The sequence below is a fragment of the Myripristis murdjan genome, chromosome 8, assembly GCF_902150065.1.
Source record: "Myripristis murdjan chromosome 8, fMyrMur1.1, whole genome shotgun sequence".
Lineage (NCBI taxonomy): Eukaryota > Metazoa > Chordata > Actinopteri > Holocentriformes > Holocentridae > Myripristis > Myripristis murdjan.
The window spans coordinates 7,756,417-7,900,595 of NC_043987.1; the positions used below are offsets into that span (position 1 = coordinate 7,756,417).

Consider the following 144,179-nt stretch of genomic DNA (forward strand, 5'->3'; position numbering starts at 1 on the left):
TCGTGTTGGTGAATGATCCGATTCTTTTGAACGGCTCTTTGATCCGAACGAATGGAACTGACTCGAAGACGAGAGCCGGTCTTTTTTTATCGCTGTGCCCAAATTTCACTGCCTGCCCTACTCCACTCCCGTTTACATGAAGTGACAGGAAACAGTGACAAGGTCCACCTGGATTCCGGGAAGACCCGCCTCTACTCAGCCTCTGATTGGCTAACCCTCACCCCAAGCCCACCCCGACTGTAACTGCAACCAACCTAAACCAATGGAGGCAACGAGTGGGAACAAGCACTAGCCAGTCAGAGAGCGAGTTCAGATGGTTATCACTGGAATGTAAGGGGGATAGTGCAGACAGTCTCCGAAGTAGACAATGTGTTTGGAGAAAATAGAAAGAAAAGGAGCCAAACTTGACCCCGCCCTCTCATTTGAATGGGACTTTGAAAGGAACGGAGCCATAAGAGCCGCCTCCCGTCAAATAGCCATAATTCCCATCGCTAATCCAGAATTGATCATGCAGTAAGCACTCTACCAGGTGAACTACTCAGGCAGCCCTAGTTCTTCGTCTTATGCCAAACTAACTCGAATCATAAAAGCCATCACTTCCTGTGCATCAGAGGGTTTCTTCCAGGAGCATAGAGCTACCAGATGCCATGTTTGAGTTAAGGAAATGTAAAATCTTTCATGACCTGAATATCGGTTGAATTATTCATGTGAAAGTGTCCTGGATTACGGTACATTTTCGAGTTCTAGTTCTTGATCAACATGATGAAGACGCTTTTCCAGACCAGACTAATGAGCCTCAAGTACAGAGTGTTTTGTTTTTGTTTGTTTCATTTTTTCAAAATGGACAAAACCTCTTCTCTTTGTCTTCATTTCTGTTGACCTGTCTCCGTCTTTCTCTCCTGTTCTCCCGCATCCCGCCCCCGCTGACTGCAATTGTAACCCAACAAGCACTGAAGCACCGAGCAGCACTCGCCCATGAAGAAACACTGTTTAGCTGTTAAAAAAAAAAAAAAAAAAAATGATATTGTGGGGTCAGCAGTATGGTTCTCTGGAGAGCTGTGAGGCTCCCAGAAAAAACCAGAGCTACTACAACCCTGCAGTCCATCCTCACTGGAGGAGTGTAATTTCTAATTTGTCACCAATAAGCGAGAGAGTCAGTCTAAACAAAGCTGACGTGATCGCGATGCATATTCCTCGGGGAGGTGTAACGCCGCTTTTTTTGCAGGATTAATGGAAGACACATGTGTTTTAGGGTGGGGATTACAACGCTTTTCATGCGTGTGCATGTGTGTCGGGAGATTATAACACGTATGTGGTGGATTATTCGTGGATTACGTGGCGTGTTTTGTTGATTCTCTTGTTGGGGTGCAGTGGAACGGACGGGTGGGCGAGGAGGGGGGGGTGATCTTTCTTTTTCTTTTTTATTATATTGTAGTGAGGGTGAGGGTGGTTTAGGGAGACGAGAAGTGAGGAGAAGAGAGAGGATGGAGGAAAGGGGAGAAAACAAAGAGGAAACAATCAAAGAAAAATGTAAACACGAGTGATTAGAAAAGGAAATACGGACCACAGATACCAAATACTCCACCTTCCCGTCTCTCTCTCTCTCTCTCTCTCTCTCTCTTTCTCTTTCTCTCTATGGACAGTTCTCTGGAATCCTCGGACTGTGGCGGGTTACTTAGCAACCAGAACCCTGTGGAAACTGTGTCAGAGAGAGAGACGGGGAGAGAGAGAGAGAGAGAGAGAGAGAGAGAGAGAACACAAGGCATGAAAAGTGTCCTTTCTAATCGGGCTAATCAGTCAGGATGTTTATGTCTGCAGCTCTGAATGCGACAGCCTTCCATGGTAGGGTGTGTTTCCACCGCCGAGACGCGCCACAGGCATCATTCACTGCCACAGTCCACTCACACACAACACTGGTGCAACAAATATTCCTGACTGACTGGTAGAACCCTGTCATTGAGTGTGTGTGTGTGTGTGTGTGTGTGTGTGTGTGTGTGTTTAAGGTTTTCAGAGGAACATATGCACATAGTTGAAATTGGTGTTAATGCGCAAAGAGGAGCAAGCTCAAGGACAGGCGGAGCGGTTGAACCATTTCAGGCATGTTCAGTAGCCTCTGGTGTGTTTGTGTGTGACTAAGTTTGTGTGTGTGTGTGTGTGTGTGTGTGTGGAACAGGTTTAAGGCCAGGCCCCACCAGATACAGCTGCTCTATTTAGGGCTCTCTGTAGCTTTCTTTCTCTTTTTCTCTCCCCCTCTGTCTCTTCCATTCTCCATCTCACATACACACACACACACACACACACTCACACTCTGTGGGACATATGTTATAGAAAATAGCAACTCACCTTGGGGTGCCTTTTGTTCAGGTGTGTTGTATGTCAGGCATGTTTCGGTACAGCGTGTCCGCTCCCCCCCGCCCGACAGAGAACACACACTCATCTAAACGGAGAGTGTTTGAGCCGCAGTGGAGTGAAAAAGACCAGCTGCTCTTTTATTATTCCATATGTGTGTGCAATTTTACCTTTGGATGTCATATTCACTGTTTTGGAACAAACTGCAGAATGGCATAGAAAAGAACTGAGAAGCACTGAATGTACAAGTATAGGTGTGTAGAGGCCAACCATGTAGACTTTTGTGCCTATTCCACATCATCGAAAAGGATAGAATTTAAGAGAATAGAAAAGGAGCGAACATGATAGAACAGAGTGTGACGACGGCTGATGTGCAAATGTCTCTGAAAACAAAGTGAAAAAAAAGAAATACATCAGAGTGGCAGATAAAAAAAAGACTATGGAAGATAAGCGTGAGATGAAAGAGAGCATGTGGCACAGAGAAACGCAGAGGGAGAGAGAGAGAGAGAGAGAGAGAGAGAGAGAGAGAGAGAGAGAGAGAGAGAGAGAGAGAGAGGGGAGCGAGAGACTACAGCGGAGAGTGGGAGAGAGAGGGAATCCTGGTGTAACTGCGTCACTGCTGCCTCAGCCTCCTCTCTGCGGGGGGATGGACGGATAGAAGGAGGAAGAGAAAGGAGAGAGGGAGGGAGGGAGGAGCGGGGTGAGGGACAGGCTGATTTATGAGTTTCAGTGTCTGAATCGTGCCGTCTTCTGGGATTTCGCAGAGATGAGCCCGATCTGGAGTTCACATACAACACACACACACACACACTATATGTTCTTCTGGTAAAATAGGAATCGCAGCAGGGGGAGTTTTTTGATCAGTGTGTGTTTGTTTTCATTGGCAGATGGTGAAATAAATTAACAATCATTCCAATTAAACACAGCTCTGAAAGTGGATCTGGACCCGGGAGCTCTCCATCGTCACGACGACGGTGAGAGAGCACGAGAGAGAGAGAGAGATAGAGAGAGAGAGATTATTAGGAGGTGAAGGTGGGAAAAGGAAGAGGTAGAGATGGCCAGAGAAGAGATGTGAGAGAAAAGAGGAAGACAAATATAGAGATAAGAGAAACGCAGATTTTGGGGTAGGACAGATAATAGATATGACAAAGTTTGGAGGTGGCAGCTGGAGGGGGGAGCGAGGGCGTGAAAGGAAATGGGAGAGAGGGATGATAAAGATGAAGGGATGTGCAGGAGGATGAGGAGGAGAAAGAGCGAAGTGTGTGTGGTGAATCCAGAGGTTGCAGAGCCCTGAACAAAGCAGAGAAAAAGCAATAATCAACTGCACGCCCAAAGGCATTGGAGCTGTTTCAGAGCTGCTCAGCTTTAATAATAATAATAATAATAATAATACAAAAATATATATATCAGCAGAACAACAAAACAATGTGTCTCGCTTTTAATTTTCATCAGATTTGTTTGTCAGTAAGTGAAAAGCCCTCAGGCAGCGGCCGCCGCTCTACAAAGTCACCCAGTTTAACATCACAGCATTTACCAAACAATCTTTTTGAAGATGTTACGAAATTAGTTTGTCCACCCTGGATGATGCAGGATCATGTTATTACAAATTGTTCAAAGATATTTTCATAATTTTTTTTTTTTTTATTACAAAATATGTTAAAGAGACACCCAAATGGATATATTTGATCGTCAAACAACTCATGACCCAGTAACTGTCAAATAATGTAAATAATGTTATTACTTGGCAAAATGTAAAAAGATTACCCTCCATATAGGTTGAAATGATAATAAAGTTAAGATAATATAATCTGCTGATGTATAATGTTATAACATCATCGTTATGACATTAACTGAAGATTATGACTTCAGCCGAGGTGTAGCATAACCAATGATGTCATAATAATATCGACTAATGTCATAGCTGGAGGTATTACAGTATTACTCAATATTATTATTGCATCATCACTAAAGAAAATGACCCTGTATGAGGAAGTAATTGGTTTATGCTTCGGTGGTTATTATTACATCATCCAGCAATTTATTACTTAAGGGGTTGTTTACAGTATCGACCCGTTTAAAGGGACATTTCATCAGATTTTGACACGTTGTTACACTACAGGAAATTATTACATTGCATACAGACTTATCATAGACCTCGTAGACTTATCACAGCATAGACATATTTATGAAGTGATTTCGTCATGCATTCAGTAGCATGCCCATGCAAGTGTGCACATATGCGTGTGCATGTATACATATACTTCCACACACTCTTGCATTTATACTTAGAGTGGACACACACACACACACACTCACGTCCGCCGATCAACCTCAGCAGAGAGTGTGATTAGGTTATTACATCTGATGGGATTGAGTTTGCTCTCCTCTAATGAAATAGGGATGGACTGGAGCATGAAGAGGGGAGGAGGACGAGGAGGGGATTACAGGAGAGGATGGAGAAAGCGGATGTGGGAGGAGGGGTGAAAGGGGAAGAGGAGTTAGGAGAGGTAGAGGGAGGCTGTTGTGTAGAAGCTAAGGGCAAAGAAAGAGAGAGACAGAGGGAGGGAATGGGAATGGTAATGATGGGAAGAAGGTGGGTGGAGCTGGAAGACCTGAGGGGAGGAGAGAGAGAGAGAAGGAGGGGTGAAGGTGAGAGTCGGGGAACTGAGGGAGGAGCGAGGGATGAAAGAGACATAGAGGAGAAAAAAGCAGGACATCAACCTCATTTTCAGCAGGGTGTTGAAAGTGATGGAAAAAAAAGTGATGAAAAATGACTCCTCTTCATCTGGTCCACACTGAAAATTTTATTCAGCATTAAAGGAGCGCAATGCAAAATTGCCCAGGGTCACTGATTACATGTGTTTCCCATGTTTTTGTCTAAGCAGTCCTTTCACAGTGCGCCTTTTGAACTAAAATGATGCATTAACCCTTTACGTCACAAAGCCCCAATAACATAAGCCTTTTTAACAATAAACGCCTGGTAACATCTATTTTCTTGTAATTTATATCAAAATCATGTCACATTTGCTTTCAGAAATATAATGGACATCCCACTGATTTAAACTTTTGAATGATGGGTCTCCACATGATGTCCCAAAACCAATATCCTCTTTTAACAGCAGATAGATCAAATTAAGGGAGTAGGATGCTCCCAAAATGCTTCTTTCACTGTGACCTAAATACAGTTTTTGACACTTTGTTAGGAGAGTCAGAGTCAGAGGAACAAAGAACGGAAAAGAGGAAGAGAAAACAGAAGGTGGAGGATTTATGTAAGTGTACTGTCAGGATACGATGAGTCGGCCAACCCCTCCCTCCTCTCCTCCTCCTCTTCTCCTTTTTTCCTCTCTCCTCCTCTCCATTTTGCCTCCAGTGTGGGTCTGAGTGCTCTGTTAACCCCCAGACACTTTTGGATGGCATTTCAGCTCAGTTGAGACGTGTGTGTGTGTGTGTGTGCGCGTGCGGGCCTCGGTGTGTGACTGCGTGTGCTTGCGTTGGGGTTTGCTTATGGGTGCATGTGTGTGTGTGTTTCATGTGTGAGTTGGTGCACATGCCAGAAAAAATATCCCCCAACCCAAAGCCATCTGTCTCTGTGGCAGAGGAGTGCTGTGACCAGTCACTGATCTGAGTTCAGCCTGTCACGCTTTCACCACTTAACTCTGCCTTCAGAGGAAACACAGTGTGGGAGCCAATGGACGAGGCAAACTGAGCAAAATGGACAAGTAGCTCATTTTTTTTTTTATTTTTTTTTTAGCTTGAGAGATAAATTCACCTGATGCAGTGGAACGAAAGCCTATGAGCTTTTAGCTGCAGCCACAATAGTTTATAAATGTCACCCCCTGCCGTAGTATTTTTAACAAGAAAACTGCACGTTGGACCATTTGTGACCAATTGACCGTCGATGTTGGGTAAGATACTCAAAAGTAGTTGAGTAAAGGCTGTTTATAGGCAGCTTGTTACCTCCAGTGGACAGGAAGCAGACTAGTCGGGACAAACCTCCACCAGACTCACCTCAATTCACATATTATATTCTCCCTGCTGAGAATCCATATCTTTTAAATGATTTTCATGGTTTCTGGATGATCATGAATGATCTGCTCTCACCTAAATAGTTTACTAATCCAACCTGCTGCACTTTATCATTTGCAAGCAAGCAGGCAAGAGTGATTTTGATAATTTGCTTGATGTGATTTTTGGCGTGTTAAATTTGCCATAACTCCACTAAAGTCCCATGTTCAAGTAACAGAAGTAGATGTTATGCTTATGATTTTTTATGAGAAAGGTAACTGTAATGTGATTGCTAAAATGTAAACGGAAGTAAAACATTACTGCCTTACCGGGAGAATTGTAGTAACGTGTTACACCCAACACTATTAACCATTCACCAGTGACAGTAATAGTTTTTGTCTGGTAGTACTGATTGGAAAAGCTGCAGCAATAAGGATTAAAATACAAGCATATTAAAATAAAAAATAAAGCTGGAGCATAGTTTCAATTTTATGAATGAATATAAAACACTTCTATAATGGTCTCAATAAGAAATTGTGTTTATTTTTTTTTTTATACTCTGCTATTCTGAAGGCCTCTCGCTGTCCCTTCCACAGATATCATTTTTTGGTGCCAAGTGGAAGTAACTGCCCGTTAGTAATTAGTATTCATGAGCAAACATTGTGATTGGCGGTGCCAAGCCAAGAGCAGATCAATCCACAAGTCAGCCTGGGAGCAGATTTTGGGAAGAAGAGGGTGCTGAAGGGTTGGGGTTATTGCCTCCAAGACGATTGGTCATCCTGCTGTGATGCAGCAAGCGGATCAAATCGTAAATGGCTGGTAAAACTGGGAGGACAACTTGCTGCGGGTAAGCCGGAGGAATGGCAGTCGTGAGCAGCATCACATGTTTACAGCTTTTATTTTATACCTCTGAATTGGAAAAATAAATAAAAAAAACACATTTTGCACGGTGTGCTTGGCCGGCGGTCTGGCAGAATTGAAGTCACAAACAATGTCAAACTGAACGACTTATCGAAATGGATGTGGCTGTTACCTGAGCGTCTGACATGCTCGCACACTGCCACGCCACTTTGGCTCGCTTCGCTTTCAGCGGCCGAGCTCATTTGTCCCTGTGCAAACATGCGGTCGGTTTTCAGACTGAACGGAGGGCGGCGTGCGGCCGGGCCGTGGAGAGCGGCTGACGGGACGCGGCGGGCTTAATTTGTAGCTCATGTCAGAGCAAAGAGCAGAGAGAGGCCTCCGCTGCTGAGCTGAGACTGAACACCGTGGCTCCTCTGAAGCGCAGAGTGAGATACCTGCAGCCCCCCTGGGAGGACAGAGGAGAAGGAGGTGAAGGAGGAGACGGACGGAGATGGATGGAAGGAAGGAGGGGAGGAAGAGAGAGAGACAGGCTGATGGGCAGAACACAGCCGATAGATTTGTCTTTAACTGAGTTAAGCCAAATTGACTATGTGTGATACTCGCACAGCACTGGACAATTCTTTTTTTTTTTTTTTTTTTTTTTTTTTTTTTTTCTGGTGCCTTAAGCGCTTGTTTACTGTTCAGTGTTTTCTCCAAGGGCCTCGCTCTCTCTGTATCAGCTTGCTCTTGTATATGCACCGGCACACACATGACATCTCAACTGGAGTAGACTTGACACAGTGTGCGGTTGTGTGTTTGTGCGTGTCGTGCAGTGTGTGTGTGTGCATGCCTGTGTGTTTGTGCGTGTACGCCTTGGCTGTGTAAGGGAATTGTTGTCTTGCATCAGCAGTCGCATGTGTCTAAAGATGTGCATTTGTCTGTGTGTGTGTGTGTGTGTGTGTGTGTGTGTGTGTGTGTGTGTGTGTTGCACAGCAGTTCTAAGGCTCCTGTGTCATTGCAATGACGCTGCTCTGCTTTTTTATGCACAGACATAAAAACACCAGTCTCCCAGAGTGCATCTTCAGTGTGCACATGCGTGTGGTTATGCACTGGTGTATGCATGGTGTGTGTGTGTATGTATAGTGTATAGATGTGTGTGTAAGTGTTATCACAGTTACTGTAGGTGTGAGACTTGGATATGACAGTGTGTGGTATAAATATAACAGCCTCTTTCATGCGCAGAATCGTCCGTTGTGATGTTTGTGTTTTGTTGATGTTTGTGAATTTCCCAGGTGGGGATCAATAAAGTTGATCTTATCTTCTCTTTATGATATTTTTTGCGTATTTGCACAGCAGATGCTCGTGGTCACTGAGTCATTTGGTGTCTATTATGCAACGGTGAATGTATACAGTGGATGCTTCACCTATCTGTCTTTGCTGCAGGTTTTCCCTCATCCCATATGCATTTGCGCGCCCTCTCTCTAACAGTATTAAGAGGTGGGGGTTGTTGCATTCACCCTTGAGTTGTTCTAACCCCGCCAGCTAGAATTACTGTGTGTGTGTGTGTGTATGTATGTGTGTGTGCGTTTGCATATCCATATTTGCAATCTGATGTTTGACTTTGGGCATACTGTTCTGTATGTGTCTAATTTATTCGTGCCCTTGAGCAAGATTGACACATACTGCCTAGCCGCCTCAGTCGAGCTATTCTTATCACAGACTACGTTGTTTCTGTGCTGAGTTGTGATGGGTGAGTTCTGGTTTTTTTAACCCAAGTTGGGTTGAAGTCACCCGGCGTCTTCCTCTCTTCTGCCACATCAGCAACTTCGTGGAGGAACAGGCTCTGCAGGGATCCGCGTTGCTTTTGTGGAAATGGTATATAGGCTTTAATGACGCTCAGTTTATTTGAATGGGATCTCGGCTGCCTCGCTCCCAAGTTGATCAGCTGCCTTCATTTGCTCTATAAAGAACGTATTCATGTTATCCAGCTGGCTTGCTAGAGCCTGAACTGGTAGTAAACACACAGAGGCAGCGCTGATCCAACAGTGTGATTTATTATAAGATGGCAGGACATGTGTTTGTCTGCGATCATCAAGATTTAGCCAATACCGAGAGCCCAACAGTTTGTTCTCACATTGCATGACGTTGTCTAAATCAATGTCCCGTCAAGACAGGAGCTGCATGAAAAATCACAGATGAGCTTGACGGTAATGGTTGAAGGTACATTTTACAATATTAGAAGACAGAGTAGTTGTGCGCACATCCAATCCTGTTTTAGGCCAGGTGCCGGATGATCAGAAAATCCAAACAGAGAAAAAAAGAGGAAGATCCACACACTGAATTGGAGCTCCCAATAAACTTTATTGACTAAAAAACAACGTTTCAACCCGTTTGGGTCAAAACATTTTTTTTTTTTTTTTTTTTTTTTCAATACAGTTTATTGGGAGCTCCAATTCAGTGTCTTCCTCTTTTTTCTACAGTAATACCACATTCATACCCTTTAATTAATTAACCATTGATGTTATAAGACTCTCAAGGAAGATTACTGCAGCACAGTGTCGGTGTGTGGTAGTGTGTGATTTCTCTGTGTGCAATTGAAAGTTTATGCCCGTAATAAACCCAGCTCAGAATGAATATCACCGTGCGATGTTCTAATCCAGGTGCGCACAAAGAAAGCCAGATCAATTAGCAAGCAAGCGTGTCAGCCAGCCAAGCAGCCAGCCGACACGGCAGACAGCCAAGCAAACAAAATTGCTAACTCAGCAGAGTGAAAAGCCAAATCAATTGCTCCTCTCTTTTTAGTGACTTGTCAAAACTTACTCATATGGGCTCCAATCTCAGTGGAGAAATTGGGATTTCTGCCATATCTACAGTGGATTTCTGATTGGTGAACATTGATATGAAATGACGAGTTCTGTTCTTTGACTCTGAGGGTCCGACATTAAAATGTAACAGGAAACACAAGTCCAAACATGACAATGGGCCCAGAAATATAGGATGCTTTACCCATAACTGTTTCTATTTTTGACCAATAATGACTTTGTTTGAGACTGTCCTTGGGCAAAAAAAAAAAAAAAAAAAAAAAAAAAGACCCAATATTATAATAATATTATAATAATATAATATAATAATATATAATATATAATATAATAATAATTTGTGTATATTTTTAGTTTTTAGTCTTTATAGTATTTATTGTATATATTTAGCCTTTATTCTATTTTATTTAACTTTATTATATGTTTCTACTGTTGCTGCTGGAACACCAGAATTTCCCTGGTTGGGATCAATAAAGTATATCTATCTATCTGTCTATCTATCTATCTATCTATCTATCTATCTATCTATCTATCTATCTATAATTACGTCTTAAAGTTAAGTGACTTCTAGCGGTCCTGTTAATAACAATACTGTGATGTAATATCAAGGGAGAAACTGATGAATGACAGCCACTTGCGTATGTGCCCATTTTGTGTGTGATGTCCACTTGCTCTTTGCCCAGTGAATACCCACAATCCCCCACCCCCCTTTCAGCACCGCACAGACGTACTTTGAGTCGCTCCGAGTGCCTGAGCCTAAATCGACCGTAACGAAAGAGACCGGGAGCATTTTGATGTGCCAGGCGTGGATTTGTCTCTGTCAGGGGAAGAGAGCAAACCACTGTCGGCTGTGTTTGATCTCGCTCATAGCAGCATAGAGACGACATGGCTTCACTTTGGTAAAGCATGTATGTGAGTACGGGTGTCAACAGCCAAGCGAAATCTGAAAAAATAAAAAAAATAAAAAAAATAAAACAGCGGCGCGGTTGTCTTTATTTTCTGTTAACCGCGAATCAATATGGGCTCTGTGTGAGCGTGCCTTACAGTGACAGCTCAGCTTGACTTATGCGTGAATACGTATGTGTGTCTGTGCGTGCATGTATCTGCACATGTGTGTTTCTCTGTGTGTGTGTGTGTGTGTGTGTGTGTGGGAGAGCTGAAGACAGAAGGGGGGCTCAGAAGGTGTTGACTGCAGAGATTAAAGAGGAATTAGAGAAAGCAGAGCACAGGGAGCAACACAAGGGAGAGAATGACAGGGATCCTCTGAATATTCAAATCTCTCCGCTTAAATCCGGTGCAGATTACAGAATCTTTCATCTGTCAAGGAAGGTCAGACCTTAGGTTCTGCGTGCATGTGTGTGTGTGCGTGCGTGCATGTGTGTTTGTGTCCGCTCGCTACACATGCACGTTTTTACTGGAAAGATCTGTCTTACACTCTAAGTATTTTGAAGCATATGTAAATGCCGTGTGTGTGTGTTTGTTTGTGTGTGATTGAAGCATGCGGTGACAGAGCGACCCCAGGCATTTCCCATGTGATTGAAGATATGTTTTCCCCCTCGTCGTATTAATCCTCGCAACAACGCATTGTAAGTTAACAGTGTTATTGACTTTTTTTTTTTTTTTTTTTTTTATCGCTCGTTCCCCCGGGGGCTGTAACGGAGCGTGTTTTGCACTGATGTAATCGCTCAAGACAAAACGCCAAACTCATTTGCGGACTAGGTATGTGCAACACAGGCAATAGTTTAATTGGCGCCGTTGTTGCTGATTAAAATGTGAGCTTCCTGGTGAGAACACTGAATTGAACTGCCCCATCCTCATCCCCGGCTTTGACAGCCACTTTTCCACAGGCAGGCCTCAGCAGGGCCACGGCTCACACACACACACACACACACGACTCCACACCTTATCCATCATTTATGGAGGCAACAGGATAAGAAAAGAGTGACATTATTTTTGTTCTTTGTCAGAAGAAGAGGTATGAATAATGAAGAAGCCCTGGCGAACCGTGCTGTGGAAAAGATGCTGTTGAGTCCCTCGCTTTATATACGTTCTAAAACGCAAAAATAGGAATCTCATCTTCGGCCAGCCTCTCTTTCGATTCATCTTTATCCCTTCCTCTCGAGGAGACCTAACATTCGGACTGGTCTTCTTCCAGCCTCCCGCAGTATTAGTGCTTTGTGTTAACTTGAATATCCAGGTGCCACATGCTGCAGCAGTGGGAGCCTGGCACGTGCACAGAGACCCTTTTTTTTTTTTCCACCGGGAACATAGCTGACAGCTCACCCTCCTCAGCACCCAGTGGTCTCTGCAGCAGAGGACTTTTGACATAATGTGGCCTCCAGCAGCCACAGTGGAGGTCATCAGCTCTCTCAGTGACTGAGAATATCTGACTGCATGTATAAACATGTGACTCAGCCGCCGCAGTTGGCTAGTTGTCTTTTTCCTAACACGTTTGATGTTCCCATTGGCTATCATTACAGAGCTGGTGTTAATGGGTAGTAGTTGCATGTTAATATTAGTATTTCCTTGGCTAAGTTAAGTAGTTGGGATGATACCCTGTTAATATGAGTTAGTGTAGATTTCATTTTTCCAGATCACATCAGCCCCCCCACCGAGTCACCCAATCACATCACATCGGGTAAACCAGGATTACAGGCTCTAGATTCTGTGCTCCCGGGTTCCATAGTGCTTGAATCTCTGTCACATAAAGCTTTGCAAACCTGGAGATGGGAGTTTCCGGAGCATCCAATGAGACTGTGAACGCAACATACCGTATTTCACCAATTAATCGCCCGGCCGCAAATAGCCGCCTGGTTCTTATAAACGCCTGGGATCTGCACCCATTTTGCGTATTAAACGCCCACCCGAATAACCGCCGGGGCGATTATTTGCATTATATTGAGGTAAACCCAAAATAAGGCTATTCACCTTATTTTTGCAGTGCCGCACAATAACTGTGCGGCACTTCCGTTTTCTGTCAAAATAAGAGTGCTAGCTAACGTTAGAAAAAAGGGTGTACCGTAATCTTAAATCGACTGACTGTAAATATGTTGGACAGTAACTGTGATCACGATAATGGCCTGGTGCAGGTCTGTGCAAAAATAAATAAAGGCCTGCAGCGAATAGCCGCCTGGTTCTTTTAAACGCCTGGGGTCCAAGTTGATTTTGCGTATTAAACGCCCGGGTGATTAATTGGGGAAATACGGTATGCATGTAATCTATTAGCAAATGGGGTTGACTATGTAGACACATGTAGACACAGCCATTACTTATTTCACACACCTCAGTCCAATCTGGGAACCCATCGGCCACAGGGTCTGATGACTGTGGTCTAGGGTTTTCCGGGTTTTTCCGGTGTAGACAGAAACAAGTCAGAAACTGCTTTTGTTTCTTTTATTACATGAATCAAATGTCTCTCCACATAATACACTAACATCAATGATAGTTTTCGTAGGTGGTTTAGGTCCAGACAACACTTCTGCCAAGGCGTTCCTCCTCTTTTGCTCCCCCCTCGCCTACAGACACCTACAGTATATGGAGTCTGTTTGTCGAGACTAAGTTGGATCTAACCGGTCCTCGCTCGGCAGTTCTGATTATTGCAGCTTTAACTGGACTAAAACTCCTCTTAAGCTGCAGCTTGCGGTGCTCTGTAGTCAAGCTAGAGGTAAAGGAATCAGCTGTGGGTTACTGTGTCTCAGCAGTCTATATATGGAAACAAATCTACCGCATGAGATCATTCATTTGTACTTATAACATTATATCTACACCCACGCCATTATTGTCATCTATCTTTTTTTCCTTGCGCAGTTGTTATATATTTAGCCATTGTTTGCATGGAGCCAATAGTGCAGTGGACTTCCAACTGTGGCTGCTGGGAGATTTATGGCTCCACTGCAAAGGCTTTACAGAGAAATAAGATAGAGAGAGTGTCTCAGTGCAGCACAACAGAGGCCCACTGTTTTGCCATTGCTGAGGTCATGCCTCCCCTGTGTTACACTAAGGGAAAGTAGGGTACTTTGAAACGGTAGTGGCCTAATTGTTGTGGAAACAAGCTCGTGACAATTCCCACTCCAGCAAGGAGGCTGTGATTGGGTCGAGTGAATGAACATCACGCCTGCCTCCCTTAACGGCCACCGCGGTGGTGCGCTCAACCCCCCAGCCGGTGCTTTGGAGCGGCTCGGTGACCAACAGCAGCAGGCCGGAGCAATACTCAGCAAAACCTTCCCTGGGATGCATGGAGATAAAAATGAGTCATAGCTATTGCTCCTGCACGTCAATACTGAAACACACTGCTGACCGGGGTGAAGTTATTTTCAGATGGTGGTTCAAAATGTGATGTGGAAACTAGCAAAAACACTTCACGGGTACTACACTTGTATGGTAGAATCATTGTATTTTTTTTTTTTTTCCTTTTTTTTTTCAATTCAATTTCAATTTTATTTATTTAAAGTGTGGAATCACCACGCAACATGGTCCCAACACACTTCACAGTTAAAAAGAACAACACACACCAATCAATTAATAATAACTATTACAAGTGAAACAACCACCTTAAAACATCGGTGTTAAATAGATGTTAAAAGGTGATAGGCCCCACAAGTTATAATGAATGTACTTTACAGTTAAAAAGGACAACATACAGAAATCAGTTTACAATAATAAGAATGAAAGTGGATCAGCAACATTAAAAACCACATTAAAAACATCAGTGATAAATAAGTGTTAAAAGTGATAGGTCCGGCTAAGTTTTAGGGGAGGCTGTAATGTAATGAGTAAAGGTGGGTTTTCAGTCTTGATTTGAAAATTTCCACTGAACGCGCTTCTTTTTTACCAGGTTAACATTCTCGTGTAATTTTATGCTACCCTGTTCTCATAAAATATTGCCTCAATTCTAAATAATGGCTGCACACAATTTCAAATTCAGATTCTCCCAAGCAGCAGAAACCAGCTAATATACATACTATGTGACATCCCAGTGCAATTTGCAGCAATTGTAGAAGTTCATGTTAAAATCATCACTACCGCTAATAATGCCGTATTGAAACAAAACAAAAGTTTGCGTATAGAAATGCGAAGTTGTCTGGTTGCACATTCAACGAGCTCCTGTTTATCTGATGCTCCTTTGCTGAGGACATTTAGAAGCGCGAGAGGAGCTTCATATCTTAGATTATCAACAGAAAGGAGCATGAAGGTCAGTGGCTATACACCTTTGTGACTGGATTGTTATGTAAGAAGGAAAAGAAATAAGATGAGAGCCATGCAGTGGAATATATATTTTAAATTAGAGTAAATTGGAGTCAAAGGGGAAGATTTGGAAGAAGGGGTACAATTTAGTAGCTCTTGGATGTGATTCAGCTTTTATGGCTTGTAATAATGCTGTTTACGTATTCCAGCGACTCGGATCGTTTTGTCTAGTCCCACACGGTCAACACTTGAATAGCAAGAATTTCGAGCCTTGTTGGTCAGGCAGCGATCAGTAAAGGCATCCAAAATGCAAGCGCCAAATTAGTCCGGCTGACTTCTGCAACGAGGTGCACTGTTTACAAAATTGAATTCATAGTGGAGAGATTTCCCATGGATCCTCACTTCTTAACCACTGTCTGATGGTGAGAAGTAACTTTTAGGTCAGACTTTTTCGCTGATGCAAACTTCTGTCTTGGCCGCTGCTAACACAAGTGAGCTCCAGCTTGTGCGTTATGTGTGTGTGTGTGTGTGTGGCGTAAACCATATGTAGTGTTCATACGTGTATGATTTTTTTTTTTTTTTTTTTTTATGTCTCTGTAGGGAACGTTTGTTTGTGTGTGTGAATAATGTAGAGGACAGTGGTCACCATCTATTTTCTGCTTTACTCCCTTTTCTAATTAGAGCAGTTCTTCACCCAGGGAATACTTCAATACTGCAACTCAGCACACACACTGTCTGTGTGCGTGCGTGTGTGTGTGTGTGTGCGTGCCTGGGCCAAAAGCCAGACTAAAGTAGAAAAACAGCGCGAGTGTCTTTTTCTAGTTGGGGAGACATGATTTAAGGCTATTTCCTGCTCTTGTTCTGGCTTTTTCTGGTTCTCCCGCGTTCTCTCCTTCTTCATCCTGTCAGTCTCTCACTAGTCCTCTGTCTCTCTCTGTCTCCCTCTCATTATGATGATGGGTAATCTTGTCTTCTAATATGATTGCAGCGGCAGAGGCAGTGTGACATGCTCTCCATAAATTTCATTAGTCTGCTCGTCGCTTTTACGATGCCTTATATTTCATCGTGGCAACGCCGATTGTCAGCGCGTTGTCAGGGTTTCATGGAGATATTCGTCAGCAGAACGCTCAATAATGTTTAGATGGATGGCAACAAGGCATCAAGTGATTGAATTCCAAGGAGAAACAGACGTTTTTCATCTGCCTGCCACCTCCTGACTGTTGTCCCAGGTAGCTAAGTGCACCTGTTTGGTGGCCCAAGCAGGTTAAAAAAGAGAAAAAAGCAACAGCAGCAACAAATATTTCAAGTGCGGTTTTATTCAGCATTATTGAGCATGAGCCTCTGTCCTATATTTTTTATTCCCTCCTGCGAAATTATGCTTCCTCTTTGTTAAAATAAAAGATGGCTTTCAAACAAGCCCCATCTGGAAACTATTTGCCACAAATACTAGGCTCCATAAACTCCCCCCTCCTGCTTGTGATAAAGTAGTTAACTCGGTGAGAGACTGCTCTCATATGCCTGGAACAGCAGCCCGCTGCAGCAGCGCACAGCGGTTGTGTACAGATGTTCCAGTAAAAGATGCGATAATGCACTCTAGCAGATTTCAAAAGCAAATTAATAAAATAAAAGAAAGTCGGCTCACGGCAGCTGACGGCAGAGCGAGCCTTTTGCGGAAACACCTGTCTTTTAAATTGAATGCGTGGCTTTCCATTCAGAAGGGATTAAACTTATCAGAAGACGCAGGGTAATTTGTTTTGTTGTAATCGCCGAGGTCATCTGTGGAAAAACGCTGACATGATTGATTCATGCGGGCCTAATATCGCTGTCCGCGCCATGCCTGACTTCCCCCTGCAAACCTAATCTTGTCCAAACAGAGCTGTGAACATCTTCAATCTGCCTTTAATTATATTATGAGGAATTAAGCGCTCGGCTCATGAGGTTGTTACGGCTTCCACAATGACTCCTTAATCAGTTTGTAATGTGCTTCGCTCTCTTGTGGCGGTGGTTTGCTGTTTTCTGTGCGTTTTGACCTTAACCTGTTCCTCCACGTGGTTCGAGCACGTGTCCATGCTGGTGATCCTGCTCAACTGTGTGACCCTGGGGATGTTCCAGCCCTGCGAAGACGTCTCCTGCCAGTCGGAGTGGTGCCTCATCCTACAGGTGGGTGTCACTGAAATGTAGATCGTCACGTCACGTTCATTTTTCTCCCTTTGCATGACAACCTATCGCCCCAAATGTTCATGCAGGTTTTCCCAGTGTGATTGAATAAATGGGTCTCTCTGGTAATTATCATGGTGGATAGCTAGCTTTCACCCGTTGGGAGGGTATTGAGTAGGCAGACTGTAATTTTTTCATCACTTTTGATGCTTTGGTACTCACAACTTTAAGGTCTCTCATCACTCTTGAAAAGTACCTTCCTGTAGATGTGTTGGGACGGCCGATCCCATCTGAATGAATGGCAATTTCAAACCAGAAAAGAGAGGGCTCTTCAAATGCAGGGAGGGAGGTGTCATTTTTTAAACGTTTTCTTATACACTTCCAGCCCGCATCGCATTCATCAAAGTGGCGTCGTCGCGACTGGAAAGGCTCTCTGCAGAATCCGCAAGCAAAAAACAATCACAGAGCGGGGGACTGCTGCAGAGAACTTGAAAACCGTCGCATTACTATCGGTTTCCCTATAGTCTGTTCACAGCAGGGTCTATATTACATCTGCGGCTCCCTCCAGTAATCACAAGCACAGGGGCTCTTTAATGCAATTGGCAGCTTAATTCTGCTTGCACCAATCATGACTTCAGAGAAGATTAAACATAAAGTGTATAAACGCACATGAAAATCAAAGCCACAGCGCCTCACTTCACTATTTCCGGTGACATTTATTTAATCATCACAAATACGAACATATATACGAAATGACAGAATATTTGATCAAAAAGTGGTATACACGACAACACCGATTAAAATGACAGCCAGGGGCAAAATTGCTCAGAGGTAAAAGGAACAGTTCATCTGTTTCTGTGTGATTTGGTGAGGTTTCCAGTCTGCCACGATCCTCTCTGTCTCCCTTCACCTAAATACAGTTGAGCTGGATGGGTATTCTTTTGTGCAGCTTAAGCCATTAAAAATTTACCTGCAAAAAAACCCTCAAAAGCAACAGCTCTTTCCAATGAACAATGACACATAACAGACACCCAATATAATCCACTGCCCTCTTAGACAAACAGTTTCACTGGGAACTATTTCCTGCCTAGGAACAATGGCAAAATGGATGGATTTTGGGTGACCTGTTCCTTTATATGATATAACGTAGGGGTTTTGGATTACCAGTGGTTAAAAAAAACACCAGTATCATGTTACATTACTCTACATTTTGGTACTTTTGTCTTCACTGTCCTGTGTCTAGCTGTGTTGAAAGAATGACTGAACTTTATTTAGCCACCTGTCATGCGCAGAAAACAAATTCAAATTGCTTTAGAATAATTTAAATAGCATTGTGTCCTGGTTGGCTCTCAGGCGGCCCTTCCACTTCACTGCTAAAAAGCTAAAGTGGCGTGAGCATCAGCTGGCCAGACTTTTTAATAATGTCACTACGGTACGTCTTGCCAAAGTTTACAATGTGGGCTAAAGGATGATCACTGACAGACTGTAAATGCCACGTGTTTTATATACTGGGGACTTCACCATGTGTTTTGTGTGTTGCTACCTGTTTCACAAAATCAGCATCTGGTAGGGCAATAACAATAAAAAAAAAAAAAGAACAATTAATAAATGAACGCTAATGAAAAGTTGATGCATTCTCTTTGGCAGTCTGGTCTCATTTGTCTCGTTTGTTTCATTTGTTTCTTCTGTGCTCTCGCTGCAGCGCCGTGTTGATTCTTGGCGTGTTGAGATGGGCTCATTATTTTCAAATGCAGACATTCTTTGGTATGGTAGCTGTCTAATTAATTGAGACAAAAACATAACTAAGCAACGACGGAGTCCCCCCCCCACTGGGATGAAATAAGCTAATGGAGACAGGGGTTTTTTTTGGGTTTTTTTCCAAGGCAAACAAGTTTCACACCTCTACTGTTTCTTTCAAATGTGATTCACCGCTGATGAGGAGCCTTAACAAGGACTTGGCCTCATCTTTTGGTAGAAAAGTCGATCCAAACATGAATTTTTTAACTGTTTGTGTTGATTTTCCAGGTGTTGGATGACTGCATCTTTGCGTTCTTTGCCGTGGAGATGGTCATCAAGATGGTGGCTCTGGGCATCTTCGGCTCCAAGTGTTACCTCGGCGACACGTGGAACCGGCTCGACTTCTTCATCGTCATGGCAGGGTTGGTATCCCACAGTGCCTTTCTCTCACACCTAGAATTCGCCCACTTTTCTGTGTCATCCACGCAGAAAGACTAGCGGTCACCTTGGACAAAAAAAAAAAAAAACGACGCTTAATTTGTCCCTGTCACTCAGAGGTAAATCATGACATATACGCTCGCACACACACACACACACACACACACACACACACAGACTCTGAGTTTCATGCCTGAAGACAGAGTAAATAAGTGTACACATGTTTCACACATGACAGAGGTGTGATACTGGTGCATGCTTTTCCTGTGTGTGTGTGTGTGTGTGTGTGTGTGTGTGTGTGTTTTCTGTGCATCACACCACATAACTTGTCATGCTCTAAACAGAATTGATAGAGGTGGCCTTTGCGTAGGTGCCCCACGTTGTGACTTAGTGTTGCTTTTTGTAGCTCCTTGTTTTTTTCTTCTCTCTCTCTCTCCCTCTCTCTCTCTCTCTCTCTCTCTCTCTCTCTGTCACATTTACTATATTTCAGAACTGCAGTATACACAGTGGAAAATCCGCTACTGCATGTATTAAAATGTCACTGTGCTCATGTGGGCTGCTGACATTATAGATTTTTGCAATAATGTCGATGAACGTCTATGAGTTTGGGTACACGTGTAAGTGGGTGTGTTTTTTCATCTCTCCTTACAAAATGTTTGATCAAAGAACATCGTCAATCTCTCCCTCTCTCTCTCCCCCTCCAGGATGATGGAGTACTCTCTGGACGGCCATAACGCCAGTCTGTCTGCCATCCGCACCGTCCGAGTGCTCCGGCCGCTGCGGGGCCATCAACAGAGTGCCAAGTAAGTCGGCGTTTGTACGACTGAAGGAGGTTTGTGAAGTTTGAGGAGGTGCTCAGATTTCCCGGTCGGTGACGAGAACACAGAGGCCGAAATCATCCAGAATCGCTGGGAGATCGCTCTTTCGCTCCTTTGCTCCTTTGCTTATTTAACGTACATGTGTTGAGCGATGGAGCATAATCAGCACTGCGACGTTTCAGTGGTGATGTTCATAGTGGATTGTACTGTGTGGTCTGTAGATTTGTTCATTTTAAAAATGAAATATCATTTAAAAAAAAAAAAAAAAAAGTTTATTCCTGGAGCTATTTCAGGTGAATCCCAGTACTCAAAAAACAAAACAAAAACAACATCGTGTTATTTCACCGATATCACATAGAAAACTGCCAGACTTCACTTCAGGCTCTGTTTCTTTTAACATCAATGACCATAAAACTACTGCATTCTCATTTCTCATTTTCTTATTTAGAGATAATGCCGGTTACCTGCTATTACTCAATATTGTGTCTGGGGGTACTGCAGCCAATGAATTAAAGGGAACAAAGGATGATTTTGGTTTCCATTTTCTCATCACTTATTTTTTTATTTTTTACTTAACGTTATTATTATTTTTTAATGGGAGTATTTTAGGGTGAGTTTTTCCCTGCCTACTGTGAAATTGTAAGCGGGATGTTGTTTTGTTTTCTATGAACTGTGGGCTTGTGCAGTCCTTACACAGTGATGGAGCCTCTAAATAAACTCAAACTCAACAGGTAAGCCGACCAGCAAGGCCTGTCTTTGAAAAACTTGGTGTACTACTCCTTTAGCTCCGCGTCGCCAGGTTGTCCTCGTCACGTCCGCAGGTGCTGTGTGAGCCCTGGCGCTCGGTTCTGCACTTCTTTAAAAGCTCCCTTGACAGAGGTGACCATGAATCTACGGCTTTAGAGGGTCTGCAGACCGTGTTGTCCAAACAGTGTAGACCTTTTATTAATGAGCGTAGTGCATCAGGTAGGGCCAGACACACTTTGCTTAAGCTCAGGCGGCGTTGTTCAGCGCACCCCTCTAATGCACCTTTTCACACACAGGCTTTTACATGATTCATTTTCTCTTTCCTTCTCTCTTTCTTCCTTGTGTGAGCCCGTTTTAATCTTATGTAACTCTGTCCTATCAGGCATTTTCATCGGTGTAACACTCTGCGATCCATACTGACTAACGCCGCGTTCAGCGGTGGTCGGATGTGGGAGGCTGGAAGCCGCGGATGCGTCATTACTGACATGCGTGCCTCCGATTTTACAACCAGACAGCGAGCTGTGATTGACAGCGCTGCCAACACAGTGATGCTTGTCTTCGGCGCGATCGCTGCGTTGATGTGTGGTCTGTTTTGTTTTTCTTTTATTTTTTACTTCTGATAGAAACCAATTACATAATGGGGACGCAAAACCGTGACACAGAGCTAGAAAATGCAGCGGTCCCAGTCACCGCAGGTAACATGCTGCCTGATGTTAAGAAGACATTGACAATAGCTCATTATGCCAACTTTTAATTTTATTAGTTTAATCAGCTATTATTATTTATCCAAAAACCCACCTTGCTTGCAATGTTAAAGGTACACTATGGAACATTTTTTGAGGCTTGATTGGATTGCCTTCAAACATACAGTATCTGACAGATCATATTATTTTTTCCATTGATGTTGTGAGCAGCCATGTTGTTATGACATCATGGCATGATGTGGAGGTGGAGAGCATTTTAAGTAACGTGTTGCCCAGGGAATTTCCAGAGAATCTAACAAGCTGTTAGACCATCATTCATGATTAATGAGCCACTGGCTGCTGATTGGCTGGGAGTGTTGGTGGCCCCGCCCTCCTCCCTGCAGTTACAGCAAGAGTGGCCGCAACCCCACAGGGCTGCTGGAACACAGACGATCAGATACAAAATTTAAGATTCTATATGATCACTTAATTTTTAACATGATTTAAAAAAAAAAAAAAAAAAAACATACCAGACTCCAGCATCCATGCAGAGGCTAGGGAGAACTTGTTTTCTTAGTGTGTGTGTGCGTGTGTGTGTGTGTGAATTATGTCCCCACTCTCCCAGAGCAAGGCTGGTGAAAGAGGTTGCCCAAATGCTCCTGCATGAGTGATGATGACATGGAAATGCATGTGTGCGTGTGTGTGTGTGTGTGTGTGTGTGTATGTGTGTGTGCTTGCGTGTGCATGCGTGTGTACATGTGTCCTTGCCTGTGTGTGGGTGCTCCGGGTGCTGCAGGTAACCCAAACACAGTCATAAAACATGGCAGGTTCTCTTTTTCTCATAAGCTATTGTCACGACCAAACACAAACACACACACACACACACACACACATATAGGCAATAGCCCTTGGAAACCAGCTTTATAATGGTGGACAGGGTAAAGTAAAACTTATTTTATTGTAACAAATTTTGTGCTCCCTGAAGGGGGCCTGATACCGGGCGGGAGACGGAGAGTGTGAGAGGAGAGGGAGGGAATGATGATGAGGGTGACAACAAGAGGTATTACTTGGGGCTGCAAACTCAAGGTCAGTGTAGACACACACCCACACACACACACACACACACACACACACACACACACACACACACAAACACCTAGGCTCACAGTCACATAAACACAGCAGCGTGTACAACCACAGGTTCTGAGGTACCCTGAGGATGTTTAACACCAGCTCTCTCTCTCTGTCTCTGTCTCCTCTCTTTGTTTTTCCCTCCGCCGTTTACGCTCTCTCTCTCTCTCTCCTCTCTGCTTTTCTCGCCCTCATCTGCATCGTGATCAGAGATCGAGCCGAGAGCTTCTGGGCGCAGGCCGGCCGGGCTAATAGCCGAACATTTTTTTCTCTCCCTACATCAACAGTGCCCCTCTGTTCCTCTCCCTCCATCACTCCGTCTTTCTATCACTGTTGCTCTTGTCTTTCATGAGTGGATGGGAAACGTCCATTGTTAGGCGGATGTTAAATGTGTTTCTGTCCTGTAGCCTGGTTACCGCGAGCGCTGCTCTGTGTTTGTCTCATGTTTACAGAGCCGCCGTGTGCAGGCCGCCGCTGCACATCCTCTGCCGAATGTCTCTTGCACACACACACACACACACACACACACACACACATATGCGCAGGCACACACACACTCTTCACTTAAGATGTCAGAATTTGCCTACCTGGTTTGCCTGCTCTGCACTTTTCTGGCGGACAACATGACGCCGCTTGTCCTGATTTTGCCTCATCTCAACATTTTTTTTTTACGTGCTAGAGCCAGCAACTCCTTCAGCCGTTAATAGTGCTACTTCTTGATGTTTCCTCAAGCAGCTAACTCAATCAGGACTCTTTTTACCTGCCGCAGCCAGCTAAGCAGTCTCTTCGTCATCAACTAACTAGCCAGCCAGCTACATAGCTTTTCTATGGAGTTGTGAAGTGAGCGGGGTTATTTTGGGCGGCCGTGGTTCAGAAAGTACAAAATCCCATCCATTTTCCCAAATGTACTGTTGCATGACCACATTTCCAACACTTACACTGGCACAAAACTCTCCCGGTTGACTCACCAGACCAAACAAACAAGAACTGCATTGAAATAATTCAGGTTAATTATAAAAAACGTCAAAGTCACAAGATGTAAAACATCAGGAGATGAATCAACTGCAAGTCCCATAGTGCATTGCCTCGAGAAACAGCCAATCGTTGAGCTTCACATTCTGTCGCGGCCTCGGGGAAGTTGAACTACGTAGCTTTGAATCGACTTTATACACACCTTCTTCAATCAATGGTGGTTTGTAACCACCAATTTGGAATATGATGGATTAAATTCAATATATTTGAATATATTTTGTGGCTTGAGCTGACCTCTTCACTACAGCAGTCGCTGAGGCTCATGGGCACTACACTATTTCGTGTCATTTGATTCACCAAATTGACAGAAAAGTGTGATTTCTCAGAAACAAAGTGGAAACATTCATAAGCGACAGCCATAACACCACCTTGTATCCGTGTTTATTCATCCAGGAGGACAGGCACCTCTGGAATATGCCGGTCCACTCCACTTTGCAACTTAACATTCAGCAAAGTGCACTGCTGTCCTGATATTTTGAGCTGCATAAAGGCTTCCATTAATTAGACAGCCAGCTGACGTGAATCAAGTTGATTCTCTCTACAATAGTAACGCAGGCAAAACCAGAACATATTGTTCAATTGCTTGCATGATTTCATATTCCCTGCTCTTTCAGCATATAATGCACTGCTGCATGTGAAATAGCCTAATGACATATAAAACTACCATCAAAGGCTTTATGAATGGTGTATAATTAGGTTGTAAACACTTTATAAATCATTAAACAAGTTACACAGTTTTCATACATCGATGTAGACTCACTATTTGGCAAGATCAAGTTACAGCTGCACTGCATCTATTCTGTGAAAGCTCAGATCTTGCCAGCTGCTTAGCTTACTTTATATTGTCCCTCTATCAGTCAGCCAGCCGCCCGGGGTATCTGTTAAGTGACAGATTCTGTTAGAACAGAAATAAATCAGAGCATAATCAATACCATAATCTTGCCTCAGTATTAAAAATTGCCTATGTCTCCACAGCCAACATAAACACATACAGATGTCTTTGAATAACTATCAAGGGCTAATATCTTCTGATGTGTAAATACATGCATGTGTACATAGTAAATGTAGACCTATATGTAAAAAAGTGCCTTAAGATGATAATTTGCTCTGATATTTCTTCTATTTGACCTGAGAGACTAAAGTGGGGAGTGTCGAATGATGAGAGCAACCAGATGAGGCATAGATCTTTCTTATCTTATGTTTTGAAGAAAAGATGTGTAGTATCTGGAGTGTATCAAAAATGCTACCCATAAACACAAAGACAGGTTGAGTGGGTCAGTTTACCTCAAATAATACTCATTTAGTTTCACAACAAAAATAAGTACTGCTAACCCCCTCGGCTCCTACGGGAACAAATCCCACTCCAAGCTGAAGTCACAAGTTGGCAGCCCTGGCTTTACATTACGTCTATGTTATGTTTAACTATAAAATGTGCTCAACATCTGTGTCTCCATCACAAAACGTAGAGGTTTTGTCAGCTCAGGCCGGTGTTTGGAAGATGCTCTCAGCACACTGGTGTTGCACTCTTTGCATACCAACTTGTTCACTGAGAGCCAAAGCTGACCCGTATTTTTAACACTCTCACACACAACCCCCCCAGGAGGACACGCAGGGCAAAGTCGATGTGCTTAGAAGTGATGTTGAGGAATTAACTCGTGGTCAATAATATTCATCCACACTCGCCATCTCCAGCTCATATGCAGACCTGACATTTTAAGTCAGCCCGTGTAATTAATTGCAGATCCAATCTAAGATACATACGCTGGCTGCAGGCTAATTAGAGGAGTCCAAGCGAGCGGTCTCTTTCACATTTTCACACACACACACACACACACATACACCAAAAATGGAGGCAGAAAAAAATACAGGAAAAGCAGAGAACTTCCTGGAACTACATTTCATCACCAAGCAATATTATCCAAAACACTTCTCGCCAGCTGGGCCTGTGTTTGTCGCCTGGCAACTTGATGCTTAAAAAACATTGAATCAGAAACGAGGTACTGTGTGAGCCTCGCCGCTTTCGGTGGCATGACTCTCGCTGGGTAGATGACCCTTGTCCGTCTCAGTTGCTCTCATCGCCTCTGCCACTTGTGCGCTGTTCACTTGCATTAGCTTAATTAACCCTCACTTAAACGAGCGCATCATAACTCCACTCTCTAATGCAGTGTTGATCTTGTTTGGGTCTCTCGTGTTTTCCTGTATCCGCTCCTGCAGGACAGGACCCCGAGCTATGGGATTTAGTGTCTTGCTGAATCACATCTCCATACCCAAAATGGTGCATGGAGAAGTCATCAGTATTCTGCTTAGTGGCTGCGATCGCTGCGATCTGTTTTTGTTTGCAGAGCGGAGCGCGCTGTTATTATTCTTGATAGAGGCATAGGCATCTGCGTGCTGTTTACTGTGAGCGGTACTGCGTGTGCATTCCTATAGCCTACTTGTGTGTGTGTGTGTGTGTGTGTGTGTGTGTGTGTGTGTGTGTGTGTGTGTGTGTGTGTGTGTGTGAATATGGAGATGTATGTGGAACAACACGTTCACTTTCAAAATGACAACATCGTTTCTTCTCTCTAACTATGATTTTGCTGTTATGCTCAGACACACACACACTTTAATTTTATCAGTGCATTGTTAGAAATGTGTGTGACGTCAAGTATTTGATCGCCTTTGAACAAATGGCTGTTTTCGAACGGCCTTTTTGTGAAAGCGGGGAACGGGTTCTTTTCAGTAAACAAGTCATTTAGTTTGATTCAATACTTAACTGCACCCATATATATTTGGTGGAGGAATTTAGTAATTTCATTCCATTGTGTAGTAAAGTTGAATTAAACAGCCTTATCTAATGTTGATGAAGCTGAAGACAACTTGATGTAAGGGTAGCAATCCATAACAATCCAAGTCCTGTTCTGGACAATACAGTCTGCAGGAGGTTTGATGACAGAATAACTCGAGACACGGACATTAAAGCTGGACAGCGCCACACTGTGGCAGCACTGTCGCATGCGGTACACACTAAGGACACAAGGATACTGCAAAGTCAAACCATATACGCAGTGGAATTTTTTGGAGATCCACTCGATAAATAGCCTTTTTCCCCAAATCGCGTGTGGTCCGACTGAGTTTGCATGTGATTTTTTAATAAATTCAGACCCATTTTGGCGATACAGCAATGCATCAGATGGATCAGTCTCCATTCTCCAAAGGTTTTGATCACCATCTGCTTTTCCTTTTACAGACAGAAAACATGACAAAGTGTCAAGCGAGCGCCAAACGCTCCTAAGTTGCTCCTCACAAAGATTCAACATGCTCACTGCTATATCTTTAGCTGTGATTCAGATTATGAATTTTATTCACACGCTCACCAAATCAGGATATTACTGTTATCTGATGAATAACTAAGCTAACTTTACCTGCATGCTATGAACTAAAACGATTAGCATTTTCAACAAATTCAGTGCCTTTATCATCTATTCCTGTGTCACAACTGACTGTGAAACAATCTGATTTTTGACCACCAAAGACGTGTGTTTCTCAGGGGCGTAGTAGAAATGGAGGCTGGGGAGGACATGGGACGTGTCCCCATCACCTCCAGAGCCTGTCCCTTCTAGGGATCATACATACACACAGTAAAAATGACACAACAAAGAAAAAAAAAACTTTCTCCTGAACATTCCATAGTTGATGCAAAATTATTTTGTTACCTAATGCGATTTTATTTCTTGTTCGCGTGGATTTTTAACTGATGTGTATGAAGCATGCAATGAATTTCCTTAAATTTTACCCATATGTCCTTCTCTGTGTGTTTGAGTGAGAAAATGACAGTAAATGGAGTAGACAGTAGAGAGACACACTGTGAACAGAGACATGCAAATAAGAGAAACCCTTGATCAAAGGGACAACAAAAGACAGTTTGGCACCGAGAGAACGCTTGAGAAGATGGGGCACGTCTGATTCATCGAAGTTGTTAACCGCAGCGTAACTCCCTCCCATCTGTCTGACTGACCAAAAGTGACGGTGAGACTTCCCAAGCGACCGGGATTTTCTTTCTTTCTCCCCCTGAAGGCTATCAGCTCCTCTCATTAGAGCTCTGTTTCGATGGATTGACCCTCGGCTGCCTGGCTGTCGAATATCTCACTGACACACACACACACATCGCAGCGTGTACAGTACAACGGCACCTCTCCAAGAGCCATGGCTAAATCGTGATGAGAGAACGGCTAAGTGAGGATGGATGGACGGATTTGTCCCTAATTATGTGCCGCACGCATTTTGAAGAGCAAAGCCAGAGTCGCTCACGTAGATTGTCTCAAGGGATTTCCTGCAGCCTCGCTGTGTAGAAAATATGTCCGGGGTAGCAACTTTGTGCCTAATTAGCACTCTGGGAAGGATCTTGTGGTGCTTTTTTTCCAAAGCCCATTATGAGTGTATGTGTGTGTGTGCATAGATAGAGGCAGACAAAAACCCAAATAAGGATATACACCCTATACGCTGATGACTCATCGCCTTTGAGCAGCGGCGATTAGGACTTCACAGCACAACAAAATACAGGATTTATTTTAGCTCCGTCTGCGCTTGTAAACAGGATGAGGACGCTCACATCTTTTCAGTTCAGATTCCAATTCAGTGTATTGCCTTTATTCTCTTAGCACTTCTCCATAATTCCCAATTAATAATCACAGAGTAGCGGCAGAAGACAGTATTTATACATTTAATATTCCTTTGAATGCTCTCAACAGTTTGAATCAGTGAAAGTGTTGGTATAACATATGGAAAAAGATGCAGTAAAGATGAAGATGGACACCGTGAATGTTGATTGTGATTGTAATATTTTGCAAAATGGTTAGAAATTATCATTTTAGCCATAATTGTGTGGCTCAAACCAGTTCTGATTATCGAAAAAAAGAAATATACATATGGGACATGTCCTGATAGCTATTTAGGAAATGATACTGATGAACTACGATGGGTTTTTGATGGTGATGCAACTGCATTGTCACAAAATGGCTTTGCGGAATATGAAATGGCAATGTGGAGCTGCCATAGCGTACTGTAACTCGGCCATATGGGTGAGTGTGTACAGATCCATGTGCGAGCGAGTGCTGTGAGTGTATGCGGAGTGACAAGGCTGTGAGGTGTGTAAAAGGGGAAAGAGGACACTGTCAGGACCTCGGGGACTGGAACCCCCCACCCTGCTGACACTGAACACAACCGACAGCTGGAGATGGATGCTAAAGCCAAGCGGCTGGATAATGTTAGCCGCCAGGGAAGCGGCTGCGAGTTCAAATCGCAGAGGGCGACGTGATGTCAGAGACTGTCACTTTCGGTAATTATGCAGGCTATAAGGGAGGAGGTTGTGGGTTCAGAGCCCACAAGAGCAGCAGCTTGTCAAGCGAGTCGCGGGTGTCTTGAGTTTCCAGCGGCCTCGGGGCTAGTTAAGGGCAAGCTGCTGCGCTGCGTTCGAGAGCCAACTATTTATTCTGGCTATAAACTCCAAGCGTCTGTGTGTGACCGTGGGGTGTGTGTGTGCGTGTGTTTGACAAAAGTAATATTAATAGTCAAAGTAATTTCTTAGGACATCTTTATTGTCTGTGACTCACTGTTTCGTCTCGTAACGATGTCGACATAAAATGTAAATATGAGTAAGTGAAAATGTCCACGTTTTCCAGCCGCTTTTTTTACTCCAAGCAGAAAAGGTTTGTTGAGTGCAATGTTTTCTTCTCCTGCACCTGTGAGTTTTGCACTTTTTGTCACAGCAGCACCATGGAATCTCCCCATCTATCTGTCTGTCTGTTTATCTATCTATCTATAGTCCTTGTTTGCCTTATAAGTGTTCCTTTCAGTGCTCAGACATAATGTTCATTGTCAAAATAATCTGTTTTGACATATTTATTTGCCATGTCCCGCTGTTTTTTCTCAAATCAATAATGTTAACATAAAATACATATACATATGTGTGTGTGTGTGTGTGTGTGTGTGTTTAACAGTAATAATGTTGGTAGTCAAAATAAAAATAACCTGATGACATTTGTTGTCCGTGTCCCCCTGTTACTTCTTGAATTGATGATGTCAGCATAAAACATATGTAAATATATATGTGTGTGTGTGTGTGTGTGTGTGTGCAGGTATGCGTATCCTGGTGACGCTGCTGCTGGACACTCTGCCCATGCTGGGAAACGTCCTCCTGCTCTGCTTCTTTGTCTTCTTCATCTTCGGCATCGTCGGGGTCCAGCTGTGGGCGGGGCTTCTGCGCAACCGCTGCTTCCTCGGCGAGGACGTCCGAACGTAAGCGACTCATGTGCTCTCTCCTCCCTTCTTTCTTTCTCTCTTCCCCTCTGGGATGGCCCCAAGATGTAACTACCTTTTCTTTGCTTGTACGTCCGCACTGAGTCTGAATGTGACCCATTCAGATCTTCGTATGAAATCTTTATAAAAAAAGAAGCAGTGTGTTGAAGACGTGATCTGATACAGTAGTTTCCTCTTTGTACATGTACACAGAGGTAAAAAAAAAAAAAAAAAAAAAAAAAAAAAAAAAAAGGTTTTAGGATTAGAAACTACTTTAAAGGACCATACCACTGATTTTATCATACCATTCATACCATTCATTCCACTATGATTTGAAAATGAACCCTCAGAGACTCCAAACTTTCCTCACACCAGTATTCCATCACCATTATAAAGTTTTTCACATGAGTTTTCCTAAAAGCAGCAGCACTGTTGAGTTTTGATGACTTGAAGTTGGGCGGAGTGTAACGGTCCCTCCGCCAGGGAAAATAGTCCCTGGGGGGAAACATTTCTTTTACTCAGCCAATTATTAGTTCTGTGGTTTATGAATAGTGACAAATTTGTTTTAAAAGTTGAGGGATTTTGATTATGTGTTTGATCGATTAATTGATTCTAAATCTTTAATGCCATCACATGATTTGCAAAATGGTCTGCTGGAATGTAAAATGTGGGTAAATTGTAGTAAACAGGCCAAACATTGAAAATCACTGGTATTATCCACATTTTGTGCATATTTTTAGAACGTTTTTGAAAATTTGGCAAAAGAAAATGCGAATCAATTCACATTTCCATCAGCTACCTTATTACAGTTATTTTGAAAATCGCACAGCTGTAGGCTATTGTGCTAATAACAGCTCTCACTGATTTGTATATGGCTTTAACACACACCGTCCACACATAACGTCATCAGCCGTTATCACATTTTTTCTGCGTGGATACGCCCACTTACCCACCTCAGCCCAGAGTGAAAACTTTTTCCGCAGACTTCAGGACTTGTTGTGAACTTCCATTGTTTGCGCTCAGGTTGTCTTATATGCAAATTCAAAATTTGCACAAAAATAGGCGGATGGAAACCCCACTAATGTCTGACTGTTTGACAAGTCTCTCCTTGACAGTATGTGGCCAAGTTTTCCCTTAAGGTTTCGAATGAGTCACGTTCACACTCAGGATGTCAGTAAATGCAAATGAATGACAGAAATGTTTTGAAACTGCTCAGAGTAGGAAATGACTCAATGGTTAAGCGAGGAGGTGAATGCAAGGATAAAACTGAATTTGAGTGAACTTTCTTTCTTTCTTTCTTTCTTCCTTTCTTTCTTTGTATTACTCTCTTTACCCCTCCTGCTCTCCACCCTGCATGCTTCTCCTTACATTTCTTCCCCTCTTTCTTTCTTCTTTCTTCATCTCTCTCTCTCTTTCCCTCTGTCTCTCCTTTTTGAGGAGTCTGAGAATTTGCCGTTTGCTGTCATGTGAAGTTACAGTCAGCTGTTGCCAGCAGCAAAAATACAGTAGCTGCAACTTCATGTAAACTGCTCAGTACACTGTGGGATGTACTCAACCCTGTGGCGTCCCCCCCCCCCCACACACACACACACGCGTTAGTAGAACTAGATTGTCATAGAGTGGGGGAGAGAGAGAAAGAGAGAGAGAGAGACTACATTCTTTTTCAACTTTTGGTTTGTTTGAATTTCTGCTTTGACAGTGTGTACACATGTATTTCATGCCAATAAATTGGACAAGGGGCAAAAGAGAACATTCGCAGACCATAGCATATAGTACACACACACACACACACACACACACACACACACACACACACACACACACACACAGGGAAAAGATCAACAGAGCCCCAGATTTAGCCGTGGGGAGTGAAGTTGTATGGCAGAGAAAGGAAAACCTCTTCAACTTCCTTAAGCTCGGGAAGCCAAAAATGTCACTGAGACATTCCTGAGCTAATTCTATTTTTGATCTAATGGTACAAATTGTACCAGAGTTAATGTAGATGAATCCTTCCTGTGTGTGTGTGCGTGTGTGTGTGTGTGTGTGTGTGTGTGTGTGTGTGTGTGTGTGTGTGTGTGTGTGTGCGTGCGTGTGCGTGTGTGGGTGTTTTTAGAGAGAGAGAGAAAGACAAGAGACAACAGAGAGAACAGCAGCTAAATATTTCATAGCCAAGGCATGCTGCTCTGTTTCCTCTCTCAGAACAAATGACTGTCTGACCTCCGGTACAACATGAATCCCAAATATAACACACACACACACACACACACACACACACACACACACATTTGCAGATCTTACATTAGCTCTCTCTTTGCAGACACTAAGGTAACTTGCAGTCTTGCACATGACTCTGATCATGTATACTAGATTATTATAAGGCATAAGATGTTTTCTCACCCTATGAATCATCCTATGTATCATCTTATCTAAGGGACTGAGAGAAAATAGTGTTACTGTCCTTATTGGCAGCTCGCAAAGTTAAATCTATTCAGTGACCTTTAGGTGATAGAGCTTCACTGACATTATACCTAGCTACTGTACAGGTCATTTTGATCTGAATGTAAAAAACATCACACCAGAAAAGGAATTGCACTGTTTTCACACAACAGACACAATGGGCCTCAGACATCAGCTTTATTAGTATTTTTGAGACTTCCATATCAAAAAATACATCATCTATTGGAGAGATTATTGGTGTTTCCTAACTTCTTCTGAATACATTATTTAGGATGGTAGTATATGAAAAAGAAAGATTTTCACACATTATTAATAATGTGACAACAGTTAAAAAAAATAATAATAATAAGGAAAAGATGACGACACACACTGCCAAACATACACATCAGTTAGAAGTTTGATCCAAAAAAAAAAGAAAAAATTCATGCTGTGATTTGATGTCAAAAACTTTTGACATTTGGAGATTTTTTTTTATGAATTGCCCTTTTGTACAATTGGATTGCAAGCATTCTGTTCTGGAAATTGCTCATAAACTCCGCCTTAAATTTCAGCATACCTTGACAACCAGACATCCTCTGAATGCCGATCTCCAGTTTCACTTTCATGAGGCTGTGATAATCCTAGAGGTCACTATAGGTCATTTTATACAGTGACATCGATGAAGTTTGAAAAAATGGTCTCTCTACAATGAAATGGCTTTTATGGGGGTTAACATCATCACACATGAATCAAATGTGGCTCATTGAATCCACAAGAGTCTCAGCTTTCCTGTCAAAGCCGATTGATGCAACTCCAAGACTGTTTAGGCCCCAGTCTGCACAAACCCACCATTTTACAACAGGCCAGAATAAAACATTTGTACTGCATGATTTGTGGCCCAAACTGCATGGGATGAGCATAAGGTGGGCACGTCTGCAAGAGTGAGACTCATGAGTGCCCACAGAACCCATTTTCATTCAGATATCTTGAGGTCAGAGGTCATTAAGGAGTTAAACTAACTGAAAATGGCAATCATAAGTATGGTGCATTTTCATAGTGCAAAAAGCATTATGAAAAGTTAATACTTCCAGCACCCACATGCAGGTGAAAAGATCCCAGAGAACGGTATTATTAGCTGCAGTATAATGGGGGCCATTTCTTTAATAACCTGTTGTTCTAGGAAAGGTTATGTTGGCCGGAAAAAATGTCGCTTAACCAGCGAATTGTAGATCATTGCAGCTGCATTTACCATAAAGATGAAAATTCCCCCATTGGCAGTCTGTTTTATGCTCATCATTGAGTTTCCTCGCTCAGATATATGGGTGTTGAAAAAGTTTCTCTCAAAACTTTGAATCTGCAAGGTCTAAATGCAGATGAGGCATGATTTGTGGCCATATATGTGGGGTGTATACGCCCCCTGGCAATAGGCCCAAGTATTAGTGTTTATACTGTCGTTGTACAAACTTGGTATTTATCTTATTCTATTTTTTTCCCCTATTGATTCATGCTTCATACAGTTATGAATTGTAGTGCATACGCCCTGACTTTCTTTACCCATACAACTACTTAGGCACGATGAAATGGTTGATATAAGTCAAACATATGATCCATAATTTTTTAACCCATGACCTGATGAGGCCACACCGTTCTAAATCAGTCTAAGTAAAGGTGTAGTTTCATTTGTTTCGGACTGAGCTATGCAATAAAATAAATAAATCAATAAAATAAAACGAATTGCTAACAACTAAATGACTGGACTTGTAGGGCTAGTGATTCTTGTCCCTCTTCATAATTTTGTTGTCATCCTTGAAAAAATAAAATGATACAAAGATGAAAGAAATGACCGACTATTGGGGTGCACTGGTGGCTTACCGGTTAAGACCATGTACCAGGACTTAGTCCCGATCCCAGCGACCGGGATTTGAATCCAACCTCAGGTCCTTTGCTGCACACCTCCACTGTGACTGTCAAATAAAGCAGAAATGCCAAAAAAAAAAGAAGGAAAGAAAGAAAGAAAGAAAGAAATGACCAACTATCCCTGTGTCTCATTGATTCTAGTTGTAAATTTAGTATGCGAGCTGTGATGCAGCAGGGTTGGAAAGCGGCAGCAGACTGAAATGGATCCAGTTCCTTTTAAACGTGCAGATAAAAATGGCCCCAGTTTTAAATGCCAGCTTAAATCACAGTCCGCAATGATTATTTTCAGATCCTGTGTGTTTTCCCCATAGAAAATGTTTTGGAGCCAGAATTCTATATTTGGGCAAAGTTCGGTCGTCAATGTCAGACATCTGAGGCCCATACAGACAGAGAGGAGGCAAGTGTTTGGAAGATTCAAGTAGACATGGGCCAGCAATGTGCTGTCCTGCCAGAGATCGTCCTGCACCTTCCTAAAATCTGATCTGGCACTGTGGTGCAACACTCAGCGGTCTGTTTACTTTGAGCTTTGCCATGGGAAGATGCAGCAGATGAGGCATATAAGTGAAAAGGCTTGGCTGAGCTCTGGGGCTGGATAGTCTGGGTATTTGCCCTATGAAGCCGTGGATTTACATTTGTAGACAGGAGAAAGTGCTACAGTAATTGATTTGTTTGGGATTTATTGCAACATCCACTTCAAGTTTACTCAAGAAACAGCCCAGCTACCCAGAGTCACCCATTAACTGAACCACTCAGTTAATGGGTGACTCTGTTCCTCCCAACTGGTTGTTGTCAGAGGATCTGGCTGTATCTGTGTTGACGTCTCATACAGTTTAATAAAGTATCCCCAGTTCGTTTCAGTAGCTGCAAGCAAATTGCACCTCAATTTTTAGGCCACACTTTGCTTTGTGTCATGTTTTGGGTTGAAAAAACTGACTGACTCAGAATTCAGTTTCCTTTCATTTATACATACACCAAGAATTCAGCACAAAGAGTTGAATAGGACATTCGTCCATGCTCTGCAAAGATTGCGCAACCCTGTAAGAGCAAGCCTTTTTTAATGTGGCACATGGAAAAGTAATTTCCTGGGTCTGTTAATCAGAAAGCAGTTCTGAATTGTCCACATGTTCACTGTAGTTTTGCATGAACTTGAACACTTAACTAACTTTAAAAAAAATCAATAAAACTATCTCTGCTTAACTTCTACCCCAATGTTTGCTGCAACCATTCTCTGAGTGTTTATTTTCTGAGACATTTTTAGTCTTTTGAATAAATGTGGAGAACTATTGGAAGCTCTGAATGCCTGTAATTGATCTCTAACATATTTTGCACAGGGAAACAAGGAAGCTCAGAAAACTGCTGCTGGCTGATCAGCAGTTTTCCAACAAGCCTATAGGCCGTCCACACATAAACCCAAGTTTCCCTGACTGCTCAGCTCTGCAAGAAGTGAATGCACTCAGTTAGCTTGTTAGGATTTGTGTTCAGGGATTACAGCTAGCCACAGAAGCAGCCTCTGGAGTGGCTGTGGAAGAGCAACCAGTGGCTTGGGCTGAGAGGGTAAGAAAATCAATCTCATGACTCAGGGAGGGGTTTAAGTTGGCCCGGCCTTGGCTGCAGAGATGGGTAGTTGTGCACCGTCCTGAGCTGGTGGTCTAGGTGTTTCACAGAGTCAAGTCTGCTGGTTCAGTTTCAGAGCTGCTGAGTCATTTGAAGCCAGCAAGGTCAGCCGTACCATTAGTCTGCTGTCTATATTGATGGTGAAGTTGGAAATTATTGATTGAGATGTTGTGGATGAGGAGAAGCAAAAGTGTAAGTGCAGATGCAGTGTGTGAATACAGCATGGCATCATTGAAAGTAGTTACTGTAGAGCCCGCTGGGGATTTTGCAGGCCTACTTCAAGGAGAAAATGTGCGATTGGATGCTTGTTTACTTGAGCGCCCAGATGATGTATCAATTTTAATCATTTAAAATCTAAACAAGGTTTCTCACCTTAGACAGCACAAGAGAGAAATGCGTTTGACCCTGTTTACTGGTGAGTAACACAACAGCAGCAATAAAAGTAGATAAAAAGTCATCTCACAACAAGAAGTTGCTCAAAGCGATGATTTTTACTCAAGGCAGCAAGCAAAAGGATTCTTATCGCTTGCAGTCAAGGTGCCGGGATAGAAGATATTCTCTGTATTTGTGAGAAAGGAACTTTAAAACCTTAAGGGATATATTTGGACAATTACCTAACTGTGAAACTCTGAACTGCTGTGAACATCCAGTAACTGCAACATCTGGGATGACTATGTTTTTTTGCCCAATGATTTTGATGGAAGTTTTATCATGGACTCTGTATTTTATATTGCAACTTAACTTTTTATAACTTGTCTTGTGTCCTTCATGTTTTGATTATGACCTGCTGCACCACTCATGAGCTCTTTTCTACAAAGTACTTACAAGGATCATAGTGATTTTCAGGGATCATTTATCAAGGATGTGGCTTGTAGGCTGTCATCAACTGAGGTTCACTAAATATTAACAATCAGCAAACTAAAATTATGAATAGAAATGGTAGTAAACCAAGTTACCCTATTTCCCGTTGGGGTTCAATAAAGTATTCCTGATTCTGATTCTGAACCTTTTCGTATTGTTTCTCCATACAGAATATACAACCTGTCCATAAGTCCCTACTACATGTCTGAGGAAGGTGAAGACAGTCCGTTCATCTGCTCGGCTCCCCGCGAGAATGGGATGCTGCGTTGCCACGATGTGCCCGCCTACAGCGAGGGCGGAGCCGAATGCTCTTTGGCTGCTCCCCCCAGGGGTTCAGCCCTGATTGGATCACCCCCTGTGGTGGGCGGGGCCAGTGTCAACGGCTGTGTGAACTGGAACCAATACTATAATGTCTGCCGCCCCGGGGACATCAATCCTCACAAGGGCGCTGTCAATTTTGACAACATCGCCTATGCCTGGATAGCCATTTTCCAGGTAAGAGAAGTCTATGCATAAATATGCATGCAGATATTGGACTGTGATGCTCTGTGCTGTATAAAGGAAGGGGAAACATGGAGGGCAGGGTGTTGAGAGGAAGAGTGAGAGGCATCACTGCACTTGTGTGGCCAAAATTGTATACTATTGAACTACACATGTACATTCATGCCATAAACAGAAGAGCATAACAGGCTAATTTGCTGAGCAGAGGTAGGACTGACCTAAAGGCATGATAAATCTCTTCATAGAGTAAGTTCTAATGGTGCAATTTTGCATGTTTGCAAATGGCAGCAGGAGATGAGTTTTGAAGCCTTCAAAACCCCCAAATGGCCTGATTTATTTTTCCCTTTATAGTGGAGATTCAGTCCATCATTTGCTCAGCTAATAGCCTCAGCTCGGTCATCCTGAACAAACTATTGGTTTTGGCATTGTTCGCTTGCAAACTAGCAGGATAATTTAGCAAAGTAACTGTTGTGAATGTTACCATACACTTACTTGTAATACTAGTGTGTACTGGATGGGCTAATTAGTGTGTGATCAAATTTATGTACAACAAGCCTGTGAGGGCGAGCTGGACATATGGTTAGCTAGCTACAAAGCTTGCATAAAACATAACACTGACCATGATGGACTGATGAATTACCAGACCAAAACAGCACAGTAATTATCGATTAAGTTAAAACAGCTAAGTCAAGAACAGATAGACTTGTATGTCCACACCGAGCTGAGTAACTTTGAAAACACATCTTTGGCCTTCCATCCACACTAACATGGCACATTCAAACACTGAAAACCGATGCCCTCCAAAGTGGACAATTATTAATTCACAAACCTAGTGTTGTGGCGTGGATGTGAAAAACATATGATTTTCAAGTGGGAGCCAACATTCAAAATGATTTGTCCTTATTAGAGTTGATTGATTTTGACATCCTGCTGGCACTTCACGCAAAGTCTGATCATATTTTAAAGCCCCCAAACCGGGACCCCTAAGTTCATATTTACGCACTTACGCATGCACCATAAACATTCTCATCAGGATCGGGGGCAGTTGTTATTTTAGCAGCAACTTTCAACACCATGGACAGCACCTCAGCAGATGAATCCACCAAAACAGAGTTGAAAACTGTCTAATATCACTAGCAAACACAAATCAAAAGAACTGCACTGGTGTAGTATAGCATATGTATTGACTGTCAGATACCTTTTAAAATAAATAAATAATAATTAAAAAAAAAAAAAAAAAAAAAAAAGGTATTTATCAGTTTGCACAAATGTAGTCTGTCGGCGAAATGGCTGCGACACATTCTCTGCCGGCTGTTTTTGCAGCTGTTTTCGACCCTGGCATCATTACATTCATTTTTCATGTATAACGTGTCTATGTTTGTTTAAAATTGTGGGAACAAAGACACATATAAAGAGCAAAACTTTTCTGTGGGGATCTACCTGCACCAGCTGGTATATCCTAGACGTCACCAGCTTCCGAGGGTGGTAGCATCAAAAGTAGAGGTCAGATAGCTTCAACCCTGGCACCATTACACTCAGCAGAAAATGAGGTACATTTTTGGTAATACTATTTGCATGTTCAGCTCAAATTGTGGGTGCGAGTAGCAGGAAAGGATCGCAAAAAAACGGGACAATTTGGTAATGAATGTTGAAATCCCGGGACATTTTAGTGTTTATAGATATCTGTCAGGACTCGGGACGCTCAGTTTGAAATTGAGACAATCCCGGACTAACAGGGAAGTCTGGTCGCTGTATTCATGCATTCAACTGCTGCTATCCAAGAACCCTCCACCCTGCAGCTTCAAAACATCAATAAACATCACACAGGTCATCGGTCAGCGGCATACCCATACCCAATGCAGTAGATGTCACTGTGTTTATGTCTTTTTTGATCATATGAGTGTGGATGGGAAACTTTTTGCAAACATCCTAGTGTGGACAGGAAGCAAAAGAGAAAATGCGCTGTTTTCAAAGTTACACGGCTCAGCGTGGACTCAGCTTTAGAAACAGTCAGTTGTTCCCAGCTGTTTGTGATGACCTCCACCAGGGTGTGAAGCATGACCTCTGTCTTCTGTCCATGCGCTGGTAGTGTGAGTGTGTTTTTCTCTTGTCATTGTTGCTGAGCCCGGCTCCCCAGGAGACCCGACAGGCTTTTCCCCATCACAGGCTTTCCTCCACCGCTCCCTGCGCTGCGGTGATAGAAGCCCGGCCCTGCTAATAGATCTGTTCTGGTCCCGCTGATAGATCTGTCTGTGTCTAATGGGCTTTGACTTGCACCGCATGACTTTCTCAGACAGACTCATACCTACAAATCACTCCAAACAGCACAAATACTGACAACACACGCACACATGAACACACACACACATACACACATACACACACACATACAGATACACACACGGACAGACTCCCAAACAGACAGAATTCGATCACGGCTTAAAATGACGAAAACAGCACAAACACCAGCAAGACACAGCCTTATCCATAAACCAACATAGCAGGCACACACACACACACACACACACACATTTGCTTAAACCTGTTAGGCACAGTCCAATCATAACTCCGAATTACAAATCAGCTCTCCTCCTTTCTCATTACCCCTACCATTACTCTTAGTCACCAAAACCTATGTCTGTTTGCAATGTGTGTGTGTGTGTGTGTGTATGTATGCATCTTAATGATACCAGCTCACAGTGAGAGGCTTCAAACATTACATAGTGTTGTTGTTGTTGTTGTTGTTGTTGTTTTTTGATGGCAGAGTGAGCATCTCTCCCAGCCCGAGATGAGATGAGATTTCTTATCTGGGTATTACAATGAATAAGAATTCTGCGTCTGTGTTTACGTGTATGATTGTGTGTGTGTGTGTGTGTGTGTGTGTTTTTCACCAGTCACAGTGATTTAATATGCGCAGCCATGCCGCATGAAAGGACACTCCGAACAGAGTAATATGTTTTTGTGAGTCTGAGTGATCTACAGTATGTGCTTTTAAAGAGAAAATGGAAAGGAAGAGATTGAAAGCATGGCCTTGCGCAAGAGAAAGCTGAAGAGAAAGAAGCAAACAGGGGAGACAGAGACAGAAGGAGAGGCGGCGGCACAGAGACAATAGCAGGCTTTTCATTCAAAATTGTTTTTCTTTTGAATTGTAAAAAGGTAAAAAAGTAAAAAAGTGAATGTGAACGCAAAAGCCTCAATTTCCTTGATATCCAAAAAATGTTCTTACACTTGAAGAGGCGTTTTTGGTCAATATTGAAATAAATATTGAGGAAGGTTTTGGAATGAAAGGCCAGACTAATAGTGCAGTTTCATTGCAAAACAGTTCAAAAGCGACTTTGGATGTTCAGAAATGTTCAGTAAAGCAGGTGCCTGTCATGGATGTACAACCATTAGTCAGTGCATTAAAATAACACTAAGTGCATTTCCTTGTTTCATTGTCGGATGAAAGGATGAAAATCCAGACAACATTATCTGACACAACAACAACTCACTCAATACTAATCAGATTTTTGAGAGACTCCCTCCATTTTTTTTTTTTTTTTTTTTGACATTTGGAAGTCTGTTTATTCACTTCAGTAGGGCTGATAGAAATGCATTTGTTTTGCTTTTTTTGCAAACCTTTTATGAGTTTGCATAACTCGCTTGACAGTTGGATGGAAACAGGAAAAGAAAAATATAGAGAGAAATAAGGAGAGACATAGGGTAATAAAAAGAGTAGGGGAGAAAAGAGTGAGAAATAGGATAGGCAGTGAGATCTAAATGAGAGAATAGAGAGATGCAGAGGGAAAGAGACAGAGGAGGGACCTGCGCTGAATGTTAGAAGTGCTGCTTGTCTCCTGTCTGCTTGTCTTCTTGTGCTTTTCTCCCTCAGTATCTGTAAATATGAGGAATATAAATAATACATTTCAGTGCAGAGGTTTTACAACGTTTCAAGCCATGGCTCCAGATTGAGTCAATTCGAGGTTGCCCCAGGACTCAGATGCATTAAAACAAGCTTGTATCTTGTCAAGTCGGGGACCTTGGGACTTAAAGGAATACTCCAACGTTTTGGGCAAAATACCCTTTTTCTGACTAACCAAGACTGACAAGATGTTCGATAGCCTTAGCCAAGCTCCGTCAGAATGAAAGAATAAACCTTACAGCAACCCTGAAGCCGTCTTATTTATACAGTGAATCATGTGTATTCAAAATATATGTCTTGGAATTAAAAAAATAAATAAATAAAATAAGAGTCATGAATTCATTTTGGATTTTCCTACACCTTCATCAGTATGTGGATTCAGAGCTGCCCCAGGCCAAACTGAGCAAATTTTGTCATGAAAGAAATAGATAAAATAGAAATAGATAATAGATAAATCTGTGTCAAAAATATGTTATTAACAAACAAACTATAAGATGGATTCTTTAAAAAAAAAAAAAAAAAAAAAAAGTAGCTACAACCTGAAATGAACAAATAAATCACAATAAATAAATATATGTCACAAAATAAGTCATCAGTTAACAAACTGTTTCAACCAAAGATGATATTGTCTTTTCGCTGCCATCTCTTCCCCGGCTCTGAGCTGTGATTGGTCAGATCTTGACTGTCAGTTCCACCATCTAACGTCTCCTTAAACCTCTCTCGTTTTTTAAAAAAAATACTCCAAGACATGTATTTCAGATACACCTGATGCATTGTGTAAATAAGACAGGTTAGGATTTGCTGTAAGGTTTATTTATTCGCTTTTACAGAGACAGGCTAATGACTCCCATAGACTTTGGGTCTTTATGCTAAGCTAACACAAAATGCTACCCACAGAAACCAAACCCCTGGACGTACAGAGGTGAAAATGGTATCAAACATCTTGTCTCAGTCTGGGTAAGTCAGTAAAAGAGTATTTTGTCCAAACGTTGGAGTATTCCTTTAACGAGGTCCAAAGTAGGGCTGGGCGATATACCAAACACTTCTCCTGATTTGTTCCATTTATCTTAACTTTAAGTAATTTAAAATGTTTCTGAATTACAGGCAAAAAAAAAAAAATGTGTTCAGAGCACCCAACACTTCACAGAGCCTCTGTAAAGTTAGGATCAGCCTTGTCCAAAACAAGCCCAGTAAGCATATGTTGTATTCAAATTTTCAAAAAGAAATGCTATTACCAAAGCCCAAAGGGAGAGAAGCTGAGCCACGGCCACTGACTGCAGTGAGACGAAAATAAGAGTGCAGTACAGTCATTTGGTCATCGGGGGCAGCGCTGAACATTTGGTAAACACAGTAGAATACAGGATGTGCAGTGAAGATAAATGCTATAAAATAATTGATTACAGATATTTTTGAGTAAGTGGATAATAACACTCATTGTTCCTCAGCCCAATTTTTATAATGAAGATATAATTATGAGTTGACATGCAATCGGTGGTTGTGAAATGATTTCCACAAGCAATGAGGCAATGTGACTTGGTTTGTTGAGAGGGAAAAAAGTTTTTTTTTTTTTCTTCTTATTGCTTCCAGATTTCATTCATCAAAGCAGTTCTTAGCCACCATCTGTTAATGTTGTCAAATTCACAAAATAGTCTCTTTTCTTTTGAAATGACTTAAGGGAAAAAAAGAAGAAGAAGAAGCCCAAAAATTGTGTATTGTAAGCGAACTTGGCAACAGTGCTCTTGCTTTGTCATATTTTAGTTTTTTTGGGCTGCTGCTTCCAACTGGGAATCCACTACCAACTACCAATTTGTTCATTCTCTCTCTTTTTTTTTTTTTTTAAATTTATTTTATTATTCTGTTAAATTGACCAGAGATTCAAGTGATAATAGAAAACGCTGTATGTGTGATGACATTGATGGACAGGAGGATGAGACCATCAACATGCGTAAGGGATAAAATAGAGATAGAGATAAAAAGAGTGAAGGAGAGAGTGATAAAGTGAAAAAGAGGAGAGAGTGACATAAAGAAGTAGAGAGGAGAGATAAAGAATGAGGAGAAGAGCAAACGAGAAACTGAGAGGGCATCTGAGAGTTATCGGGGCAATCTGTCTTATCCACCTATGGGTTAATAACTATTGACCCTGCACAAAGAAGTATGTGGACACACACACACACACACACACACACACACATTCTGCCAGGGTTCAAGAGCGATGTGTTGTTTGCTGTGGGGTCAATGAAAGATTCAGGGAGTGATCGTTGAGGTCGCGACCTCTATTTCCTCCTGTCTTAATTCAGCAGTGACAGGTGAGCGCGTCCTCTCCGCTCCGCATGCATCCTATTAACATAAACCACCGGACTGGACGCCGCGCTAGTTACCTCTTATCTCTATCAGGGGGTCAAGAGCAGAAGATGCCTGTTTGTGTAGGGCATCAGTGAGTTAATCGCTCAGATTATCACCTCTGCCTCCTCCTTTAAATTACCAATGACAGCTGAGTATGTCATCTCTGCCCCATGTGCATATTATTGACTCAAATATCAAAGCCTGGATCAACAAGAAGGATCTGCAGACACATGGTGACCCTCCACAGCAGCAGGATGGGCCTCACATGGTGAACATGGCCTCCTTCAGTTTTGAAAAGAATGCCAATCCATGTACCGATACACAATAGACGCCCACACACACTGCCCCCTGTGGTAGTTTTACAGTATTTCTGTAGTTAATCTTAAACCACTGTCTTTACAACAGTCTGTTGCCCTGCCTGTAGCTAGTGAACATGCAGGGTTTCTTCTTCTTTTTGTGTTGATTATATAGCGCCACAGTGGCGTGTGCCGGTACTGCAGTCCAATTAGGAAATTCGACTGTAGTGGTCATTGCTATGAGTGAAATCTACTTACTAGTCGTTGATAATGCATTGATGTGCTCTTGATTTGTTGTGCTTTTTTTAAAACACTAAATGAATGGCCATAGCGATTTGTACTCATACACCTGTTTGTATGTGAAGCCTTATTAACCTACACTTCAAATTCATGTATTTTTGTATTTTTGCTCTCTTAATAAGGCGTGTGTGGTTTACTACAGCCTCATGTAACCTTCCCCATGTTTCCGAAAGAAATCAACTGAATCGGCTCAGGCTTCAGAGGGATAAACAGTGTTAATGTGTTTTATGGTCGAGTTTTCCTCTAAGTGGTGCTTTGACTCCTTCAGTCTGTCACCCTCTGAATACAGATCACGGCTCGGCAGTCCTCGGTCGGCTTCATGCAGCACCACACCGCTCGGCTCTGCTCGCCGAGGCCTCTTCATTTACCTGTCTGAGTCTGTGTTTGTCTCGCTGTTTGCCCAGCGGGCTCTCGCTGATTGTTTGACCACTGGCTATGCACAGGCAGCAGGTCAATGCAGAGAGCTCTTTGTCAATCTGATCTTTAAGGGTGGAGATCAACATTTTAATTTACAAGTGACCGCGCGGGATTGCGTGTGTTTATTCAGTGTAATATTTCGCTGGTCGTCACAGTGTTGGTGCTGACTGAGGACGTGGCATGCTTTCTGTCCAGCAGCTGTGAGTGCAAAAGCAAGCGAGTAACATGGCGTTTTCTCATTGCTTATGTGTGCACATCATCACCGGACAGGAAGTCCACTGAAAAAAAAATGTTCTAGGCTTCAGATACAATGTACCATAACGTGAGATTGATTATGTTTCAGATGTGGACTATGTTTTTTGTTTTGTTTTTCAGGGTACAGACTTAAAAAAATAGTCTTGTATATGAAAAAAATGGATTTGAGCAGCATGTAGTCTTACTTGCTCAGTGGTTATCTTTTTTTTTTTTTTTTTTTTTTTGCTACCTGACTGTTCTGATGACAGGCTGCTTGGCTATTAGTCTCGCTGACTAAATATATGTTGGGTTGGATGGCTGCCTGGCAGACTATTTGCATGCTTTTCACTTGGCTGTCTGCTTCCTGTCTAGAATAAAGCAGAGGCACAATGAGCTTTCTCTACAGGTGTATTTCAGCTGTGAGATGACGATCCTGGATCCTTGGCTCCTGTGTTAATCTGGTGCACAGAGGCATCTCAACAGAGAGAGAGGATTAGTTGCCTCAGGCCGTGTATGCGTGCATGTGTGTTTGTGGTAGTGGTGTGTGTGTGTGTGTGTGTGTGTGTGTGTGCTGGTGTGCTTGTGCGTGATTATGCATGTGTAAATGCATATGTGTGCTTTCACATGCCTGGTTGCATTTGCGTTTGAACATTTGTGGATGTCTGCTTATGCTAATGTGTGTTTCTGTGAGTATGAGTATGTGTGTGTGTGTGTGTGTGCAGTTTATATGTAATGCTAGCTGAGGTGTGAGTGTATTATCAGCTTGGCTGAGCTGAGCTGCCGCTCTCAGGTCTTAGCATCTCAGCAGCTCATTAGCATTGCAGCGACATGAAAAGAGCTGTGTCAGTCCCCCGACACACACACACACACACACACACACACACATGGATAAGACACTGCAGGCTTTTTTTCAGATAAGCATTGGGAATGTATGTCAGACTGCTGTTGCATGTGTGAGTGTGTGTGTGTGTGTGTGTGTGTGTCTGTCCAGTGTTTATGTTAAAGAATTACCATTGGGCAGAGCTATCAAGGCGTGTAATTGTTTTGCTAACTGCCTGTTCATTACACCATAATGCATCTCTCTCTCTCTCTCTCTCTCTCTCTCTCTCTCTCTCTCCCCTCAGGTCATCACACTGGAAGGATGGGTAGACATCATGTACTATGTCATGGACGCTCACTCCTTCTACAATTTTATATATTTTATACTGCTCATTATAGTAAGTATTACCTTTTTTGCTGCCATTCTTGTTGAACATGGCTAAATTTTGGCTATGGCTGGTAAAATGGTCAACCTGAAAAAAAAAAAAAAATACTATGAGAATTTTTTTTCTTCTGTTCTGTGAAGCTGTTGAAATATCTTCAGCATCTGGTGTCTTATAATCTAGCGGTAATCCAGTCCACAAATGCATTAACCTTGCAAGTTTGCCAAATCTCACAGGGTTTTGACTTTGCGAGATACGCCTGGCTGCCCTCTACACTGGCAGCATTTAGAAGAGGTGGGCTCATCCAAGATTCAGACAGACCCATCGACTTCACCCTCTAGTTAGTTTCTCAGGAGGGCCTGAGTGGCACGATGCAGATGTGGCTCACACAGAAAAAAAAAAAAATCTACACTTTATGTAAATTAGTCCCATATTCAGTCTAAAAATCCAAGTTTCCAATGCTGATCAACTTGTTTCCAGAATTTTCTTGAATCAAGTGTCATTTTCCTTGATACTAGTGAGCTGATCCACCTTTTTTTTTTTTTTTACCTTGTTTGGAGAAAAAAAGATTTTTAGACCGAATCTACATTGTGAAGTCGATGGGTCTGGATGAGCCCGCCTCCTCTAAATGCTGCCAGTTCATACTTTTCGTTCTCAGAAACTGCACCGGAAACAAGTTCGGTTATCTCATCCCACTGGCAGATTCATTTTTTTTCACTTGTTCGAAGAAAAAAAAAAAAAAAAAAACTTCATTTAAAGGCAGAACATGGGGCTAAATAACTTGTTTTGCAATGCAGCTAGCTGGGGAATAGTAAACAGAGCAAAGTGCGAGCCGGGGAATAATGGTTGACGAGGCAGCAGTTGTAGAATATTTGGAGAGAACGCATGCAAAGACAAACAAAGGACAGCACTTCAGGGATTTATCTGGAGGAGAGGATGTTTTTGCTTTGGGAGGAGTCTTTTCAACCATCCGGCTCCTTCAGCGGTGACAAAAGTGGTACCCAAGAAGCATCCGATACTTATGATTTTCTCTTTGTTTGGGATATGGTGCTGTCCAGACAGGAGCTGGGACATCGCTGACGGATGTTTTACAGTTGTTTTCCACAGCCTGGAGACTTGGTAGGCTTTACAAGGCAGTCAAACGTCTCTTTTAAAAAAATGTATTTTCTACAAATTTTGGCAGCTATTGCCTTGTCACCCTGTTATTCTCAAGCTCACACCAGTCCCCTCAAGGGTGAAGCTGATTGGTCCATTTGAATGTGAGACCGCCTCTCCTTAATGCGACCAGTGTAGCGGACAGCCAGGCATATCTCGCAGTATGAAAAACTGTGAGCTTCGGCAGGCCTGTGAAGCTAAAAATGCGCTGAAATACACCAAACGGTTCCTCAGTACTCCAAGTCCTCAAACGTAACATATTGCTCCTGAAAGCTATTTTTATGTTGTTGTAGTGTCACAGTTATACAGTTCTGCTTTATGTAACGCTGAAAAAACCTTTCTGAAGTTAACTGCTAAACTCCGCTTCAAGCGCAACTCGCTTCCATTGAACTCCGTAGACTTTCTTGTTATCGTACACGATTTCACTCTTATCGGGCTGTTGTTGGGGTAAGATTTCAAAAAAGCCAGAGCCTCGGCTATATTTTACACTGCTGTATGACCTACTTTCCTCCCTGCCTGTCGCTTGATATTGAAGTGCTTATTATGCACTCAGAGAGAGGGAGAGATAACGGGATAGAGAGGGAGAGAGAAAAGGGGAAAGGAGGGAGGAAGAGGATGAAGGCCTGAGTGAAGATAGAAGTGATAGATACAGAGCATGAGAGATGAAGAGAACAGAGGATGAGACGAAGAATTACATAAAGATGGAGGGAGCCTCAGCCTCTGATTTCTTATCAGTAACGCATTGTAATGGATACATTCCACCACAGACATGATATTATTTAAATTTCACAGTCTCTAAATAAAAACATTGTCCGTTTTAGCATCCCAAGGCCCGGCCAAGAGTCTGAATAATGCATAAAGCATAGTGATACTTCAGTTGTTGTCTTTTTTTTTTACTCCACTTTTAACACCTCGAGGATGTAGGAAGGATAAACTTAGCACCAGCGAATTCTATTTTAAATGCAACATCGACGGAGGAGTCGCTCCACAATTCATAAAAGCAGATTTTCTGTTTAAAAAGCGAGGCGCAAAACGTCTTGTGACAATAACAGCGTTTTTATTGAGTAGGTCTTGGGGGACGGCGGTTAACACGAGCGCTCTCATATCCTTACAAATTGTGCCAGTGGTTTTTTTATCACATTATAGGATCTGGCCAAGAGAGTCTTGTGAATTCAATACTATTCGTCAGGAGAGAAAATAAGGCTGTAGAACGAGTTGTCTTCATTTGAGGAGCTGTGTTCCTCCGACTCCGGAGATTAATCAAATCAAAAGTTCATTTTGAAAGCGAAAGATCTAAAGTTTTTCCAATAAAAATGGAAATATAATGCATTGAGATGATTGTTTATGAGTCACAACTGAGTCAGAGGGTTTTGTCTGAAATTATTTCAAAGAAAATTTTGTGCGAAAATCACCCTCCCTCTCTTCTTCACTCTGCTCTAATACCTTCCCTTCTGCTCTTCCTGCCTTGCCGCTGTTTTCCATTTCATCCTTTTCTCCCCTTTTTTCCCTTTTCATCATCCTCCTCCCCCTTCAACCTTATTTCTTCCTGTTTCCGTGCTCCTTCTCTCCACTCTTTCCTCCATCACCCATTTCCCCTTATACTTTTCCATTATTGCACTTTGTATTGTGAATTTGTGGTATTGACGTCAGCTGTTGCACTGAAGTTTGTTAGATGTTGTAAATATCTCAAAGAAATCACAGTCAAAGAGCATAAAAAGAGCTTGAAATTGCACCTTTACCTTACCAGCCACTCCCTAATTCAGGGATTGCCAAACTATGTCAAGGATGCGCCTAGCCTATAGATAAAACCCCCAGTTTTGACCCTTGTGCAAATTTCAAGTGAGAGCCATATTATTTAAATTAATCGTAGTCCCATTTTAGTGGGGACTCCCTGGAAGCCTTGGAGCCCAATTTGAGCACCGCTGCTCTAAATAGCCTCTCTGTTACCCCTCCCTCCCCAACCAGGTGGGCTCTTTCTTCATGATCAACCTGTGCCTGGTGGTCATCGCCACCCAGTTCTCAGAGACCAAGCAGAGGGAGAACGCCCTGATGAGGGAGCAGCGCGCTCGCTACATGTCCAATGACTCCACGCTGGCCAGCTACAGCGAGCCGGGCTCGTGCTACGAGGAGATGCTGCGCTACGTCAGCCACCTCTACCGCAAGTTAACGCGCAGGGTGCAGAGGATATACTCTGGCTGGCACAGGTGAGAGTCAGCCTGGATTCCTGAAAAAGCCAGTCTTAAAGTAAACTAAACCCCCAAACCCAGCTCTCTGTGAGGCCTGACCTCTAATGGTGAAAAGTAGGATTTCTGGTCTTAGGTGGCAAGTGATGTCACCACCCATCGAGTACACCAAAGACCAGGAGCCTTACTTTTCACCATTAGATTCAGATTCAGATTCAGATTCAAGATTTATTCGTCACATGCATGAATGTACAGGTACAGCAGCAGTGAAATGTAATTGCAACAACTCCAGCACTGTGCAAGTAAAAAATAAAAATAAAAAATAAAAATAATAATAATAATAATAACGATAATAATAATCAAATCAAATCAAAATAGAAAGAATTTGTACTTTGGATTTAGCTACTCTTTAAAAAAAAAAAAAAAAAAAAAAAAAAACAGCCGTTTGCAGAAGTACATTGCAGTTTTGGGCTAGCTGACTGATGCCTTAGTTACTGTTGCTAGGTCACACAATCTTTATGTGCTGAAAACACCTCAAAATCTAGAAAAATGGCTGGTTTGCATTTTGGGGGGGTGGAACTTATGATCGATCAGTTTTGTCAGATATTCACAGAGATATTTGTCTTATCTCTGTGAATATCTGACCAAAAGAAGACAACATGTTGACACGTTGTCTTCTGGCACTAAATCGTAAGCGGAAGAAAAGCTCTGCTGCACTGCCCTCTAGAGTTTGGTGATGTGACAGCAGGAATTTTAAGCAGCTGTCGATGGCAAGGCACCTGCAGCTACATCACTGACTGGGTGTGGCCAGAAGTGCAACATGCCTGAAAGTTTCAACCCCTAGAGGGCAGTGCAGCAGAGGTTTTCTAATATGCTTTATATAATTATATGATAATAAACGTTTTGATGTAATCCCTCAGAGTCTAACAGCAAGAGGCTCTCGCTAGATTCACTAATCACACTGACGCCATAAACAGGAAAATGCACAGCAGACAGCAGATTAAGTGGACCACGATGTCACACAGCAGAGGTTGCATCTTTGTGGCTCTCTAATCTGTGGCATATTGAAAATGAAACCCACTTTGGCAGCTCTCTGTAATCTGAACACACACTCCTACACGTTTTACTCTTTTCTCAACTGGAAAGACACTCTGCACTATAGCTACTGCGCCCGCCACCTGTCAAAAAGCATTATGGGAAATGATGGAAATCACGAACTGAAGTTGAAGCGGGTGGCACACGTTGGGCGAAAGTAGATACGCCAGAAAAGTAAATTGCAGTCCTTTATCACAAAATAACTCGTGGAAACCGCTGGTGAAATCTAACAGTGAAAGAACATCTGAAAGTGGATTTTTTTTTTGTGTTTGTGTAACATTACTCATCTTTGCAACTGCTCGTCCAAGCTGTGGCTATAAGTTGCAGAGTAAACCTCCTCCGGATAATTGCGAGATTAAAAATGGTAGCTTAGGTCCTGAGGGAAGAGACTAAAAATCTCTTTTAAGGCCAGGACCAGAAAGTTGGAGAATCTCTGCTCTGCTGCAAGTGTTACCAACCAGACTGAGCTCAGGCAGATATGATGATGATCGGTGTCAGGAAAAGTTCATTTTATTGAAATAATCATCAAGTTTTGTCCCCAGGTCAAATTAATCCTGGCTTTGACGAGCAGTTCGTTGTGTTTTCCTGTGCCTCTTGTGTCTGTGCACAGCGCTTCATGAGTCATTAGGGGGAACTAAAACATACTTTGCTCTGAGCATTTAATAATTTAGTGCGCCTTAGTCATTTTGCGTCTCCTGGAATTATGCTGTGGCACCGAAAAACGTTGCGAGCCACTTCTCCGGAGACGCATTCGCACATTAACGCGCGCGCAAACACGCAAGTGCATGCACACAAACAGACAGGAAGAAAGAAGATCACAACCTTACATAGACCTTGGATTAATGTACTTTGACTGTCTGTGTTCAATTATTTAGTATTATTCACGTTTGCTTTCCCTCCTCTAGTAAACGCCGTAAAAAGGTGAACCCTAACGGCAGCGGTGGCGGCGGGAACGGCGGCGGGAACGGACACGGCCACGGTTTCAGCCGGGGCTGCGGAGGTTCGGGTCCGGCCAGCGCCCCGTGGCTGAGGCCCATCCACAACCTGCTGCAGCATCATCAGCACCACCACTGTCGCCTCAGCAACGGCGGGCAGCACACCATCACCGTGGTGACCACCGAACATGGGGATGGAGGAGCGGAGGAGATGGAGATGCGGTCGTTTCCTGTCCAGGGAGGAAGCGGCAATGGAAATAGCGGTAGCGGTAGCAGCGGCAGCGACCCGCCTGTCGTCAGCCATGGCATGGGGGCGTTGCTGGGGCGACTGAACGGAGGGATGAACTATCCGACCATCCTGCCGTCGTTTGTGTGCAGCTACAGCAGCAAGACGCCGCCTCCCCACTCCCAGCAGTGCAGGCCCAGTCAAGACCAGCACCCACCCAACCACCCATCCTCAGAGCACTCAGAGACACTGAGCAAGCTTCACCAGCTAATGGAGCAGCACAGTAAGGACACACACACACACACACACACATACACATTCTCCAGTGTGTGCCTCATTCAGTGCTCTTGTTTGTAGAGCCACATTATAAATGAAGTAATCAAGTAAACAATGTTCACCTCACCTTCACCCATTCACACGTTGGTGCCAGCTGCCCATCAGGAGCAGTGAGGGCTTCAGTGTCCTGCTCAAAGACACTTGGACACATTCTTTGGAAGAGCCAGAGATCAAACCAGCAACCCTCCTGTTAGACGACTGTTCTACCTCCTGAGCCACAGCATCCCATTATTAATTTTTTTCTTTATCTATACAGAATACTTTGTGCTTTAGGCTGAACACAAACTCTGCAAACACTGAGAGGTCCACTTTCCTCCTCCCAGAATCAAATAAAAAAGTAAAACATAATCAAATCATTATGTATTTTTTTTAGGGTTTTTCCTAATATCAGCATAACAAAACCGACACAAGTAAAATTATCCTATGACTTTGAACTTTTTCCAGAGAGGTAATTCATCTCTCATCTTAATACCGCTGAGGGCCAGGCTTTAAACAGTGCTCTTTAGTGGTTTCTTTGGCGGTGGGTCCATCAAGTAATATTCCTGCAGCAAGCTAACATAAACCGTTCTACCTACTTGGTTAAAATGGCTTGAGAGAGGGAGATCGAGACTGGCAAAACATGAGCTGCACATAACCGCTGATAGCTGCTTTTGTGGTCTTTTATTCAGCAAATGCAGCACCTTTCAGATGCTGTCACATGTCCATCTTTTACTATCTGTCTGTCTGACCGTGGGCTCAGTCAGTGCACAGGAGGGAGCGCTTGTGTTTTTTTTTTTTTTATTTTATTATTTTTTATTTCAGGCTGCTGGGTGGTGTGTTGATTGCTGCTTCATGCTCATGGGATGATAACACATTCAGGGCGAGGGGAAAAATGAGTGATCTCAGAGTTTACAACAACACAAGATGCAATAGGGGTGTGTGTAAAGTGCTATTTCAGATTTAGAGAGGTGAGTAAAGCCCTGCACGTCATGCCTAGTGTTGCTCCGCCACATTGCAGGGGGTATATTGTTGGGGCCGTGTTGCACTGTTGTCACCACACGTCGCAACGGTGACTTTATTAGAAGTCTGCGGGCACCTTTACTCGAAACTCAACCTACTAAAACAACCTAAAAATAAAATAACCGGCCAGGTGGCCTCACTTGGAGAGTTTTCTTCATCTTGCAATCCTTATAAGGACATTTAGTCTTTATAAGTCCAGGCGCTCCTATAGATACGTACACATACATACACAAAGGCATGGACAAACATATACGTCTCCATGTTCATTATAAAATACACACACATATGCAGCCAAACACACAAACATACACATCTATAGATATTGTCTGTTTTTTTCTCATGCTTCTTTTCATGTGAGGCCTTCCACTCTCCTTTAATCCCCCTCCACTTGCCCTATCTGACTCTCCAGCTCCGGTTTTCCCTCGGGCTCCATTACCTTTCATTTTGTTCACACGCGTATTCTTCTTTCATCTTTTCATCTCCATTTCTGGCTCATTCTCTCTGCAGTACCTCCGACTTCTTCCCCAGTTTGACCTGAGGTTGCCTCCGGCTACGTCAGCCAGCACACTGTGGTCTACCTGTGTGTGTGTGTGTGTGTGTGTGTGTGTGTGTGTGAGAAAGTGCTTGGGTGTGTGTCTCAAGCAGCACTTAGAGAGTCCTGACAGGAAATCTATGTTATGGTCATTAATGCAATGCCAGAGAGGGTGGAGGAAGGGGAAAGATAGACAGAGTCAAGGGTAAGGAGGAAGAGGGGTGAAAGCGAAGGCAGGGAAAGGAGAAAAAAAAAAGAGATCAGGTATGTGATGGCGTTTTGAAAAACATGGAGGATGAGGGAGAAGACAGAAGAAAGAGATGGAGGGGAGGCAGAAAGCGAGTGAGATCCAGATCTCAAGTGAGAGACGGTGAAAATCAGAAAGAGCATTAGAGGAATGCAGATAGAGAGGATGAGAAAGAAGTGAAAGAAGAGAGAGAAAAGAAAGGAGAGAGAGAGAGAGAGAGAGGAAGAAACAGCAAAGAGAGAGACAGAAAAGTCAATAAAAAGCTGTTGTTTGCAAAGAAAGACAATAAAGCAGCGGAAGTATGATAGACTTATCAATTCTGTCCTAATGAAGCCCGACTTCCAGAACACACACACACACACACACACACACACACACACACACACATATATATACACACACACACACTGCTGGCTGCCAACACTTCAAACATAATTAACTGCACATCAATTAGTTCCTAGCTGGAGTGAAGAGTTACTGTGTGACACATTATAAATACAGAAACATGCTGTAGAGACTGTAATGAGCCAGAGCGTTGAAAAAGAAAAGGCTCAGGCCGACCGCGAGCACACCCGGTGTGCACGCTGGTCCGCTCACAAGTCAGTCCATATCATTAGGAGTGTGAGTGCAATGCATCACCTCCACTGTGTTTAACTGTAATTACTTACATTGGACTCATACGGTTATTTTTCTAAGGGCTTCAGTCGTGTGATGAGGGCCCACTGACCCAGACATGGATTATATTGGCTCGCTGTTGACTTAAAGGACAGGTGCACCATTTTTCAACCCACGGCTCGCTGAAATACTGTTCAGTTCAGTTCAGTTTTATTTGTATAGCGTCAAATCATAACAAAAGTTACCTCAAGGCGCTTTACAGAAACAGATATTGGCTTTCTCATCATTTATTTTTCGAAACAGCATAGCTCACAGTATATAATCAGATATAATCATTGATGTTTTAATATGTTACACTGACAGAAAAATGCGTTCCAGTCCATGCTTTTTATCAGGATTTATCAGATTTTGAGTGATCTTGGCAGTACAACAGATTTACATTCCAAATTAAATCAATAAAACCTGATACAAAGATTGCATTTGAATGTAACATAGTGTATGAAGGCATCTGAGAGGGAAAAGGAGAGAACATTTAGCATGTGCAGCATATGTACCATTATAAATGATGGGAATGCAACATTGATCTTGGATGAAAAATAGAGAGCCTGCCCTCTGAGGCAAAGATTCAACTAAAAAAACTAAAAAAAGAAGTATTTGACAATATGTTTCCTATGATCTATGGCTGTTTTAAATATGAACTGTGCTGCTGAGAGTGGAACCAAAGAAACGAAACCGATCTCATCAGGAGACGAAACCCAGAGTTGCTCCGCTGGACTGGTGAATTAGCTTTGACGACTCATTTGTTTGAGTGTTTGAGTCCAAAAAAAAAGTCAGTGTCCTGTAATGCTAAGAGATTAACCAGCTAACATGTGCTTTTTCTTTATCAGACAAACCACTAACGCTACATTTTCTGGTTTTGTGTGGATTTACCCTTTAAGTTTCAAGCACACCAATGGATATCTTTTAAACCCTCGGCCCTCAAATCCAATATTATACAACCCAGTGGAAATGTAATCTCATACAATCTAATCTTGTATAAACTAATAAGGACATACGGTTGGATTCGATTTGAACAAGCTTTTTGGCAAATGAAACCTTTTCTGCGCCAGAGGGAATTTGTCTCAGGAATTTGCCAAGATGCAAAAAAAAAAAAAAAAAAAAAAAAAAAAAAAATCAGTCAACAGAGACAAAAGACTTACATAAAAGGACATAAAATACCATTTGAACCTCCATCAGTCAATCCATTTTGACACGATGAACGATCATGATAGATGTTGAGAAGTTATAAAACTCTCCTCATGGCTTGGGGCATTTGATACAGTGTTTAAAAAAAAAAAAAAAAAAAAAAAAAAAAACATAATGCTGTTTCATGGCAGTCAGTTCAGCACTGTGCAAGAGGCTCCGTTCTTCCAGAAGTGATGCTCTGTATGCTTTGCCTCTGTCAGTTTTTCAGCAGTGGTTTGTGGTTCCTCCATGCTGATGGTAAGAGGCTGTGTTCAGAGAACAGAGGGTCAGCCAGGATCTCAAACTGTGGGCGAGCTCGATGCTGCGCTCACCGCGGCAACCGGCTTGTTTTGGCTCTCTGTTGAGAGAGGGCATCCCTCCAGTGCTGGATGCAAAATGTCAATATGTTTTGTTGTTCCTGCGTTATCATTATACCATAATCTCTCTCTATCTCTCTCTCTCACTCTCTCTCTTCCTGTCTCTGTCTGTCTCTTTTATTCTCTCTCCTGTTCTCTTATCTGCGCTACCTCACTCTTCCTTGTCTCTCCATCTTTTACACATGCACAGAAACCTACTATTCCTCATTTGTGATACCGCTATGATACAAAATGGAGAAGCACAGGGCACATGGGAGAGATGGGATAATGGACAAATTTAATAATCTGAACTAATAAGCACATAAAGCCTGATTTGACTTTTAAATGGTTTTGCTGTTCCTCCAGAGCTCTCTGTCTACAGGAGTTATATCACAGAGGCATCAGTAGTTTGCAATGCCTCTTGAAAGGATGCTCTGTAAGCTTCATGTTGCCAGGCAACAAATACAATTTCAGCAAGTGAGGCTGACTTTTGGTTAACATTGCTTAGCAACAAAATTTAGCCCCCAGAAGTGGAGACATGAAGACAGCACCCCATCATCCCATGTATAATCTCACAAATGTGATTTTTTTAGGTGCAGTGTGCAGCATGTTAACCCACTGAACTCTGATTTTCCCTTAAATTTCCCCTTATGTTGCTTCAAAGGTGGAAAAAAAAAACTTTTTTATTTGATTTTATTTTATTAATTGCTGGACAGTGTCATGAACATATTCTGTATCTGCTGCTTGCAAGGCTTCGCTGTACTGCATCCCATTTATTCTGAACCCAAGATGCCATTGTTTTATAGCAGCAGCATTACATCAAATAGAAAATATCTGGATGTCTTGTGCATTTCATACATATTCTCCCAGTAACTGAGCAGGGCATATCCGGTATCTTTGGAAACCTTGGGATACCCATTTAAAATGAATGTTTGCGGGTTTGAACAAAGCAGTATTCACTTGTTTAACAACCCACTAATGGGACCAGCAGAACTGAAATGTTAAGATCTAAAAATCATTGGCAGATTCATTTTGAGAATTTAGTATAATTACCATAAACACATGAGACCATCATCATACACAATCCGGAGCAACTACAGTACATTTGGACTTTTGCGGGAATCGCTTTATTCTGGAATGCTTTCAGATACAAAGGGATATTGCCTCATGGCACGAAACAAGAGTGTGCTGTTCCTCCAGTGCAAGCAGAACTAAAGCTTTTATACTTTCTGACAAAAGCAGATGGTGGAACAAGTGAAAATAGAAATGGAAAAAGCAGTTCCGACACGTTTTTTCTGTTCAGTAAAGACTAAAAGAAAAGCATGAGGACAAGTGGCAGGATCCTTTTTTGCAGCGGGAAGCAACGCGGTTTATGGGAAACATGAGCCTGTTATTGATCCTGATAAACACCAGCACTACCACTGGCATGAGATAGAGACTACCAGTCCTCTCGCCTGTGATCTCATTCGTGTATGCTAATTATATCAACGCATGACAATGAATTTAACAACGATACACTGATGAGTAAAACTGCTACATGCAGCAGCTTTAAAGGGTGATGCAACATCTCTACCCATCTGGATCCGGTGTTTCATCTTCCCCCTCTCCCCCTCCAGGTCGCCAGAGGCTGCTGTACCAGCTGGCAGGCGTGGTGCCCAGCCCTCTGCTGCTGGAGCTGCTCAGCTGCCCGCTGTGCGCCCGCACCCTGGAGACGCTGGAGCTGGAGCTGGGAGACCTGGAGGCAGGCAGGGGGGAGGCCGACAGAGTGCACGACTTCCCCCAGGTCAGCATGGTGGGGAGGGTGGAGACTGTATTGATGATGATGATGATGATGATAATGATGATGATGATGGCAGTGGAGGTATGGGGGTGATAATGATAAAGGCGTCAGTGATGATAATGATGATAAAAGTGGTGGTAATAATGCAAGTGATCTAAGACTCATACAAATGCTGTTTGTATGACTTGTGTAGGCCGAAGGTTGTACACACAACACTGTGTGTGTGTTCGGACCTGTTACCACAAAAGCAACAAGTGTCTCTCTCGTCTCTTGTCACCTGAAGTCTGTCACTTGCAGGCTTGTCACTTGTAGTGATAGGTGAGAATGTCCAGTAAACATGCTTTGTGCACTTGAGGACAGTACTGGATTGCAGCAAGAAGACTAAACAGACTTTTCAGACTTTAAATTTACAGCCGTGTTGTTGAGGAGCAGCACGTCCAATTTGGTGGCTGATTTTGATTGCAGGACATTGCCATTTTTGCAGCTAATTTTCTGCTTGGTCTTCCTGAAAATATGAAAAAAAAAGATGCAGCTGATATTGATAATAGTTCTGATTATTTCTTGAAACCGCAGCAATTGCAGAAGCAATTAAATATTATACTGTCTCCAAAATGCGCCTATCCAGTCAAATCATCATTTGAGTGGTGCCTCTCTTCAAAATGAGTCCTCTGTCCTGATTGCAGGGCGGGGATCTAAGAGTCGGGCGAGGTCGAAGCAGGCGGCGGGGGGTCGTGGAGCACAAGAACCGGGTGGTTCAGGCCTGGGTGGACTTCAGGGATAAACTGAAGAGGATCGTGGACAGCAAATACTTCAACCGAGGGATCATGATCGCTATCCTGGTCAACACGCTCAGCATGGGGATCGAGTACCACGAGCAGGTAAGAGGCAAGGGACGGCGAGTGTTTCTGCCTGCCTGCTTTAAGTCTACCGCTGACTGACTGTGAGGTGTGTGTGTGTGTGTGTGTGTGTGTGAAACCGAGTGAGTTACAGACCTGAATGCCTGAAAAGTTCAGAGCTTAAAGGGTTCTGGCCCGCCATCCATCTTCTGAGTCAGAAAGAAGCAAGCATTGGATGAGAAATGTCAGCCGTAGTGGGCACAGGCTTTTCTTAGCGTAACCTTTGGCCTCCTCCCACACTGGATAATTTACCAGCGTTAAACCCCACCATTCATCGCTTGTCTCTGAACTGTGCCAATCTACCAGATGGGCTTCGGGTCCACTGAGCATGCCGTGCAACAGCCTGTCTTTACATAAGATTAAAGCCCATTTCCATGAAACAAAATGGATGAGCAACCATGACCATACAAAACAGCACAACAGAATGTGGGTAACTCTGCAGCCCCATTATAACCCAACGTAACACTCTCATATGACACTATCGACATCTATTGTGACTCATGAGAGGTAATAACTTAGAATGTTATATTTAAAAAAACGTTGTCACTTCAAGCAGCTCCAGCTTTAAGCAAATAAGCACACGTGAATTGATTATGGAAAGCTTAACAGTACAGTACCATCCTGACTTGTAATGCCCTATAGCTATGGGTCATGGAATTTCCTGAAAGCCAGAGAGTCTAAAGTCTATTTCAGTCAGGGAATTTAGCAAATTCTTGGGACAAATCTTGGAATATCTTGGAATTTAGTCAGCCTCAGTAAAATAAAATAAAAATAAATAAAAATAAAAATAAAAAAGATTAAATAAAAATAAAAAAGATTAAATATATAAAATAAAATAAAATAAAATAAAATAAAATAAAATAAAATAAAATAAAATTAGATTAAATTAAATTAAATTAAATTAAATTTAATTTAATTTAATTCAACTAATTGGTGGCTAGTATTTTACCAAATGAACAGAATAAAACATAATAATAAACTTTAATGAGGCATTTCAGTCTTAGGTATGTGTAAAATTGTGGTCAAGGGATAAAAATAAAATGTCATGTCATAAAATGTCATATTTATATAGGAATTTAATAGAATTTTCAGCATTTTATTCATGGGAAGTCATGGAGAAATCAGGGAAATCAGGCCAGTTGTATGTGCCATCCTGGAATGGGGCACAAAATTTCTTTGTACTGCTGTGCAATGACAGTAAAGGCATTCTATTTTATTCTATTCTATACTATACTATACTATTCTATTCTATTCTTTTCTATTCTATTCTACTCTCGATATATGTATGTTGTTTTATAGGAAGTGTTATCAAACTTGAATATTAAAGCTGCGATAAGCAATTCCTGACCACTAGAGGCTGGTGGCAGCTCAGTCAGCCCTGCTTCCGGGTCCACAGCAGCTTAGCTGCATGAGACCAAAGGTTAAGGCGAAAAAAAAAAAAAACGGGGATGGACATGAGGGACCCATTTCATTCTGACAAGGCTTGCGATGGATTACTGGGATTATTTTGTCTCTGAGCTCCAGTTTGAAAATGTGGTGAGGCTGCAAACTTCAAGCTACAAGGTAAGCTGCAAGGTAGGCACTTGGACGACGGATCTGAATGTTGTATACGTTCTTCTGCGGACGGTGCACTTTCGGAGCTTTGAATGACGCTGGACAGACTAAATGGCTGAAGTGGGAGGGGGGAGGAGTTGGCGGGGCTACATTCCCCGGGCCACAATTTGACAACAAAGAGAGAAAAGAGGTGAAAAACAGTAAAAAAAAAAAAAAAAAGCTGGGCCAGGAGCCTATTGGTTTATATAATTGGGGGAACAAAAGCCTCCATAAAGCACAAATTAGTTTCAGGGTTGTTAATAGGCTCTGAAACGGCTTATTGCAGAAGGCTATGGATTCTATAGAGGCTATGCGAGGCCATTGACTCAAACAGCTTTCTCCTGCAGTCTGTGCTGTGGAAGAGGAGAGGAGATGTAATCCTGAGACACAGCACGGCATCTGTTTGGTCTGTGTGTGTGTGAGGAGGGTGAAGCATGGGAGAGGACAAGAGGGGATGGGTGCTAAAAAAAGGAGAGGGAAGGATGGAGCTGGAGTGGAGAGGACGGGCTGGAGCACGAGAGGCGGGCGGGCGGGCGGGCGGGGGGGTGGGGGGGCAGGAGTGGAGTTTAGCAGCGTTTATGGGCTTACACAGATAAAGACTGCAGGCTTAAGCAGAGAACAGAGCAGAGAGCATCCTGGGTGAGATGTTGACACTAGATCACAGTTTTCGTTTAAATACACTCCACTACACAAAACCAGAACCTCTACACTCCCCCTTTCTGTTGCTTTCTTTCTCTCTCTCACACACACACACACACACACACACACACACACACAAGCACACACTCATTCCCACACACTCCTCAGGATTCAGTTTCCGGTGTGCCCTGTGTGGCCAACATCTGGGCAATGTCAGCCTAATAATATCTCTCACCAAACAATGTGCCCCCCCTCTGTCCACTGTCATGCACTCTGATGAATAGATGGGGATGAGTGGACACACACACACACAAAACACACACACACACACAAAAAAAAAAAAAAAACACTTGTTAAATACAGATAGGTGTATTCGACATGCACACACACATGCACGTCCTTCTGTTTTCCACCCAGTGAGGCAAAGAAGACACAAAAGCACACACACACACACACACACACACACACCCTCGCACATACCCACACAACCAACACACACACACATTAGTTCTCTAGCTTATATCGTGCATTCCCTCGTTTTCTCCCTCTTTCTTCCCCCTCCTTTTCCTCTTAATTCCCTCTCCAGGGGATGTGTGTGTGTGTGTGTGTGTTTCTGTCTTTGTGGTATAAACACACGGAGCGACTGGGAGAGCCATGGCCTTATTGGGCCAATAACACACACATACAGACTGAAGCCTTATGTAAGAGTTCCTCCCTCCCCTCTCTCCCCTCTCCCTTCCCTCTCCTGCTCATCGTCCCCCTTATCTGACACCACGCCAGAGTTTATGAGTCTATGAGTGTGTACATGTGTGTGTGTGGAAGTGGTGTCTGGAGGGTGTGGGGGTTGGCAGCGGAGTGTTGATGGTGAGTGTGTGTATTTGTGTGTGTGTGTGTGTGAGGCAAGAGAGAGAGAGAGAGAGAGAGCTTGTTCGTTCTTTAGCAGTTTTAAGGTGAGTTTGTGTTACTCACCATGCGCTGAAAGAACAACTACTGCATTTGTCAAATGCCTTGGAGAAGACACACACACACACACACGCGCACACACGCACAAACTCAACTGTATACATAACGGAAGTCCGAGACAAGCGTGGGTTTCGGGTTTCTCTGCTCCCCGTCAGTGAGGTTTAGGATGGAATATCATACAGTAAATAATACCTCCGTTTGTGTGTGTGTGTGTGTGTGCGTGCGTGTATGAGTTTCACGCTGCACTACATTTTGAAGGTGTACATGTCCTGCCCCTAATTTCAAGGTGTGTTTGGGTGCACGGGACAGGTCTGTCCTAAATCTTAAGACTCCAGCGTGTGTGTTCTACATTATTGGTGTTTGTGAGTTTGCCTTTGCGTGTGTCATTGCCCTGCTTTATATTTAAGGCTCTTCCTCTTCCCTGCTCTGCCTGTGAAAGCACATTTTTGTGTGTGTGTGTGTGTGACTATACTTCTTCAATGATTTTGGACCTCTTCTAAAGGGCAACATTGCACATAAAGTTGAATTCACATGAAAAAAAAAAAAAAAAAATGCTGAAAATTGCTTACCGTGTTAGGGATTCTGGGTCGTGAGGATGATGGCTGCGGAATACAAACTCTGCAGACCTCCACAGTCTTATTTGAACGCTCATGCGGGATCATATCAGATGACAGAAAACACATCGGCGTATGGCTAAGTGCATCAGCGCGCCGTTCAAAGCACTCAGTCACTGAGGATCGGGGCAATTTTTACGCCGGTCCTATAAAATAAAGTGCATCGTGGGATGAGGCAGACAACTCAAGGGCACCTCGATGGGAGTTATTGATGGAGAGAGAGTGTTTTTTTTTTTTTTTTTTCTTCACTCCGCCCACCTACGTTTTTCGAGCTGAATCCGAGCAGGTCGACCGGTGACAGGCCCGCTTCTGTAACCCTCAAGCCGCCGGCGCCTGCGTGTTTTCCTTACACCTTCATTTCACAGTGCGACCGTGTGATTTGATCGCTCCTGCCGCCACATATGTGCACGCTCGCAGTGATTATCATGATTATGCGGATTGCCATCCATTGTTAGCCCAGTTTTGACAGTAATTACAGTCTTGCCCGTGCAATATGCGCAGATACGTCGGAGAAAATATAAACAAACCTTCTGTTTCATCCAAGCGGTGGAGAAGCACGGAGAGCAGAGAGACGTGTCCTTCAACCGGACGACATAGGCGGTTCTAGGGGGTGGCAGGGGGTGGCAGCTGCCACCCTAGAAAAATGCCTTGCCACCCTAGTTGCCACCCCAATTCCAGACAATTTATTTATTTATTTTTTAATTGTGGCTGTTCGGAAACTCGCTGTTACGAGACTCAAATGTCCGAGTGCAAGTAAATGTAGCAAAAGATGACACTCCCACTATTTAACGGGTTGATAAATAAATAAATAACTAAATATTTCTAATGCCACCTTTTGGTTTTCTATTCAATGCTTTACTCATGTACCACAATAATAGAATGTTTTTGAGTTAAAATATCCTCATTTGGGGGTTTTCCAAGCAAATAACTGATATATGTGATCGTTTGGTATTAAATCAGCATATATATTTCTGCCAGCCCTTAAAGTCTCCATGCCACCCTCTTGCCACCCCATGAATATTTGTCTAGATCCGCCCCTGCCGGACGAGCACATCGCCCTGCTGAGGTGCCCCCTTTATCGAAACACCGCTCTGTCGCCGACCCCCGACCGACCTCTGACCGACCTCTGACCTCCCTGTGCAGGAGGGCGAGAGCAAAGAAAATTTCCCTTTTAAGGATCAAGCAGCGCAACTTTGCCAGTGAGCGGCGCGGGGAAACGGAATTCATCTCGCTGAGTTGGGTTCGCTTTAATTCAGAGATCAAAGCGCTGGAATGGAGATGGCATCCAAGAATTGATCTGCCATTATAGATTTGTGGGTCCATGCCAGCCCACTGAGTTGTTTTTTTTTTTTACCACTTCAAAATCCCATTTCTTAGCATGGCGCCAGTACTCTTCAGTTATGTTGTAGGGCAGAAGTAAAGTGCACCCTCACATCAAGTTTTGTTTAGCTTCTATTTATGTGTTTGTCTTTCTCCACTATCAGCATTTGTAAGGTGTAAATCAGGATACATTTTGTAATGGGTTAGGGTTAGGTTGGGGTTAGGGTTAGGGTTAGGGTTAGCAGGTATAAAGACATTCAGGTAGCATTGAAAGAGAGTTATTGATACCCTGCAAGTATCTGGATGTATAACCTGTTCATTTAAGCGTTATCTAGTGTGAGGAAAGGGGTTTTAAAGACGATGTTAAAGGGAAAATGCCAATTATGGACATGTAACAGCTAATACTAAAGTTTTGCTCATCTGCAGCGATAAACACAGGCCTCTGAAGGCTTTTTTGCAGTGTGTTACGGTTTTATTTGCTGTCTCGTGAATGAAAGGAAACTTGAGCGAACCTTGGCACCGTTCTGCTCACCCTGCAGCTCGGTCACACATCACGCTGAAGTCCCCCGACATTGCTTGACTCTTTTATTTTTGCACCGACGTATCCGCTTTGGCTTTCAAGCTTCACAACTGCCCCAATTAACTCAGTGCCCCCTCCGCCGAAAATAGGAATGAAGGAAAAAGAGAACTATGCCTCAATCTAATCAACCTAATTCTCGGTTTAATATTTTGGGTGCACCCACATATCAGCCCAGTTCCTATTGACAGAAAGTAGATGGTGGGGTGACACAGTTACACCCAGATCAGCAGTTACTTTTCAGCCTACCATCAAACTACGGCAGTGATGTAAGTAATGACTCTGTTTACTGTCTTGATATTGACCCAAAGACACAAGTTTTCCTGCTGTCGATAGGGTCAATAAAGCAGTGGATTAGATTGGCTGTGTTTTATAATGTCACAGGCAGTGCTTGTGTTAGGCTGGAGACTAGTAAGATCTTCTCTGATAATCAAATCATAAAATTGAATAACCAGCCGGTGCATCCATACACTCAATTATTGTTCTATTGAACTGAAAAGACTGAAGTTGTAATTGAAGGAAGAAGAAAGCGGCTCAGTCTGCTTAGTCTGTCGATTTGTGTATAATCTATGAATGCGCTTGCAGTCTTGCAGAGTCTTCTATGCTGAGTTTTTTGGGTACCAGCCCTTAAAACAGCACTGTCTCTACATTGATTATTAACAGGCTGACTAACAGGCATCTTCTGCCTCAGCAGAAGCAGAGAAGACCATGCAGACCCATTCATCATCACTTTTACCGGACAGGATTTTAAGCTTCTCAATAATTCATACACATGAAACTCAGCAAATAATTTTGGAGAGTTCGCCAGCTGTGTGGGACGACTCAGTCTGGATAGCATCCGACTTCGAAGGCACTGCTGGTTTTGGATGAATTGATGTGCACTGTATGTGTGTGTGTGTGTGTTTGTGTGTGTATCAGTGCTGTGTAGTATGGCGCCCTCTATCTGCGATTATGATCATGAGCCTCATTTCTGCCTCAAATCAAGCCTTGTTTCTCAAACTATGGGGCAGTGACCTAAAATTTATCACCAGCAGACTGCATGACAAGTAAGAGTTTACTTTAATTTATTTTATTTTAAATTAGTCATGGCCATAGGGAAATGGCCTAATATAATATAGGGAGATTAGTCATGGCCATATATTCTCATGTGGATCCTTATGTGTACAGTCTTTATCCAGATTGTCTTGTTTACCTGTTTGCTTCCATACACGTGAGAAATTTAACAAAGCAACTTCAATTTAAGGTTTTGAATATGAAACATATCTTGTCAATTTTCCCTCATCCAAATATCAACTTTAAAAAATCTGGAATTTGACATTGCTATGTCAGTATATCATAAATATGGATGATTTCATCTGAAAAAACGTTACTATTCTGCTGGCTGCTTAACATTTTCAATATTGCAGGTGAATGTGCCAGCGATTAAATTTCCAAGTGAGGGTTCAGACCTTTTACCTGCTGGATATCTCAATTGGAAATTAAACTTTTCAGTTGCCTCACTTGGTTCCAAGTTCATAAAAATATTGTATAGGCATACAGGGCAGTCATTTCCAGCGACTTCAAAAGCAAAGGCAGTATTGGAGAGCTCAGCCTGGGATGGGGGCTAACCTGCAATGTGAAGCAGGACACTCAGGATTTTACTTGTTATCCTTCTCAGGCTGCTTATTAGTCCAGAATGTGGTCCGCTAGTCTTTGTTTTGGTTTTGGTTTTTAGCCATAGGCCAGCACACAGAGTGGGCCGTGGGTCTATTGCTTGTTGATCCCCACATGAAAAGAATAGCAATTAGTTTTAATGAGTCTGGCTGCTGTGACAAGAAAATACATTTCTGGATCACAAGGCTAAAGGGGCTTATCAGACGACGCTGCTCACTACAGAGTATGAGCAATTTATGGTTCAGAATGATTCAGTGCTTTGGTGATCATAATGACCCATGATGTGTGAATCTTGGGCATGTTGCTTCACATTTACATCTCAGGCATTCAGCTGATACGCTCATCGAGATTGACTTACAGCGAGTGCAGCACAGTAATAAGAACAAACTCCTGGACAAAACAGTAAGGAGTGCAGGGAAAACGGCGGTGTGACAATTTCTGCCACTAAAGAATCACCATAAGAGAGAAAGTTTGGATTAAGGAGTTAAAGGAACTTGAGCAAAGTGGTACAAAGGAGTTTTTGAGAGCAATTAGTGTGAGCATCAGAGGAGAGGGGATAGGGGAGATGCTGATGTGAGGCTTGAGGAGATGAGCATTAAGCCTAGGACAAAATATAGGAAGCAACTCTGCTGTTCTGATTGAAGTGGGAATGCAGCAGGGGACTTTCCAATGGGAAAAGGGAAGGGAAGAGACTTGAGGTTAAGTGGAGTGACGACTGGTTGGATGCAGGAAAGGAAAAGAGCTTGTTGTTCCACTTGCAGCCTTCTACACTAGCTTCTGGGTGTTTGAAGCAGGTCTATTTACACTCTGGAGTAATTACTTTTTAAGTTTGTTTTGGCAAGCAAGAATAAAGCCACTGAGCTCAGGTACCCACACTGAGACGCCTGAAAAAAGTGAGTCCTGGTCCTCTTCAAGTGAATCACAGTGCAGTTCATTAGAAGTAAAACTATAATCCCCAAAATAACCGCAAAAATGGGTCATTTTCCCTAAAAATTGTGTTATTTTCTGTACCTTTTATGGGCATGATGAGGCTTATGTTGACATGTGATATCCAGCAGTTCATTTTTGGGAAAGCTGTGCATGACAAATTTAATAGAGGGCTGGAGGTCAAGCCCGAGACAGGACTGATTCTCAAATTCAGCTATTTCCTCATGTGTTCTTAACTGGTATCAAATATGGACACCAGGAAAAAAAAGACTGCAGATAAGTCCATCAAGCTTAACCAAAGTGACAGAGACTTGAACTGAATTTATTTTTGCCCTGCCAAACTGTCTAACTTCAGCAGACAACAGATCAAAAATCCTCTCCAATAAAGGAGTTAATTGTGAGTCCATGTGACTCTTGTTTACAAGCCTCGGTTTGCTTGTAATTGGGCAGCATGAACCCAAACAAATTAAATGCAAAAATGCACAAAGTAAACATTTTTCCATGGTTTGGGCCAAAAGAAAATGAACTGTGGGTGTGAACAGACCCTAAAAAGGGACTGGATGGGGAAAAAAATGTATGGAGGCTGAAGACAGCAAGGGAATTAAGGGGTTTGGGATGAGTTGTAAAAGCCTAAATTGTCTTTTGGTAGCATGGCGCTGAGGGAGTTGTGGGCCCCAATATGGTTATAATAGTTACAGTCTATAATGAGCTTTTTTCATCTGGCTGTCAGGCTGGAAAGGGTCGGGAAGACGATGATCTAAAATGTCTGTTCCCAGAATCGATCTTTCTCCTGCAGATTATAATAAGTCAGATGGCTCCGGCTCCAGGGGATTGAGATGTAAATCCTTCATCCACACCTATCTGATTCACATTAAACCAATCCTGTTAGCTGACAGTATTGAGAGGGAGTCACATTCATTTTTTTCTCTGCCAAAGTGACATATAGAACTACAGATGTTTAAAAAAAAAAAAAAAAAGAAAAAAAGAACTTAGTGCTGTTATTCACTTCCAAAATCTAGCTCAAGCTTTTCTTTGCAGAATGACAGCTATTACTGTGGGGCAGAGGATTGATACTCTGGTGGTTAGAAGGACTGTCTTGCAACCAAAAAGTCACAGGTTTGACTTCCATCAGCCATCTGTGTACTATAGAAGTGCCTTAATTAAGACATTTAACCTCTCTCTGCTGACTCAGTGCAACTGTTGCTTTGGATACGAGTGTCATTGTGATATTGTAATATTGTAAGAGAGCGCCCTCTGCCTTCCTACATATACACCCTACATTGCTAAATGGGATGAATGGCTCTTATCTGTTTTTTGAATATGCTCGATTGCTAATATAATGCCTTATTCTGTCTGGAATGTTAAAAAAAAAAAAAAAAAAAAATCTATTGTTTTCTTCTCCATCACCATCTCTGATAGGCTCGCCATTTCTTCTTCCAGCTACTGTGTTTTCCATTTAAGACAGGGTACGTGTTTTATAAGAGGGCTTTAGTTTGATCCTCGCTGGGTCACTGACTCCACTATGGGCTAAGTGGAGTAGATCAACAGTGATGGATTGGCTCTGCTGGTCCCATCTGATTGATTGAGCCTGACTGCCACTCGGAGCTTGATTGATAATGTCTCAGCCCAGTGCACAAAGAGCAAAGGGGTTTTATGGCTCTGGTATAATGGAGTGGATACTAATATAATAACGGATTTCTTCTCTCTTTCACTCTCTCTCTCTCTCTCTCTCTCTCTCTCTCTCTCTCTCTCTCTCTCTCTGCAGCCCGAGGAGTTGACAGATGTGTTAGAGATCAGTAACATCGTGTTCACCAGCATGTTTGTCCTGGAGATGGTCTTCAAGCTGCTGGCGTTCGGCGTGTTCGGCTACATCCGGAACCCCTACAACATCTTTGACAGCATCATCGTCATCATCAGGTGATAATAACCTGCACAATTGTGACCTTTGACCTCGGAAGAGAATATAAGCCACTATAAAAATGTTTTTCAGCCCTGGGGTGAGGGTCAGGATGTACCTCTTACATTATGTCATACCCTAATTTCATCAAATGATTGTGGAAGTGAAGAAATATGCATATACTTTAGTTATACATGAGCTGGAAGCGCAGTCTGGATTTGGGAAGGGGTCAGATGTTCTTTTCCCACCAGGACTGCCTGTACTAAAATATATGAACTCATGGGACTGTAACGCACTTTGGATAAAAGCATCTGCTAAATGGCATGTATGCTCAAAATATAAGCACAGGTCATAGGCAGGCCATGTTGCTGTACTGCATGATAAAACAAAGTTGATGGCCTTTAAACAAACAGAACAGCCATAGCTCCATTCAATGTAGATTTGTCAACTGCACATCCACTGGGCTCAGATTTAGAACTGTCCCCTACTCTCATATCCGCTCCAGCCTGTCAGTCATCCGGCGATGAGCATCAGGTTCACTGCGGCGGCATCCGTCCTTACAATAGCTTAGATTGACACACTCATGATGGATCGTGCAGGAGCACCTTACTTCGCTGCCTCAGCAGAGACTCAAGCCTGCTGGGATTCTAGATTGGCTGTCTGGCTGTCATTTTATTCGACACAGCTCACATCGGATGAGGTGACATTTCTAAAAGAAGAGTTGCTGAGATTGACAACTTGAGTCTCAACTGGTGTTGTGCTACTTGTGTTCCTGAAGGGTTATTGCATGCATAATCGCTCCTGATTTACTCAAACAGCCTCTTCAAACTAAATCTGTGTAATCCACACACTGCTACAATTATATCCTACAATATAATATGAGACAAGTTTCAGTACACTAGAGAGTGTGTTTACATTCCTCCATCAGCGGTGTAATTGGAATGCTAAATTTAACACATTCTTTTTTGCTTTAGATCTCTAGACGGGGCAATAACAGCAAACAAACTCAGAGTCAGTCAGAAGAAAGATGAAGAAAAAAGTCAGTCTGACTTTATAGGTCGAGGAAAAAACTGCTCACAGTATATGCTTACAATCCAAACTAAGTTTCAATGTGTTTTAAAGGGTGGTGCAGAAGACAGCAGCTGACATTTTGTGCTGATGATCATTATCCAAATAGTCAGCAACACATTTGCCCCAGAATTTTGTTCTTGGCAGGCTGAAGAAGTCTTTCAAACATAATTACGAACATGGTACACAAAAACGGCTCATGCTGTGATCACGAATACTCAATTATACAATCAATAAGCAATCAAACAAACTGTGTCATATATGTATTAATAGAGGTTGATGACAAGGACTGAGGCAAATTTCAAGTTGAGTCCATAGGTCTAACCTTAATATATAGCACTTATTTAGATTCTCAGAACCTGAATTTGCCAAAGTGTAAATTTCAACAGAGTTTTAAAAATCATGTAATGTTTGTGTGTGTTCCTGTGATCAGTGTGTGGGAGATCATCGGGCAGGCGGACGGCGGCTTGTCGGTTCTGCGTACGTTTCGTCTGCTAAGAGTTCTGAAGCTGGTTCGCTTCCTCCCGGCCCTGAGGAGGCAACTGGTGGTGCTGATGAAGACCATGGACAACGTGGCCACCTTCTGCATGCTGCTGATGCTCTTCATCTTCACCTTCAGGTACATGCACACGCCCGCGCACACCCAGACCACAGAACACACTCTGCACGCACTCATGCGCCATCCCAGACGTTCATAAATACATATATTGCACAGCTTCAATGATGTAATCACCCACAGAAGACGTACTTGCAAATTTTAAAGGGCATGTTATTTTTCCTGATTCCTCCGCAGTATCCTGGGGATGCACCTGTTTGGTTGTAAATTCAGCCTCCAGACGGAGAACGGAGACACCATCCCTGACCGCAAGAACTTTGACTCCCTACTCTGGGCCATCGTCACCGTATTCCAGGTTAGTTTTGAACTCCCTAATCCGGGTCGTTGTCAGTGTATTCCCAGTTAGTTTGGAACTCTAATCTCATACATTGTCACGGTGTTCCCGGTTAGTTTTGAACTCCCTAATCCGGGTTGTCTTCAGTGTATTCCCGGTTACTTTTTTAGCTCTCTGATCGGGGCCATTGTCACTATATTCCCACTTAGTTTTGAACTCTCTAATCGGGGCCATCGTCACTGTATTCCTGGTTAGTTTTTAACTCTCTGATCCAGGCCATTGTCATTGCATTTCATTTTAGTTTTTAACTTCATAATCTGGGCCATTGTCACTGTATTCCAGGTTAGTGTTAAATTCCCAAAGCCAGGCCAGAATGATTTCATTTCATTTGATTTTTAACTCCCTAACCTGAGCCTAATCAGTCGGACCTATTCTCGGCTATTGTCACTATATCTCAGCTTAGCTCCCTATTGGAGGATAATGTAAGCAATTTGTGTGTGTTTACTTCCCCAGTCTAGGCCATTGTTCTGCATCGCACAATAAACATGTGCCACTTTGAGCAGACCTTGATTCTGACTTTCAGAGTGTTTTCCTGGACATAAATCCCTCAAAATTCCCACTTAACCAAATCGAACCAAGTTTTGGGAATCAAAGCCTGCCTAAAGGCCGGTGTTGTGTAGATGTCAAACTTTAAGCCACAGCCAAAAATGTACCAACATTTGGCTCGTGGTCAGTGCTAAATTCCCACTCTGAAGACATTTAAAAAACTGGGTTGCACTTAATGATACAGCATGTTTTTGCCCACACACAAAACACTTGTGTGTGTGTGTGTGTGTGTGTATCTGTGTGTATGTGTGTGTGTTTGCAAAACTAAACCGATAAGTTCTGCTTATTAGTCAAATGCTCCAAAATGAGAATTTCTGCTTCTCCACACCCACTCTACTCATCCCCCTTTCTATTCCTCTCTCTCTCTCTCTCTCTTTTCTCCCTTTTCTTTCCTCTCCTCTGCTACTTCTACCCTCTCTCTGTGTGAAGATATTGTTCAGTCACTCCAGATAGATTGTCCCCTTTTCTGTAGTGGATGCGTCAGCAGAAAGGTGGAACACAGAATGCAGTGGACTGTCTCCTCTTTGCTGTGCTGCCTGAGGGAGTTTATATTCACTATAAACCTACCATAGACATATGGCGGGTAGTCACACACATGCACACGCACACACACGTACACACGCATGCACACGCAAGGCCCAGTTGAATTACCTCCCTGCCACAGGGTTTAATGAGTGGGCAGAGACAGCGGGCTTTCTTGCTGCATCATGAACAACAGCCCAGTTTTAAATGCTTTCATCACTCACATTGATTTAAACACACTGGCACCGGCTCACGCACATGTAGCTCAATACTGGGTTTTATAAAGGGCATGGACCCCATGAGAGCTGTAATGACTAAAATTACTCAGTTTCTGCCCCTGCCTCTCTCTCTCTCTCTCTCTCTCCCTCCCATTTGTGAGCACTTGTGAACTTTTCCTTTGGCCAAGCTAAGGTTGCCACATGGCTCACAAAGAGGAAAAGGGTGAGGGTGTGTGAGTGTGTGGATCTAGCGGCCTTGTTGATTGGCCTGAGAGCCAATGAGTGAATGATACCGTGGGCTCTGAACATGTTTAGAGGGCATGTATGTTTTGTTGGGGACGGGAGCCTGACTGTATGTTTGTCATGGTTGTTGTGATCTGCATGTATGATGCCATATGTAATACCGAATGACTTGTGGGGATGTTGGCGAGGGTGTGATGGCGGTGGTTGGTGTGTGTGTGTGTGTTTGTGTGTGGATGTGAGTAAGAGAGTGTGTGTGTGTGGGGGTGGCTGGTTTGTGAGATGTAGGTGGTATGTTAGGTTTTTAGGTATGTGGATAGTTTTTGTTTTGTTTTATGGGGTGACTCAGTTCATTAAAGACCATCAAAAGTCAAAGACTCTCTCTCTCTCTCTCTCTCTCTCTCCGTCTTTCCTCTTTCCGTGCTCACCCTTCTTCTCCCTCTCAACCTTTTACTTCCATCCCGTCTGCATTTCACCTCTTATTCTCCCATTACATCTACATTTTCTCCCATTTTAGGTTCATGGCCCCCATTTCATTCTCTTTCTCACTGATTGTCTTATTCTTCCCGTCTCTCCCTCTCACCTCCTGCCCTATTTACCTCTTTCGGTCTCAATCACTGTCATTAAATCTGCTTCCCTGTCTCTGTGCAGATTCTGACCCAGGAGGACTGGAACGTCGTGTTGTATAACGGCATGGCCTCCACCTCGCCGCTGGCTGCTCTCTACTTCGTTGCCCTCATGACCTTCGGCAACTACGTTCTCTTCAACTTGCTAGTTGCCATCTTGGTGGAGGGCTTCCAGGCTGAGGTGAGAGTGGCTGTCCGGGATTTTGCAGAGAGTATGTGAGCAGCGTTTCAAATCCAGGCTTATTTAATTTCACATGACAGCCATTTTACCCCAAGTTTGAGCAAAATTTTGAGTGAAATTCTTTCACTGGACGGCGGTAAAAAAAAATCTTTGAATGCAAATGCAAATAATTCATAAAAATTAAAAAAAGGAAACCCTCCTAAGTATGCCTGTTTCTCTGAATGACATGGATCTAATCGGCTCATTTGTGCGTTAGGGGGATGCCAACCGGTCAGAGTCGGATGATGAGAAGAAATCAGACAACTTTGAGGAGGATGAGAAGGTAGAGCAGCTCAGAGACACAGGTAGGTTAAACATTGGAGCGCTAATGGTCTCCTTGTAGTGGCCAGTTGGTTCACCACAGGAGGATCGGTAAATGTTTGAAGGCGTTCCAGGGTCTATGGGATATAGGACATGAAACGGTCTGGGGTCTTCCTGTCTTTCTTCCTGTTCAAGTGCTGTAAGGCTTTATTCTTCTCAACTGTCTGTGTAAATGAATGGATGAAGGTTTGGATTTGTGGCTGGACTAAGGAGGTAAAAAATAATAGGAGACAAGATGGCAATTATGGTGAGGGGTTAAGATAATGGTGATGATGGTGATGATGATGATGTTGATAGCATCAGTGTGGTGGTGGTGGGGCCTGGGGATGAGACTGATGAAGATGATCCTCCCTCCTCCTCCTCCTCAGAGCTGAAGATGTACTCTCTGATGATGACCGCCAACGGCCACGTTGACCCTCGTGGCTTATCGGCGCCTCCCATAATCATGCGGACGGCAGCCACGCCAATGCCCACTCCCAAGAGCTCACTGGGCCCTGAGTCCATCCTGGGGGAGGAGCTTATCCATGGAGAGGCGGGGCCTCGGTACGGTGAAGGAGGATTAGGGTTTTCCGAGGCAGGGATTGGGCATGGAGACTCTCGACGTGGAAGCTCCGCCTCCATGGACCCGTCAGCCTACGACCAGCGTTCCCTGGTGCGTCACTTCTGTCCAGCAATTCGTTTTTTTATAGAAAATCATACATACAATACAATATGATACAATACATGATGCGATATTATTGTCCCCGTGGGAAAATTTGAAAAGTTTCAGATAAAAATACATAAAAAGATTTCAGATAGCAAGACATAAACAACAAAACAGCACATATATAAACACAGCAGTGAGCACAGGAGCCTGCCAGCTAGAGGAAAAATCAATGTTTGGATATTCTCTCACAGATATTATTATGGTATGAGTGCGTTCGAGGGATCACTTTAATGAGTGTTTTCGTCACACGTATGCATGCGTTCTCACCTGTATTTTCTTTCGGTCCAGTGCCAGTCGAGTCCCGGGCGGCGCTCACCCCTCCCCCGCGGGCCCGGCAGCTCGTGGGGAAGCCGTCGCTCCAGCTGGAACAGCCTCAGCCGAGCGCCGAGCCTCAAACGGCGGGACACCAGCGGAGAGAGGGAGAGCCTGCTGTCCGGAGAGGGACGAGAGGAGGAGGACGGCGGGGAGGACGAGGTGCAGGCGGTGGTCGGGGTCGGGGGAAGCGGTGGCCGGCTGTGTCCAGCGTCCCTGGAGCTGCTGCAGGCGTCCACTCTCTGCCCGGCCATAATTGCAGAGTACGGCGACTGTAACGGCAGGACCCTGACCTACGACCCCAACATTAGCTCTGACCCCAAGGATGACTCCTCGCCTGAGGACGACATGGAGGACGATGTAAGTCAACAAGAGTCCCAGCTTTCAACACATGGTTTGGGAACCCAAATTAAGGTCCTCAGTACATTCCTAAGAGGTTCACAGCACACTGGCTCTATAGTTAGCTGAGCAAGATATATTTAGATGGAATCAGTTTTACACCCATTCTGACAATCAAAGGGAGAATCCTGATTTGATCACATCACAGACTTTGATATTTAGAGTCATGAGCAAATGGGCTGTCTGCAGGGCCTTAATCATTACAGTTCTTATCTGTATAGTGATATTTATTGCTCTATGTGAATGCAACAGATCCTTCAAGTTTGACCCATTATCTCCTTCTCCGTTGTGAACATGAGTGCTTTACCGGGATTTGTTCTCCCAAGATGAATGAAGTGCACCTGACTCAGCAAATAACATGATGCTCAGCAATGACTCAAAGCTGAAAAATGTTTTGAAGGGCAACAGCACACGTTTGTTTGGGATCATTATCAGTGCTCTTTTGCAGCCCTCTTCCTTGCTCACTTCATCACTTTAAGAAGTCTTGAGGTGATTTGAGACTTTTTGTCGAGTCTCATGGGAGATTTCTGAAGTTTCAGAGGTCTTCGTACAGTCACCTTTTTCTTGTTGCACTACTTTTAGTGATAAAACATCTCAGATACACGGTGTCGCCTACACTTTGATAATATTTTTTTGTGGTTATTGGGGAGAAATTGGTCTCAAATTTGCTTTCAGATGGCATTAAAAAGCTTTTACGTTTAACGTCTGGAAACGTGTGTAGCCACCATGACAACATTTTGCACTGTGTGTCGTGTGGCGATGACAGATCCATCCCACAGGTGGAGACCTCCAATAGCCAATAAGAACGTAGAGTCGACAATGAGGGGAAGCAGACCAAGGCCTGTCTAGCTGTCCACATCCTTTTTTTTGTTGTTGTTGTTGTTTTTCAGGCGAACATCTTTGGAAAATTTGGATAATGTGGGTCTATTATCTCGTCCAAAAGCCTTGACTTTGAATGAGTAGGCAGAGAGAGAGAGAGAGAGAGAGAAACACCGCCTGAGAAACAGCCAGTGAGAGAGAAGGACATGCCGAGACAGTCGTAATGTTTATGTATCTGTGTATATGCAGATATGGTGTTAAGCAAAACCTGCTCTTTATAAATGAAGAGTGGCAGTGGCATGTTCCGTCAGCCTTTCATTTACACGGTGGCTTGTTTTCCAATTATGTGCAAAGAACTCTGAAATGAGCAGGAAATTGAGGAAGGGGATGAGGGACAGAAGTGTGCGCTCATCTCTGTCCCAAGGCCCAGGTACCACTTTGCTGAGTCGCTGAGCCTCTATCTGTTTCTTTATTGGCTCACTCTTGAATGCAAATTCTCCCCCTTATCTGCCCTGTCTGTCTGTCTGTCTTCACCCTTCATTTGCTGTTTCTCTCTGCCTCCCTCTTTCTCTCCGCCGTCCCTCTACCTGCCTTTTCTCTTTTGCTCTGTATCTTTCTCGTCACTTTTTCTTAAGTATCGTTTGTGTGCGTGTGCCGATGTGTGTGTCTCACTCTGCGAGGGACTGCAGGGACACTAATTGTCATGCTGTAATTGATTGGCTTTGGCAGTAATTGTTTTCTCAGTGGGTACAAACAACTTGCCTGTGTAGTGTGAGCGTGCACATGCATTAGTGTGTATATGTGCGAGTGTGTGTGTGTGTGTGTGTGTCTTCAGGGTGCGTTCCCCTGATGCTTTTGGATGACCTCTGTTGTGGCAGTGTCAACGGTATCATTGGCTCCAAATTGAGTTTACAAAGCCGTGAAATCCACGGAAACAAAGACCTCTCCCAGCTGGGCGCAGTGCATATGAGGGGCTAATTCGGGGCCCCTGCTGGTGTGTGTGTGTGTATACATGAGTGTGGATGCCTGTGACTTGCCAGCCATGTTTGATTAATGTGTGTGTGGATGTGTTCCTGTGTGCATGTGACTATTGCTCCCAACACCGATGGTATCTGAGCAGCAGGTTGTTTTCACCAGTGACACCAGTGTACGCCCACTGACACACACGGACACGCCCCTGCACACACACACGCCCTCTCACAGGCGGCATTCTGCCCAACGAGCAGTTTCTGAAAGCCTTAACTCTGGGCTGTTTTTAATTAGAATCCCGAGGTGGAGAAGCTGCGCACCTAAGCTTTCTACTGTTTGTTTTATTACAAACTTTAATGAGTTTCACGACAGTTTCTGTTGGGCTCGTTGCACTGTAGCTAAGTTGGGAGTCTGCCTGTTATGGCCCAATTATCTCCATTCCCGTACTTGTGTAAGAAAACACTTGTTTATCATGGCCCCATAGATTTAAATGCGAAAAGGCTCACATAAGCAATACAGTGGAAACTTTTGCGCATCCGAGTTTAAATAATCCATTGTTTTTAATGCATTGTGCGCCGGTGTAATTGATGAGGGGCTCCTATCAGGCACACCCTCTGTTGTTTTGAAGTCTTTGTCTGTGAAGTTTTGCAGCTGCACAGGCATTTAAACTATTGACTGTCTTACATTTTCAGCATCATTTTGTTTCCCGTAAGCGCAATAGTTGTGTAGGACTTTTGTTTCGTTGGCATCAGTGTAGAGATAAATGTATCCACATCTTACATGGTTACATCTAAGATGTGAGCAAGTGGATGATAACTCAACCTAACTGTTGTTTACCAATGCTTTTATGTGCAGAATCAAATTTATGCACCTTTTTTATTCTGGAATCTGACCTACACTGCAAAAAGTCAAAATCTTACCTAGATTATTTGTCTTATTTCAAGTAAAAATGTCTTATTTCTAGTCAAAATATCTCATTACACTTAAAATAAGACATGATCAGCTCAGAAATAACTTGTCTTTAGACAATTTTCACTTGTTTCAAGTGAAAATTTACTTGAAACAAGTGAAAATTAGCTTGAAACAAGAAACAAATTTTGCCAATGAAACAAGCAAATTTTTACTTGTGACACAAGTGAACGAGTGAAAATTAATAATAATAAGACATTTTTACTTGAAATAAGACAAATAATCTTGGTAAGATTTTGACTGCAGTATAAATGTTCAATATGCACCATAATAAGTGTTAACAAAATGCTAGAAGTTACCTTAGGTCTGACTGCTTTCCAAAACTGGAGGTCACAGTTTACTTTTTTATTTTTATTTTTATTTTTTTCCTGCTGCCACCATGACCAGGACTCCCTGGCAGAAGACAGATTGTATCTCAGTGGGACCTCCCTGGATAAGTAATGGATAAATGAAATAAATAACCCCACCTTTTTTGAAACTGCATCACTGGATACGGTACATAATGACACATGGTGCAGTGACACCAGAGCATAAGATACTTTTGACAGCAGGTTATATGTTACTCTAATAAACATACATGATCAGTTCTGGTCACGTAGCTCCATAGTAAAGCACCAGCACTGTCATGGTAAAGAGTTTCTTGTTTTTTTTATGCCTCAACAGATCCTAGAAAACATTTTGCCTCACTGAGGAACATGTACAGCACAATCGACCCCAAGGCGCTATGTATTTAATTTAACTGCAGCTACAGTATAAGAAGATGGCCTCACAAGAACACTCGACATGATGATGGTGGTTGTGAAGGCGATAAATAACTTCCACAACATAACTGAGTGTGTGGCCATGGATTAGTGTCTCTGTATTCGTTTGCTTTCATGCATTTATTTGTCCATCGTGCAAATTGAGGGGATGTTGCGTCTCTGTTCTGTGTGTGATATTTTCAAAAATACATTAATTTACCCGCGGGCAGCACTACAGATTACAGGCTCGGAAAAAGTGGCATTTTTTTATTTGATTTTTGATTTTTTTTTTTAACTGATAGGTAATGAGGGGGACTGTACTGTGATATGTTTAGGTACAATTTCACTGAAACTATTCCAGCCTGTAAAATGAAGCTGGCAATGATATGATGATGATGATGATGATGATGATGATGATGATGTGATGATAAAACTTACCATTATAATGATGAAGATATTACCGTTTTGTCATGATGATAGTAACTAATATTGGTGATGACGTGGATGATGATAATGACAGTGATGTTGGTGGTGATGGTAACAATAAGGTAATGGTTTCTCTCTTGAAGATGATGATGATGATGATGATGCTGAGGATGATGATGCTGATGTTGCTGACCTCTTACCCCTGCAGAGTTCTTTGTGCTACCGGATCAAGAAGGAGCTGCGTAAAAAGAAACCCCGCTGGTGCCGAGAGCACGAAGACTGGGCCCTCTACATGTTCTCTCCAGAGAGCCCGTGCGTGTCACACACACACACACACACACACACACACACACACACACACGGACACACAGTTGCTCCCTCTTTTCCCTCTTTGCTTCTCCTTTGTCTTGAACTTCCTCGTTTCCCTGCCTCTCTTATCTCATTTTTCTTCTCTCTTCTGGCCTCCCACAGTTAATCGTTTGGTCAATACGTTTAACTAACCAAAGACATTTTATTGATGTGTGTGTGTCTGTGTGTGTGTGTGTGTGTGTGTGTGTGTGTGTGTTCAGGTTCCGTGTGTGGTGCCAAGGCATGATCTCTCACAAGCTGTTTGACCACGTGGTTCTGGTCTTCATCTTCCTGAACTGCATCACCATCGCCCTGGAGAGACCAGATATACAGCCTCACAGCACGGTGAGACACATTAACACACACACACACCTCTGCACACTGCACACTACACACACACACACTATTACTCAGGAGAGATTGGATATACAGCCTCACAGCACTGTGAGAAACACACACACACACTCACAACACACAAACATGCAAACCCAGAGGTGTTGGCTGTTCAGATCTCATCTCGGCAGATACAAACACACATGCACATATAATATTAATATGTAACATAACTTTATGTTTATTATGTAATGCATAAGATGTGAGGGTAAAAACTGAATCTTCTCCTCCCCTTTAGGAGAGAGTGTTCCTGAGTGTGTCCAACTATGTTTTTACTGTGATCTTTCTGGCAGAGATGACTGTCAAGGTAAGCATCCATCAAGTATTACGCTAAAATCAACAGATAGTGTGTACTCCTACGCGATAGAAACAAAAGGTAATGTTTTTGCTGAAACTGATGACCATGTGTTCAAAAAAAAAAAAAAAAAAAAAAAGAAATTAAATGAAAAAGAAAAATAGTGTATGTTTTGGCCAAAGTGTGGTACATTGGAACATTTCATTTTTTTTTTTTTTTTTTTTTTTTAATAATTAAACCTTAGGCTTAACTCAAACAATCTGCGCAACAACAGCTCTGTCAGAATTTTTTTTTTTTTTTTAATAATTAAACCTTTAATCTGGCTGAGTGTGTGCACAGTATTATTTATCCTATAGGTGCAGCTAGGGTACGTTTATTTTTTTTGTATTTTTGTACTTTTTTACATAGAGTTATATCTCTAGGTTTAACATTATTTTCAATTTGGGTAACTGAATTTCTATCTTATTCAATTTGTCGTTCTAGTTTTAGAATATTCTACTGAGTCGATGACATGATTTTTATTTGGAGGCAGTTTTTCTCCTTAACATGCAAGGTGGAGCCCAGGGTTTCCGCTGTAACGTCCTTTTCGTTTTGCATCTTATCGTCCAGGTGGTCGCTCTGGGTTTCTGCTGCGGGAAGCAGAGCTACCTCCAGTCCAGCTGGAACGTTCTGGATGGCTTGTTGGTGTTTGTGTCTCTGGTCGACATCCTGGTGTCCATGGCCTCCTCCGGCGGGAACAGGATCCTGGGCATCCTGAGAGTCCTGCGCCTGCTACGCACACTGCGGCCACTCAGGTATAAAGTGTGTTTGTGCATAGATGTGTGTGTGTGTGTGTGTGTGTGTGTGTGATGAAAGGGTTATGTGGTTGTGTGGGTGGATGTCTGCTTGCATGTACTGCACGTCTGTCAGCTGTGTGTCTCAAGGCACTAGAGAGTCTGTGCATGTATTACATTTGCTCTAAAGGGGACATCTGTGTATGTGTGTGTATGTGTGTGTGTGTGTGTGTGTGTGTGTTGCAGGGTGATCAGTCGAGCCCCGGGGCTGAAGCTGGTCGTGGAGACTCTCATCACCTCTCTGAGACCCATCGGGAACATTGTGCTCATCTGCTGCGCCTTTTTTATTGTCTTTGGCATCCTGGGGGTGCAGGTAGCCCACACACACACACACACACACACACACACACACACACACACACAATTACAGTTTTTTCGTTACAATTTGAATGATTGTTGTTGTTTCTTAATGGGATTTTAAGTAGCCTGTCATCTCTATAGGACTAGAATGAATTGCAGAAACATTTCTTTCTTTCAACCCCTCCTTCTCTCTCTCTCTATCTCTCTCTCCCTCTCTCTCTCTCTCCCTCTCTCTCAAATTCAAATTCAAATTCAAATTTGCTTTATTGGCATGCATGTTTGAAAAAAAAAACACAGTTGCCAAAGCATCAATCAATAAAATAAACAAAAGCAAAACAACTACATTACAGAGATTCAAAATTCACAAAATCTTTACAGAGTACAAAACATATTGAAAAAGAAATGAACTCATAGGCTACAGATGATATAAAAAAAAAAAATATGAAATACAATATGAAATACAACCATATCAAACCATATGAAATGTGACTATATCTTGTTATTATGGAAACATCATATAGTCAAGGAATTCTAATTAGCATTCATGTTCTCTAATTGTCTCTGATTGTCATGTTCTCTAATCCCCCTCTCTCTTTCTCTCTCTCTCTCTCTCTCTCTCTCTCTCTCTCTCTCTCTCTCTCTCTCTCTCCCTCCCTCCCTCTAATTCTCCAGTTGTTCAAAGGGAAGTTCTACCACTGTGAGGGTCTGGACACCAGAAACATCACCAACAAGTCTGACTGTCTGCAGGCCAACTACCGCTGGATACGACGGAAGTACAACTTTGACAACCTGGGGCAGGTGAGGAGAGGGAGAGCATGAGGATGAAAGGGATGAGAGGAAGAATCATGTTGTTAAGTGAGGAGCAACGGAGAGAGAGAAACTATAACTTTCATTAAAGGACCACACCAGTGAACAGGCCAAACATTCAAAATCACTGGGTTGTCTTTTAAACAGTAAGGCACCATGCACATGGACCAAAGCAAGAGCTGGAGGACCGTGCATTAAGATGATGTCATTCAAAAGCATGAGATCATGGCCAGCTATTTACATGCAGTAGGTGTAAGCAAATACAAAGAGTTTTTTTTTTTTTTTTTTTTTTTTTTTAAATCTTGCATCATAAAGTTCAAGATGATGGCACACCTCTGTGATTAATCCCTCCTCCAACATTTTTAACTTTTTTTATCATAGTTTCCCTGCCCCTTCTATTTTGCAATTAGTCACTTGTTTGAAAACAGACTGTGGTGAGTGTTGAATCTGCAAAACTTCAACTTTGGACACAAAAACAGTGAGAAAGTGGCTGCATTCTGTCAGGAAAAAAAAAAAAAAAAAAACACCAACGCCAGCAGCCGACACCAGCAGAGGTGTGTCTAGCACGTTTACATTTTGCAAACATTTGAAAAGTGAAAGCTGAAAATCGAACACGTCATTTTTCTTTTCATTTGGCTTAAATTCAGATTGCTCAAACACAAATGATCAATCTTAATGCTATCTACAGTGCCTTTCTTATCGCTGAGTCCAAGGCAACATGGATTTGCTTGTACGTTGGTCTACACAAGCGATACTGTATCAGCTTTGTAGAGTGAGTGTGTATCTGACACTGATATCATACAAATGATTTCAGAGAGAGAATTACGTAGGCTGTACAACAGAACCCTTTTCAGCCAGCTGCAATAAATGTTTCTATTGTAGCATAACTCAGTGGGACGGAGTGTGTTGCTCTTTGGGATGAAATGAAAATTTTGCGACATCCGTGGCTTATTGTGAAATAAAATTTAACTGGAGAATTTCCCCTCGGCCAATGAGAATGCAGAGAGTCGGAGGTATGTGTGTGATGGCTTATGACTCTGCTATCTTTGTTTTCAATCCAGGCTCTGATGTCTTTGTTTGTGCTGTCCTGTAAGGACGGCTGGGTCAACATCATGTATGATGGGCTGGACGCAGTGGGAGTGGACCAACAGGTACAAACACCGACACACACACACACACACACAGAGGCACACACTGTCATCCAAAACACTGTCCAAAACACTTAAGATCTCACCAAACCTCCACCGCAACAAGATTAATAAATTCATGACTTGCAATGAAAACACACGTCAGTCGCATGTAGTTTAAGTTTAATATGTGTAGTCTACGTGGGCTTAACCTACACCACACTACATGTATTTATCACCTCTGTTTATAGCAAGTTTCTGAATAATTACCCGGAATTCATTTAGTTCTTACAATCCAGGTTCCAGACAATTTTCTACTAAGTACATGTTGTTACTATCTTATTTCCCAGTAGGTAGCTAGTAATGAACAGACTGTGGAATCCACATGAAAAACGTGAAAGTGCATAACATGGAGATGGTGGGAGCTAGTGATGTACAGGTTGACCCGCCCGCCCGCAGGTTCTGCAGGTTCACTTGCAGGTCAGGCTGGTTTGGGTGAGCTTACTAGAAAATGTGATTGGCTCAGGCAGGTGATTGAAAAAGTGACAAACCAGCATTTCTAGTAAGTTATAAATAACTGAAAGAAACATTGCGTGCACCAGGCTAGGCTGTGCTGTGCAACACACACACATAAAAATCTAAAATGTTGAAGCCTCTCCTCCCATTTAATTTTAAATTGCATGCAATTTTAAAAATGCATATTTTAGAGAGTCTGCATTTGCGAATTGGCTCTCATAATGGGTTGGGTCGGTGCGCATATTTAAAAAACCCTAACCTGCGCATCACTAGTGGGGACTGAGGGAAACTTGATGCTGGAGATGCTGAAGTGTTTTTTTGTTTGATGCTGGAGAGCTGCGTGAAGTTTGGCACTTCATGCTGCCGGAGGAAGAGTGCCAAGCTTGAAATGCATCAAACAAGCCAGTTTAGTGTGTCCTGTTTGCTTTAAAGTGCTATTTGGTCTTGAGCAAATGGTTTTGTGAGACTAGTGGGGAATGTGTCTGATGAGACGTTGCAGCAGGCCCTGGTGTTGTGGGCCTGAAGGTTTGTTACTGCAGCTAGCTGTTTCTGGTTAGCTGCACTGCAAAAATTCAAAATCTTACCAAGATTATTTGTCTTATTTCAAGTCAAAAATGTCTTATTTCTAGTCAAAATATCTCATTACACTTAAAATAAGACATGATCACCTCAGAAATAACTTGTTTTTAGACAATTGTCTCTTGTTTCAAGTGAAAATTTGCTTGAAACAAGTGAAAATTTGCTTGTTTCATTGGCAAAATCTGTTTCTTGTTTCTAGCTAATTTTCACTTATTTCAAGTGAATTTTCACTTTTTCCACTGGCAAATTTTGCCAATGAAACAAGCAAATTTTCACTTGTTTCAAGCTAATTTTCACTTGAAACAAGAGACAATTGTCTAAAAACAATTTACTTCTTAGGTGATCATGTCTTATTTTAAGTGTAATGAGATATTTTGACTAGAAATAAGACATTTTTGACTTGAAATAAGACAAATAATCTTGGTAAGATTTTTCGTTTTTGCAGTGTGCTAATTACTTAGAACAATATCATTTTCTGTATCTCTTCTTATGATTCAATCAAGCCCAACAGCCAGTCAGAAAGCTCCTTGTGCCTCATGGCCTCTGCCGCCGATTCAGCATGCTGAATTGGCCAGGAAGCCGCTGCGGAGAGCTGATGAGGGTTGATGGTGTGGGACACACTGCACAAACTAAAGACGATCATCAATAACAGAACGCCTAACAAGATCTTACCGCTGACTTTTGGTTTGGTGTGTCATAGGCTTTCGAAATGCCTGCGGGTGCAAACATAATCCTTGAAAACACCACCTCATGCCAGCTTCAATAACACACTCAAGCAAGTGCTACATAAATGCCGTACACACACACAAACACACTCCTGTAGTGCAGGTAGGAAGAGTTTTAGCTCAGGCTGAGACTGTTCACCAGAACTCCCGGGGCTGATGGTCTTCAGGATATCATTAATAGGATGTTAATCCCCATAATCTCAGACAGTTCAGTCAATATTTTGCTACAACAAGAGAAATCTGCTCACAATGCTCGAAACCAAAGGATTAAGACTTTAATCTGTGGTATCATCAAGAGACAAAAACTTCAAGCTGCTACACTGACAGTAAAATTTTGAAGTTGAGCTTTGTGGAGTTTTGGAAGGTTTGTTCAAACATTTTTAAACCTTTGCTATCCGAGGGAGGATTTTGCTGAGTGTACACAGGTTTTTTTTTTTTTTTTTTTTTTTTCAGCACGGTGTTGCATCACATTCCTTTGTAGTTGTTCACACCGAAGACCACTCCAAGCACAGCCACTGTCTTCCACTGTTTATCATCAAGCAGCTCCCCTGGGGCATTTGCCCACAAATGAGTTTTTGTAAGCATTAACCGTTCTTAATTAAATGCCCGGGAGACAAAACTGACACGGCCTCTCCAACATCAGGCATAACTGTCAGTGAAACGTACACTTCTCTTGGGGCGGCGTGGCTCAAGAGCTAGAGGGTTCGCCTGGTAGTTGGAGGGTTCCTGGTTCAATCCCCAGCTCCCCCAAAGTGTGCTGAAGTGTCTTTGAGCAAGACACAAAACATCGTAAAGCACTTTGAGTGGTTGGTAGACTAGAAAAGCGTTGTAGAAATGCAGTCCATTCACTTCTCTTTTTCACTCCTTTCCAGCCTGTGAGGAACCACAACCCGTGGATGCTGCTCTTCTTCATCTCCTTCCTCCTCATCGTCAGCTTCTTCGTCCTCAACATGTTTGTCGGCGTGGTGGTGGAGAACTTCCACAAATGCCGGCAGGACCAGGAAGAGGAGGAGGCGCGCCTGCGGGAAGAGAAGAGGCTTAAAATGATGGAGAAAAAGCGCAGGAGTAAGGAGAATGAAGGGGCTGGTCGGTAGTCTATTTTTCTGAGCACTGCCTGCTTTCAGAGCCTGACAAAATCGAGAAAGAGAGAGAAGGAAAGGCAGAGAGAAAGAAGGGAAAGATAATTGGAGAACAGCAGCTGAAAAAAAAGAGAGAAAGGGACCGTTAGAAAGAGACAGAAGAAGAGAGAGAGAGACTGGCTAGCTCACACAAACAGTGTTTGATCACTGGCAGAAGGCGTGGGCTATGCCAGTCTGACGCATGCACCTGCATGACTGCAGCCCAAACCCAACCCTCCCCCAAGCACTGCATGGAAAAGTGTAGAGACCAGTTCTGCCGAATTAACCACCCCCTTACTAACCAATCTGTCGTCTGTAAACCTGTGTGAAACGAACTGAAAAACTGTATGCTTACTCTTAAGCATTAAACAGTAGACTAAGAACCAGTAAAACTATTCAGCAAATAGAAATACAGTTACTAGTCTCCAAGTAGACGACTGAAAAGATTTCTATCAATAAGTCCTCCCTCTGTTATACCAAATCCTGTTTTTGCCCCTGTCCCAAATACAGAATGACAACTCTCTAATAGCTGGAAATTTGTGACAGACATCAACAATGTCATCATTTGTGAAGAGGAACTTAGCAGCACCGTGTGCATGTGAATCCGATCAAGTTGGATGCTTCCCGGAATGAATCTCGGAAAACTGTATTAGTGAAATTTTGACCCACTGAATGAGAATGCCCTGTCACCCTCTCTCCGACCCTGAGTGCATGTGCAACGGTGACGCCGGGGCGTCTCTCGACACGGGTGGTAAAAGGACGTTACCTGTAAACATGCTTTGACTGGCAGACTCAGAAACATAGCAGGCACTTTGGCTGCTAGACCCACGGAAATCGCGGGTGTAAAAAAAAAAAAAAAAAAAAAAAAAATGTTTCTTTTATTGATAGTTTATATGCTTTGCTGTGTGTGGAGCTCAAAGAAAGGAAAAAGGACATTAGTGGTAGCAGAAGTACATACACACTGTCACACACACTGAAAACCCACAAGTGACAGATGGCAGATTCAGAAACGTAACACACACTATCTGGCACAACCAAAAATTGAAGAAAATAAATTTTAAAAAAAAGGGAAAAAATGATACCTTTATTACAGAGAATGACAAGAAAAAAAATACTTACAGATAACAGAAGCATGGGCTTTGACTAGCAGATTCAGCAACGCGTTAGAAAAGCATCACACACTTAGACCGCAGCTCAAAATCATACGCAATCATCCAACTCTCTTTGATCACACACTCAAGAGTACGAGGTAGTGTTTGGTGTGAGCAAAATGACACTTTTTCCCCAAGATTGTAGGAGTTTGCAAGGGGTCTCAACAGTCTGAAAGCTGTCCACTTATTCTTGACATCTGCTGCTCCTTCATCAGCAAAAACTCAGGAGACAAAATGTAATCTCTCTGGACATAATGGAGGTGGAGAGAGTGCATTACAGCTGCCTCAGTCTTTTTTTTTTTTTTTTTTTTTTAAGGAGAGAACATATCTGACCCCAGGCCCGTCAAAGAAACCATGACAAAAGTTTAAAAATGCATGGTTCTCTGAAAGTGAGGTTGTTTCATTTTAAAAGATGAAAAGTTTAGTTTTTAGCAGCGTAAGGTTTTATGTGATGCTGCTGATTTGGCAGCTTACCTCTGGTGTGGTGGACTTCAAAAGAGCACAAGCAGAGGCCGGAGATGCTCAGCTGTAAATACGCACAAACAGGATGAAGGGCTGAAGGTGGAGAGGCTCGAAAAGGGCCGAAATCTCCCTGCTACATTAGAATCGTTCAGACGACTGAGATTTTTTTTTTTTTCCTCTGGGTAGATTTTACATCAGTTGAGGGGACAGCTGCACGGGTGTACGTTCAGCATCACAGTCCCGTCCAGAAATGTTGAAAATAAATTAGGAATTATTCCAGTTAAAGAAAGACACACTGATTGATTTTCATTCATTTAAAACAGGAATTCTCAAAGTGCAGCCTGTGGGCCAATGGCATGTATGCATTAGATTTGGTTCAGTTCCAATGCAGTTTTAAATCAACCTTCATCACAAAGTACTTTTCTTTTAAGAATGGTAAAAAAAAAAAAAAAAAAATGTCAGGGAAAAAAGTTGGGAAGTTGGGAATGGCTGCATGGCAACTTGTAAGACAGATTACATCATCATTGCAGAAGCACCATTATGGGACCGATCATAAGGAGAACACAACTAAATTAAACCATTTCCAAAGCATGAACTGTACAAATGCAGATTTTCTCACATGATTCACCGTTGGCATGACCTTTAGTCTAGAATCGGCTATTAGAGGAAAGATTTGTTTTGGAATCATTCGGTGTTCCAGTTTTTTCTTGGGAGACCCTCAATCCAATCCATTGTTCTCATTGAATCGCTAACTTGGCCCTCGGTTATCAAAGCTTTGAGAACCCCTGGTTTAAAAGATAATAAGGAGATGGCTAATAGAGGTTGAAGTTATTCGTTGAGGAATCTTGTCGGTGTTGCGGACCGCAGCGCTGTTTGTGAAAGGCTGCGATGCTGAACTTCACCCTGCACGGCCCGTCTCAGCCATAGACAGTCATGTTTACATGGAGGGCACGTGAGCATGCTACAGATAGACCAGGCATGGTGCACAGCACACGGGAGGGTCACATGCACACACACACACACACACACACATACACACACACATACAATCAAGTATGGACATGTGAATACCCTTTGTTAGACTAGGCTTGAATTATGGTGAGACCTATATAGGACATTGGACAGATACTATCGGATATCACTCAGTGCTGTCCACCTGTGAAGTGATGGAGGTTGGTAATCCAGCAAAGACATTTTATTTTCGTTGCACATGTTCAGGAATATTTTCTTGTAAATGCATTCTTTGTTTAAATGCAGAAATGTATCCAAGGGCGCCCCTGCTTTACAAAGCCACCAACTCATATAAAATAGCCCTTTTCCGCAGCAGACATGAAATAGCAGGGTTAACACAGACGTCATTAATGTCATTAGCAACATCTGTGTTTACCTACTGTGCAAGTCAAAATGGCATTCATGTCAAAGTTTCAGAGGTTTTTCCAATATCAGCTTTTATGGACGTGTATCTTGAGTTATTGCTTTTGGCATTAGCCTTCAGAAACCTACAGGAAGACTGTCTCATTCACACTAACACATCGCTCACACACATCAGGGCTGGGTTCTGTTCACGGTCAAACCACAGAGTGGATTACTTCCAGTTTTGAAAGAAATAAATACATAAAGAAGAAGTAGAAAATCGTTCTGATGTGAGACGGTTGTCAGAGAAGATTGGGAGCGATTGCTCGATTATTTGAGCAAACCAACGTCAGTTTGCGTTTGCATTTGAATTCACTGAGCTGACAGTGAACCGACCCTGGCCCGAACACGCCATGTAGCATCACACACAGCCTGCCTCTTGACTGCCATGTGACCCTCTCTGCGCTGGTACTGTGAACATGCCACATATGTCAAATGTTGTACGACTCGGGCAGCAGTCACTCACACTTCCACTGTGTCTGTGTGTGTGGACATGTTTGGACCGTTTGTCACGTGCTCGTCTCTCCTCGTGTCTGCATGTGCCTCTGTGTCGACGTGTGTCTGTGTGTGTGTGTCTTTGTGTGTGTGTGTGCGTGCACTGCAGAGGCCCAGCAGAGGCCCTACTATGCGGACTACTCCCCCCTGCGCCTCTACATCCACACACTGTGCACCAGCCACTACCTGGACCTCTTCATCACCATCATCATCTGCATCAACGTCTGCACCATGAGCATGGAGCACTACAACCAGCCGCAGGTAGTACACACACACACACACACACAAACATTTTAGTACTTTTTTTCTGTAAAAAAGAAGAATTTTCATCTCATCATATGATATGAAATAATTTTGAGTGGGTGTGGCTCTGTGTGTGTGTGTGTGTGTGTGCAGTACTTAGAGGAGGTTCTGAAGTACTGTAACTACGTCTTCACTGTCATCTTCGTCATCGAGGCTTTGCTGAAGCTGGTGGCGTTCGGGATACACAGGTTCTTCAAAGACAGGTAACACACACACACACACACACACACACACACACACACACTGGGATGGGCACTGAGGTGATTAATGCTGTACAGTTAATACATTACTATATGTTTCCAATCATGCACTGGTAAGATTATATGATATTTATTGATTATATGTGAAGACACATTTTTTGAAACATCATTTTTGGAGATTGTACTCCAGGACGTTTTTTTTTTTTGTTTTTTTTTTTCATGTTAAGCAACCTCTAGTGGTCCTGTCACTGTGGTGTCGTATTAAGAAAGTCTTAGCAACATAGCGTGTGTTGGTCTTATGGGTTGGACGACTTATTGCCATTTTGGGGAAAAATCATTACTTGAAATGGTTCAGTCAGTATCATTAGTCAGTGAGTGCCATTGTCAATGTACAAGGGACTTACTTTCTACATTTTTTTTTTTTTTTAAGTGGTGCAGTTTGTAATGTAAGTTATTAATTATATAATCATATGAAGTTTTTATGTGAAGGCACATTTTTGGGAAATCCATTTTGGGAAAAAAAAACATCACCTTAAGTAGCTGATCCAGTTTCTCTAAAATCTAAACAGTTAGTGAAAGTGATGTTGTTTCATTTAAAAACGACCCAATCATAGAAAAAAAAAAAAAAAAAGTGATTTAATTCATTTTAAAGATCCGGTATGCTAAATTGCTGGGGACTGATTGAAGTGACGCACCTGAGAAGAAATCAAGGACATGGTTAGATGATTGAGTCTAAATGGTTCTGGTGATGAATTTTGTTCTTTTGTCACTTATCTTATACTTTTTTACATTCTGTGCTGAAGCTATGCATGTTCATGTTCTCATCTGTGTGTGTGTGTGTGCATACAGTACATATTCGAAATTCCCATAAATTTGTGATGATGTATGCAGGAAGTTTCTTTCTTTCTTTTTTCATGTACCTTTTTTCACTTGTGCTGCCCTAAACCCCTTACTAGGAGTGGGTTTTGTCAATAAGTGTAAGCTGGAAACATTGAACACTGAATTCTAACTGTTTTCAGGTTTTCAGTGGATATTGTGTCTGACCCCATCAAATAAACCATATATTAATAAATCAAGGTAATACGACACTGAATCCATAAGACCACACACGACACTGAATCCATGTGTGTGTGTGTGTGTGTGTGTGTGTGTGTGTGTGTAGGTGGAACCAGCTGGACCTTGCTATCGTGGCTCTGTCCATCATGGGCATCACACTTGAGGAGCTGAAGATGAATGCAGCACTGCCCATAAATCCCACCATCATCAGGATTATGAGAGTCCTCAGGATCGCACGAGGTACACACACACACACACACACACACACACACGCGCACACACACGAGCCTGTATTCCCGTGGATCCCACAGATGTCTAAGTTGCATCAACAGAGGAGTGACAGTAGGAGAGCGTCACAGTGGTAGTGCGGTGTAGTTCAGCGTGGAGTTGTGTGTTTACAGCTGTTCCTGTGTCTCTCCTCAGTGCTGAAGCTTCTGAAGATGGCCACTGGGATGCGAGCTCTGCTAGACACCGTCATGCAGGCGCTGCCTCAGGTAAACACAAACCATGTGGGTTCGGGGGCTCAAACAAACAGCAAGAGCACTTTTTTTTGGTTTCGTTTTTAGATGGGAGATGTAGCTCCAAAAAAAAAAAAAGAAAAACAAAAAACTGAATGGAAACAGATGAGTATTTACTGAGATTTTATCGCTCTGCCCAGATCAAACAGGTCATCAAAGTCTCTAAATCTTCTAGACTGCTTGGTTGCCTAATAATTGACTACAGCCGCATGCTTTTCAAAATAATTCTCATATACCACAGCTCTAGAAATGCATATTGATTTGCGTTTTCTTTGGCTGAGTTTTTGAAAACGTGCTTGAAACATGCACAAATTTTGGATGGAAACAGTTTTAGGTGATTACAAAGTGTGCTGATTCCAGTACTGCAGTTGTGCACAGGCATGATCAGCCTCCTGCAAGATTCATGTTTGGATTGATGAACATCACCATCTTCACATTACAGTTTGCAGATTCTAACCCTAAAAATTCATGCATTCCTTTCTATACTTGGCGGAAACGGTGCAATATGTTAAGCAATCTGATCGTTATGATGTGACAACAAATATATCAGGCAGGATATGATTTATTTCATTCGGAAAGACCAGACAATTAGCTGAATATTTAAAAGAGTATTCAAGGCAATTTAACAATTCTCCAAAACTAAGCAATCAAGATGTATCCTGCCATTCGTGCGCTCCAGCTGTTACAGAATTATCAGGGCGCACGCAGGGTGCCAAAAACTCATTTAAATGTGTTGAGTCTGACAGACGCCCAGTGCATCCACCGCCTCCTCATGGATTTGACCTTGATTACTGAGCTGTGTTGTTGCTCAGACAATGATTTGTAGAGCCTGACTGTGCCGCCAAATTCCCCCCTGACGTGACTCGAGGCAACATGTGCCTTCCCCTTCCTGTCAACAGGCTCACAGACAGAGGATGTTCTTAAAGGCAATGAGCGGATGCACCATATGTCTGTATGCAGGCCGGACACGGAGACTCAAAGACGCACAAACAATGGCAGATGACACATGTCACATCCCATCTAAAAATGTCAGCCATCCGCCGCTCTACACATTTGACCATCAGGGCACAAGAACACATTTATAGGAACAGGAGAGGACAACATGTCATGAACGTTCAGCGTGTGTGAGGCACATTGTTTGTATGAAGCGGACGTAGACATGAGAAGTGCACGCCGTTCCCCGCTTCTGCCCGTCATACCTTTTGCAGAACTTTGATTTTGCAGATGGAGCGGTTTGTTGGTGTGTTGAGTATAGTTCAATTAATTCCCATTGGCTTTTGATATAAAAAATCGAATATTTCAATTCCTGCATGGAAAAAGGCAGAATAGCCTAGTATGCTTTATACTTTTTCATGTTAGTGTACATGTACTATTTTACATGTGCATGTACTAAGTTAGAAATGTAACTGTTACTTGCATGTTTTTGCTGAGGTATTGTACTTAGCTACATTTTAGATCCCATCCACTACAAAATGCACATTTTATTGGCTTTCTATAAACTTCCTCTGAAGAAACTGGACTTTCACAAAGAATGGGCAGCCAGCAGAGATGAGAAGAGTTATCTGCCTTTACATTGTTGGTGCACTTTTTTGTAATTTTCAATTAAACAAATTTAGTTTGAACTTACCACTCTCTTTTCTTTTTTTTTTTTTTTTTTAGAAAAGATTACATTTAGCACAGTTATTCTTACTAAAAAGTATTTAAGTAACTTTTACTTTGACTGCATTTCAGATTATCTACTTTTTACTTATTTCTAATTTTTTACTAGTGCATCTACTTACGTAAAATATCAGCAACCCAACAATACTTGTACTTGAGGAGGAATTTCTAGTACTTTTTGCACGATTGCATTCAATTAGTGTCCCAAGAACCAGTTGCTAATGCAATCATCATGCCTCGCACAAATTTAATGCTGAATTAAAGGAGCATCCTATTTAAAAGTAGTTGAAAAAAGGCAAGAGGTCCATGTTGTGCTTGTTTTTCTACCAAACAGATGTGAAGGACAAAGAACTCAATACTTTGAACAAACCTTTTTTTCCAGCAAGGGCTTAACTCAAAGCCCTCTGCATGCACATTGAACAGTCCAACTTTTAATTGGAGCAGCTCTTGTTGCATGTCTTGACCCGTGTGACTCAGTTCAGGCCCTTTTGGAAAATGCACATGCAGCATATTTGTTTCCTGCAGCTAACCACTGAGTTTAAATGCCGGGCATTTTTACAAATAAAGAGTCGTTCTTTGCCGTTTGTTTATCCGGTGCAGTTAAATTAAGGTCAAATGAAATAAATATAATGAAATCAATCCTGTGGCCTTGCACCCCCGTGGGCATTGAATCAGTGAGGTTTACACTGTAGTGTTTTGGTGTGCTGCTCTAACTCGAGTGTTGCTTCCAGGTGGGAAATCTGGGTCTGCTCTTCATGCTCCTCTTCTTCATCTACGCCGCGCTGGGAGTGGAGCTCTTCGGCAAACTGGGTCAGTCACACTACTGGGAGAACACACACATGCACACGCCAAGCGCACACACATACAGACACCAGCGCGGTCCACAAGCTTCAGAAGAAAAGGTTTTTGAATACACTCATTACTGCCACAGTCACGACTTGTGAATTTTTAGCGATTTTCCTCTCCGCGGAATTCTGTCTCTTGAAACCTCACTCTCTCTCCCCACCTCTCTCCCCCCCTCATCACTTTCATATCAGAGGCCCAGTTCCAACATGGAAATATCACATTCAGATGATCACATTCATCTACATTCGGCTTCCACAATAGGCCATCTCCATGCAGCTAATTTTCTCTGAGGGAAGAGGACTAAAATAAATAAATAAATAAATAAATAAATGAACGTCTGAGAGGACAAAATCAACACTCTTCTTGTGATGAGAAATGGCTGCTTTTGGTGAAACGCTGTTATCCTCACAATAGAGAAACAAAGGAATGCCTGTTTTCTATTTTTGATCCAGTCCACATTCCTCTCCAGTTTTATTTGTGGTTTTGGCTCGTGTCCAGCAGCTGACTAAAGCTTTTTTGATGTGCAGAACACCTTCTCTTTTCTAGTTACTCCTGACTTTTGCCTGCAGTTCAAAGGGTTACAATAGCTGAGGGAGCAAAGTATATTCCAACAGACGTTTGGCCCATGGAGAGCGATAGAGTGGGAAAGTGGGTACGTCACTCTTGGTTTGTTGGCAGTTGTGGAATAAAGTTCAGTGAGGAAACATGCTGTGCTTCAGACACTATCTATCATAACTGGAGTTATGTCTCAAGAGCAGAATCGCTCCTCGATTATCTGATATGGGCATAAATATGGACCCAGAAAATATTTCAGTGGTTTTGGAAATGTAATGCTTAAAGATTATAGTCCTTATTATGTTCCATTTTCACAAAATGTGTGTCCTTTTTTTTGTGTAGTCCACCAGACATTTTCAGTTATGGGTAGGGTTAGGGTTAGCAGGGCTGGAGAGCAGGAGTCGGGGACACTGAGGACTTATGGATGTGTGGTCTTTAGATCATGATTTTACTGGCATTACTACAAAAAATGTTCAAGTAAAAATTATTGGTTGGGACAAATCAGAAGAGGAATTGAGGTTTGCATTGAAGGCTCTTCCTCAGTGATAACAGAAGTTAATGCCTTGACTCGCTGTAGCCACCAACAAGCTGCTTATGACCAGCAGCGCAAGTAAGACTTGGAGTTTTTTTTTTTTTTTTTTTTTTTTTTTTTGGTAACAGTGGGAGGCTCCCCCCTGGTAGAACAACAGGCATGATGGTTATGGTGGAAGAGAGAATAGGCTTTGGTGTGTCTTGTCGGTGTGTAATAAGAATATTAAGGGCCATTTCTACCAACATTTTATATCATTGGAAACCTTCTTTTTGCTTTAAAAGTGATTGGCACGATTTACTATGCAGGCACAATGGCCCTTTAGTGCTACTTTTATGGCAGTTTCCCTCTCAAGTTAATTCCCAACCCTGTGATTGCACATGTTATTTAACATCTGTGAAAGACTTATCTTGGCTGTAACACATCTGCCATGGTTATTGCTCAGAGGAGACATGAGACCCAGACAGGTCCAGCTGTCTCTCCTTTATGTCAGTGATGGAACATTTTATTCCTATTAACGGCATTGATTTGATTTTGCACCACATTACTGTGGTTGTTGGTTTCTTCAATTAAAACCTCTAATTCTGCTGCTGTTCACCTCTCGTTTCCCCACAGTTCTTTTTTTTTTTTTTTTTTTTTTTTGGCAATTCCATGCTGTTTCTTGACACAAAGGCACAGTGAACAGACATCCTGGTTTGTCCAGGGTTGTCCCGAGTCCCAACAGATACCTGTAAAACACTCAAATGTGCCTGTTTTCACTACTCAGTTGACTTGTTTTTTTGTTTGTTTTTTTTAGAAAAAAATATGTATATATATTATATACCAAAAATGATCATTTTATCTGCTGAATCTAATGGTGCCAGAGCTGAAGCAATCTGACCTCTACTTTTAACACTACAACCCGGGGGCACTGATCACATAAGATTTGGAGGCAGATCCCCACAGAAATGTCTTGCTCTTTATGGGTGTCTTTGTTCCCATATTTCTAAACAACCATAGACATGTTATACATCAAAATGTTCAGCGTTTACTGCTTAATCTAAAGCATCCAGGGATGAAACAGCAGCAAAATCGGCTGAAAGAGAATGTGCCACAGTCAGACATTTAGCTGGCAACCTGTGCTTGTGCCAACTGACAAATACCTCATGTTTTTTTGGGTTTTTTTAAAGGTATCTGACAATCAAACATATATTATATTACACCAATTCAGTCTTTGTGTTTTGTGTTTACTAGTTTTATTATGTCTTGGTGGGGTTTTGGGAGACATTTTTTGTGTGCTGAGGTGCTGTCCGTGGTGCTGAAAGGTGCTGTCAGTAGGTGTTCTGAAGTACTGAAAGAACTGTCCACCATCCTGATGAAAACACTTCTGCTGTGTGCATAAGCCCATACATGTGTATGTGCATAAATGTGCAGTGCACATAAGGGTCCCATTTTGAGGTTTTGAAAATATGGTCACCCTACAAAACATAGTGTACTTACTGTAGCGTCTCTCTTAATGAATCTGGTTCAGTCTAAACATGTGTGACACCCAGCCTGCTAACTTACAAATACACATGTAAATGTACAGTGTGGAGATGCCTGTGGTAGGATGGCTGAGCTGGAGGAGGAGGAGGAGGAGGGAGGACATGAACATGAGCAGGTGTGAGATCAGGAGGAGCTGAAGTGGCAGCACAGGGATCTGGTCTGCTTTTTGGCTGGATCAGAATTAAAGGAGGTGAAAAAGGGGAGGAGCAGAGGGCAGGACACAATAGAGACTTGGTCTGTAGGGAGAACATAATGCCTATGAATGTGACCCTCAGATAGGCTACAGCCTGGTATAATTAGACTAAGATAGCAAATGGTTCTTTGTAACGATTAATTGCGCAAGCATAAGAAGTCAAAGTCATAGTAAATAATTTTCCACAAGGGGACAGTCTCAGTAACACAAGTGTGACTTTTTAAGGTCTTTATTTACAGGGAGATGGTTTGGTTAGATAGTGTGAGCTTAATAACTCCAGGCTGGGTTCCTGAAAGTTATCCAAGCTGCAAGATCAGCTTTGTCTTATTGACTCTGAGTCGGTGCATGCTACAGGTTTCTGATGAGATTTTGCCCAGCTCAAGTCGTTGCACACATAGTTGAAAAATCATGGTTAAAAAAAAAAAAAAAAAATCAACAAACAATCCTGAATCATTTCTGCCCCTTGGAGGCCTCTTCACAGTGCCACTACCGCTGAAATTTGGCAGAAGTGGCAACATCGGGCTTAATTAGCTCATTAAAGCTTCAAAAGAGTTTGTTGTGAGTGTTTGCCCTCAGAAAGGAACAAAGACAAGCTCTCAAAATTCCCCAGACATGGATAGCATTGTGTTGTTGGCACTCTGGGAGTCTTTGCTCTGTGACCCTGAAATCTGCAGAAACCCAGAGATCTAGAGGAGAAGGCACCAGAATATCAGACATATAAAATGGGAAGGAGGAAGTTTGAATGATACGGGTTTATGATATATGCATACAACAGAAGGACACCCGTGCACATCTAGAGTGAGAGGTGCTGATCAGCAAGAGATAAATCCACAAATCAAGTCTTCTCCTCCTCTGAAAAACACAGGAAGAAGCCAGACATTCCCAAAATAAAATATGATGCACTCACTTACTTATTGACTAAAGAAGTTACTTTCACGGTAGCAGATAAGCACACAAAAAGGATGTGATCAAACTGACCTACATAAGATACTTAACTTAGCCCACCCATATCCATCAGTCAATCATTTTGTCAGTCTGTGTCATCAATGGATTTACATTTAATTGACCATGACATGCTCATAAAGTCCCCAGATAAAGAAAGTGAACAAATCACTCACAATATAAATAGGTCAGGTTGCCGTTGGCTGTTATTTGGCCCATAGCCAGTATTCAGTGTCTTTAAATTTGACCATTTTTATGGCTAAAAAAAAATGATAAGTAGTCAGTATTTCTCACAGATTTCTTTCCTGGCAGGATGGAAAAGCCTCTGAAACAGGATTTAGGCCATCACGGGGGAAACCAAAACTGTGAAACTCACTGAAACCAAGAGTAATGAAATTTATTTTAGGTGGGTTAGCTTTAAGGCAGGGTGACTCACCGCTCCTGATCAATAGCTGGGAAAACTCATTCCCTTCCAAGGACAATGCAGTTCACCCCAAGAAGAAGAGGACGTGAAACATAAATTTCCTGGCAAGTTGTTTTAATTTAGCTGGGGTCAGGGAAGAACTATCATCGTATTTAAGTTGAATGAGATTATCTTGCACATATTTTAAATTTCATAAATGATAAACATTGACCAGATCAATCAGAAACCCAGTGTTTTGGTCTAAGTTCACGTCGCTGCACAATGTATTAAATGTATATCATTTTAAGGTAAAAAGTGAAGAAAGTTAGGCTCAGCTGTCTGCTGTGTTCCATAAATGTGGGCAAAGTTTCCCTCTGACACGTAGCAGAGGTTCCCCTGAGTTTTATTCTGAGGTTATTCTGATGACTTAAGACAGAGATAGGAACAGAAAAAAATGTCACACAGTTTAAAGTGGTGATTTCAGAGCTTGGAACAGGATTGAAAGGTGAGTCACAGGGGTATTAAAATGGTTTCCCAAATTATTCCAGAAAGAAAGTGAACATTTTTTGGTTATTTTATGTTTCTCTAGTCTTTCCAGGTTCTTGCAGTTGAAGACGGGCTTTATAAAACACCTTAAGCTACAAAAATGAAACAAACGTTCCTCAGTCAGCCTTCAATTTAGCCTGCAAATTCAGTTTTGGGTGAAAGAAAATAGTGTGAAAATATGTGACATGGGACAGGCCTGTACTTTGTAGGGCAGGCCTCAGCGAAATTATGCCAAAGGGAAAGTTTCCTAGGGATACTTCATGTTAAATTTTTAGTCATTCTCAGTAGCTCTGTGTCAGTATGTTGAGGTTCCCTGGGATTACAACCTAATCACGGTGTGTTATGATTGCACAAGGCATTATTGCCTTATAGTCTATAACCAGAGAGGGCTCTTCTGGGGCAGCTGTGGCAGAGGAATGTTTCCCAAAAACCACTACAAGGCTTCTCAGTTCAGCAGAAGTCTTAGTAGATCAGGGGTTTCCAAACATTTTCATGTGCTAGACCCCCAAGTTGACTTTCAATAAGCTGTGGACTCCCATTTGAAGTGATTTTGCCTCATAGGGACCCTGATATCAAAAGATGAATTTGCACAGATTTCAAATGGCTGTATTGTTTAGATGTCACACCCGAACACAGTCTCGGTGATCTCAGTGAGATTGCACTAGAAAGAAGACGATCACAATCACGATCCCTCATACATTTTCTGCACTGCAACAGTTTCATGTGAATTACAGTGAAATTAAGCAATTGCCCTTTTTTGCTGAGGACCCCTGCTTTGAAACCCTCTGGACCAGACTGCCCATTAGCGGGTCGGGTCACATTGTGTGGAATTAAACTTAATGAGCTGAGGGAGCAGCGTGCTACTTCACCTCAGCTCGGTGGGGAACAATTTGGCGGGTGGTACCAAAAAAGGCTCCGGTCCTTGTGCTGATCCCACATTTGCACGACCTCCATATTGCTATCGCTGTTTCTCCACATTGTTGGACCATTTTAATCTTGGGCTTAGTCAGTGTGTTTATCTTGCTTTCAGTCATGAAGGCAAAAAGTGAGGCATTGCTGCGTGACATAATCAGAATGAACTCCAAAGGGTTCGTTGTCCTATCTGTGTTGTGTTGACTGGTATCCTTGGATAGTCTAGGCTGCATTTTAGAGGGTTCAGTCAAATGTTGAGGAAGTAAACAACTCAATGAGCTGATGTGGGACTGGGCGGCGCTGTGTGGCAGAGCACGAGCGCGCTCGGTTCACACGCGTGCTGAGCTCACGTGCGTTCTCTTCCCCTGCTTTGATGTGTGGATCAAAACAGTTCAGCTGGCCCCGGCAAAAAAAAAAAAAAAAAAAAAAAAAAAACTTCTGGTCCCGTGGTTGGCCAACTTTTCAACACTGTTTTTCCTGGAAACTTGATTTTTGCTGCTGTTTTGTTGTTGTTGTTGTTGTTCTGACTTTGTTCAGCGTGTAGACCTTGTATGCACCAGGGAGGGGGTTTCACAGGGCTTGCAGTGATGCGTCAGAATGAAAGTGGCTCACTGGTGATCTATTTATGACGGAGAAGACAGGATCAGAGGGGTAGCGTGTGCGTTCTCCCAGCCTTGTATCAGGTGCCTCGCAATTCCCAAAACAACAGAATTATGCAGCAGCAATCAGCCGTGTAACAACTGATTGATATCAAAAGACAGAAATGAAAAGATGAGACTTCAGTGATCAAATGGAGCCAGACTCAGCTGTCGTCAGGCACATGTACAGCAAATTCATATACACATCCAGCAAAGACACACATATATAATAAAAAAAAGGTTAATAGTTATACATTATAAAGGATTGATGACCTTTAAAGTCTCCCCTGTGCTACAGCTTGGCATTTTTAAAGTGTTAAAGGTATAATGTGAAGGCTCTCCATCCGCTCCCTCTCTCCTTGTGGCTGATACTTAGGATAGGAAACGAGATACTTAGAGTACCCTGAGGACCGTCTCGCTCCTCGCCGGCTTCCTGTTAAGTTGACCTTGTGTTAGAAACTAAGGAAGTTGTCGTCTGGCGGCCGCAATGATACGGTAAACAGGCTCCTGAGGGCTTGCTGTCAAATCGACCCCGTGACTGATAGAGACATCCACTGTCCGCTGGAAGACTGTTATCTGTTCCCTTCTCCTCTTCCTTGCCCGTAGGGACACACTGCTTAGTAGGCCATTAGTGTGTGTGTGTGTGTGTGTGTGTGTGTGTGCGTGTTGTTATCAGATGATTATAACCTCAGGGACTTTCAGGCAGACTGACACTGACACTCCATCCAAGCAAACGATCACATCTTGTCACTTTTTTCCCCTGTTTGTTTTTCTTTTTTCAGTAAGACCACACTGCATTGATTTTAATATATATGACGTGGTGTGTGTGTGTGTGTGTGTGTGTGTGTGTGTTAATTATAGAGTGTAACGACAATAACCCATGCGAGGGTCTCAGTCGCCATGCTACCTTCGAGAATTTCGGGATGGCCTTCCTCACACTGTTTCGAGTTTCCACTGGAGACAACTGGAACGGGATTATGAAAGTATGTACACACACACACACACACACACATGCGTACACATATGCATGCACGTACATATACAAATGCACACATGACACCACGCCGGTAAGAACGCAGTTACTCCCAAAACAAATCAATTATAGCATAATAATTAAAGCTCACGCGCACAGCCTGCTCTCTTTAGTTAATTATTTTTCAATGTAAGCCACAGACAGGCTGGACAATAGAAATGTGGTGTAAAAACACATCAGGGAAACACATGATTAAAAACACTTTGAAACACAATACAGTGACAATTTATTTTCATGGTACTGTAATACAATTTGTAAGACAAGTGAGTCTGTTGGACATACAGGATGTCTCCCAGTCCTTAAAACGCCTGATAATATCTTCAGTATCCTTTTTTCATCTAGGTAAATATAATATTTTGACTGTGAAATTCAGTTTTAGAAGTGATGAAATTTGTCTTTTTTCCTGTTTAAGTGGAAATTAAAAAAAAAAAAAAAAAAGGTCTTGAAAAGTTTTCTAAGCTGGTGAACCTTGCCATGCACCCTATGCATATTAAGATGGAGTAAAGAATATTTCTATCTCCTTCTCTCCATCTGTCCTTGTCTCTCTCTTTATTTCTCTCTCTGCACTCACTCTTGCCCTGTTTCTTTCTTTTCCCCTTTTTCTCTCCCTCGCTGACCCTCTTTCTCCCTCTCTCTCTGTCTCGCACCAGGATACGCTGCGAGAGTGTCACCCAGAGGACCGACACTGCCTCAGCTACCTGCCCCTCGTCTCCCCAATCTACTTTGTCACCTTTGTGCTCATGGCTCAGTTTGTGCTGGTCAACGTGGTCGTGGCCGTGCTGATGAAGCATCTGGAGGAGAGCAACAAGGTGTGTGTGTGTGTGTGCACGTGCTGACCACGGGCTGTGGAGAGGAGTGGGCTAGGTGACTGGGAGGAGCTGTTGTCTTGAAAGAGTGCCAGTATGTTGTATTTTTGGAGCCAGAGTACACAAAAGAAAAAAGAAGCTTGCCTCACCTTATATGGCCATCAAGCACACCAGCAATGCAATGCAGTGTTAAACTATTATTTCTAAATCTGCCGATGGGATGAGATAATCCCACTGAAACTGCCTTGGAAACATATGGGATTATCTCAAACCAATGAGAGAGTTTTTTTCACTTGTTTGAAGAAAAACATGATTTTAAGACAGAATGTGAGACTGATTGACTTGTTGAGATGGAGCTGCACATACATGTTGCAGAGCTATTGTAATTACCATTACTTCTTGCAGAAATAAAATGTTGAAATTATATTCCTACATAGAAGATTGGGTTTAAAGTGCATTTTCATGGGTGGAGATTAACGTTTTTCTGTAGCCAGCCAAGAGTGAGCAGCGGAACAAAGACACAGTGCACAGAAACACACAAATTTACACATTTGTAAACATAAGGGTACAAAAGTACAGTACACGTGCGCATCCTCTGATACAGAGTCACAGGTGGTTATGGTCTTGTCATAACTTTGCCTGTGTTGGAGTTTTTGATGGACAGTAGCATTTCATTTACTGTAAAATGTGTTTTTACCTGTCCAGGAGGCGAAAGAAGATGCAGAGATGGATGCAGAAATCGCCCTGGAGATGGAGATGGAGAGACACCGCAGGCTAAGCTCCGCCTCCAACAGCTCAATCGGAGGGACCTATGTTGGGCCACGCCCACACTCACCTGGACAGGTAGGGGGAGGGGTGTTACCTTGCACCTCAGGCTTTCTGGAATGAATCTCGCCAGTGAAACTTGATGACTTGACGTCAGTTTTTTGCATTTACAAAGGAATTATGTGAAAGTCATTGAGGTATGTATAAGGTAAAGTTATACAGGAATGCAGGTGTGTATGGAGGAACAAAGGTATTGCCACATGTGATAAGATAGGAGGGTATGAGTCATACATGTGGTTGCTACATGCTTCTGAAGTTGTCCTTTAATTTCCTTATTTCCTCATTTCCTTTCCTTAATTTAACGTATTTACTCATTTTTTAATGTCATCCACCATCATGGGTATCTTCATTTCAATATTTAAATATGCTTGTCCAAGACAATCAGCTTGAACTCTTCAAAACTTTCAGAATACACCAATAGAGTTTAAAATATACAGTATGTGTATATGAAATACAGCCCCAGTCAGTGTTGCAGCTGTGTGGTCTCTGTCTCCCCCTGCAGGAGGAAGAGGTGCAGTACGGCGACCAGGACCTGCTGTCTCCAAGGAAAATGTCTGTGTCCAGGATGCACTCCCTGCCTAACGACAGCTACATGTTCCGACCAGTACGGCCCGCCAGCGCCCCCTACCCTCTGGAGGAGGTGGACCTCAGTCCCCAGCACCAGCACTCAGGTATGTTATCCATTTGGGTTATAAAATATTTGATTTTAAGATCAGAATCACCCAATTTATTGAAGTGACATTAGTGCAGGGTTATGTTGGTAACTACTGCTGTAACATGAGGGTATTTTGGCACACATAGCGTAATAAGAGCAAGGGAAAACAACAAAAAAGAGGGCAGATTATGCCTATTAATCAAGTTTTTCATCTGATCTTTCTATATTAAACAGCCAACACACACTTGGGAGCACAAAGAGACACAATAACACGTGCAACTTGTGCCACGCTTAATCAATACACTTCACATCAACTGCAATCGGTCCATGATGCATGCTTTTTTCCAGCACTGGACTAACTCATACCCTTACAATACTAAATACATTATTTAAATGAACTCAAAGAATCTGTTAAACAAATATGGACTAGGGCTTTACCTCGTAAAACAACAAAATAATAAAACAATACATGCTTGGCATAAAAATAGGAGTAGTCTCATTGCAAAAAAGTTTTTAAACTTTGGATGTGTAAATAAGCCTTTCATGTGATTTAGTAGTTTTTGTCCTAATTCAGTTTAGCTATTTAGTGTATTAACTGCTGGAGAGACAAATATCTATATGGCTGTTAAAGTACTAGAGATGAATAAGGTTTTCAATGCTGCTAAAGCCCTAATCCGGAATTTGAATATGGGTACGTGAAAAAGCTTTAGTTCACTGAGCAATTGGGCTAACTGGTGGAAATGATGTATTTGCAGACTTTAAGTTGCATAATAATTCAAGTTTTCTTCAAAGGTTAAACAGTATACACACGTCAAGAAACAGTTAAGTAATTTATGACTTTGCCAAGGAGCTCCAACAACATCATTAAGTGGCGCATAACATATCGTTATGCAAGGTAATATTCCTGTGTCATTTACTTTTTCTGGCTTGAGAAGAAGACGCCAGTTGTTTCTGCTATCCGTGCAAGTTTGGGAGGCTGGTCAGTGAGCTGTGGAAGCCAGAAAAATTGCAGCACCTGGCAAAGTATTCACTGACTCATTGTTGTTGATCAGCAGTATCAATCCCTTGCAAATATATTATGGTCATTATGTGCTAGCCTATGAGGCAGTGGAATCTATACCTAATGCACCTTATTAAGTGCTAAATACATTTAAAACTCATACTGAGGTGTCACCCTGTGGTAGACCTTATATCAAATGCTCATTAAGATAAACTTTCAAGTACAGAACTGTCAACAGTGCAGTGAAATAAGGGCAAGGACAAGTATGAGCAACACAGAGTTTCTCTTTCATCACACCTAGACTGTATTTTGAAGCATGCAATTTGCTGTGATTCAAAGTTGCATTAACATTAACTCCATTCAAATATTGAAGAAGATCTGCTGACAACATGCACATTTAAGTAGCAATAATTTAGCATCAGTAGTCAGATGAGTGGCACTGGAATAGAAATGCACCACAGGAACACTATAGTTTGTGCTGGAATACAAAGATTCAAGGGACTTTATTTGCTATTTGTGCAAGTACACATTTACATTTACATTGGAATGCTTCTAAATCTAACCCTTAATCAAGTTTTAAAAAGGCTAGAAAACACACAAACAGAGAGCAACTTTGGTAGGGAATAGATATGGAATAGAAAGCTGTAAATTGCATGTAAGTACACTCTAGACGCCACCGACTTCTCCAGCACTTTGTGTTGCTTTGGAAACTGTCTTGCAACAAATGAGCTTCCAGTTAAAACAGCAAATGAGAAAAGAGTTTCCCGATAACACTAAAACACCAAAAAGGCATCCCATTATAGGATACATTATTGGTTCCTCTCTCTCCAATTCCGGCTTAGGTCTTTAAAGCAGATAATGGAGCAGAATAAAACTGCTGAGCGCCACACTAAGCACTGACAAGCGCTGTTTTATCTACAGTCAGATTCTAGTGGCATGTTGTGGCCGGGCTGTGGACAGGCCCAGCTCTGTCCCAAGGTACTGACTGACTGCAGTGGATGAGCTGTCAGTTGTGAACCTCTGCAGCTTTCACAACAGGCTCATCCACTCAGCTCTGGAATGGCTGACTAATCTACTAGGAGGGTTGGTTAACTTCACGGCCAAGCTGCAAAGTCAGACATCAGTACATTGTGAAGTCAACTAGCATGAGTAGCAGAGGTTCAGGATGTTGTCGAAGAACAGTTTTGGATACATAATCAGCTGATTTTTCAGCTTGGCCTGAAAGTACCAACCCAAATAGGACTTTAAAAGATCTAACAATGACTTTGTTGCAGTGTTTGTAACATCTTACACTTTGATAACTTCTGAAACTCATTGGGAAGGTTTACTGGATATGTGAGGGCAGATATCATATCCAAGGCGTAGATCCTGGTTACACTTGTCATTTCAGTGCAGTAACTGGACTCTGATCATCAACACCTGATGTTAGGAGATACACACATATATTCAGTATATATATACATATATACCCCCACTCAGCTCTTTGCTTATATGTTTAGTGTGGCTGGATCATGATCTGATTATGGACAGTAAAATAAACCACCAAAATCTGATGGTATAATTACATTGAGGAACAAAATGGTCCTCTAGAGGCTGCAGTTTCAATATTTAAAAAATATGTTAGCGAGTCATTGTAAGCTCATATTCAGTATTGAAATCATGATTTAATTTTTTTTTAAGAAAAGTTAAAAATCTGCAATTGGGATGAGATAATCCAACCTTTTCCCAATGCAGTTTCACTTGTTTCAGGAATTTCTGTAAATCTGTTGGAACAAGGCAAAATAAGGTAGAAGGTACCCAGAAAAAGACACTTGATTCAAGAACTTTCTGGGAACAAGTTGATAAGCATTGGACACAAGTGGGATTATTTGTTTTAAGAAACACATGATTTTATTACTGAATATGTGACTAAATGGCCAGTTGAAGTTTGTCACTCCCATCCATGATGTTAAGGTTAATCCCTCTCCATCAGCAGCCATGTGTTGTGATTGTGTTGATGTGTTGATACTCAACTCTGACCTGCTCACGCAGTACTATGCTTTTAATTAGAATTACATTACATATACGTGTACATAATACATATTTAAAATGTAATTGCAGTGTTTGTTTTATCCTCCTTGGTGTGCCAGGTTGTTTGTCTTCATTAGGATTATTCAAATATTTGGCGATCACAGAAAATTATTCTAAATTAACTTTCAGAGTTCAGACTTTTTGCCATTAACTGCATTGTCTGATGTGGCAAACTCACCTATCCAAGCAAGTTAACGCCGGCGCTCAGAATAATTTGAAATGCAGTTTGATGCATGTCTGTATTTTATTGCAGATGAAACCCACGTTGTGTGAGTGCCTGCCCTCTCATGACTAGCTGAGCATTAATACAATCACACTGGAGTGATAATTGCAAGCAGGATCTGACGCAGAATATTCCATATCCCGCAAACCAGCCCAACAGGTCTAACCCTGACACTGAACACACTGTTTGCAGCTACTTTACTGAGAAAACTTCTGTTGTGATCAGCACCTTATTTACTTAAGGTTGACGATTCCGAGGACACTTTATTCTGAGCAGATCTGATGCAATCTGAATGCAAGCATGAACAAAGGAGACAACTGAATGATCAGCTGCTTTGACTTGAGACTCAATTCCAAAGTGTTCTGTCGAGATAAAGTGTTTTCTGAATGATTTTTTTTAAAGCCTGTCTTATATGAAGTCAGTAATTTCATACCTACCTAGGCACCTAGGCGAGAGGATGTTGTCATTTCTATGTGTGTGTATGTGTGGTTTGTGTGTGTGTGTGTGCCTATTTCCAGTTATGCATGTGTTCTCTGCATGAATGCATGTGTCTGAACCGTGTGTGTGTGTGTGTGCGTATGCGTGTGTGTGTGTCTGTGTGTGTATGCACAATGTGGGTTGTGTGTCACGTATTGTGTCTCCGTCTGTGTCACCAGGCTCGGTGACGTCGGTCCACTCCCAGCCGTGTGAGAGTCGTGCTCTGCTGCAGGTCCCGGGCGTCTCGCCCTCTCGCCCTCGGCCTCTTCCCTCCCTCACCCTGCCCCGCATCGCCCCACCCACGCCCAGCCCCTCCCCGCGGGCCCTCCGCAGACAGGTGAGAGCCCCCGATCACAGCTGCACCCGTAACCGGGCGTTGTCATGTAATATCATTCCCTGATGCATTTGTCCATGCTTGGAGGTTTCACCTGTTTTTTGGTGCGAACTAGACTCTTGTTGAATTGCCCATAACCAGAGCTTGAAAGTGAGAGGTACATTAAGAGAGGACTTGAATTGAAACTTTGCTTCGAAATGCACAGGATAGGGATGTTTTTACTTTTTACATTTTTGGAAAAGCTGTCACAGGCAACAAAACAACCAAGGAAGTATCAGGTGGTGATGTAATTCCAGTAGCAAGGCATTCATATGACAAAAACCACCAGGAAAACTGGAAAATATTGACTATGATTATGTTGACAATGTGCATATAATTTTTAGCCCTCTGTCAAAAAATTGCTAATGAATTGCCACAGAGCCTTGACTGATCCCTGATGAATTGGACGTATTCAGTGACACATACTATTTTAAACCCTCACTTACATGTATGAGTTGATTAAAAATCAATAAACAAGTGCATAACAACTGGGATTATTCATAGGCTTTTTTTTTTTTTTTTACAATTATCAGGTGATCTTGCACAACAATTAATGCAGTGTTTTACGTGACCCTCTGTATATCAGTGTTTCTATTTAAATGGGATTTCACTTCTATTTCACACAGGCTTCATCTACTAATAAGGCTGTATGGGCTTAAGTGCTCATCCAAACCTTGAAATTTGCATATGCACAGACAGCCAATCAGGAAGAGCCTACTGGCTCACATGTTTCGTGTGAGGATATAGAATTGCAAGGCCCCCTTCCCAATCCATACAACTATATAAGGGACTAGGAAACTTTCTTTTTCATTGAATACCCCAATATCAATATTGCGATGATGGGATGATTAAAGGTACTTTCAGGAAATATTTACATGCAAGATGACAAATAAATAACTATTGTTAACTCTGTAAATGCTGGTTTGCTGGAATTTCAGAATTAATGATACAACAGTAAGGATGTTCTGATGATGATGATGGTGATGATGATGATGATGATGATAATGATGATGGTGATGATGATAATGATGATGGTGATGATGATGATGATGGTGATGATGATGATAATGATGATGATGATGATGATGATGATGATGATGATGGTGATGATGATGATGATGGTGATGGTGATGATGATAATGATGATGGTGATGATGATGATGATGGTGATGGTGATGATGATGGTGATGATGATGGTGATGATGATGATGTGTGTGTGTATTCCAGGTGGCAGTTAAATTGGATTCTGTGGAGTCCCAGGGTTGTGAGCATCAGGAGAGGTGCGACCCTCTCCATCTGCCTCCCTCCTCCCCGTCTCCCCTCCCTCCTCCTCGCTCCTGCCCTACTTCCCTCCCTCCTTGTCCTTCATCCCCGTCCCCGCTCCCTCTCCTACCATCCTCGCCCTCTGCCCTTCCTCCCTACCCTCCCTCCTCTCCCTCTGCCCTCTCCCTTCCTCCCTCCTCCCCCTCCGCCTTCCCTCTCCCTCCCTCTTCCCCCTCTCCTTTGCCTCCCTTACTGTCTTCCCCGTCTCCTCTGCCTCTCCTTCCTCCTCCCTCCTCTCCCTCTCTCCTCCCTCCCATGCCCTCCCCTCGTCTCCCCCCTCGCCCCCCCAGCCTGCGGAGACCCAGGCCGCCCTCTCCCGTCTCCCTCGGCGACCCGGCAGATGAAGAGGTGTACCACATCACCAGCTCAGCCCGCCACTGGTGGAGAGACTACGAGGAGGGGAGGCAGGGGGGTCGCGGGGCGGTTGGTCGCAGCCACTCTCTCTCCCCCTACGCCACCCCGCACTCCCTCGACTCGGCCTCCACTTCATGCGCCCCTCCGCCTCCTCCTCCTCCCCCGCCGCTGCCTGCTTCTTCCACAAGGAGCTCGCTCTGCCTGCTGGGGGTGGGGCTGAAGGACCGCGACTTCAGGAAGGGCTTCAGCGTCGACAACCAGGGCTTCCTGAACAAGCCGTCACACGGTTACCCTGACGACCAGCGGCGCCACTCCATCGAGATCTGCCTCCCCCAGGCGGCTGCCAACAGGGACGACCAGGCATATAAAGAGGGGGATCACTGGTTAGAGAAGGGGGGTCGGCCTTTCCCTATGAGGGTGCAGTCAGTCGGTGGTGGCCACAGGAAGAAGAAGATGAGTCCGCCATGTATATCCATCCACCCGCCCTCAGAAAGAGAGCACCCACAAACGGCCTTGCCTCCGGAGCTGGTCGACTGCAGCATGATGCTGAGACGCAGGACACCGTCCTACGACCTGACCCCGCACACACACTCCAACATGCACATGCCAGACATCATGGCAGACACATACGCGCTCACACCGACGCATTCCCTGACACAGACGGCGGCGCTCACGCCGATCCACCTGCCGGTGAGAACACGCTCGTCGACCGGCGCGCTGACACCCACGCAGGCGCTCACGCCAACACACACTCAGGCGTACACTCCGCCGCGCGCGCCGACACCCACGCAGGCACACACACCTGTGCACCCGCACATCCCCATCAGCCCAAACATCTTTATCCAGCCTCATGCGCCTGTTCACTCAAACCCCATGCCTTTTCCACAGGCACACACCCTCTCCCCCACTGCGAGGCTCTCCCCCCTCACCAGTGACTACAGACCCCTCCCTCGGTTTACGTTCGACCAACCAGAATCCAGATACATGAGTGGCCTGTCAGCTGGCTTATCAGACGCTGATCCGGCCGCTTGCCCCGCCCCTTTTGACAACAGACTGGAAAGCGGGGCGGGATTCAGCGCAAAGAACCGTAGGACTGCCCAATGAAAGTCGAGCATTGCCTTCAGGAATTGACACAATTGGCCGGAGAGCCCTGAACCTGGTCCAGAGGGGGTGTGGCCGCACCGCAACAGAGACTGGCGATTTGAGGAAATGAACGAGAAGTTCAGCAGAGGGATGCTGGGAGCGATTGTTTTTCAGTGAATAATGAAGAGAGACATCGGTTACTCTTTCCAGAGAGACGCTGGTCCTGTCCCGTCCTGAATCCGTGGACAGAGGCTTTGTGAAGCCAGATCCCGTCCAGCTGTGCCAGTGAAACTGTTTCCACTGTACATGGTGTGTTTGGGACTTACACTTAACAGCACACTGAGACTAAAGCCACCTAACTCCGTAGCCAAAGTATTTTTTGACACTCCGTCCCCAACCACGCGAGCCAATCAGGAAGCAGCGTCTGGCTGACGACCTTTGACCCTAACAGGAGGTGGTTTGTGAAACGCGAGCGTGGGGGGAATTGTGGGATATGCAACTTCAGGTTTTCTACAGGAGCTCTGCTTGCCCTTCCTCTGCTCCTCGATCACATTGATCAGAGCAGAAGTGTACGTGTGTGTGTGTGTGTGTGTTTGTGTGTGTGTGCGCGCGTGTGTGTGTGCATGTGTGAATGCTGTCAGACCTCCATTTATCATGGACATGGATCATGTTATTCTTACGCCTGCACAGACAGAGAGGGGGAGCAGGACAGAGCTGTAGTGTACGTTTATCTGTGTATCTCCATGCAGTGTAAATAAAGGAAATATTGTATTTGGTGAGATTAAAAATAGCTCTATCCATATGCACATATTTTTATAGAGATCTATAATGTTTTTTGCACACAATGAATTTGAATTTCAAGTTGCTCGTTTTTCCTCTGTTGTCCTCTTGTGAATGTATGTTTTTTTTTTTTCTTTTCTTTTCAAAACCGAGAGAGCAGAGAAGGAGATCGACCCTCCTCTCCGCAGGCTTGCCGAGGAAGAGGAGTGGCATTTTATTTTTCTATGATGAGGACAAGGAGAAAGAGTATGAGGAGCGTGATGTGTTTTCGTAGCTTTGTCTCAGATTTTTATGTATCTGGTGTCTCAATAGCAGCCTTAAGACGTGGGCTCAGTGACGCAAACAAAACCCATGTACAAGCGTTTTTTTTTCCACACTGGAGGCTGAACATGACGGTTTTAAACTTGGAAATGAAATTTTGTTTGGAACGGGATGAACTATAAATGTTTAAAGGCAATCCACTTGAGACCACTGGCCAAATGCTTGTGCTGTCTCTCCGGAAGTTCAAATGGAATTTGGGAATTTGGGAATTTATTTAGAAAAAAAAAAAAAAAAAAAAAAAAACATTAAAAAAGAAATCAGCAGTAATTTCAAAAGTAGAAAAAAGTCAAATTTGCTAAGTGGAAAAGAAAAATATAATATTTGAAAAGCCTTCCCAAACCATTTATTTGATTGATTAAAAAAAAAAGTAGGCCGAGCAAAAAGACAAATGTCGCTTTGGGCTGCTGGGCACACACTCCCACACTGTGTGACATCCCGTCACTGAGCCTCCCTTTTAGCGCTGTTTTCAAGCTGGATCAGCTCTGAGACAACTTAGTGTTTCTGTACATCTAAAGACAACCAAACTAACTAAATATGTGTAGCCAGAGTGCAATAATATCTATAAGATATGTGGAAATATAGTAACATCCACACTATATAAAATAACAACCACATTCTTGTGTTCGTACATACTGTAGAACTACTATATATATGATATAAACCCATTTTTTTATATGATGATTCAGAGTATTTCTATCTGTAGTGTTCATGCTACTGTAGGTACTTGCCGCTGTGTGTGGGTACGGTGGCATGGGGGTGGCCGGTAGCAGTATTAGGTACTGTAGATTTTTTCTATAGCTCTGGCCCACCTGGTGAAGGTATTACTGCAAGCAGGACAGTGACACGCATCTCTGCTGAGTACTCGATAAGCCATTCTCAACTCCTCTCGCTCTTTAAGAAAGCCCCCTTTCACCATTAATGCCACTTTCTACCGAGCGTTTTCCTTAACCTCTAACACATAACGACTCACACTAAGCCCCTCTTACTTATTACCTACAGTGCATAGCCATTGACACAGGGGCCTTTCACACCTATCCTGTTTTGGTCTATTTTAATGGAAGCGTGGTACTTTTACTCTTAGTTTGGTTGATTTTGGAGAAGCGAGAACCCGCATTCAAGCTCGGTGGTGGACCAGAAAAACAAACTTTCGTCCGCCGGAAAACTCAGGATGGTCTGGAAGTGAACACAAACGCAGTGCATTGAGCATTGAAAGTGTGTGGTGATGTAGGTCTAGGATTATAAATCGGCTGATTGTCAGAGAAAGCATCTTGCCTACATGGGTCTGCAGTAGATATTCCATTGGAGTTTCACAACAGACGTTTTTAATTCAGTCTCCAGACTATAACGGGACGGCGTAGGAAAGAAATCAGAAGCTGATACATCAATTTAACGTTGGGACAATGAGAAAACTATGTAGGGGCGACATTAGTACAGTGTTATCATTTAACAGTTAAACATCAGTGAGATGGAGGGCTGATGAGTGTGATGAGAGTTGGGCATCAGGATGGTCAGACAGGACTGCCAAAACGAGTTGGAACAAATTTCGGGCTCTTCTAGAAATCGCCTGCTAGTGGCTTGCTAGTGGAAACACATGACAGTACCTACGTTAGATTGTTATGTTGCTGTTACTGTTCCAGTATCGGTCTGCTGTTGAAACACACTGTTGTCTGCCGCTGAGTTTTCCTCATAAAATTCCTGTTGCTTAAGTGAATGTCCGAGTGCCATTTGTCTTCAACGCCAAACCGCACCTGAGGAAAAATGCGACAGCGTCGCAACTTCACGACCGAATCGGACCAAATCAAGCAAACAATAGGTGTGAAAGCTCCCCGATTCATGCACCTGGTAAACCGTCCTCTGCACAAATGTAATCACATGGCCTCTAAGGTATAGCAAAAAAAAAAAAAAAAAAAAAAAAAAGTAAGCCAAGTGTTTTCCTTCCAGAGGCGAAATGCTTATTTTGCCCAGCCATACCCACTCTGGCACACAGCAGCGTGCATCTCCATTATGCATTGTGCACAGTCTGGTTTGGCACAGGTACAGTACACTCGCAGCGTGCTTGTAAAGCTGTTTAGTACTGGCCCACTTTCAAAGTCAACTGGCTGGGATGGCGTCTTTATTTTGCTGATGAGCAAGCAGCGCGCGCGACTGCTCTCTGCACTGATGGGAAAACCAAAGTGTGCTGATGCTGTACCGCAGCGGCAGGCCCGGTATGGGCACAGCATGGCTCTTGTGCAGTGGAAAAATAGTGGTACTCTTGGTCGATGACCAGAGATAATTTGGTAAACTTGTAACATAATAAGGTCTGTGTTTTCAAGGGGAAGAGGGAGACCTGTTGTGCAGATACATAAAGAAGATTCTCTCACACATCAGCTTTTCTTCCCGAGCAGTATGCATGTACAATAGAGGACACAGATATATAGGAAAATATCTATATAACGTTATTTATTGCTAGAGAGACGTTGCCTGTTTCTCCTTTTTTACCCTTTTTCGATCTCACCAAGGAGCTTTGATGTAACCACAGTTGTACATTAGGAGGGAAAAGCCTGACTTCACCGCAGGTCGACTCTTTTTACCTTTTAGTCATGAGGCTGGGGCCTCCTGATTAGTTGGCGTTATTAGAACCAAGTTTCGCCGTTACGATGCTTTTGTTGATGGAAATGAAACTGCAGATGCTCAAAAAAAAAAAAAAAAAAAAAAAAAAAAAAGAGGAAGTCAGGTGGAAAAGGTTTTGCATCTCGTAAAAAAAAAAAAAAAAAAAACAGATGAAATGCTCTGTAAAATAAAATTCAGTGAAAACGGTGATGTTAATGAAGGCAGTGCAGCTGAACCTGGCGTCACGTTGTGTCTGCTTTCGAGAACGCTCTTCTTCCAGTCTTGCGGAGTGCTCACAGATGCATATCTGATGTTGCATCCTGAAATGTTTTCGGCGTTTGGCTCCCTCCTGAGTACGCCGTATTTGGCCATGGCTGTTGTTTTCTTTTCTTTCTTTACGTGCTTGAACATGCTGTTACTGTTATGCTCTGTTTCATGTCCTCTTCCTGCACAGAGTGTGAGTAATGGGGGGTTTAGAGTAATCAGAACATCGCCTCTGTCTCATTATTATTTGACTTCGTGCAGGCAACCCTGATCTACAGCATATCGCCATATTAATCGATACAATTTGGTAGCGTGAAAGCATAATAGTTCTTACAATTCACAGATCTTTAGATCTCAGTCTTTAAGTCCTCCTGTTTTTTTTTGAGGAAACAATTTTGACTATTGCATGTTCTGATGAAAAAAAAAGAAATCTTTTGGAAGAGAATCATCTGGATGTTTTGGAGATTTTTTGATATTTGCATTTTCAGACGTTTCCATTTGTAGATTGACTACCTAATTGCACTGGGCTCAGATTGATTGGTATCTGATATAATACTGATTAAATGACCCTATTCTTTATTGTCCAATGCAATACTGGGTGGTGTGTTACTGTGCGAGGGCAGAGCTCCTCTTAATACAGTTTTATAGCGAGATAGAAAAAAAAAGAAAAGAAAACGAGTTGGCTCTATTTTGCTCAGAACCAACGTTATTTAATGTTCAGATCAGCCTTCTTTTTTTTGTGCTGACTTTTCCTCCTGAAACCTTGTAGAACTCTCTGGTGAAGGTGAAACTTAATTAACTGATGTATATTTTATTTCGGAGTAGCCTCAGCCCTCGTGCTTTGTAAAGGACGGATCGGGACAGTAAACGCTGTGCGATGTTGCATTATGGGAGTTGACATTGAGCTGGTCAGGCCTCGCAGTGAAGCTGATCACGGACTGACACGACAACACAGGTGTTGCTCGAACACCAGACTCCAGGAAGTTCAAACTGTGATGGAACTTAGACTTTGACGAATCAGAAGCCTTGTGTTTTGTTTTTGTTTTTGTTTTTTTTCTGTTTGTTTTGTTTTTTTTATTATTATTATTTTTATTTTTAACCCTTCGGTGATTGGCCCAGGCATTCCCGCCCCCCCAAGCCTTATAAGGAGGGGAGGAGGTGTGTTCTGTCTGTCAGAGGAGAGCCAACTTGTCTGCAATAATACCCCCCCTCCTTTGCCCCCCCATAACAGAGGGAGAAGGGAGGGAACGGGAGGCGTTTAAAGGCTCAACACACAGTAGGACTTTCTACATTGTATCGTTGCTGATTATTGTGTGATGATCAACCATTGTCCTGGAGGATGTTCCCTGTCAATTAAAAAATACAACTTTTTTATTCCTGACAGCGTGTTTGCTTTCTTTCTTTCATCACGGTGTGAATTCTGTGTGTAATGTGCAGTGTGTATCTCCGTGCCTGACTTTTATATGTATGTCTGCGTTTGAGTGAGCACGTGGTGTTATTTTTACACACCTCTGTCCATGTGTATGTGTGTGTTTGTATGTGTGTCACTTCATTTAAGGAAGAGACTCCACCTCGGACCTTGATTAGGAACAAGCAGGTAAAGAAAATGGATGTATGGGATGGATAGATTTATGTGGAGAGTGCCTAGGATTTAGGGAACATGGGGCTGTTTTCAGATGGAAAAAAAAAAATTACATTGAACACACTACCAAACAAACAGTGCGCCCCATTTCTTTAAGGGGCAAATGATCTACTGCTGGCTTATCTCCCAAAAACTTGCTCTGTTGCTTGAGAGTTTGGGAAAGCGCGGGTAAGCAAATTTCTCCTAAGTAATTCCTCGATGCTGTGCTCGCCACAGCTGTTCCCCGCGACCGACGGGACAAATGAAAATCTCCCCAACCCCCATCATGCATCAGCCAGCTGCAGCCAGCAAACTTCCGTTCTCCGAGGGTGGAACATTTCCATCCTTGAAGGCAGTCGGGCTGCAAATTGCCAGTCAAACATCCCCGGCTTTTCTCCACAGCTTCAGTTTAGCTCTCTGCTCCGGTCAGTCCCGGTGCCATCTACACCTCCGTGAGGCCTTTGTGTGCACAGGGTTAAGCAGACCAAGCATTAAAGAGCATCGTGGAAAAATCCCCTCAAATGTTCAGTCACCACACCAGCAGGCAAGGCAAGCAAGATGGAGAGGATCAAAGATTTAAGGGGGATTTTGGAGCACTATTGTGTCCAAATTAGGGCTGTCAAATAATACATTTTTTAGTCACATTAATCACAAGGAAATTCTTGGAATAATCATGATTAATCACATATTGAAAATGTATTAAATGACTTACTCGCTTACTATACCAATGCTGTATAGTGCATTTTGGAAACAGTTGTTGTTCTGCAATGGGTTTTATATGACTGATTCCCAGATATAACCCGATGTTTTCCAGCTTGTTGTCTTCAACAAGGCTGACGGTCCACAGAACGCCATTTAGCAACCCCACTGTCAGTTCTGGTGTGTTGACAGATTTACCTCTTACACACCACACAAGTGTGGCTTGACAGCACAGACAAGCACCGCTTCTTTTCACACGGCTACCACTGGAAGCTCGAGCATGACTTTGTTTCTGTCCACAGATCCACTGGTAAACTTGACGGTAAAAACTTGCGATCCAATGGGCCACAGGTTGCCCTTGTGGGTTAGGGTTAAGGGTCAAAAGTGGGTCAAAGTTCAACAATGCACTTATTTGAATCAAATTTTCTCTCTACTGTCACTACCAAATAAAGCAGAAATGCCAAAAAAAGTCCTAAAATTAATAATTTTAAGGCATAACCAGTCCAAATGCCTCCTTAAGTGCTAACGAGCTGTAAATTGTGTGCTTCAAATGTTTTAGCTCGCTCTCCAGTTTAGATCAAACACACTGCTGATCCATTTGCATTAGCTATTTCATCAATTAAAGAAAGTGAGTGAGCTGAAACACTGATGTTGTTAAGGCAGACATCAGAAAATGACAGAGCTCAGAGGTTCTGACCTCAGTAACACGTCTGACAGGAGAGCTGAATCACAGCTGAGATACATTGATGCTCTTGATGATTCAGTTAAATGAAGCAGAGTAGTGCGCGCCTCCTGCTGGAGGGGGTCTATTCTCCTGTCCTCTCTGTATCTCTGCCTCTCTTCTCTGTCATGTGCTTCTCCCAGATTGGCTGATGTGGAGCAGCTGTGCCTCATGGCTCCTCCTGCTATAAAAGCAGCCAGCAGGAACCAACAAGCCTTCAGTGTCCTGTTCTGTTCATTACATCTGACACCTTGTTTTGGGTTGGAGGTCACCGGTAGTCATGTTTTCATGGCTTTGTTTGAGTTTGTTTAGTTTAACTTTAGTTTTGATCGCTCAGGAGGAAGAGTTGCGATTGGACGGCCCAGTGTGAGGTTGGCCCAGTGTCTTCCTCTCCTTTTGTTCTTTTGTACTACAACCTCCAAATCCGTTTTGCTTTTCGCTGATAGCTTTGTATTTTGTGAATAACTCATTTTTCTTGGGCAGAACGCGTGTGGGGGCCAACTTTGTTTATGAGGCTGTAACAAGCAGGCTTGAAAGAAAGACAATTGGAAGATAACGATAATAATCTGAAATTTAGCCGAGGAAAATAACAGAGGATAAAAGCAGAGAGATGGAGAAAAAAAAGCAAACGAGATTGACAAATCAAACACTACAGCGAGGGAGGAGGAAAATAAATGTGCCAAGCAGCTCCGAGAAGACTACAGTGTCACTTTGAGGTTTAAAGTAGAGGATGCTGTTGGTAAAACTAATCCCTGGAAACCAACAGCCTCTTTAAAGAGTTTACTTGGGGACAGACAGTTTGCTAAAGTGATGAGGAATGGAAATTTGTTGCTGGGCTGTGTTGATATAACGCAACATAAAAAAAAAATAATAATAATAAATAAAAAAATAAAAAAGAAGACTACAGGGTGGCAGCTGTTTTTTCCATTCCAAATTGAGAAAAAGAGAAGAAAGAGAGAACCCTTAGCAGTTCCAATGAGCACTGACACAACAAAACAGGAGAAAAAACATAAAAGTGGGGAGATAGTGAGTGTTCAGACAGCAGCGACAAAATGGGGACAGATAAAAAAAAGAAAGTGAGACTTTTGTTTAAAAGATGATGCTGAGATATTACTGCATGACAGAGCCAGACTCAGTTATATGGGTTATTGTGAGAGTGTGCATGTGAAAGACAACGAGATGCTACAGCTGCCAGAGGATTGGACAGCATCATAGTTATGGGCTTGGGCCAATGGGGTTGGCGGGCTCACTAAAAAGAGCCGGCTCTTTCGGCTCCCAAGCGGCTCTTCAGATTTTTTTGTTGCTTAAATTAATGTATTACCAACAATAATGTAAAATTATGTGCAAAATGATTTACTAATGTAAAAAAAAACATGCGTTGTTTGTTTTTTTTTATTTATACATGTTTATTATATAAATATGCCTTTATTTATTCACACTACATAGTTCTACAAAAAATGTATTATAAAATACAAAAACAAACTTTTAACTATTTACAGTTGAATTGAATCGCTGTACACACTGCAGCAGCAGCAGCAGCAGTAGACACCCTGGCATCTTCGTTAATATCAGGTTCGGTTGTGTTTTTTCTTCCCGTTGCACTGATGGGTGGACAGTTGTCATGTGCCTGTGCAGGTTGTTTGTGGAGGCAGCTCGATAAGAGATTTTTTTCTTGCAGACTCTGCCTTTCTGTTGTCAATAAAATTGAAATGGGTCCACATTTTACTCCTTTTCCTGCTGTCACTCATTTTCTTAACTCCACCTTTCCAGCGCGTTCGTGTTGTCTCTCCTTGTGGCCCCTTGCTCTCTTTCTCTCTCGTCTCCGTCCCTCCTGTTCTCCTGTTCGTGTGTGCTGTGTGTGTGTGTGTGTGTGTGCGCTGTGTGTGTGTAACTGCTGGTCCGGGGTGAAGCACTCAGCGCAGACAGACGGCACCCCACATCTTTACCTATCACGTGCGGCTTTCACAGAAAAAAATAACCAAAAAAGAAAAAAAATGCTCCCAATCAAGAGCCGGCTCCCATCATTCACTTCAAAGAGCCGGCTCAGAGCCGGTTCGTTCACGACCGACCCATCACTAGTGGTTTATCCTCTCTCTCCCTCACTGTCATGCACTCGCTTGAGCTGGTAAACAATCATTAGCTATTAGCTTAAACAGTGAGCTGAAAGAGGCAGGTTTTGGACCAAGCAGGGGGAAAATAAAAAAAAACAAAAAACAAAAAAAAATCCATACACTCGTAAATGAAGCATTTTGTTTCATTGTGCGCATGCACAGACACACGCACGCACGCACGCACACACAGAGTGTACTTGTAGGGTACTTGTTCTACAGTATATTGTTCACATTGAATTTAGTATCTCATTTCATGTTCAGTTTTAACCCGAACACACACACACAACCACGCACACACAACCACACACGCACACACCCACACACACACACACACACACACACACACAAATACATATCTGAAGTGGGTATGTAAATAATATGGATTGTGCAGTAGGCCTATCCTTTCCTATTTTATGTCTTATATGTCTTTTCCTCTGTCTACAGCGATAACTGAAGAGTAAGGAAGAAGACCACAGGGGAACCTGCCCTCCATGCGCGCAGTTTGGCTTGGGGCAGGGGGGGGCACTGCTACTGAATGTAGGCCTATTAATAGCCTATAGGATAATGTTCTGCCTCGCATTGGCTTCTCATAACTTAAATAACCACTAATTTTGTAATTGATGCATTATTTAATGAATTTAATAGATCACAAAAGTGTAGGCTATATCAGATTCATTCATCAAAACCGTTTTGATGAAACCTTTATTCTAGACGGGCACCATGCACTAACCAAAAGGAAACAAAAGCTGATATAGCCATTTCAGCCGACAAGATAATAGCCAGCTGTTAAGATCCTTAATACACATATGTAGTTTAGTGTGTACTGTTGGCAAAACACTGTGTACTGTAATGGTTTGGGCAATTGACATTTATTGTTGCTGTGTGCTGTGATGTTGTTGCTGTGTGCTGTGATGGCTCTGTCAAATTTGACAGAGCGAGTCAAAGACAGCGCGTCAAATGGGCTGGATGCCAGGCTAGTCGGGACTGGGGCAGCACACTTAGACCAATGGATGGAAGCGAAAATAAATAGCATTTTTGCAGCCAGTTAATAGCAAGCTGGTAAAATTTCATCCAGTTTTTCATCCTGTTCCCTCCCCCTGTGTTGCCCCCCTAAGTCAAAAAGTCAAACTGCACCTATGCTGCCCTCCTTTTTGTTTTGTTTTTAATTATAATTCATATTTTATATCCTTATTTTATTTGAATATTTATTTTTGATTTGTACAAAAAATGCAAATTTTATACAGCAAGTTCTAAAAATTGTTTGTTGTTGCTTTGAGTATCTGTCAGAGCGTTTGGACCCGGAAATAGTATTTTGAAAGGGTGTTACGTCACACTTAAAGAGCGAATCCTGAGTAAGGAACTAACGTTACGAGATCTGTGGCAAAGCAGCTAGGGTAACGTTAGCTAGCTAGCTACTGTAGTAACGTTAGTCATAGACAGATGAGCTCAGTTTGACTGATGTACCCTATGCATGACGGAGAAATGACGCAACAAAAAAAAAACAACAGAATTACTGTTGGGAATCTCGTTTTTCCTACCTAACCACATTAGTAGCCTACATGTTACACAGTGCTGAATCCCTTTATGCATAAGAGCACAGTACAGAGCACTGACTGAGAGCTGAGGTTTACACAGGGACAACCGGGACCGGCAGTGTTTATGCTGGCTAACGTTAGCTCCCTTGCTAACATGTTCTAACGAAACTAGTTAGCACTTCAAGCATCTCCAATTCAATCTGATAATGCTGCTGTCCATTTCATTATGTTCTCGCTAACATTAGGTTAGCTAACTCACACAGGGCTCTCAAGTTTTGAACTAAGTTCAGAGTGAGATTTCGGCAGCGGCGGGTTGAGGAGGAGGCAGCGGATGATTATGGGTATTGTTATAAAATTATTATGGGTAGGCCTATGATAAAATGGGCATCTTTATGAAAATATAAAACTGTTGCAGTAGCCCGGTATAATGTGACACCCCAAGTGCTCCTGCTGTCTAGCCGGCTAGCTCTGCAAAAATGGATAAGTGAAAAAGAAAAAACCGGACGAGCAGCCGATTCAACATGTGTAATAACAATAATAGTAATAATAGGCGCAAAAGCTACTGCCGACCACGTACGACGGCCGAAATCGCGTGTGTGTCAGGGTCATAATAGCCAAGCAGACCAAACATAGCCTAGACTGTATTATCAATAATGAAAATACAGTGAAATATAAAAATACAGAAAATACAGATTCCTCTACCTGTTCCACTATTATAAAAAATAGTACCGCAACTTGGTGGGCGTTATCCTGGTAATTTCTCTGTGTGAGAAATACAAGGCGTGGTGTGTGAGCGTGTGAACGGGTTGAAATGCGTGTGTCTCACGCCCGATGCGTGAGACTTGAGAGCTTTGGCTCACATCAACTTCATGGTTAACGTAACGTTAGAGTCAGAACGGACAAGCAGTGATGTTGACCTAACCCGAGTCAAAACATTTATTATTCCAGTAACATAAACCTAATTTATTAATGAAGCTACATTACACTCCTGGTCAAAATCTTAAGACCAGTTGAGAAATTGCAAGAATTTACATTTTGCACTGTTGGATCTTAAGAAGGTTCTAAGTAGAGCTTTAAAATGCAAAAAGAAGAAATGGGAGTGAGACAAAAAAAAAAAAAAAAAAAAAAAAATATTTGAGTAAGCAATTTATTGCAAACAACCATTAAGCTGAAATAGGCTGTTCATCAGCTGATCAAAAGTTTAAGACCACTGCCTTTAAAAGCCCAAATCTTGGCAAAAATGTGGATTCAGTGTCGTTTTCTGTCAGGTATCCACACTGTCTTGTTATACTGTAAAAGTAGACACATTTCTAAGATTGTGTGTGTTGTTGAGTGTGTTGTGTGTTGCATCATCTTAACTCTGAGAGAAAATTCTTGAGCTGTCCACTCACTCACTGTGACATCCATAGTTTTCTAGTTCATTGGTAGGTTATATGATGTGTTTCAATGCCTCCTGCTGGAGGAGAGTCTTACATCCCTTTGTGTGTGTGTGTGTGTGTGTGTGTGTGTGTGTGTGTGTGTGTGTGTGTGTGTGTGAGAGAGAGAGAGAGAGAGAGAGAGAGAGAGAGAGAGAGAGAGAGAGAGAGAGAGAAAGAAGTGTCTCAGGTGCAAGGTTCAAAGGGCACTCGTGGGGAGCAGGAACTGCCCACTGGTCTCACACTGAGATATGTTACTCCATAGGTCAAGACCTTTCAAACGATGTCTTCATTGTTGTTCTGTGACAAAGTTTGATTTTCATCGTGCTCCAAGCCAAGGCTGTCTCAGGTGTACATCTGCAGACCTCTTTTAGGGCCAAGCTTGATAAAATCAGTCAAATTTCTTTAAGGGGGGATTTAATGGCCAAATTTATTTATAATATTGATGTTAGTCATATACACAGTCATACTTTTCAATTTGGACCATTTCAAAGCTTATTTTCCCCTTAAAATACTCAATGTTTCATATTTCATATTTTTTCCCATTAACTTAATATGGCCACCTGAGACACTTTTAAAGGTTTACAGTGCAGCAACAAAAAATGGTAGTGACATGGGGTCAACATTTTTGGAAAGCTCTTGACCTCTACTATCATGCCCGATGGCAAACCAATAGGGGGCGCCACTGACTAGTGTCAAAACATTGAAAAAACATGATTTCACTATCTTAAGAAAGAAAGAAATACAATCTGACCAAACAGGCGTTCTTCCCACACCCAAAAACTATAATGAAGATTGAAAAATTAGTGATCACAACATCACATAATAGACATAACATATTAGAACTACAAAACGTATGGCGCAGGACACCTCTGTGTGTTGCAACTCCGCGCAGATTCCGGGTTAGGGTATAAGTTGTGAAATTAGGTTTAAAAAACATACATACGGTAGTTTTTCAACACCAAAACTATAACCTTAACATGTAGCCCATGTTTATATCATGAATAAAGATGTGTTATGAAAAATAAAAAATATATATAAATCTTTAGTGCTATTTTGATGTGTTTCCGCGGTTTTTCCACCCGCTCTGTTTCGCTGACTGAAAGGGTTGTTCAATGGCGTAACATATCAGCATATTATCAACTTTCATGCACTTTATTACACTTTACTGACTTTATTGATGAAAGTCAAATCAGACACGTCGCTGATAAACACTAGGATTATGGGTAATGTAGTGCTTCTCCGTGATATGACATCGCAAATAAAACGTGTTTTCTTAAAATAAAGTTGATATTATACGGGACTTGTGGACTCGGATGAAGCACATGCCATCGTTACACATCCTCATAGCTTGTGGTAAGTCTGCCTTGGATGGTTACAACGTTATGGCTAATAATCAGACCTTTTTCCGGAATATCGATTAAATTTGCACTTCCGGGATCTATGAACCACCACCCACAGCGTGGTGTCACGGAACCTCGCTGACTTTCAGTGGAGACTGTTTGTGTGGTGACAACACAGAATTAAAACCATAGAAATCTATGATTAAAACAGGTTACATGCGAGGAGCACGCAATGCGTTATTAGGAGGTCATGCTCATTTCTCAGATTTCTGTGAGAGCAGGTTAACCCCACGCCTCCCTCCCCAGATTTCCACGGTGACAGTGAGGACAATACTTCCGAGCGGAAGCTCCATCAGCGACAGTGGTAGCAGCGTCCATAGCAACAGCCATAGCAACGATAGAAACCTGAAAGAATCTTCGTAATAATTAACAAAGTAAACATCATATACATTAACTGAACGAAGATTTTGGGTAATAAAATGCACATATCCCACTAGAAATGTTATCAAAACGCATTTGAATGCATAAGCTCTCTTAAAATATTGCATTTTCCACTGAGAATAAAAGGAATGTCCGCCATTTATTTTGTTTTCACAGTAAGACCAGCCTGCAGCGCATAGGTCACGTGATCACAACTTTCTGGTTCACAATTATGTGGGAAATATACGAATTATAGTGCAATATTTTTCGTGGGAATTTGTATGTACGTTGAATGAGAACAGCCTGCTTCATGAATGGCAGATCTATTAATTTGGTTCTCTATTCCTGGATCACTGAAGTCAACAGAAATAGCCAATACACACCATAGCTGCATTTCAGTCTATTTACATGTAGTTCCTCTACAGGAAAATAAGATCAGAATTCAAGAGACAGCTGAGACATGAGGTTAAAAGCATGACACAACATTCTTGGTTTTCATTCCACTCAGTTTATTAAAAAAGCACATTTAATTGTTACAACAAAGTACACTGAATTTCTCGCACACCTGAAGAGAAATTACCTCGGAGACGCTGTTTTGACTGGTAAGTTGAATAAGAGAGTGATTGGAACTTGGGAGGCTACAAGTTTGCCTGCGTTATCCTTTGGACGTGCAATATGGATAACTGCCAATAACATACCTTAATGAATGGTGTCAAGTAAAGGCGCCTCGTTGAAATCAATGAGCTCTGTGTCTTGTGGGCTGTCGGCTCCGGCTGTGTCGCTGTCAAACGTGTCATGTCAGGTTAGTCGGAGTGACGTAATATGGCAGCTGCCAGCGTCGTCATGGCAACGAATGCGCTGGCTTCTGAGGTGACGGTCGGCTAAAATAATTTATCTAGAAACTAGTAAATTACTGAAGTAGACTGTTTAGACGATCAATCTTCACCCGGGTTTGAGTAAATGAGACTTTACATAGCATTAATAAAATCGAGGGCTTAAACAACGTCAACTGTACAACATTAAGCAAAGAGTGTGCAACAGTCTAAACAGTGATCTACCTCATCACAGCCACCTGCACAGGAAACTTTATAAGCTGTAAACAAGTGCATACGAGAGCTGGGGGGTGGAATATAATAAAATATTTACTGCAGCCGAACTGCTAATTACACTCCATCTAGATGACCAATGTTAAGAAAAAGTTAAGCTGTTGGTTAATTTCGGATATATATATATATATATATTTTTTAGTATAGGCTAAGCTTCTTGGCTGGGGGAGGCGGGCAGGCTTGGTTTACTTCCGGGTTTTAAATGGTCGTAAAAATGAATATTGAAACAAATATATTAACCATTTCCCGCAGCCGAAACATAAATTACCCTGCCTTTAGTTGGTTTTGTTTGGGAGGGGAAAAAAACATTCAAACAATGTTGATTTATTTCGGATATTTTATCAAGTAGCCTATTTGCGTTGGTGGGTTCCATGGACAGTTATATTAACGCTTCAAGTTTGCAAGATATCCAAATTAAAAGTAATCAGATTTATAATATAAACGTCAACATATGTTGTCTTTGGAATAAAAACGGCTTGGAAAGCAAGAAAATAAAGGGCTTTTATGGGACAGTAAGCTGTTTGTGTCATACCATGGCACCATGGCAACGGATGTCAACAATGTTGGATTCCAACATTTGCTGGCGAGACCGGGCGAAATCTTCGTGATAACCAACAAATTAAAGACCGTATACATTCACTGAACCCACCTTATGCAAGAAGTGCATATTTTTCGCTGGAAATATTATCAAAACACATTTAAATATAGAAACGACCTCAAAATATTGCATTTTCTAGGCTGCTTTGGCACTATACGGATGTCAACAATGTTGGATTCCAACGTTTTGCTGGCAAGTCCGGGCGAAATGATCGTGATTACTAACAAACTAGAGAACGTATACATTCACTGAACACAGATTATGAAAACAAAGTGCATATTTCTCGCTAGAAATGTCATCAAAACACATTTAAATTCAGAAACTACCTTAAAATATTACATTTTCCACTGAAAATGAACGAAATGTCCGCTATCTTGCTTCCTTTTGCAGTCAGAAACTTGGAAGTCACGTGACCCGGGCGCAGGGGCCACTATAACAATTGAATGTTGATATGTAACGAATTTGAGCTTGGAAACGTTGATATGATAACGTTTCCCTAGTTTGCAGAAACATAAAAGGATGACATTTCCCCATGGAGACTGGGTTGAAAAATGCTGCAAAATACTTCAAAACAGCTCATCACAATTCAGAGCAGGCACTTGAAGGCCTCACAACACATTGACCAATCAATATAATTATCCTGCCTTCTTCATATGCATGCAGTCCACTAGTCCTACTAGTGGCACTAGTGGCGCACATTTTCTTCAACTAGTGACACTAGTTAGCTCAAAAATGCTTACTAGTAACACTAGTTGTGCCATTTTTCCCTCACAAGTGTCACTAGTGAGACCCCCCCCCCCCCAAAAAAAAAATTACTAGTGACACTAGTTAACTCAAAAATGCTTACTAGTTACACTAGTTGTGCCATTTTTCATCACTAGTGTCACTAGTGAGATCCAAAATAACCACTGGTGACACTAGTTAAAGCATTCTCTGCATTACTGGTGTCACTAGTGATGCCTAAAATCTTTACTAGTGTCGCAAAATTCTCACTGGTGACACTAGTTGCACCTTTTATTTTTAACTAGTGTCACTAGTGAGGACCAAAAATGGTCACAAGTGCCACTAGTAAGGTCAGAAATGGCCGCTAGTGACACTAGTGGCATGCAATTTGACTTTACTAGTGGCACTAGTGCGCGCCACTAGTGACACTAGTGATCATTTTTGGTCCTCACTAGTGACACTAGTACAAACATTTTTTCCTAACTAGTGCTATAGTGGCATGCACTAGTGACACTAGTAAAGTCAAATTGCATGCCACTAGTGTCACAAGCGGTCATTTTTGACCTTACTAGTGGCACTAGTAAAAAACAAAATTAGGCATCTAGTGACACTAGTAAGGACTAAAGGCATAACTACTGTCACTAGTATTACTAGGAAACCAAACCGAGCGAGCTGATTGGTTTGTTTGAACTTGGGAACCAATAGGAATCTTCTGTTTGGTCACTAGTGACACTAGTGACACTAGTTAGTATTTTGGCATTCACTAGTGACACTAGTGAGCATTTTTGGCATTTTTGGAGTGCAAAAAAAGTTAACTAGTAGGATATCTGAATATATGCTCAAACGGCTTTCCATAGGGGTGTGCTTCAGCGCGGTACGGGCGCACACACGAGCACATGCAAGGTCACACACGCAGTGCGCAGACGTAAAATCATGCAACTTTCCTCCTGCCTCTGCAAAATTGTTAAATACGCGCAGCATGATTACCGGTGAATGGCCACGTTGCGCAATCAATTATCAACCATGTTGTCTGTGTCATTGTCCATTGTGCTGCTGCAACTGCGTATAAACAAAAGTCGGTTTATAATGAAAGTACAGCAGTCTGTGTGCGCGGCAATCCGGCAGACCTGGCGCCGGCTGACCCGGTCAGGTCAGGTCTGCCGGATCTGACAGGTGCCGCTCCGGCTGTCAGTTGGATGCTTTCTGAAGAAGGAGGAAGTTACCTCCGAAACTGTCAAGGTAAATAAACATCCCATGTCTGATTAAAATGAACAAAAACGTTTTTTAGTTAAATGGAAGACATGATGAATGTATTTGAACTACTAATTTATAATGACGTCGGGCCATGCCTGTGTCGCATTTCAACGTGATGACGTGCATACCGGGGGCAAACGTGCTTGGGACTGGGGAGGGGGGGATTTTGGCTTTAGCACGATACGGGCCCAAACTTGCCAATGTGAGTGGGCCCTTAGATTTAGGTTCCAACTTGCTTGAGGCTATGTACACCAGCCACACCCCTGCACCACCACCACCATCACCATCACCAGAGTGAGCCTTTATGGATGTCAGTGGTAGCCTACTAAATATGAGCAAACTAATGGAAACCTAAAGGAGCCCAGAGGCTGCCGTGTATTTTATCAAACTTTTATTTAACCCTCTGAATTAAATTCCCCAAATTTACTTTCATAAACATTAAAAAAAAAAAAAAAAAAAAAAAAAAATCATTTGGCTACATCAGTCTACAAGATCAATTTTTGGTTGGACAGTGCAGTCATGAGTAACAAAAAAAAAAAAAAAAAAAAAAAAAAAAAATACAAGAAGAATTGTAAAATGTATTAATTTAAATTTTATAAAAGAAGAAGGGAAAATGGGCAGGCCATTTTCCAAGAGAGCTGATTGGTCAGTGGGTGGGGCTTTTCTACCTGCTGAGCTCTTATCCTGAACTTTACCTGCTCTGGAGCAGGTTAGGTGTTCAGCATACGTTACCACGGCAACGTAGCCCGATAAAAAGTAAGCCACCTTTATGGTACAGAAAAGCCAGGGTCAAGCCTGAAGTTAGCTCGCTAAGCCGAAATCCAGCTTTATGGTACAGGCCTCTGATATGTCCTGCCCACCTGTTTCAGACCTGCGCTCTGATTGGCTGAAGGGCTGCAACATCATTAACCCTTAGTGACCTGGGTGACAGCAACTATGTCACATCTTGTCATTTGCAACAATCATGTTGTTCGAACAGTGATGTCACAGCAGGTCTGTGACGTCACAGTCACAGCAGGTCACAGCTGTTGTGACATCACAGTCACAGCAGGTCACAGCTGTTGTGACATCACAGTCACAGCAGGTCACAGCTGCCGTGACTGTTACAGTCACAACAGGCGTCACAGTGATGATGTCACGTGGGTGATGTCACCTGCTGCACAGCTTGTCGTTTGCAACAATCATGTTGTTCGAACGGTGACGTCACCCGCTGTTAGATGTCACCACGCTACGGACAAATGAAGTTAAACTAGTAACGTCGCTACTTGTAACGCCGCTACTGCCCAACACTGCTCACACACACACACAGACACACACCACCAGAGTACAGGCTGTTACTTTTCCCATTTGATGGCGCTGTTTGTTGGTTTTGATGGTTTAATCGGACTTACACCTTCACCAAGCATCTGGCTCGCGCATCTGATCTGTCCTGCCCACCTGTTTCAGACCTGCGCTCTGATTGGCTGAAGGGCTGCAACATCATTAACCCTTAGTGACCAGGGTGACAGCAACTATGTCACAGCTTGTCATTTGCAACAATCATGTTGTTCGAACGGTGACGTCACAGCAGGTCTGTGACATCACAGTCACAGCAGGTCACAGCTGTTGTGACATCACAGTCACAGCAGGTCACAGCTGTTGTGACATCACAGTCACAGCAGGTCACAGCTGCCGTGACTGTGACAGTCACAACAGGCGTCACAGTGATGATGTCACGTGGGTGATGTCACCTGCTGCACAGCTTGTCGTTTGCAACAATCATGTTGTTCGAACGGTGACGTCACCCGCTGTTAGATGTCACCACGCTACGGACAAATGAAGTTAAACTAGTAACGTCGCTACTTGTAACGCCGCTACTGCCCAACACTGCTCACACACACACACACACACACACACAGACACACACCACCAGAGTACAGGCTGTTACTTTTCCCATTTGATGGCGCTGTTTGTTGTTTTTGATGGTTTAATCGGACTTACACCTTCACCAAGAATCTGGCTCGCGCATCTGATCTGTCCTGCCCACCTGTTTCAGACCTGCGCTCTGATTGGCTGAAGGGCTGCAACATCATTAACCCTTAGTGACCAGGGTGACAGCAACTATGTCACAGCTTGTCATTTGCAACAATCATGTTGTTCGAACAGTGATGTCACAGCAGGTCTGTGACGTCACAGTCACAGCAGGTCACAGCTGTTGTGACATCACAGTCACAGCAGGTCACAGCTGTTGTGACATCACAGTCACAGCAGGTCACAGCTGCCGTGACTGTTACAGTCACAACAGGCGTCACAGTGATGATGTCACGTGGGTGATGTCACCTGCTGCACAGCTTGTCGTTTGCAACAATCATGTTGTTCGAACGGTGACGTCACCCGCTGTTAGATGTCACCACGCTACGGACAAATGAAGTTAAACTAGTCACGTCGCTACTTGTAACGCCGCTACTGCCCAACACTGCTCACACACACACACACACACACACACAGACACACACCACCAGAGTACAGGCTGTTACTTTTCCCATTTGATGGCGCTGTTTGTTGGTTTTGATGGTTTAATCGGACTTACACCTTCACCAAGCATCTGGCTCGCGCATCTGATCTGTCCTGCCCACCTGTTTCAGACCTGCGCTCTGATTGGCTGAAGGGCTGCAACATCATTAACCCTTAGTGACCAGGGTGACAGCAACTATGTCACAGCTTGTCATTTGCAACAATCATGTTGTTCGAACAGTGATGTCACAGCAGGTCTGTGACGTCACAGTCACAGCAGGTCACAGCTGTTGTGACATCACAGTCACAGCAGGTCACAGCTGCTGTGACATCACAGTCACAGCAGGTCACAGCTGCCGTGACTGTTACAGTCACAACAGGCGTCACAGTGATGATGTCACGTGGGTGATGTCACCTGCTGCACAGCTTGTCGTTTGCAACAATCATGTTGTTCGAACGGTGACGTCACCCGCTGTTAGATGTCACCACGCTACGGACAAATGAAGTTAAACTAGTAACGTCGCTACTTGTAACGCCGCTACTGCCCAACACTGCTCACACACACACACACACACACACAGACACACACCACCAGAGTACAGGCTGTTACTTTTCCCATTTGATGGCGCTGTTTGTTGTTTTTGATGGTTTAATCGGACTTACACCTTCACCAAGCATCTGGCTCGCGCATCTGATCTGTCCTGCCCACCTGTTTCAGACCTGCGCTCTGATTGGCTGAAGGGCTGCAACATCATAAACCCTTAGTGACCAGGGTGACAGCAACTATGTCACAGCTTGTCATTTGCAACAATCATGTTGTTCGAACGGTGACGTCACAGCAGGTCTGTGACGTCACAGTCACAGCAGGTCACAGCTGTTGTGACATCACAGTGACATCACAGTCACAGCTGTTGTGACATCACAGTCACAGCAGGTAACATCACAGTCACAGCAGGTCACAGCTGCCGTGACTGTTACAGTCACAACAGGCGTCACAGTGATGATGTCACGTGGGTGATGTCACCTGCTGCACAGCTTGTCGTTTGCAACAATCATGTTGTTCGAACGGTGACGTCACCCGCTGTTAGATGTCACCACGCTACGGACAAATGAAGTTAAACTAGTAACGTCGCTACTTGTAACGCCGCTACTGCCCAACACTGCTCACACACACACACAGACACACACCACCAGAGTACAGGCTGTTACTTTTCCCATTTGATGGCGCTGTTTGTTGGTTTTGATGGTTTAATCGGACTTACACCTTCACCAAGCATCTGGCTCGCGCATCTGATCTGTCCTGCCCACCTGTTTCAGACCTGCGCTCTGATTGGCTGAAGGGCTGCAACATCATTAACCCTTAGTGACCAGGGTGACAGCAACTATGTCACAGCTTGTCATTTGCAACAATCATGTTGTTCGAACGGTGACGTCACAGCAGGTCTGTGACATCACAGTCACAGCAGGTCACAGCTGTTGTGACATCACAGTCACAGCAGGTCACAGCTGTTGTGACATCACAGTCACAGCAGGTCACAGCTGCCGTGACTGTGACAGTCACAACAGGCGTCACAGTGATGATGTCACGTGGGTGATGTCACCTGCTGCACAGCTTGTCGTTTGCAACAATCATGTTGTTCGAACGGTGACGTCACCCGCTGTTAGATGTCACCACGCTACGGACAAATGAAGTTAAACTAGTAACGTCGCTACTTGTAACGCCGCTACTGCCCAACACTGCTCACACACACACACACACACACACAGACACACACCACCAGAGTACAGGCTGTTACTTTTCCCATTTGATGGCGCTGTTTGTTGTTTTTGATGGTTTAATCGGACTTACACCTTCACCAAGAATCTGGCTCGCGCATCTGATCTGTCCTGCCCACCTGTTTCAGACCTGCGCTCTGATTGGCTGAAGGGCTGCAACATCATTAACCCTTAGTGACCAGGGTGACAGCAACTATGTCACAGCTTGTCATTTGCAACAATCATGTTGTTCGAACAGTGATGTCACAGCAGGTCTGTGACGTCACAGTCACAGCAGGTCACAGCTGTTGTGACATCACAGTCACAGCAGGTCACAGCTGTTGTGACATCACAGTCACAGCAGGTCACAGCTGCCGTGACTGTTACAGTCACAACAGGCGTCACAGTGATGATGTCACGTGGGTGATGTCACCTGCTGCACAGCTTGTCGTTTGCAACAATCATGTTGTTCGAACGGTGACGTCACCCGCTGTTAGATGTCACCACGCTACGGACAAATGAAGTTAAACTAGTCACGTCGCTACTTGTAACGCCGCTACTGCCCAACACTGCTCACACACACACACACAGACACACACCACCAGAGTACAGGCTGTTACTTTTCCCATTTGATGGCGCTGTTTGTTGGTTTTGATGGTTTAATCGGACTTACACCTTCACCAAGCATCTGGCTCGCGCATCTGATCTGTCCTGCCCACCTGTTTCAGACCTGCGCTCTGATTGGCTGAAGGGCTGCAACATCATAAACCCTTAGTGACCAGGGTGACAGCAACTATGTCACAGCTTGTCATTTGCAACAATCATGTTGTTCGAACGGTGACGTCACAGCAGGTCTGTGACGTCACAGTCACAGCAGGTCACAGCTGTTGTGACATCACAGTGACATCACAGTCACAGCTGTTGTGACATCACAGTCACAGCAGGTAACATCACAGTCACAGCAGGTCACAGCTGCCGTGACTGTTACAGTCACAACAGGCGTCACAGTGATGATGTCACGTGGGTGATGTCACCTGCTGCACAGCTTGTCGTTTGCAACAATCATGTTGTTCGAACGGTGACGTCACCCGCTGTTAGATGTCACCACGCTACGGACAAATGAAGTTAAACTAGTAACGTCGCTACTTGTAACGCCGCTACTGCCCAACACTGCTCACACACACACACACACACACACACACACACACACACACAGACACACACCACCAGAGTACAGGCTGTTACTTTTCCCATTTGATGGCGCTGTTTGTTGTTTATGATGGTTTAATCGGACTTACACCTTCACCAAGCATCTGGCTCGCGCATCTGATCTGTCCTGCCCACCTGTTTCAGACCTGCGCTCTGATTGGTGAAGGGCTGCAACATCATTAACCCTTAGTGACCAGGGTGACAGCAACTATGTCACAGCTTGTCATTTGCAACAATCATGTTGTTCGAACGGTGACGTCACAGCAGGTCTGTGACGTCACAGTCACAGCAGGTCACAGCTGTTGTGACATCACAGTCACAGCAGGTCACAGCTGCCGTGACTGTTACAGTCACAACAGGCGTCACAGTGATGATGTCACGTGGGTGATGTCACCTGCTGCACAGCTTGTCGTTTGCAACAATCATGTTGTTCGAACGGTGACGTCACCCGCTGTTAGATGTCACCACGCTACGGACAAATGAAGTTAAACTAGTAACGTCGCTACTTGAAACGCCGCTACTGCCCAACACTGCTCACACACACACACACACACACACACACACACACACACACACACACACACAGACACACACCACCAGAGTACAGGCTGTTACTTTTCCCATTTGATGGCGCTGTTTGTTGTTTTTGATGGTTTAATCGGACTTACACCTTCACCAAGCATCTGGCTCGCGCATCTGATCTGTCCTGCCCACCTGTTTCAGACCTGCGCTCTGATTGGCTGAAGGGCTGCAACATCATTAACCCTTAGTGACCAGGGTGACAGCAACTATGTCACAGCTTGTCATTTGCAACAATCATGTTGTTCGAACAGTGATGTCACAGCAGGTCTGTGACGTCACAGTCACAGCAGGTCACAGCTGTTGTGACATCACAGTCACAGCAGGTCACAGCTGTTGTGACATCACAGTCACAGCAGGTCACAGCTGTTGTGACATCACAGTCACAGCAGGTCACAGCTGCCGTGACTGTTACAGTCACAACAGGCGTCACAGTGATGATGTCACGTGGGTGATGTCACCTGCTGCACAGCTTGTCGTTTGCAACAATCATGTTGTTCGAACGGTGACGTCACCCGCTGTTAGATGTCACCACGCTACGGACAAATGAAGTTAAACTAGTAACGTCGCTACTTGTAACGCCGCTACTGCCCAACACTGCTCACACACACACACACACACACACAGACACACACCACCAGAGTACAGGCTGTTACTTTTCCCATTTGATGGCGCTGTTTGTTGGTTTTGATGGTTTAATCGGACTTACACCTTCACCAAGCATCTGGCTCGCGCATCTGATCTGTCCTGCCCACCTGTTTCAGACCTGCGCTCTGATTGGCTGAAGGGCTGCAACATCATTAACCCTTAGTGACCAGGGTGACAGCAACTATGTCACAGCTTGTCATTTGCAACAATCATGTTGTTCGAACGGTGACGTCACAGCAGGTCTGTGACGTCACAGTCACAGCAGGTCACAGCTGTTGTGACATCACAGTCACAGCAGGTCACAGCTGTTGTGACATCACAGTCACAGCAGGTCACAGCTGCCGTGACTGTGACAGTCACAACAGGCGTCACAGTGATGATGTCACGTGGGTGATGTCACCTGCTGCACAGCTTGTCGTTTGCAACAATCATGTTGTTCGAACGGTGACGTCACCCGCTGTTAGATGTCACCACGCTACGGACAAATGAAGTTAAACTAGTAACGTCGCTACTTGTAACGCCGCTACTGCCCAACACTGCTCACACACACACACACACACACACACACACACAGACACACACCACCAGAGTACAGGCTGTTACTTTTCCCATTTGATGGCGCTGTTTGTTGTTTTTGATGGTTTAATCGGGCTTACACCTTCACCAAGCATCTGGCTCGCGCATCTGATCTGTCCTGCCCACCTGTTTCAGACCTGCGCTCTGATTGGCTGAAGGGCTGCAACATCATTAACCCTTAGTGACCAGGGTGACAGCAACTATGTCACAGCTTGTCATTTGCAACAATCATGTTGTTCGAACAGTGATGTCACAGCAGGTCTGTGACGTCACAGTCACAGCAGGTCACAGCTGTTGTGACATCACAGTCACAGCAGGTCACAGCTGCCGTGACTGTTACAGTCACAACAGGCGTCACAGTGATGATGTCACGTGGGTGATGTCACCTGCTGCACAGCTTGTCGTTTGCAACAATCATGTTGTTCGAACCGTGACGTCACCCGCTGTTAGATGTCACCACGCTACGGACAAATGAAGTTAAACTAGTAACGTCGCTACTTGTAACGCCGCTACTGCCCAACACTGCTCACACACACACACACACACACACACACAGACACACACCACCAGAGTACAGGCTGTAACTTTTCCCATTTGATGGTGCTGTTTGTTGTTTTTGATGGTTTAATCGGACTTACACCTTCACCAAGCATCTGGCTCGCGCATCTGATCTGTCCTGCCCACCTGTTTCAGACCTGCGCTCTGATTGGTGAAGGGCTGCAACATCATTAACCCTTAGTGACCACGGTGACAGCAACTATGTCACAGCTTGTCATTTGCAACAATCATGTTGTTCGAACGGTGACGTCACAGCAGGTCTGTGACGTCACAGTCACAGCAGGTCACAGCTGCTGTGACATCACAGTCACAGCAGGTCACAGCTGCCGTGACTGTTACAGTCACAACAGGCGTCACAGTGATGATGTCACGTGGGTGATGTCACCTGCTGCACAGCTTGTCGTTTGCAACAATCATGTTGTTCGAACGGTGACGTCACCCGCTGTTAGATGTCACCACGCTACGGACAAATGAAGTTAAACTAGTAACGTCGCTACTTGTAACGCCGCTACTGCCCAACACTGCTCACACACACACACACACACACACACACAGACACACACCACCAGAGTACAGGCTGTAACTTTTCCCATTTGATGGCGCTGTTTGTTGTTTTTGATGGTTTAATCGGACTTACACCTTCACCAAGCATCTGGCTCGCGCATCTGATCTGTCCTGCCCACCTGTTTCAGACCTGCGCTCTGATTGGTGAAGGGCTGCAACATCATTAACCCTTAGTGACCACGGTGACAGCAACTATGTCACAGCTTGTCATTTGCAACAATCATGTTGTTCGAACGGTGACGTCACAGCAGGTCTGTGACGTCACAGTCACAGCAGGTCACAGCTGCTGTGACATCACAGTCACAGCAGGTCACAGCTGCCGTGACTGTTACAGTCACAACAGGCGTCACAGTGATGATGTCACGTGGGTGATGTCACCTGCTGCACAGCTTGTCGTTTGCAACAATCATGTTGTTCGAACGGTGACGTCACCCGCTGTTAGATGTCACCACGCTACGGACAAATGAAGTTAAACTAGTAACGTCGCTACTTGTAACGCCGCTACTGCCCAACACTGCTCACACACACACACACACACACACACAGACACACACCACCAGAGTACAGGCTGTTACTTTTCCCATTTGATGGCGCTGTTTGTTGGTTTTGATGGTTTAATCGGACTTACACCTTCACCAAGCATCTGGCTCGCGCATCTGATCTGTCCTGCCCACCTGTTTCAGACCTGCGCTCTGATTGGCTGAAGGGCTGCAACATCATTAACCCTTAGTGACCAGGGTGACAGCAACTATGTCACAGCTTGTCATTTGCAACAATCATGTTGTTCGAACAGTGATGTCACAGCAGGTCTGTGACGTCACAGTCACAGCAGGTCACAGCTGTTGTGACATCACAGTCACAGCAGGTCACAGCTGTTGTGACATCACAGTCACAGCAGGTCACAGCTGTTGTGACATCACAGTCACAGCAGGTCACAGCTGCCGTGACTGTGACAGTCACAACAGGCGTCACAGTGATGATGTCACGTGGGTGATGTCACCTGCTGCACAGCTTGTCGTTTGCAACAATCATGTTGTTCGAACGGTGACGTCACCCGCTGTTAGATGTCACCACGCTACGGACAAATGAAGTTAAACTAGTAACGTCGCTACTTGTAACGCCGCTACTGCCCAACACTGCTCACACACACACACACACACACACACACACAGACACACACCACCAGAGTACAGGCTGTTACTTTTCCCATTTGATGGCGCTGTTTGTTGTTTTTGATGGTTTAATCGGACTTACACCTTCACCAAGCATCTGGCTCGCGCATCTGATCTGTCCTGCCCACCTGTTTCAGACCTGCGCTCTGATTGGCTGAAGGGCTGCAACATCATTAACCCTTAGTGACCAGGGTGACAGCAACTATGTCACAGCTTGTCATTTGCAACAATCATGTTGTTCGAACAGTGATGTCACAGCAGGTCTGTGACGTCACAGTCACAGCAGGTCACAGCTGTTGTGACATCACAGTCACAGCAGGTCACAGCTGTTGTGACATCACAGTCACAGCAGGTCACAGCTGCCGTGACTGTTACAGTCACAACAGGCGTCACAGTGATGATGTCACGTGGGTGATGTCACCTGCTGCACAGCTTGTCGTTTGCAACAATCATGTTGTTCGAACGGTGACGTCACCCGCTGTTAGATGTCACCACGCTACGGACAAATGAAGTTAAACTAGTAACGTCGCTACTTGTAACGCCGCTACTGCCCAACACTGCTCACACACACACACACACACACACACGCAGACACACACCACCAGAGTACAGGCTGTTACTTTTCCCATTTGATGGCGCTGTTTGTTGTTTTTGATGGTTTAATCGGACTTACACCTTCACCAAGCATCTGGCTCGCGCATCTGATCTGTCCTGCCCACCTGTTTCAGACCTGCGCTCTGATTGGCTGAAGGGCTGCAACATCATTAACCCTTAGTGACCAGGGTGACAGCAACTATGTCACAGCTTGTCATTTGCAACAATCATGTTGTTCGAACAGTGATGTCACAGCAGGTCTGTGACGTCACAGTCACAGCAGGTCACAGCTGTTGTGACATCACAGTCACAGCAGGTCACAGCTGTTGTGACATCACAGTCACAGCAGGTCACAGCTGCCGTGACTGTTACAGTCACAACAGGCTTCACCGTGATGATGTCACGTGGGTGATGTCACCTGCTGCACAGCTTGTCGTTTGCAACAATCATGTTGTTCGAACGGTGATATCACCCGCTGTTAGATGTCACCACGCTACGGACAAATGAAGTTAAACTAGTCACGTCGCTACTTGTAACGCCGCTACTGCCCAACACTGCTCACACACACACACACACACACAGACACACACCACCAGAGTACAGGCTGTTACTTTTCCCATTTGATGGCGCTGTTTGTTGGTTTTGATGGTTTAATCGGACTTACACCTTCACCAAGCATCTGGCTCGCGCATCTGATCTGTCCTGCCCACCTGTTTCAGACCTGCACTCTGATTGGCTGAAGGGCTGCAACATCATTAACCCTTAGTGACCAGGGTGACAGCAACTATGTCACAGCTTGTCATTTGCAAGAATCATGTTGTTCGAACAGTGATGTCACAGCAGGTCTGTGACGTCACAGTCACAGCAGGTCACAGCTGTTGTGACATCACAGTCACAGCAGGTCACAGCTGTTGTGACATCACAGTCACAGCAGGTCACAGCTGCCGTGACTGTTACAGTCACAACAGGCGTCACAGTGATGATGTCACGTGGGTGATGTCACCTGCTGCACAGCTTGTCGTTTGCAACAATCATGTTGTTCGAACGGTGACGTCACCCGCTGTTAGATGTCACCACGCTACGGACAAATGAAGTTAAACTAGTAACGTCGCTACTTGTAACGCCGCTACTGCCCAACACTGCTCACACACACACAAACACACACACACACACAGACACACACCACCAGAGTACAGGCTGTTACTTTTCCCATTTGATGGCGCTGTTTGTTGGTTTTGATGGTTTAATCGGACTTACACCTTCACCAAGCATCTGGCTCGCGCATCTGATCTGTCCTGCCCACCTGTTTCAGACCTGCGCTCTGATTGGCTGAAGGGCTGCAACATCATTAACCCTTAGTGACCAGGGTGACAGCAACTATGTCACAGCTTGTCATTTGCAACAATCATGTTGTTCGAACGGTGACGTCACAGCAGGTCACAGCTGTTGTGACATCACAGTCACAGCAGGTCACAGCTGTTGTGACATCACAGTCACAGCAGGTCACAGCTGCCGTGACTGTTACAGTCACAACAGGCGTCACAGTGATGATGTCACGTGGGTGATGTCACCTGCTGCACAGCTTGTCGTTTGCAACAATCATGTTGTTCGAACGGTGACGTCACCCGCTGTTAGATGTCACCACGCTACGGACAAATGAAGTTAAACTAGTAACGTCGCTACTTGTAACGCCGCTACTGCCCAACACTGCTCACACACACACACACACACACACACACACAGACACACACCACCAGAGTACAGGCTGTTACTTTTCCCATTTGATGGCGCTGTTTGTTGTTTTTGATGGTTTAATCGGACTTACACCTTCACCAAGCATCTGGCTCGCGCATCTGATCTGTCCTGCCCACCTGTTTCAGACCTGCGCTCTGATTGGCTGAAGGGCTGCAACATCATTAACCCTTAGTGACCAGGGTGACAGCAACTATGTCACAGCTTGTCATTTGCAACAATCATGTTGTTCGAACAGTGATGTCACAGCAGGTCTGTGACGTCACAGTCACAGCAGGTCACAGCTGTTGTGACATCACAGTCACAGCAGGTCACAGCTGCTGTGACTGTTACAGTCACAACAGGCGTCACAGTGATGATGTCACGTGGGTGATGTCACCTGCTGCACAGCTTGTCGTTTGCAACAATCATGTTGTTCGAACGGTGACGTCACCCGCTGTTAGATGTCACCACGCTACGGACAAATGAAGTTAAACTAGTAACGTCGCTACTTGTAACGCCGCTACTGCCCAACACTGCTCACACACACACACACACACACACACACACAGACACACACCACCAGAGTACAGGCTGTTACTTTTCCCATTTGATGGCGCTGTTTGTTGTTTTTGATGGTTTAATCGGACTTACACCTTCACCAAGCATCTGGCTCGCGCATCTGATCTGTCCTGCCCACCTGTTTCAGACCTGCGCTCTGATTGGCTGAAGGGCTGCAACATCATTAACCCTTAGTGACCAGGGTGACAGCAACTATGTCACAGCTTGTCATTTGCAACAATCATGTTGTTCGAACGGTGACGTCACAGCAGGTCTGTGACGTCACAGTCACAGCAGGTCACAGCTGTTGTGACATCACAGTCACAGCAGGTCACAGCTGTTGTGACATCACAGTCACAGCAGGTCACAGCTGCCGTGACTGTTACAGTCACAACAGGCGTCACAGTGATGATGTCACGTGGGTGATGTCACCTGCTGCACAGCTTGTCGTTTGCAACAATCATGTTGTTCGAACGGTGACGTCACCCGCTGTTAGATGTCACCACGCTACGGACAAATGAAGTTAAACTAGTAACGTCGCTACTTGTAACGCCGCTACTGCCCAACACTGCCCACACACACACACACACACACACACACCACAAGAGTACAGGCTGTTACTTTTCCCATTTGATGGCGCTGTTTGTTGTTTTTGATGGTTTAATCGGACTTACACCTTCACCAAGCATCTGGCTCGCGCATCTGATCTGTCCTGCCCACCTGTTTCAGACCTGCGCTCTGATTGGCTGAAGGGCTGCAACATCATTAACCCTTAGTGACCAGGGTGACAGCAACTATGTCACAGCTTGTCATTTGCAACAATCATGTTGTTCGAACGGTGACGTCACAGCAGGTCTGTGACGTCACAGTCACAGCAGGTCACAGCTGTTGTGACATCACAGTCACAGCAGGTCACAGCTGCCGTGACTGTTACAGTCACAACAGGCGTCACAGTGATGATGTCACGTGGGTGATGTCACCTGCTGCACAGCTTGTCGTTTGCAACAATCATGTTGTTCGAACGGTGACGTCACCCGCTGTTAGATGTCACCACGCTACGGACAAATGAAGTTAAACTATAACGTCGCTACTTGTAACGCCGCTACTGCCCAACACTGCTCACACACTCACACACACAACACACACACCACCAGAGTACAGGCTGTACTTTTCCCATTTGATGGCGCTGTTGTTGGTTTTGATGGTTTAATCGGACTTAACCTTCACCAAGCATCTGGCTCGCGCATCTGATCGGTCCTGCCACGTTTCAGACCTGCGCTCTGATGGCTGAAGGGCTGCAACTCATTAACCTTAGTGACCAGGGGTGACGGCAACTATGTCACAGCTTGTCATTTGCAACAATCATGTTGTTCGAACAGGGATGTCACAGACAGGTCTGTGACACCACCAGAGTACAGGCTGTTACTTTTCCCATTTGATGGCGCTGTTTGTTGTTTTTGATGGTTTAATCGGACTTACACCTTCACCAAGCATCTGGCTCGCGCATCTGATCTGTCCTGCCCACCTGTTTCAGACCTGCGCTCTGATTGGCTGAAGGGCTGCAACATCATTAACCCTTAGTGACCAGGGTGACAGCAACTATGTCACAGCTTGTCATTTGCAACAATCATGTTGTTCGAACAGTGATGTCACAGCAGGTCTGTGACGTCACAGTCACAGCAGGTCACAGCTGTTGTGACATCACAGTCACAGCAGGTCACAGCTGCTGTGACATCACAGTCACAGCAGGTCACAGCTGCCGTGACTGTTACAGTCACAACAGGTGTCACAGTGATGATGTCACGTGGGTGATGTCACCTGCTGCACAGCTTGTCGTTTGCAACAATCATGTTGTTCGAACGGTGACGTCACCCGCTGTTAGATGTCACCACGCTACGGACAAATGAAGTTAAACTAGTAACGTCGCTACTTGTAACGCCGCTACTGCCCAACACTGCTCACACACACACACACACACACACACACAGACACACACCACCAGAGTACAGGCTGTTACTTTTCCCATTTGATGGCGCTGTTTGTTGTTTTTGATGGTTTAATCGGACTTACACCTTCACCAAGCATCTGGCTCGCGCATCTGATCTGTCCTGCCCACCTGTTTCAGACCTGCGCTCTGATTGGCTGAAGGGCTGCAACATCATTAACCCTTAGTGACCAGGGTGACAGCAACTATGTCACAGCTTGTCATTTGCAACAATCATGTTGTTCGAACGGTGACGTCACAGCAGGTCTGTGACGTCACAGTCACAGCAGGTCACAGCTGTTGTGACATCACAGTGACATCAGGTCACAGCTGTTGTGACATCACAGTCACAGCAGGTCACAGCTGCCGTGACTGTTACAGTCACAACAGGCGTCACAGTGATGATGTCACGTGGGTGATGTCACCTGCTGCACAGCTTGTCGTTTGCAACAATCATGTTGTTCGAACGGTGACGTCACCCGCTGTTAGATGTCACCACGCTACGGACAAATGAAGTTAAACTAGTAACGTCGCTACTTGTAACGCCGCTACTGCCCAACACTGCTCACACACACACACACACACACACACACACACACACACACACAGACACACACCACCAGAGTACAGGCTGTTACTTTTCCCATTTGATGGCGCTGTTTGTTGTTTTGATGGTTTAATCGGACTTACACCTTCACCAAGCATCTGGCTCGCGCATCTGATCTGTCCTGCCCACCTGTTTCAGACCTGCGCTCTGATTGGCTGAAGGGCTGCAACATCATTAACCCTTAGTGACCAGGGTGACAGCAACTATGTCACAGCTTGTCATTTGCAACAATCATGTTGTTCGAACAGTGATGTCACAGCAGGTCTGTGACGTCACAGTCACAGCAGGTCACAGCTGTTGTGACATCACAGTCACAGCAGGTCACAGCTGTTGTGACATCACAGTCACAGCAGGTCACAGCTGCCGTGACTGTTACAGTCACAACAGGCGTCACAGTGATGATGTCACGTGGGTGATGTCACCTGCTGCACAGCTTGTCGTTTGCAACAATCATGTTGTTCGAACGGTGACGTCACCCGCTGTTAGATGTCACCACGCTACGGACAAATGAAGTTAAACTAGTAACGTCGCTACTTGTAACGCCGCTACTGCCCAACACTGCTCACACACACACACACACACACACACACACACACACACAGACACACACCACCAGAGTACAGGCTGTTACTTTTCCCATTTGATGGCGCTGTTTGTTGGTTTTGATGGTTTAATCGGACTTACACCTTCACCAAGCATCTGGCTCGCGCATCTGATCTGTCCTGCCCACCTGTTTCAGACCTGCGCTCTGATTGGCTGAAGGGCTGCAACATCATTAACCCTTAGTGACCAGGGTGACAGCAACTATGTCACAGCTTGTCATTTGCAACAATCATGTTGTTCGAACAGTGATGTCACAGCAGGTCTGTGACGTCACAGTCACAGCAGGTCACAGCTGTTGTGACATCACAGTCACAGCAGGTCACAGCTGTTGTGACATCACAGTCACAGCAGGTCACAGCTGCCGTGACTGTTACAGTCACAAC

The 144,179-nt window shown here is 43.4% G+C and overlaps 2 protein-coding genes across 2 annotated transcripts; both read left to right on the top strand.

Annotated features, from left to right (window-relative positions):
• Nucleotides 1–17,243: 17,243 nt before the first annotated feature.
• On the top strand, nucleotides 17,244–109,283 carry cacna1ha (calcium channel, voltage-dependent, T type, alpha 1H subunit a; the record flags this gene model as incomplete). The annotated part of the gene is given in 38 exon segments (XM_030057147.1): nucleotides 17,244–17,357; nucleotides 19,380–19,513; nucleotides 20,234–20,312; nucleotides 20,314–20,332; nucleotides 30,057–30,216; nucleotides 37,215–37,539; nucleotides 46,161–46,253; nucleotides 49,359–49,597; nucleotides 51,577–52,115; nucleotides 57,758–57,924; nucleotides 58,605–58,799; nucleotides 68,869–69,020; nucleotides 70,502–70,687; nucleotides 70,862–70,979; nucleotides 73,196–73,351; nucleotides 73,608–73,695; nucleotides 74,080–74,363; nucleotides 74,706–75,089; nucleotides 79,260–79,363; nucleotides 79,621–79,744; nucleotides 80,031–80,099; nucleotides 80,697–80,881; nucleotides 81,107–81,233; nucleotides 81,893–82,018; nucleotides 83,089–83,178; nucleotides 85,847–86,039; nucleotides 89,723–89,874; nucleotides 90,010–90,119; nucleotides 91,279–91,412; nucleotides 91,596–91,666; nucleotides 94,081–94,159; nucleotides 101,299–101,420; nucleotides 102,121–102,279; nucleotides 102,982–103,119; nucleotides 103,604–103,772; nucleotides 107,706–107,863; nucleotides 109,127–109,233; nucleotides 109,277–109,283. Coding segments are annotated over 38 exon segments (5,835 nt in total), but the record flags the coding sequence as incomplete, so codon positions are not given.
• Nucleotides 109,284–109,451: 168 nt separating this feature from the next.
• Nucleotides 109,452–111,968, top strand: LOC115363792 (uncharacterized). Its single transcript, XM_030058101.1, has one exon. The coding sequence runs from the start codon at nucleotides 109,478–109,480 to the stop codon at nucleotides 110,678–110,680; it is 1,203 nt and encodes a 400-aa protein (XP_029913961.1). The 5' UTR covers nucleotides 109,452–109,477; the 3' UTR covers nucleotides 110,681–111,968.
• The last annotated feature ends 32,211 nt before the right edge of the window (nucleotides 111,969–144,179 follow it).

Bases quoted from the DNA above. Each gene is read 5' to 3' on its own strand.
- LOC115363792 (XM_030058101.1), top strand. From the start codon at position 109,478: ATGCCCTCCCCTCGTCTCCCCCCTCGCCCCCCCAGCCTGCGGAGACCC.